At 47.0% G+C, this 142,845-nt stretch overlaps 4 protein-coding genes, 1 long non-coding RNA gene and 1 other non-coding gene across 21 annotated transcripts in view; 3 read left to right on the forward strand and 3 right to left on the reverse strand.

The window, feature by feature from the left end:
- Positions 1 to 7,836: 7,836 nt before the first annotated feature.
- CUNH16orf89 (chromosome unknown C16orf89 homolog) lies at positions 7,837 to 19,057 on the reverse strand. Of its 2 annotated transcripts, none has more exons than XM_021184751.3 (8): positions 18,844 to 19,057; positions 17,085 to 17,234; positions 13,710 to 13,860; positions 12,655 to 12,772; positions 11,937 to 12,072; positions 10,555 to 10,659; positions 8,621 to 8,701; positions 7,837 to 8,243 (listed from the first exon to the last, which is right to left on the reverse strand). In XM_021184751.3, exons 1-8 carry the CDS (start codon positions 19,037 to 19,039, stop codon positions 8,056 to 8,058), a joined length of 1,125 nt encoding a protein of 374 aa, XP_021040410.1. In that variant the 5' UTR covers positions 19,040 to 19,057; the 3' UTR covers positions 7,837 to 8,055. The 2 variants fall into 2 exon arrangements, with proteins under 2 accessions (XP_021040410.1, XP_029326645.1); XM_029470785.2 differs by lacking the exon at positions 7,837 to 8,243 and adding an exon at positions 8,404 to 8,468.
- A 6,460-nt stretch (positions 19,058 to 25,517) lies between these two features.
- Positions 25,518 to 36,616, forward strand: Alg1 (ALG1 chitobiosyldiphosphodolichol beta-mannosyltransferase). Its single transcript, XM_021184764.3, is given in 14 exon segments — positions 25,518 to 25,749; positions 26,846 to 26,923; positions 27,043 to 27,146; positions 28,210 to 28,358; positions 30,527 to 30,616; positions 30,928 to 31,038; positions 31,778 to 31,899; positions 32,016 to 32,054; positions 32,332 to 32,391; positions 33,153 to 33,263; positions 34,306 to 34,420; positions 35,405 to 35,480; positions 36,161 to 36,284; positions 36,287 to 36,616. Coding segments are annotated over 14 exon segments (1,443 nt in total). The 5' UTR covers positions 25,518 to 25,541; the 3' UTR covers positions 36,343 to 36,616.
- Eef2kmt (eukaryotic elongation factor 2 lysine methyltransferase) lies at positions 35,882 to 47,064 on the reverse strand. The gene is made up of 8 exons (XM_021184766.3): positions 46,926 to 47,064; positions 44,116 to 44,178; positions 41,547 to 41,627; positions 40,402 to 40,503; positions 39,964 to 40,097; positions 39,617 to 39,882; positions 38,485 to 38,631; positions 35,882 to 37,065 (listed from the first exon to the last, which is right to left on the reverse strand). The coding sequence occupies exons 1-8, from the start codon at positions 47,019 to 47,021 to the stop codon at positions 36,947 to 36,949; spliced, it is 1,008 nt and encodes a 335-aa protein (XP_021040425.1). The 5' UTR covers positions 47,022 to 47,064; the 3' UTR covers positions 35,882 to 36,946.
- Positions 47,065 to 59,236: 12,172 nt separating this feature from the next.
- LOC147000573 (uncharacterized) lies at positions 59,237 to 64,120 on the forward strand. Its single transcript, XR_015045765.1, has 3 exons — positions 59,237 to 59,336; positions 60,822 to 61,000; positions 64,068 to 64,120. It is a non-coding gene; the product is annotated as an uncharacterized LOC147000573 (long non-coding RNA).
- Positions 64,121 to 72,272: 8,152 nt separating this feature from the next.
- On the reverse strand, positions 72,273 to 72,415 carry LOC115029622 (small nucleolar RNA SNORA48). Its single transcript, XR_003835189.1, has one exon. It is a non-coding gene; the product is annotated as a small nucleolar RNA SNORA48 (small nucleolar RNA).
- Positions 72,416 to 106,818: 34,403 nt separating this feature from the next.
- Positions 106,819 to 142,845, forward strand: part of Rbfox1 (RNA binding fox-1 homolog 1) — a 2,110,633-nt gene continuing 2,074,606 nt past the window's right edge. For 4 of the 15 annotated variants that reach the window (XM_085832317.1, XM_085832318.1, XM_085832315.1 and 1 more), the window contains exon 1: positions 106,823 to 107,112. In XM_085832317.1, the coding sequence (XP_085688443.1) occupies positions 106,909 to 107,112 (204 nt within the window). In that variant the 5' untranslated portion in view covers positions 106,823 to 106,908. Of the gene's footprint in view, positions 107,113 to 142,845 lie in introns of all 15 variants that reach the window. The other 11 variants (XM_029470804.2, XM_085832312.1, XM_085832309.1 and 8 more) reach the window with 5 other exon arrangements.

Here is a 142,845-nt window from a genome sequence, read left to right on the forward strand (position 1 = left end):
TACGTTCCTAGCTCTTGACATGCCTCACTGCTGAACCTAAGTGAATTAGCACTCAGGTTAAATGCTGTTTCAGCTTAGCCCATACTGTCCAGTATGAATTTCCTTTAATTATTTTCTTCTTCTATGGAGCTCCAAACCAGCAGTGTTTCTTCCAAATGTCCTCTGCTGTTTCTCAGTCCCGAATTGGTTCGCCAAATGTTGTGTCTGGCCAGTGGCTCACATGTCTGGGTTCTAGTCTGGAAAGGCATCTTGGAAACCTGGAAGAGAGGGGGGGGGGGCTAGGCGGCGCGAGAAAAAGGTGTAGCTAAGACAGTCATTCTGATCAAAGCTCAATTTTTTATTTTCGACACTCAGTTATGAAGCAGGGAGAGGGCCCCCCCCCCCATTCCCGATTCCCGCCAAATCATCTTGGAGTAAGGTTGCAGGTGAACACGTGATGGCTCCCGAACAGCAAAGTGGCAGGCTCCAGCAGTGGGTGTGGCAGAAAGATTGAGCGGCAAGCTCCACCCCGATGTAAACAGTGAAACCTGAGCAAGCAGGTTTCAGGCAGGGGAGGGGAGGCTAAAAGTGAGCAGTGTGTGTGCTTGAAACCAGAGCCATGCTTCTTGGGGCCTGTGTGTGATCAGGCTCAGCCATCTGTACTGCGTCTTGTCCTTCCCAAAACTCATGGTCTTTGCAAGGCCTCAGAATGGGTTTCTTTGTATGTCTGGGTTTCTTAGGCACAATTAGTTCAGATGAGGTCATCCTAGAACTCAGGGGATTGCAAACCTAGTCTGCCTGCTGTACTGAGAAGAGGCAGATACACACAGGGAGGCATGGCCACATGGAGGCATTGCAACTACTGGAGAGGGGCAGCCACAAGACAACTGATGTCTAAGATGTCCAACAGCCACCACCACTCAGAGACAGGCAGCAGACTGTGTGCTGCAGACTGAGCCCAGATTCTTCTGAGATCTCCAGAGAGCCTGCATGGCTGGCGTGCTAGTTCTTAGAAGCTCATACAGCTAAGAGCCAGCAAACAGCTCTTCACAAATGACTTTGAGGCCTGAAGTAACCATAGCTCACTCCTGTGAATGCTGTTCAGAGAGGCTGCTTCTGGGGGTTGTGGTGTCAGATGATATGGTGTCCCGAGCTAGTGCCTCGCCAGCAAGAACACACTCAGACAACCGGATTCTTCTGCAGCCAAGCTTTATTGCTTCATCAGGAGGAAGACCCTGAACCCCGGGCCTCTCACTCTTATATACTCTCAGTTCCCATTCACTCACAGCAGGCCATGTCACCTCACCAGGTATGCAGCTTCAGCTAATCAGGGCAGCAGGGGCATATCTCCACCAAAATGGATTCGCCAGTATCCTGGTACACCTGCGCAGCTCTCACAATGGTTGTGGATTATATTCAGGTGAGGAAGTCAGGTGCAAGTCATAAGACTTAGCTGCAGCCCCTGGCACCTTCTTGGGACTGCTGCCACACCCGCTCCTCACAATATGGTTTGACACCACTGTGTCTATGTGGTAGGGCCATGTCTCTGTTCTTTCTGTCTCTGTCTCTAAAGGCAGGCAGCCAGCAAGCCAGGCCTGCCAGCATCCTCCTTGACTCCAGAAGTTCTTCTCTGGCTGTCAGGAGCAGGCTACTGATAAGGCAAGTACTGACTTTGCTCTTACCTCTTTCAAAGTCTGATTCTCCCCCCAGAGGTGCTATCCTGTTCAAGCTTGGCAGACAACTGAGCTGGCAAAATATTTTTGTACACGTGTAAAGTTTAGCCCTGTATTATTTCAAATGCTGATTTCTTCGTCTCACTCTCTGGTTTCCATCTGTGCACATGGCTTTGTTATATTTACTCTGAGAAGCTTCTGTCTCAAGTTTGTAGAAACATTGTTCCTTATTCGTTCTCCTCCTTGCCAATAAAAGCCAACAGGCCAATACAGAGCTTTAGAGAGAATAGGTGGGACTTCTGATTCTAGGAGGGGTGGAGAAAGAGACAGGAAGGAAGGAGGGGAGCCATGAAGAGAGGCTGAGGAAGCATCAGAAGAGAGCTGGAACAAGAGAGGAGACATGCAAGTAACATGGGGATATGAGTGGGAGGAAGCTGGCCAGCTTGCAGGTTAGAATGGAGTAATGATTGCTCAGTATCTGGCTCAAGGCAATTTTAATAAATCTTAGCCTTTCTGAGTGGTTATTGGGGACCAGCAAAGGCAAAGAAATACAGCTGCCAGATTAATTTACTATTTACTCTTATAATAAAAATGATTCATGTTACATAATAATTCATGTCTATCTGTCTGTCTGTCTCTGTCTGTCTGGGCCTGAGATTGATATCAGGAATTATGATCATTCTTCTATCTTATTTATTGAAGAAAGGCCTCTCAATCAATCCTCCATGATTAGTCTCACTAGCTAGCTTGCTCTGGGGACCCTGTATTTGCCTCTTGGGCTAGAGTTACATGGCCACTGCACACACCTTTGATTTGTGTGGCTTCTAGAGATCTGAAATCTCCTTCCTATGCCTATGTATCAAGCACCTTAGCTGCTGAGCCATCTTCCCAGCCCCCTTGTCCAAGATCAGTTGATTTGAGGGAGACAGACATAAGGCAGGCACATGGTGAAGATCCCAGAAAGCCTGATGCTGCTGGTGCATGGATGGAGAGCTCCTTCAGCCCATGTAGACTGTGCCATGAAAGAGGAAAGGAGAGCCTCCTGATGCCAACCAGGATCTGGATCTGTTGGTGTGAAAACAGGAAAAGTGGACAAACAAAAATGATGACAACAAACCAAAAACAAGCTGGGCAGTGCTGCTGCCCGCCTTTAACCCCAGCACACGGAAGGCAGAGGCAGGTGGATCTCTGTGAGTTCAAGGCCAGCCTGGTCTACAGAGCAAGTTCCAGGATGTCCAGGGCTACATAGAGAAACCATGTCTTGAAAAGCAAGCAAAATTAAGAATAAAACCATAACAAGAAAACAGGGTAAGCCATACATTAGCAACAGCCCATATCATCCTTTGTCTGATGTCTTCCTGCATCCATGAGGCACACGGCCAAGTTGGAGCCTGGATGAGATGGACACTACATAAAAGAAAGAGTCAGGTGTGTGTGTGTGTGTGTGTGTATTTTCTTTCTGGGGACTGAGTAAAGTCTGGCACCTGCCTGTTACCATCAGGAGCAATTTCCCACATGTGCACACATTCTGCCCTTCAGCTTTGCAGGCCGGTGGGCCACAGGCGAGCCCAGGAACTGCAGAGCTGGAAGGAGTTACAGAGACAAAGTTTGGAGCTGAGACGAAAGGATGGACCATCTAGAGACTGCCATATCCAGGGATCCATTCCATAATCAGCTTCCAAACGCTGACACCATTGCATACACTAGCAAGATTTTGCTGAAAGGACCCAGATAGAGCTGTCTCTTGTGAGACTATGCCGGGGCCTAGCAAACATAGAAGTGGATGCTCACAGTCAGCAATTGGATGGATCACAGGGCCCCCAATGGAGGAGCTAGAGAAAGTACCCAAGGAGCTAAAGGGATCTGCAATCCTATAGTTGGAACAACAATATGAACTAACCAGTACCCCCCTGGAGCTCGTGTCTCTAGCTGCATATGTATCAGTAGATGGCCTAGTCGGCCATCAGTGGAAAGAGAGGCCCATTGGTCGTGCAAACTTTATATGCCTCAGTACAGGGGGATGACAGGGCCAAAATGTGGGAGTGGGTGGGTGGGGGAGTGTGTGTGGGACTTTTGGGATAGCATTGGAAATGTAAATGAAATAAATACCCAATAAAAAAGGAACATTAAAAAAAAAAAAAAAAGAAACGCAGAGCTCCTCATGCCGCAGCCTTCATCCTCTTGTATAGCATCCTGGCCTTGGGGTTTGGTCTGGGCTTGCTGATAAAGCTGGGAGATGATGGTTGATATGAGCTGGGGAGAAATCACAGGAAGGAGTGGAAGAGAATTACCAGTTGCAGTGGGCAGTGGGCAGCAGGCCCACCCCTGTTACAGTTTTGAACAAAATGCTGCTTGGATGATCAGCATCTGCAGTCCCAGTCAAAGGCAAGACAGTGAAGGGACATAGGGATATGGAGACAGAGATGCTGGGAAAATTATTTCACATCAGCTCTCCCTCATATTTGTGGGCTCCAGGAGAGTTAGTGTTATTACCAAAAGCAACCTCAAGTTTCCGCAGCTACCTAGACAATTGTGGTACATTCACCACAGCAGAGAGGACAGCCCCTCATGTATGGCTCAGTTGAGTGAACTCCAGAAGTAGCCTTTAAGGTTTCCTGTAGCCCAGGCTGGTCTTGAACCTTGATCCTCCCACCTCCACTTTACAGGGCCTGGAAATTGAAGGTTTGTACCACCATGCCTTTTTTATATGGTTAGGGGTTAGAACTCAGGGCCTTGAGCTCATCTGCCAGTCTGTTTTGCTTTTATGTCTTGTGTGTATGTGTGTGAGCTGTTAACATGATGATGGGGATTGACCTCAGGGCCTCAGGCCCTATCAGCTGAGCTACATCCCCAGCCCTCAGTGTGGTTCTGGCATTCCCTGAGAGGATGCCCTTATCTTAAAATTGACCTGCCAGCATAGGCTCTCCTCCCTTCCTACAGCCCTGGTTAGTAACTTAAGCCTTGGGACCACACCATTGTTCAGCTCAGTCACTAACCCAGCTCAGACTCAGGAAGAATGGGGTGGGCATAATTCTTCTGTAATCTGTTTGTGTGAAGCCGATTTCTCCCAAAGCTGAGAGCCTGTCTTGGTGACTTTGTGTTGATGAAGTGGTGCTAAGGAAATCTTAAAGACCAATAGGTGTTAGGCTCTGGTTCCCGGTCCCCTAAGAAGGTAGCAGCCTCAGAAGCATGTCACATTCGCCCTGGGCCTGACAACTTAAGGGGGATTGTGGTAGGGTATCCTGGGCACAGTAGGGGAAGATTAGGCGAAAGGAGAGATTTAAAGGGGTCAGTTCCACATCACTGGTTTTCAGCAGGGCACAAAAAGAAGGGGTTGATTACTTACTAAAAACCTTAGTGACAGGCTGGAGAAATGGCTCAGCGGTTAAGAGCAATGGCTGCTCTTCCAGAGGTCCTGAGTTCAATTCCCAGCAACCACATGGTGGCTCACAACCATCTGTAATGGGATCTGATGACCTCTTCTGATGTGTCTGAAGACAGTGACAGTGTATTCAAATACATAAAAAACAAATCTTTAAAAAAACCTTAATGACATATCTCTTCATTAAACTTTTTTTTAATCTAGCATGAGTTTATGTGTGTGCATGCACTCTTGGATGTGTGGAAGTCAAAGGGCAGCCTTCAGAAGCTGGATCTAGCTTCTCTTTGTTGAGTCAGGCTTTCTCATTCCTGCTGCTGGTGGCTTTTAGAGTCTCTGATCTCTGCCTCCCATCTCCAGGTAGGAGAGCTGGAAATATGGATATACAACACCACATCCAGCTTTTAAAAATGATTTATTTGTGTATAGGGGTGTGTGGGTTCTGTGCATGCCAAGGCCCATGTGTGGAGGTCAGAAGTCAGTTTGAAGGGGTGAATTCTCTACCATGAAGGTTCTGGGGTCAAGTTCAGATCACTAGGCAAGTGTCTTTACCCTGTAAGTCATCCTGTCAGATACATCTGTTTGTTTTTGAGACAAGGTCTAGCTAATAGGAACTCATGGAGATCAGTCTGCCTCTGCCTCCCAAGTGCTGGGACTACAGCCATGAGCTGTCTTGCCCCTCCCACATCTGGTTTATATTGAAGGGTTGAAATTGGGTTGTCAGGTTTGCATGGCTGGTTCTTCTCTGGCAGTTTGAGACAGCATCTCATGTAGTACGGCTAGTATGTAGCCAAGGATGACCCAAGATTTCTGATCCTCCTTCCTCCACTTCCCAAGTGCTGGGATTTCAGGTGTGTGTCATCATGTCAGATGACTCCACAAGGGGAATGCTAATTCCCAGGCTGTGGTGTGGCTTGACTATCACATAAGTATATCAGCAGCCTTTCAACTTATGGCAAAGCACCTTCTGGATTTGGATTGAGTTGGGAGCTTGTTTTTTACTCTTAAAGCTTGATACAAGCAGTGTTCACAGTGTGCCACCATCCCTACAGATGGTACCGAACCCCTAAGAATGTTCTAGAAGATCTTTTCTAAAATGCTAAAGCATTTAAATAATGTCTTGAGTCAGTGGGAAGAAGTGGGAGGGGAAGACACTCCAGGGAGGGCCAGCTGTGCCTTCTGATGATCTGGGACACTCCCCTCATTTTATGACAATCTTACTCCTGGTGACATTTGCTTGGCACTAGGTGTGACAGGCACAGCATTTGGCACTCTAAGGACATCAGCTCCACACTGTGATTGTCATATTGAGATAGGTACTGTCATCACCCTGATGTTGCCGAATGGGAAACTGAGTCACAGAGAAGCCATGTGTTGCAGTGACTTTGTCCAGTGACACAGAGCACTGTAGCCTGTGGTCAAAGTAACAGTGCTAACCACTGAGCAGTCTGCACTGCCTTTGTACAGTGCTGGGGCTGCACACACCATGCCCTCAGGACCTTCAGAGTTCTGTGCACAGGATGTAGAAATCAGCATGTGTCACCTTTCATGGCCACAGGCTGATCTCAGCCTCACTTCCTCTTTCAGCCATCACACTGCAGTTTAACTACCACCCTACCACTATTAAAAAGCAGAACCACCTCAGGTGAGGCACGGTGGCACACACCATAATCCCCAGTACTGAGGAGGAAGGGGTGTGCTGCGAGTTTGAGGCTAACACGGACCACAGTGCCAGACACTGTTTTAGGAAAAACAAGCAAACAAAAAACAAAAAACAAAACAAAACAAAAAACTAAACAACAACCACAACAAAATACAAAGCAAAATGACAGACGATGAGGTGAGTCTTAGAAGACCTGGTTGTGGGTCCTCTTTGGTTGTGAGTCTTCCTGGTAGGAGTCATGCCACTCTGTCAGGAGTGTGTTTGTTATCATGGTGTACATCTGTCTTACTCCAGCCTCTCTCCCCATCTGTGTCTCACACATCCTTGCCCTTCTGCCATCTTTTGAAGCAGTGTCCAGGCTCTCACTGATGCTGTACCATGGCCATGCACTTTACAGGCTCCAGAACTGTAGGCCAAAGAAACCTCCTTGGTAGTTTGAATCCGTATGGCCTTCATAGACTCATGTACTTGAATGCTTGGCCCAGAGAGAATGGCACTATTAGGAGGTGTGGCCTTGTTGGGAGAAGTGTGTCACTGTGGTGGCAGGCTTTGAGATCTCCAATACTCAAGCCCAGTGTGGTACAGAGTCTCCTGCTGCTGCCTTTGAATCAAGATGTAGAACTCTCAGCTCCTTGTCCAGCACCATGTCTGCCTGCATGCTGCCATGCTTCCTGCCGTGATAATGGACTAAACCTCCAAAACTGTAAGCTACCCCCAGTTAATTGCTGTCCTTTATAAGAGTTGCCTTGATCATGGTGTCTCTTCACAGTAATGAATCCCTAACCAAGACAACTTCCCTTACGAATCACCTAGACTCAGTTATTTTGTTATAGTTGCAGAGGACAGAGTAGGACACTGGTCCATTCAGGATTTGTGTTGATTGAGATAAGGGACTTGAAACAGAGATCTGAAGTCACCCAAGATTGTCCTTATGCCTGAGAAAACAAGACTCGACTCCAAACAGGGCATAGTGGCACACTCTTGTGATTTTAGCACTCAGGAAGCAGAGGCAGAAGGATCTTGAGCCCAATCTAGACTACACATCAGGATCTGACACTCAGAAATCCAGCAACTGGAGGCAGAAGCAGGCAGGGTCTCTGTGAGCTCCAGGCCAGCCAAGGATACACAGTGAGACCCTGTATCAACAAATGATCTGTCACATGTACACAAGAGACAAAAGACTCAGCTCCAATTGACTGTGCTTTATGTATTCTGCTGACATCTGGTCCACCCCACTCTCCAACCCTGCCTTCCCTGGCCCTGCTCTCCCAAGACTTTTAAACACCCAGAAGTGGCGATGGGGATATAGCTGGTCACTTTCCTCAATTGCCTCCTCGGCCTGTGACCTCTGACCCCAGGACTTAAGAAACGCTAAGGGGCCTGCCAATCCTCTGGACGTCAGGGCCGGCAGCGCCATCTTGGTGGTTGCTTGCTGGTGTCTGTGGGGATGAATATGCATCTCCATTGTCTGGGTGGTATTCCGCCAGGATGTAGAGAAAGCCACCCAGGGCTGCGACTGCCGTGGCTGTGTTGTGGCACGAACAGCCATCTGTTGGGGTGGGAGCAGGGAAAGATCCTGGGGCAAACTTGGCCCTTTGTCCAATACAATCCATCGTAAATGCTCTATGAATCTCCCCCACCCCCAGCCAATCTTCCAGGTACTGTGTGGGCATGTTGATGTTCTGTGCAGAACTAAGAAGCTCATTATAGATGCTGACTTCTGCTCTTGCCTCTACAAGTAAGAGGGCTCACCAGTGGCTCAGGCCTCTTTCCCCTGAGAGCAAACAGGCATAGCTCAGTAGTAGAACACTCATTGAGGAGGCCCAAGGTCTTATTCCCTGGTACTGGGGGAAAACAACCACCCCCAGCAGGTGAAAGCCTTGATCGTTTGGGTGATTGGTAAGCGAGCCCCTGGGTATTACTTACCTGCGAACAGTTTTTCCCGCCTTCGCACTCTTCTCAGAATGCCCTGCTGATGTGGAACTCCAGAAGGTTCACCCTTTGTGTCTGGAGAAGAGCCAAAGGTGAAATTCTTGGGATAAACTTTAACACTCACTCAATAAGCCTCTTCCTCTCGGACCCCTCAAGGGACTTGGATCTTCTAGATTTCTGCTGTGCCTAGCTGCAGATGCCACCTCAGGGCCACGTTTGTCCTCTGTCAACTTACCCCTGCCTCTAGGGGGCCTCCTAAAAAGTGCAGGGTCTAACCTGCCCAATCAAGTGTTGGGCATAGAGCTCTGCACTCTGGAAACCATTGTAATATTGTTTTTGTTTTATTGAGTCGTGGGTCTGTATAGCCTTGGCTGCCCTGGAACTCACTCTGTAGACCAGTCTGGTCTTGAGCTCACGGAGATCCACCTACCTCTGCCTCCCAAGTGCAGGGATTAAAGGCATGTGCCACCAGGCAGAGCTGATGTTTTGAGATAGGGTCTCAGCTTCATCCTCCCAAGCACTAGTATTATAATAGTATAATAGATGTGAGTCTCTGGTTTTGAAACTTCTTTCACCTATTTTATTTATGCTTGTGGTACTTGGGCTAGAATCTGGGGTCTTACACATGTAGGCCTGCACTCCTCATTTTGCCCCTTTTAAAATTATTATTGGATCTGGAGAGATGGCTGCTCTTGCAGAGGATCCGGTTTGACTCCTAGCACCAACATGGGCGCTCACAACCATCTGTAACTGCAGTCCTAAGGGCACTGAGTCCTCTTCTGGTCTCTGTGGGCACTGCATACATATGGCACACAAACATAATATATGCAGAGAAAACACTCACACACATAAAAGTAAATTTAAAATAAGATTACTATTACATTAAATTGTGTGTGTGTATGTGTAGAGGTCAGAAGACAACTTGTCATTAGCTCTCTTCTACCACGTGAGTCTAGGTCATCAGATTTGGTGGCAAGGGCCTTTACACCCTAAGTCTTCTTGAAGCCCTGCACCATTTAAAAAGTAATATTCTGAGGCTCAGACCAGCCTGAAATGCACTTTAAGCCTATGCAGGCCTTGAACTTCTGATCCTCCAACCTCAGTCTCTTCAGTGGCTAGGATGACAGGGCTGCATCACCAAGCCTTGGGGAATCACCATGTCTTAGGGCATCACCAGCCTTAGGGCATCATCATGCCTGGGCATCACGAAGCCTTGGGCATCACCATATCTTTTTGTATTACCAAGCCCTAGTACATCACCATATCTTAGCTTTCCTCTTATCTCAAAGGCAGTTGCTGCTTTAAGGACTCCAAGCTTCTTGATAGAAATTCTGGATTTTCCTGAGTACCTGTTCTGTGGCAGGCACAAACTAGAGGTTCATGGAAGGTTCAAGGAAGGCAAATAAATGACTTATGATCATTATTAGCCCAGAGACAACCTGAGGCCACATGTCACAAGGTTGGAAAGACTCATACCTGGCTTCTTAACTATGTACCCCTCCTGGTGGACTTCCGTGATAGCTTCAGGGAATGGGAGAGCCTTCGCCAGTGTTCTGTGCTCTCTCAGCTCTTGGCAGAAGTTGGTGTGACCATATCCATTGGTGTGGTGAAGGAGTATCTACCCACTCTCTACAGCTCTGACTTTCTCTGCCACCCAGATAACATCTGTCTGGCACATTCACAGATGCTCAGGGGATGTTGAAGAAATGGATTTGTTAACACAAGTGCACCAAGTTTAAGTCTTCCCACAGATGGCTTCCCACTGGCTGAATTAGGCTCTCAGAATGCCAATTCCTTCTAGACCCATGTGAGTGCTTGCTTGTTTTAAATCACCAGTTCTCAGTGCCAGGATATCCTTCTTCTTGAGTGGCCCAGAAACTGGGACCCCACCAAACAATGCTCCCAGCTGGGGCAGACAGGCAACTCACCAGGCCTCCCGAAGCATCCCACCTGGGGGTTCTGCCAGCTGAGAATGGCCTCCAGCCAGCGCAGCTTGTAGAAGTCAGAGAAGCCAGCCATACCACAGAACATAACTGCAAACACATCAAGGCACCTCTGTCGGCCTGCTTCCACCTCTTCCTGTGTCCCTGGCCTACCACACAATGAGGATACTTAGGGACTTGTCTGTTTCTGCCTCCTCTGCTCTAGGATTACAAGGCCTGGGTTCTCTTGGTCACCAGAGGCTCCCAGGCCCTGGTCTTGCCTCTCCTGTGCTATCACAGAGTTGCTGGAGTCAGGCTTGGTGGGGCGTTTGGATGTCCGGGCAAACAAACAGCCACCCCAGGGCTGCCTTTCTATTTATTTCCAAGATCTTGGCTGGGGGGTGGGTGGATGGGGTGGTGTCTGTGTGCCAGCTGATCAGTCTATCCAGAACTCCTCCTGTTCTTGATGGACTTAGTGGACAAAGCTCAGTCACTGTGACAAGTAGACACACAATGGTCAGTGTTGCATTTAAGTCCCTAATAAGCAACACGTACAAGTGTACACGGCAGTCAGAAGTTAACTGCGGCATCAGTCCTAAAGAACTGCCCATCTTATTTTTCATTGCATTATTTATTTTTTTACTGTGTGCATGCCATGTTATGTGTGTAGAGATCAGAGGAAGACTTGTGGGAACTGCTTCTCTCCGTCCACCACGTGGGTCTCAGGGGCTGGATTCACATGCATAGGCTGAAAATTGAGCATGTTTTTTCACTCCCTGAGCCATCTAGCCAGCCTTACCCTGTTTTTCAAGACAGGGTTTCTATGAGGGACCTTGGATTTACCCATTCACTTAAACTGGCTGGTGACCAAGTCCAGAAGATCCACCTGTCTCTGCCTCCGCCCTTGCCCCTAGGATCCACCTGTCCCTCCCTGCCTCCCCCCATATGCCCAGGATCCACCTGTCCCTCCCTGCCTCCCCCCATATGCCCAGGATCCACCTGTCCCTCCCTGCCTCCCCCCATGCCCCCAGGATCTACCTGTCCCTCCCTGCCTCCCTCCATGCTCCCAGGATCCACCTGTCTCTGCCTCCCTCCCCCCCTCCCCCCCCCCCCCCCCCCGCATTCCCCCAGGATCCATCTGTCTCTGCCTCTTCTGTTCTAGGATTACAAGGTGTGCCATGTGTCATCCTACCTGGCCTTTTCACAGGAGTGCTGGGGATTGAAGTCATGTCCTCATGCTTGTGAAACAAGCTCTTTGCTGACTAAGCTATTCCCCAGCCCTATAGCCTCTGTGTTTACTTGCTTAATTTAGCAATCCCGGGTATGTGCATGCAACCCCTTTGTCAAAACCTCTCTACTCTACGCTGGGGGCAGAAGGCCAGGCTCACTGTTTTCCATGAAGAGGTCTTGGGTGGGGTAGGCATATCCAATGGCCTCAGCTCTGTGGTTCAGTTCCATCATATTGGCACAGAAGATGTCCATGTAGTGCTGGCTCTGGAGGAACAGTCCCTCTGTGCACCCTAACTGGGGGATAGACAACAGGAGATATGCTCAGTCGGAAGGCCTGTAGCTCTGAGCAGGTCTTGACAGGGCTGTGTTGGGAGGAAGGTCTCTCCTTCCCCAGTCACACCCACTTTGCAGGTCACTAGTCAGCTCACACTCTGGCTTGGCTTGGTTGGCTCACTCATTAGCCTTTCTGAGCTTCAGAGTCTTTTTTCAGAAAGGGAAGGTCACACAAGTATATCTGATCTTTTGACATTCTGAGCTGCTGCCATCCTCACAGGAGTTACGAACGAGTCTCAGAGCTGTATAACGTTTTAAGTAGGATTACAGTTTCGTGTTGTGCTGCATTCATAGGTTGGACACTAGTGGCTTAGACTAGAGGGCATTTTGCTTAGTGGGCAATGTGGCTAGGCGATGCCTGGCATGAGAACAAACACTGGGTGGTGCTCTGCAAATATTAACACCCCACCCCCCCACCCCATCCCCAGGACTCAGAAGGCAGATCCAAGTGATGCTGGGAAGCATGGCTGCACAGGGTCACCACACCATGCGGTGGGAGAAATGGAGTCGAGAATCAGCTTTCTTTCTCTGCACAGCACTTACCATTCTGGCCCAGAGGAAGAAGAGCAGCTGATGGGAGAGGCTGTAGCCTGAGCAGCCGGCCTTGGTCATAAGGGTTCTGCAGAAGTTGGAGAGCCTGCAAGGCTGGCTGCTGGCTGTCCTGGGAGGAGACAACCCAGGCTGATAAGGACAATGCTTCCTGTCCATCCCACCCTGGGATGGCCACCTGTGTTTTCCTCAGTGATTGTTAGGGTGAGGGTTCTGGGCTGAGCACAAGGGCTGCCAAATAAAACAGATGTTGCAGGCCTTACTTTGTTTTCAGACAAGGTCTCATTCTGTAGCCTGGCACTCCTGTCCTTGCCTCCTTGAGTGCTGGGACTACAGGTTATGACATCATATGACACCATGACTGACTGTGTCTGGTCTTGATCTAGCTCAGAGGAGACGATGCTGAACTGTCCTGGGCTTGGGTGGCCACCAGTGTCTGACTTGCTTTTGCTCCATCGAGTCCCCAAATATCTTTCTTATCAGTCTCCTAAATAAAGGACCATTCAAACCCAGCAACTCAGGGAGTGTGGTCTGGACTCAATACACTTGCTCATACCCTATATGATAATGTAGGTTACCAACTAGAGTGCAGCCCCTCTGTGAGTCACCTGTGGCTTGGCACCTTCTCTGAAGGAGGCTGAGAAGATAGTGCCCCTATTCCTGTCCTGCCCCCTGCACTAAAGTGCCCTAGTCCTTGCTGCAAGCCCATTGGCTACAGAAGGAAATAGGGAGTAAGACTATGTTTGGTATTGTCTTCCTGGATCCATGGAGTCTGTAAAGAGCTCCCAGAGTCTGGGTGGGAGGTGCATGGGGCCCTGAAAGAACTGGCAAGGACTGAGGTTTTGTCCTGTGTAGAGGGGCTCAGAGAAAGCCACTTTGGGGAGGAGGTCAAACGCTATGGTTCAGGGAAAGTGAGACCTGGAGTCTGTGGAGTAGGGTGGGAGAGGGCTTCTGAGGGTCTGTGCACATTCACCTGCATTTGCTAAAGCTCTGCTTGTGGCCAAGGGGACACTATGGGGGTTTCGGGTACTGGGATGGTGGGGACCCACCCTGTTCCTAGTAGTTGCACCAGGCACACATCGCTGCTTTCCTCTGAGAAAGAGTCCAGGGGATCCAGCCAAGGGTAGACCAGGGAGGCATTGGTGCGTGTCCAGTCATTGGGCAACTTCCAAAACCCAGGCTGAATGCTTGGCTGGAACTCTGCAGAGAAGGAGAGGTAGCCAGTGTACCGAGTGCTCAGGGACTAAGAGCTACAGCACTGCTGATTATCCCAGCCCAGAAAGTGCATGCTCCTCTGTCCTAGTTGGAGTCTCCACTGCTGTGAGAAAACACAATGGCCCAAAGCAACTTAGGGTACAAAAGGGTTTATGTCAGTTTAAAGCTCTCAGGTCACACTCCACCACTGAGGGAAGACAGGACAGGGCAGCAACTCAAACATGGCGGGAGAGTGGAGGCAGGAGGGGATGCAGAGGCTGTGGAGGATGTTTGTTTAGAGTACCCAGGACCACTTCCCCAGAAGTGATACCACCCACAGTGAGAGGGGTCCTCCTACACCAATCAAGGGAAACCACTGCACATTCTCCTACATGCAAATCATATGGAGGCATTTCTCTGGGCCACATCCCTCTTCCCAATGACTCTAGCTTTTGTTAAACTGGCATAGAACTAGCAGGACACCTTCCCTGAGACCTAAGGCCTCAGCAGGTGGAAGCTGTTTCCAAGTTTCCCTGGATTGAGCACAACATTTGACTCACACCAGTTACCCCTTTTCTGTCAGGTCTCATGTAGCCCAGGTTAGCCCCAAACTCACTATATAGGATGATCTCGAACTCCTAATCTTCTTGCTTCCACCTCAGCAAGTGCTGAGATTATGGGCATGGACCACCAAGGCTGATTTATACATTGCTGGGTGGGAACTCAGGACTTTGTATGCATTAGGCAAACACTCTACAACAAAGCCTCATCTCTACTAGTCTGTGGTAACCTCTTCTAAAACAACAACATTTCTCCTAATCAAAAGGGTATAGGATTTGCCTAAATACACAGTCCCCAGACACCAGGCATGCATGTAGTTCTCTCTCTCTCTCTCTCTCTCTCTCTCTCTCTCTCTCTCTCTCTCTCTCTCTCACACACACACACACACACACACATGTAAAATACTCATACACATAATTTTAAAAAATATTTAAAGGGAAGCTGTTATGACCCTGAAATGCACAAAGCCTCTCACTTCTCAGGGAAGGCATATTTCCCCCATCAATAGCAAGGATTTACAGACAGGCTTTGCCTTGATCCACAACATCCCTTGGAAGTGTGAGGTGTTGATAAAAGACCCCAGACTTCTTGAGTGGGGGTGTACAGTGGAGTTCTTGTGATGGCCAGTCAGGGGCTTCTGGAGAGGTTGGTGTAGTGGTTAAGGGTTGGGTCTCACCACCACATGGCTCCATCTGTGCAGGGAGTCTGTGGAGGAGGCTGAAACCATCCAAGCTCCCTGGAAGAGAATGTGGCTTGTCAAGCCGACATAGGTCATGCAGTAAGCTCGTTGGTTCCAAAGACAGCTCTGGCAGACAGACAGGGAAAGGGGCCACAGACAGATGTTTAAGGTGACAAACTTTCCAGCTTCTGCCTCACCTTCCTGACATGACACCAAGGCCAGGTGGCTTTTTCTCCTGCGTGTGAGACCTCCCCTCTGCCTGTCTGGTCCAGGCTGCTCAGATATGCTTAAGACTAGACCAGGATGTGTTTACCAAAGCTGAAGTGAAATATTTTGTTTTCTTTGGAGACTTAGTTGTGTCCTGTGATTTTTTTTTTCTGGAAACTGTTTTATGAGAGGATGTTTTTGCTGAAGCAGACCCATGGGAGGATGTTTTGCTGAGAACAGACATGTGGTGTTGTTCTGGAAGCAGCCTGGTAAAAAGGCATGTGGTGCTTTCTTTGCTAGAGCAGATGCTTTAGAGAACATGTGATATTTGGAAAGGATATAAACATAACCCAACAGACAGTGGATGACACTGGATGGTATTAGTATACTTTGCCATTCTTTACTGGTCATGGTTGGGCTTTGCTAATGCTGGTCTTTGCTGACGATGTTAGATGGTATTGGTATGCCTTACCATTCTTTGCTGGTCATTGTTTGTTGTGACTTCACAGAAAGGCAACAAAAAAACTTCTGGTGATGTTCTGGTGGTTTGCCGCAGCCTCAGACTCAGGCCAATTGGCAGAGCCATGTGGTTTCTTCTGGATTGACCTGCCATTGCTGATTTATGAATGGTGTTTGGGAGTGAGTGGATGAAGCTGCTGCTGCTGCTGCTGCTGCTGCTGCTGCTGATTTATGTGAATTGAACTGCTGATGTCCTGACAATGCAGACTGATTTGCTCCAAAGAACTACTTCTAAACAGGTCCACATCCTCCTTGGCCCTGTTTACCTTTCCTTTCTACCATCTCTGGCGGGTGGTTGTCTAGAAGGGAGGCTAAAGCATTTAAGAATCCTTATTAAAAGTAGGTTTTGAAAAATCTAAGCCTACACAAAGCTCTGGGACTCTCAGCTTTCCTTTCTTCGTCTAGATTGATCAATCCTAGATTAAGGGAAAGAGACTTATTCCAGCTCACCAAGGACCCTTAAATCCCCCATCCCTCCAGGAGACCCCCCCCCCCTGCCTAGCAAAGGGGCCACGCTTCTGTGTACCTTGCTGTGTGCACCTATTCATGCTTAGGCTGTTGATTCTGCTGCCTGAGGTTTTCTCTGCTGCTACCTGTTGTGCTCCAGCGCTTCCCTGCCTTTTAATTCATTTCTCAGTGGAGAAAGTGAGTGTGATCTAGACCTCTGGTAAGAGTTCCAGCTTGTGAAAGTCCTCATCCATACTGTGCTGGATTTCAATGATGTAGCTGTCCTCGAGTCCTCCATACTCCTGTGAGTAACCCCTTAGCCATATTGCTGTGAGTAACCCTGATAAACTCACTGGCTCATTATCATTATTTTGGCCTGTCATCATTCCCCTATCTGGGGTAGATAGACATTCATGTCTCCCCAGGAAAGGTGACACACAAGAGGCACTAGAGTTAGACATGCCCCCATCCCCACCAAGAACATATGAGTTTGATTTATAGGCTTGGAAGTCTCTGTGGGATCTTTAAAGGGGGGCAAGGTGATGGACTTTTTTTTTGATACAAGATACAGAGTGGTATGCATAAGGCTCTCTGTGCAAAGTGATGGAGACCTTTTCAATACTCTCACCATGGAGACATGCCACCTGTTTGTCTGGTCTAGGATGGGAAATCTGGATTGAAACCAGGAACCTGTGCCTTCCTGAAGACTGATGTGGGCTGTGTGGACCCTGCCTTGCTTCAGGAAGTGTTGATACCTTGGGATTCCAGTGAGCACCCAGGATGCTGTCTTTGATGTGATAGTCCCACCCGCCCTTACCTCTTAGGTACGTGGGGTCACTCTCCTTGAGGTAGAAGATGGATTTTTGGAGGAGAGCAGACAGTGTGTTGGCCATCTGTCCAGCACGCATGCTGAGAGGCTGCAGCAAGGGCTTGTGAGCCCATTTTTCCTGAACTCCTCGGAGTTGCACTGAAAGGGGAGGTTGGACGTCATTCATTCCAACATCTGACCAAACACACAAGCAGGGAAAACACCCGAGTTTTTGCTCATGGCCCAGAGTGGAACAAGGCTTCTATAAAGCTGATCTGGACTGTGGCTCTGGCTGAGAACTTATTCTAGGACTGGGCTTGGGTTGAAGTCTGGATTCTCTATGAGATTTCTATCAACTGGCCAGAAAAAGTCATTTAATTTCTCTTCCTTCATCATCATAAAGTCTTATTTCTTGGGCAGGGGAGTGTTTAGGGATAAAATGAGCTAATGTGTAAAGCCTTAACATTTTCTATTGTACAAAGAAAGCACTATATGAAGTCCAGCTTTTTGTATTAACTTGGAGACAGCAGTCTTTGAGGGATAAGTAGGGAGGGATATGTGGAACCATGAATTTGTTCTTATGAATTTGGCCAATGCTTATTCATCTACCATTTAACATATCTTGTTGGGCAATGGAAACACACACCTTTAATCACAGCACTTGGGAGGCAGAGGCAGGCGGATCTCTGAGTTTGAGGTCAGCCTGGTCTACAGAGTTCCAGGATAGCCAGGGCTACACAGAGAAAACCTGTCTCAGAAAAACAAAAGCAAAAACACCAATAAAAAAGATATCTTCATAGGTTCTTACCAATTTGGGGTTGGGTTGGCATTGTATCTGCCATGCTTAACAGAAAAGGCGGCTCTAAGAAAGTTGTGACTATTATTTAGTCTCTCCCCTCCTCTTCCTCCTCCTCTCCCTTCTTTGCTTCTGTGTTGGATTCTTTGTTGTTGTTGTTGTTTTTGTTTTTTTGAACCAGGGTCTCTCTATGTAGTCCTGGCTGTTCTGGAACTCACTATGTAGACCAGGCTGGCCGCAAACTCACAATGGTTCACCTGCCTCTGCCATCTGAGTACTGGGAATACAAACATACATCACCACACCTAGCTTATCCTTCTTAATGTCTAGAGGAATTTGGCACTGCTTTCTATATCTCTGTTTCACTTAGTCTCAGCCTGGAGGGGGGGATGGGAGTCTCCATGGAGATGCCCAGGTGGACATCAGACGTGGGATCTTTGTCACTTCTGGCAGCGGGCTTCTCCTCACTGCAACCCCCATGTGTACGTGTATGTACACACACCATTGTGTCTCCAGTGTCTTGGCCAGTTTCCAGCCCACTCCTTACGGATCTTATGCCTCCCAAAGCCAACAAACACTTGGCTGTTTTTCTCAGGAACTTTAGCTGCCTTTGACAGAAGGGGAGGAAACCAGGTAGGGGTGCCATCTGGGGGAGGGTTCCTGTTTTGTCTGTAGCCACCCTTAAGAGAGTGACTTTCCTTTAAGACCCATAGAGAGTTCTACCCACTGTGTTCTCAGTCTGTCAGGAAAGGGCTGTCAAAAGAATCTTTTCCTTCTGAGAATATAATTTCCAAATCTTTCTCATATTGCCTTAAGTCCCTTCTCATTCTACAAAGTTTGATAAAGCTGGCTGAGAACCACATACCCAGGAAGAGCTCTGAGTCCTCATCTTATCCAATGGGAGGGGATGAGGTCCCAGGTTCTGGGTGAACTCGTTTTCTTAGCATCCACCTGGGAGCAAGGGTCACATACCTTCCAGCACTTGGAAGCCCACCACACCATCCAGGTTGATTGTGGGCAGCCTGTCCTCCAGGAACAAGGTGGCTTTTTCTAATGCAGTCAGGATCAAGCCTGCCATGGTGCCCTGTGCAGTGTCTGGCCATGACACTGAGAAGGACTGTGGTGGCAGGGCCAGCAGCAGGAGGAGAAGCAGCCCGAGCCTTGCCATGACAGGATTTCTGCTGGTGGATGGCCACACCCTGAAGTGCCAGAAATTCCTCCAGATCCTTTAAACACTCTGTTCCCGCCTCTTCCTCCATTCCTCTTACCCAGGAAGGCTTGGAGACAAGTGCCCGGGCGGGGCTGTAGGGGTTAGCCACAGGGTCATGGGCATGGTCAGGCCAGTTCTGGATATGGGATTTGCTGGTTGCCATTTGGGATAAACAATCCACCATTGTCTTTGTATATGGGTGTATCTGGTGTGTGTGTGTGTGTGTGTGTGTGTGTGTGTGTGTGTGTGTGCCGTACTTCTGGTATCATTGTGTAAGAGACATTCACCATGAATTTTGAGCTAGAGCTTCTCCATCCCCCAGCCCTGGCCTGGGATTTTTGAAGCAGTCAGGCTAGCTGGCCAGTGAGCCCCACCCAGGGATCCTCTGTCGCTGCCATTTCCCAGGGAGTGGGACTACAAGCCTATGTTATCACACCTGTTTTTTTTCCCCCCCGTAGGTTTGAGGGTTGAACTCAGGTCCTCTTGCTTGTTCAGCAAGTACTTCACTGACTGATCTGTCTCCCTAGCCCCTTAATCTTTCTTGACCTAGTTTTCCACTACTGATCTAGCCAGGGTGACTGATGCTTAAAAAAACAAAACAAAAAAGCAACCCCCCCCCAAAAAAAAAAAAACAAAGTTTGTCTCCACGCCCAGGGTCTTACTATGTAGCCTTGACTTTCCTGGAACTCACTTTGTAGGCTGGCCTCAAACACAGCGATCTGCCTGCCTCTGCCTTCCAAGTGCTGGGATTAAAGGCATGTTCCATTATGCCCCACAAGTTTGTTTTAAATGAATTTGGAAGTGCGTCATTGGAAGGCACACTTGTCTCCACAAGCTTCCTCAGAGTGGCACTTAACCAGTAGAAGCAGCATTCAAGTCATGAAGGTGTGGTGGTTGGAACAGGACTGACCCCCACGGGTTCCTGTGTTTGGATGCTTGGCCCATAGGGAGTGGCGCTATTAGAAGGTGTGGCCTTGTTAGAGGAGTATGTCACTGTGGAAGCAGGCTTTGAGGTCTTATATATCAGGCCTAGTAGTCTCCTTCTGCTGCCTGAGATTCAAGATGTAGAACTCTCAGCTCCTTCTCCAGCACCATGTTTGCCTGTGTGCTGCCATGATTCTCTCCATAACAATAATGGACTAAAGCTATGATCTTGTAAGCCAGCCCCAGTGAAATGTTTTCCTTTGCAAGAGTTGCCATGGTCATGGTGCTTCTTCACAGCAGTAGAAACCCTAGTAGAAACTAGTAGAAACATGAGATACAAAGTGGGTGTGGTGGAATATGCTTGTCATCACAGTTCTTAGGAGGGTGAGGAAGGAAGACCCACTGCAAAACTGAGACCAGCTTAGAAAGTACAGTGAGTTCAAGGCTAGCCAAAGCAACTTGGTCATCCTGACCCAAAAGTTAAAAATATAAAAAAAAGGTACTGGGTCAGTGGTAGAGAGTCTAAGAAATAAAAATCTAATGGTTCATTTAAAAAATAAAAGTGGCTTAGGCTCAATTATGGACAAACAGAAAGCATTGGACCCCTGCTAGCTACTATCATCCAAACTTTTAGTTTAACTGCTACCCCCAAAACTAGATGTTTAGCGTGGAAAACTGCTACCAGCCAAGGCTGCCTAATGATCTAAAGACATGATCAGAGTGTGTGCTTGATGATCTCTAGGATAAAGTGGATGTAAACCAGAGATGAACCCATACATTTTTGTTGAAGAAAAAACAATGATAAGAAGACAAATGTGTCAGAGGGGAAAACAAGACCCAGATTGTATCCTCCTGATCCCTCAGCCAATGAGGAAAGGGGGCGTCTTTTAGTCACTGTTTTATTACTGTGAAGAGACACATGACACGTCAACTCTTATAAAAAAGAATATTTAATTGGGGCTTGATTACAGACCAGAGGTTTAGTTCACTATCCTATGACTCTGGCATCTCTAACATTTTGGGGTCTTCAACATAATCTAGGCTTCACCTTCATATCTTTACCCAAAGGACTCTCTGGACCTCTATACAGGGACACCCTTGATATATTCCTGGCCTCAGTGGCTTTCCTTGGCTGTCAAGGGAGATTCCATAACCCCTTTTGTGTATTTTGACACTAAAGCCAGAACCCCATGGCCACCACTCCCTTTATTCTATTTAGCATCAGGCTTTTCTGTATTTTTTAACTCTTTGAGCATATTTTGCAGTCTTCCTTGCTTAACTTATTCCTTTTCCTTTTCATCTATATCTACATAAAAGTGACTACTAATAACCACTGACACAGTCATTACTACACTCTCTTGAAATCTCCTCTGACAATACCATTAATCCCAAACTCTTCCATTTAGCCTCAGGCAGATATTTTTGGACAAGGGAAGAAAGAAATCCCTTTCTTCACTAAAATAACTTAGGAATGGTCTCTAGGCCACCTACTAATATTCTTCTGCTTTGGAACATCTTGATCCAGGTTCCCACAGTTCTAATCACCCCCAGCACCACTGGCTTCCATGTTCTACTAGCATGGCCCACTAAGCCCCACTTAAAGCATTCAACTGCTTTCCTAATTAATTTAAAGTCCACATTCCACCAACAATCGGTATTGTAAGGCTTGTCACATCAATACCCCACTCCTGGTACCAACTTCTGTCTTTTTCAGTGTTCTGATGTTGTGAAGAGACACCATGACCATGGTAACTCTGATAAAGAAAGCATTTAATTGAGATTCGCTTACAGTTTCAGAGGCTCAGTCCATTATCATGTCAGAGGGAGTATGATGACATGCAGGCAGACATGGTGCTGGAGTAACAGAGTTCTACATATGGATCCACAGGCAGCAAGAAGAGAAAGTCACTGGGCCTGTCTCGGCTTCTGAAACCTTTAAGCACACCTCCAGTGACACACTTCCTCTAACAAGGCCACACCTCCTAATCCTTCTTAAGTAGTGCCACTTCCTGATGCCTGAGCATTCAAATAGATGAGCTTATGGGGGTCATTTTTACTCAAACTACCCGAGGGAGGACCAGGCTTGCATTATTAGGAGTATAAAAACTTTTTTCCCTATTCAGTCATCATGCCACCATTCTTGGATGAGTATGTCCAGTTTTGCAGAGCCATAAGCCACTGTGCTCTTGCTATTTTGAAGTCTCTGTGGGGTGGTGAGCTGTAATAGGCAGCTTGGTCCCTGGTTGAGCTCAGGCTTAAAACCCCGGTGACCAAGCTGGTGACTGTCTCCTGCAAGGAATGGCAGGCGTTTGACTATGCCCCTTAGAGCGCCTGTCTCCTGTCATGTAGCTACACCGCCCCTCCCCCCCCCCCAAGAGAGGTCTGTGGCTATCAGTCACACAGGAGCAGCACCAAGCCCTCCCATATGTAGATAAGGTATCTCTAAGTTCTCAGACCAAGCCAATGAGAAGTACCTGCTGTCAGACCCTGACCCACCCCAAAACTGTATATAAGAATCCTATCCAGGAGGAATAAAGGTGTGTGAGAACTACTCCATCGTCTGAGAGCTTCTGTCATAAGAGCTGTAACACTGCCGCTTGGGAAGAGGTCTGCTCTCCAGAAGAGTCACCTGAAGCTCCCTGTTGGCTAGTTGGCCTCTCATTGGCCCAGCCTGACCCAGCTGGGTGACATGGAGTAATTGAGATGCAACAGAGGTGGAGCCAGCTGCAGCACCAGAGGTGGCAGAGAAGACTCCTCCTTCCTGTTCACACTTGCTCCCCTTTGCCTGAACCCTCACACCCAGCTGGGCCAGAGATCTCCATGGAAAGCCTCCAGTACACAGGCCCACAAGTCTCCAGTGCTCTTATTATAAAGTGAGAGTCTACAATTCTCACAGCAGTGACCAAGCCTACTCAGTCAACAGGTTCTCTAGTGCAGGAGCGAGGATTGAAAAGAAAGAGACGATTAGACAACACTGCAGCATGACCCAAGTCAATTCTGAGACTTAAGGCAGGTTTATTTTTTCCCAATCCTATTTTATACTATTTTAATTACATGCAAGTTGTAAGGGCAATAAACACAAATAGTCAAGGAACAAGCAAGGCAATAAGCAAAGTCCTGTGGTTGATCATTCCAGGGATCACTGTTTCTAAGGGCTTGCCAGCTTGATCAAAATATCTGAGCCTACTTCCTTGTCCAAGCCCCAAATCAGATTCTTGTATGAAGCCTACTTCTTTTGTTCCATCCTAAAATTAAGATTCCTGCCTGAACCCTGATATAGCTGTCTGATGTGAGACAAATACAGAAGTGTGCCTGGCAAATACAGAAGTGGATGCTCACAGTTATCTATTGGATGGAACACAGGGCCCCCAATGGAGGAGCTAGAGAAAGTACCCAAGGAGCTGAAGGGATCTGCAATCTGATAGGTGGAACAATTATATGAACTAACCACTACCCCCAGAGCTCGTGTCTCTAGCTGCATATGTAGCAGAAGATGGCCTAGTCGGCCATCATTGGGAAGAGAGGTCCTTTGGTCTTGCAAACTTTATAAGCCCCAGTACAGGGGAACGCCAGGGCCAAGAAGTGGGAGTGGGTGGGTAGGGGAGCAGGTCTGGGGAAGGTACAGGGAACTTTCGGGATAGCATTTGAAATGTAAATAAGAAAATATCTAATAAAAAAATTCCTGCCTGAACTTACTTCCTTGTCATGGCCTAATGTCAGATTCCTGCCCCAAGCCCATTTCCTTGTCCTTGGCCAATGTCAGATTCCTGCCATGCGGCCCCCAAAGCTCCCCACACAGCAGTACTTTTCTAGCTGGCAAAGTCGGAAACTCTAGAGTACACGCCACTATCATTATCTTATGCATCTCTGTCTGTCTCCCTTTATTGCCCATACTTAAGTTCTCCCTTCCTTCCTTCCTTCCTTCCTTCCTTCCTTCCTTCCTTCCTTCCTTCCTTCCTTCCTTCCTCCCTCCCTCCCTCCCTCCCTCCCTCCCTCCCTCCCTCCCTTCCTTCCTTCCTTCCTTCCTTCCTTCCTCCCTTTCTCCCTCCCTCCCTCCCTCCCTCCCTCCCTCCCTCCCTCCCTCCCTTCCTTCCTTCCTTCCTTCCTTTCTTCCTTCCTCCCTCCCTTTCTCCCTCCCTCCCTCCCTCCCTCCCTTCCTCTCTCCCTTCCCTTCCTTTCTTTCTCTATAACCCATTGTCTATTCTTCTCTCCCTAAACTTGAGTCTCCTGTTTCTCTTATAAGCTGAAAGCTAACAAGCTTTAGTGAGCTTTCTGTTTCTGCCCCTCACAGCTGAGATTATAGGTTTTGGGGTGACACCCAGCTTATTACATGGGTGTCAGGATTTGAACTCCTGTCCTCATGATTGCAAGTAAGAGCTCTTAACTGCTGAGTCATTTATCCAGCCCCTTATTTTTTTGAGTTCTTGTCATAAGCTGCTCAGGCAGGTCTTGAACTCTCTATGAAGTCAAGGAATACCTTAGCTTCTCCTCCACAGTGCCAGGATTACAGGCTATACTATGCCTGCTTCCTCTCTTTTGTATTTGGATTGTTGTATTCAATGTGCATGCATCTTAACAAATGAAGAGATAAACATTTTGCTTAATAAATTTTCTCACTGGAAGGCACCTCTGCTAAAGAGCCACAGGCCCTATGGTCTCTTGCCTTCTACCAACAAAGATTGGTTTCCATGTGTAGCCATGATCTTGTTTATATATTCACTTCTCAGGGAATGGCCTCTTTCCTCAACAAAACTAGGAAATTCATCCAAATTGTTTTTATTTATTTAGTGTACAAGGGAGGTGCTGTGAGTGTCACAGCATGAGTGTGGAAGTCAGAGGATATAGAGTTGATTCTCTCCTTCCTGAGATGGTACCCTACTTTAGCATCAAACACCTTTACCTGAAGAAAACTCATCCGCCTCTCATCTAAAATTTAATCTCTCTTGTTAGATTATTAAAGGCAGCTACGGAGAGAGTAAATAAAAGAGGCTGGGTCTGATCATAGCCGAGACAAGTTCATGTACGGTGAGGGTGCATTTTTGTGTAGATGGCTAAGATACTCACAGAAGATGGGATATGGCCTCCTATAGGGGTAGAAATGACTTCACAGTCCGTTAAGGGAAGCCGAGAAGTGTACTCTAGCAGCAGGTAATCATTATTATCATTATTATAGTTTGAAATTTATCTTAGCGGTCTGAAAAATAAGTTCTTAGACTCCAATAAAGGTACAGCTTTACTTTCCCAGGGGAAAACACACTTCAGAGAACTTGGCATGGCTAAGTTCATTCTTTGGCTCCTTAACTAACTCTTCAAAGGCCTTCTTCCCTTTCCAGGCCCCGCCCCCCGTTCAGAGCCCGCCCCCATCTTCCAAATCCTCTTTCCTTTTCTTCCAGACCCCGCCTTATCCAAGGCTCCGCCTTCTCCTACGTAAAGAGGCGGTTTCATAATCGCCTCCCCCCGCGCAGGGTCTGGGGTGTGCGCTTGCGCATAGCGAGGCTTCCTGGTCCGGTCACGTGTTCGGCGCCGGCCGGCCAAGATGGCAGTGTCCTGCGTGGCGCTGCTGGTCCTGGCGCTGCTGCTGCTGGTGCTGCTGCTGGGTCTGTGGAAGCGTGGGCGGCAAACGGGCAGGGCCCGGCACATGGTCGTCGTGGTGCTGGGCGACGTGGGCCGCAGCCCCCGCATGCAGTACCACGCGCTGTCATTGGCCCAGAGCGGCTTTTCGGTGACGCTGCTGGGGTTCTACAGTGAGTGGCGGGGACCTGAGAGGGAGGCTCAATCAGGAACCTTGACTCCCCCTGTTTTGGGACCGAGGCGGGAGCAGCTGTGCTCCTCTCCTGCCTGTTCTGGCCTGGAGCGCTGTTTTCTGGTGTCTGGGAGCAGCGGGCGTCAGCCGCCGTTTACCATACGTGAGGACTACAAATAGATCGGTTGCAAAGTGTCTGCCATTTGCTTTGTTTAGGTAGTGCAGAGACAGGCTGCAACCCTGGTGTGTGAGACCTTAGTGCTGGTCACCACTTCCTCATGCTGCTTTTGTCACTGAGTTGGCAGGCTGAATGTTTCTTCACATCCCTTGTCCAGCCGCAGAGCTTTTCTTGCTGTGGATGGTTCTCTTGTCCCCTAAGGTGTAGGCAGAGGTGTCCACTCCCTCATCATGTCCATGTGGATGATTCTGCAGGGGTTCACTCTTACTATGCAGCCTCTAGCTGGTTTGGATCTCACTATGTAGGCGAGAGTGTCCTTGAACTCACAGAGATCCACTTGCTTCTGCCTTTAGAGTGTTGGGATTAAAGGCATGCACTTTAGTAGCCCCTCAGGTATGCAACCTTTTGACACAGCCATATGAAATCTACTAGCATGTTGGGGACATTCATAGTTATCCTCGAACACATGTTGGGCACCTCAAATTGGATCTGCGAACTTGGGGGTGGCCCAGCTCTATCTAAGGGAAAGTGGGAATAGCTCTTATTGGTCCCTGTGTGGAGTGCTATCCCAGGGCAGACTGCCATCCAGGAGTTCTACTCTTCATCAGTTAAATTGGGTCCCTATTGCGTGCCAGTCATCAGGTTAAATTAAGTAGATAAGATGAATGCCCTTCAAGGGTATTCTATAGAAGAACACAAAGTGACCTCATTTTCTATTCTGGGTACTGGGGACCTGTGAGGTTTTGATAGGTGTTATTCTCCTTCCACCTTGTTTACTTGAGACAGGGTCTTGCTTTGTAGCACATGCACCTTATCCTGCCTTATCCTTCCAAGTACTGGAATTAGATGTGAAGGAACACACCCAGCTGACTGTAACTGGCTATTTCTGATACCTGAAAGGGCTCATTTGCATTTGCAGACTCCAAACCTCGAGATGAACTCTTGCAGAATGATAGGATTCAGATTGTGAACTTGACAGATCTGCGAGGTCTGGGAGGTAGGACCAGTCAACTCCAGGTTCTTGACTAGGGGTAGGGATGGTTGGGTATTGGGAAGATGAAGGGACTCTCAGTGCCAAGAGCTCTTTTGTAGAGACAGATGTTTTCTGACTTGCAGCTGGGCCCCGAATTCTCCAGTATGGAGTCAAGGTTATATTTCAGGCAGTGTTCTTGCTGTGGAAGATGATGCGCATGGACCCTGCAGCCTACATCTTCCTCCAGGTCTGTGCCAGCTGCTGTTTCCTTCTGTGAGAATCACAATTATCATAGCAGGTCACTTGCTGGTCTTTTAAACATGCACACATAGGGTTGTGGGTGTGCCTCAGTGAGGTCTTGGATTTGATTTCCAGCTCACATACAAAATGAACAAATTATTAAATGTATTTAATACTTCTGTGTGCATAGCCTATAAAAACATGGGGAGGGTTGCTGCACTCGTGAACTTGCAGCTATACAAGGCCAGCACTGGGGCAAGGCTGCCAACACTGTAGCATGGACGGGGGGAGGAGGGTGGATTCACAGGGGTGCCGTCCCTAGCTAAGGAGCTGTTGGCAGTTAGTGGTTGTTGGGGGTGGAGGTTATTTTTCTTCTCCAGTGTATCCGCTAATAAATGGCCCATTCTTCAATAAACAACCTCTCATTTAGGTTAGTGTAAGCAACTCTAGTTAAACTCAGCCACTAAAGAAAAAAAAAGATGAGAACAGGAGGGAGCAGTTGGAGGGGAAACCGGTACAGAGGGATGACTGACAGGTGAGGAGGAAGCTAAGGAAGAGAGTGGGAAGTGATCAGAATACATCACACATACACAGTCATGAAACTTGTCAGGTAATAAATACTATATGGAAAACAAATGAGCATGAGTGTGCAGGGTGCCGGAGTGTGCAGTGGCTCAGTGCTCGGTTGCTGTTCTTGCAGAGGACCCAGGTTTCACTCCCACCATCTACAATAGGAGTTTACAGCTATCTAACCCAGGCTCCAGGGATCCAGCACCCTTGTCTGGTCCTCATGCTTGGGTGGCAAATTCTTTACCTACTGAGCCATCGTCTTAACTCAAGAGCTCTTGATCGTTGATGATTTTGGGGTTTCCAGATTGGGCAGTTTGGTTTCTTTATAACTTCTTACTCCCTTTGTTGTTGTTAATGTTTTTATGGTGGAGGGGGCTTCTTTCTGCCCCCGGGATGATGAGAGCCTTGTAGGTCATGGTCTCTTTGCTGTGTGGTCACTCTGCTAGGCTATATGGGCCATGCTCTATGCTTCCTCCACTGCCCGAGTCTCCTTTTCCTAGAACCCTCCAGGTCTGCCTGCTATTGCCGTCTGCTGGTTTGTGGGCTGCATTTGTGGGAGCAAATTGGTCATCGACTGGCACAACTATGGCTACTCCATCATGGGCTTGGTCCATGGCCCCCGCCACCCCATTGTGCTGCTGGCCAAATGGTGAGAGGGTGTGAGTGGTTCCCCCTGAGTCCTCATTAGAGTGGGTGGGAGAGAAGGGCCTGGGTGAGCAGGTTGGATCTAGAGCAGGGTCCTCAGTTCCACTCTAATTCTGGTTGCCCATCTCATTGTGTGCTTCTTGCTCTGGGGTCCAGCTAGCTCTGTCCTTTCCTTTACCCTGCTGGGATTGATTGTTATTTGTGGGACCAGCAGACCAGGCAGCTCCTTCCTGTCACAGCACCAGCTTTGTGCCAGGCTCCAGGCCAGGTCCCGCTTTCCCCCACTCTGTCTCCATCACCCCCAATTACGGTGCATTGTAAAAGTTAGGTGAGTGGGCTGAGAGTGATGCTGCCTCCTGCTGCACAGGAAGTCATCAGGAATCAGCCCCAGGAGGTTGCACTCCAGAGCCGACTTGTAGCTGGAGGGAAGAAAAGGCTGTTGTACTCTGGTGGTAGCTAATGAGCTTTCTCACTCTGGTGCCCAGACTAGCTTCGAATTTATGTTGGTCCTCGTGCCTCAGCTTCGTACACTCTGGGATTACAGGCACGATAAACCCCACCCAGTTTAGTAATGTTAACTTTTTTTTTCTTGAGACAAGAGTTTATCTTTGTAGCTCTGGCTATCCTGGAACTCACTCTGAAGATCAGGCTGGTCTCAAACTCAGAGATCTGCTTGCCTCTGCTGGGATTAAATGTGTTGGCTGCCACCAGTTAGCAATCCTACCTTTATGCATTTTTTTGTAATTAATTTTTATAGTTCATTTTATTCTTAAAAATTACTTTATTTTCAAAAACAAAACAACAACAACAACAAAAGACAGCTGTGTGGTGGTGGCACCTGTGTTTAATCCCAGTACTTGGGAGGCAGAGGCAGGTAAATCTCTGAGTTCAAAGCCAGCCTGGCTACACAGAGAAACACTGTCTCAACAAACAAACAAAATTACTTTATTTTATATATGAATATTATTTTTATATGGCTGTTTTGCTTGCATGTTTGTCTGTGTACCATGTGTTTGTGTCTTGTGACTGCAGAGGACAGGAGAGAAGATAAAATCCCCTGGGATTGGATTTATAGATGGTTGTGAACTGCCGTGTGGGTCTAGGGAATTAAACCCTGGCTCTGTGGGAGAGCAACCAGTGCTGAGGCATCTCTCCTGTCCCTAAACTTGTTTTTGTTTTTAAAGATTTATTTATTATTATATCTAAGTACACTGTAGCTGTCTTCAGATGCACCAGAAGAGGGCATCAGATCTCATTCTGGGTGGTTGTGAGCCACCATGTGGTTGCTGGGATTTGAACTCAGGACCTTCAGAAGAGCAGTCAGTGCTCTTACCCGCTGAGCCATCTCTGTTTTTTGAGTCTCATTTATTGTAGGCTGGTTTTGATCTACCTCTCCAGTGCTGGGATTACACGTGTGCACTGTCAATATTTATTTTATGATGTGCTGGGGATGGAACTCAGGACTTTGATGTATTATGGGCAAGCTCTCTACCAATGGAGCTACATCCCTACTCATTCATATGTATATGTGTATATATACATATATGTACATAATACACACATATTTTGAGACTGTTTATTGTGACTGGCTTCATATCATATCATAGGATGACCATGAATTCTGATCCTCCTGCCTTTTTCTCCTCCCTTTTTCAGTGTTTGGATAGACATGCACCACCATGTCCCATGTTTTAGGCACTAGAGGTAGAACCAGGGCCTTGAGCTTGCCAGGCAAGCTGTCTACCAGCTGAGCCACATTCCAGCCTGAAGCTTAGTCCTTGATTTGCTCTCTCTCTTCCTCCTTGTCTTGGGATGAAGCCTCGATATCACTAAACTCCCTTCATACCACAACGAGAGACAGCTGCAGCCCTGATTGTGCAGGGCGGCTGAGACTTGGTTAAGCAGCCCTTATTGGGTTTCTCCTCTTTATTGCATGACTCTGGATTTGTGGGGATTGATTCCTTTTACAGTAATTGTGTAGGCTGAACAGTGAAAGGAAGGAAGGTTTGAGAGAGTAACTTACTTAGAGCTAGCTCATGGTGCATTCTGACAGGTTCAAGGGCCCTAGCTCTGCAGCCTTTCCACTGTCTAGGAGTGTCAAGTTATATGGAGGTTGGGGTGGCATCTAGGCTCATCCCAGGGTTCCATGCTGATCCCCAAGATATTTTGTAGGTATGAGAAGTTCTTCGGGCGCCTGTCCCACCTGAACCTGTGTGTGACCAATGCTATGCGGGAGGACCTGGCAGAGAACTGGTGTGTCAGGTATGCAGGGCTTGGGATGCCCATTAATCCATGTGCTTTGAGAGCTTCAGCACAGTCCTGCAGCCCTGTACTGAAGTACTCAGGCCCTGGGAGATGGTTACTGGTTTTGAGAAGCCAAGGGGGGGAGGCAGTAGACTTTTTTCCCCTCCCAGCTATGTGGCCTAGGACATTTTGTTGCTAAAATATCTGCAGCATTCTAAGGAATTTTCATTTCTTGTCTCTTGAATTTTTCCCAAACTCTCTTGCTTTTTGGGATCCTGCTGTGCCCTCTTGCTTAGATTTTTTTTCTGCCCACTCCCATCTCATGTCAGGGCTGTGACGCTCTACGACAAGCCAGCATCTTTCTTTAAGGAGACACCCCTGGACCTGCAGCATGAACTCTTTATGAAGCTGAGCCACACGTACTCTCCTTTCCGGAGCTGGTATGTCTCTCTCCCCTCTTTCTGCCATCCTGGTCTCCTGCAGACCTGTGGATTCACTCATCTAGAGGCAGCAAACTAAAGCTATGGCCTGTCACCTATTGCTGTAAAAAGGTTTTATTGGAACACAGCCCACCCATTCACCTCTGTGTTGTTGGTGGCTGTTGGAAGCCTGGTATAGTGGTGAATGTCTGTAATCCCAGGACTTGGGAGGCTGAGGCAGGAGGATTTTAAGTTTGCGGCCAGCCTGGGCTACATAGCAAGCCCTTACCTTCCCTTGAAAGCAGTGGTCGCTCCCAAATTCCAGCAGTGGAACTGCATATCACAGCAGTTGATGGCCCAAAACCGGAAGGATCGTACTCTCTGGCCTTTAAGGAACAGCCTGCTGAACCCTGGGCTATCTTGTCCTGCTGTCAGTGGGTTCTTGTTGGGCAAGGGACCTGAGTGTCCCCTGGGCATCTCACTGGGCAGAGAAGGTACCTGCCCATGTCTACTGTGTGCTCCTAGGAACCGAGCATGGCTGGGGGAGGTGGCTGAGTATATCCTTACTGGGATGCTAAGTAGGTAGGGTGGAGAGCCTATGGGCGTGGCACTGAGTGGTGGAGTGGCTGTTACTCATGTCATCTCAGTGCTAGCAACCAGGCGCTGTGAAGTCAGTGGGGTACAACTTCTGTGGCCTGCCTCTGGCTCTGTTTCTGTGCCACGATGTCTAATATCTTATCTCTTTTGTCTGATTCTTCAGCTCAGATCCCTCACATCCTGACACAGAGAGGTCGGCCTTCACCGAGAGGGATTGTCAGAGCGGGGTTGTAAGGCGTCTGCATGGGCGGCCAGCACTGCTTGTGAGCAGCACTAGCTGGACAGGTCTGCCTCCCTCGGGACCTGGGCTGTGTGCCCAGCTTGCTTTGGGATCCAGGGATGGGTATCTGAGTAAGGTGGGAAGTTGGGAGGCAACTATGACTCCTTTTCTCTCCCCATAGAGGACGAGGACTTCTCCATCCTGCTGCGAGCATTAGAAAGTAGGTGTGTGGCTGCATCAGCAGCTCAGAACTCGTTAGGGGCTACTGCTAGGTCCCTACCTGGCCTTTTGTGGAACCCTGTCATGTGGTCTGCCTCTGGTGTCATGGGTAGGCCTGCTTGAGACGTTGGGGAGGGCATGGAAAGCTTACTGCTCTTATGTGGTCACTGAGTGGCTAGACCCTCAGCCTGATGTATCTTGAGACTAGCAGCCCCTGGGAAGCAGCCCTTCACTTCTTACTTGTTTTCTCCTGGTTCTTGTGTCTATTTTAAAAATAGAGTTTGAGCAACAAGCACTCACTGGAGACAGCCTTCCTTCCCTCGTCTGTGTGATAACAGGTACTAACAAGAACACCATGTCATGGTTCTAGAAGGGCAGAGGGTGAAAAATGGGCACAGGGCCTTTCCAGGACACCTCTGTAGGGCACTGTCTTGTTGATCATCACCAGAGTTCTCCAGGGTAATTTCTCTCTTCCTCCCTAAGGTCTTGCCCTTGTCAGGCAAGTGCTCTACCACCCAGCTATACCTCCATACAAGTTGTCCAGGCTGGTCTTGAACCTACCCTGTAATCAGGCAAGCCTTGATATACTAACCCACTCCAGCCTCCCAAGTAGCTGGGACGGACCTCTGTCAATAAGCCCTTGGGTGGTGTTTCTACCTTCTACTTGTTGTATAGAGAACCTGATGCTCAGAAAGGATTCAAGAATAAAGATTTCCTGGGGTGGTACTACTTAGCCCAAACTCTTCTCTTTCCCAGAGGATTTCTAACTTCTGTAGGTTGGAAGCAGTGCCTTTTGTACATTCACAGGGTTAGGCAGCTACATCCTCCTGTTCCCTTCCAGCTGAGTTCCCATGGGACCCTGTGGGGAGTCAGGCATGCTAAGGATGGTCTGTGTCACTGGTGCAGGTGGAGATGCTGTGTCCCTGTGCCAGCTGGCTGGGGTGTGCTTAGCATCCCAGCTATGGGATGTCAGGGCCTGAGGTGGCCACTGGTGGGGGTGGTCCTGGGAAAGGGTCATCGAGTGCAGCTGGAGCAGCAGGATCTGCCCACTGGCAGAGGTGGACAGTGGCCATGGTAGTGACTTTTCTTCTCTGTGAAGGGAAGGGACCGCTCAGAGAGCACTACCGCCACCTCATCAGCCAGAAGCACCTTCATCACATCCGGTTCTGCACCCCATGGCTAGAAGCCGAGGACTACCCACTGCTTCTAGGTGAGAGGGCAGGCTCCAGGCGAAGGCAGAAGCCACAGTGCTCCACAGGAACATGTTACCAGTCTGTTCTGCTGTAATTTTTGAGACAGGATCTATGTAGCTGAGGTTAGCCTTGAGTTTGTAGCAAAGCCTTCTGCCTCAGTCCCGAGTGCTGAGATTACAGGTGTGCAGCACCGTGTTTGGATTTCGTTCATTTGTTTGTTTGTTCTTTCCAAGGAAGATTTCAGTGTATAGTTGAGGTTGGCCTTGAACTTGTACAGTGATCCTGTCTTCGTCTCCCCACTGCTGCTGGGCTTACATGAGTGCTCCACTCGCCAGTTGATAACCTGATTTTTGCTGGATTTGTTGTAGATCCAGTTTCTTTGATTTTATTATTTTTCAGTTTTTGTTAAGGTTTTACTTCTGGGACAGTAAAAACTTCCCTTGATCTTAGAGAGATCCAGTTGCCTTGGCCTCCCAAGTGTTGGGATTAAAGGCCTGTGCCACAGGCCCCGCTCTGCCCTATGGTTTTAATCTTGAGTTGTTAGAGGTTTGCCACTCTATCTAGTCATTATTTGTTGTGTTTGTGTGGGTGTGTAGGGTAACATACTGTGTCATGGCAGGTATATAGCCTTCAGAGAACAAGTTAGAGGAGCTGGCGCTCTATGTTCCTTGAGATTCAGAGATAGGGCCAGGTTGTCAGCAAGCACCTTCTGCTAAGCCAATCATTTTTAAGTGGTTATTGGGTGGTGTTCTTGACCAAGCCAAGTGAACCAAAATCATAGCTCTGCTATCACAGTTTCTCTTTGAAAATGAATTATGGCTAAGTATGAACATTAAATCAATACAAGTAAAAACGAACAAAACCAAAGCAACTATTAGGCAGAGGCAACCATGTTTTAGCCTCTGGTTAGGCTGCCTGGATTCTTGGTCATTATGCCATTTGTGTTTGGGGACAGTCTCAGGGACAGCTTCTGATTTCCACTCATTGTTGGAGATGGGGGTGGGGTGTCACTGCATAGGCCTGGGAGAACGTGTCCTAGTGTTTTGACTGTCTTTGCAGGGTCAGCGGATCTGGGTGTCTGTCTGCACATGTCCTCTAGTGGTCTGGACCTGCCCATGAAGGTGGTGGACATGTTTGGGTGCCACTTGCCTGTGTGTGCCATGAACTTCAAGTGGTAGGTGCAGATACCAAGCCTTACTTGGGGCGTATTCTAGAGCAGCAGTTGGGGGCCCTGTGGTTCTGCTGAGCTCCAGTGAAGGTCAGTCAGCTTGGTGCGACCACTCCATGTCATGCCAGCCACTGAGGTACAAAATGGTTTTAGGATGTTGGAAATATGAGGCTGTAGTCTGGAGGCAAAGGCAGGATTCCCGAGCTTGAAACTAACTTGTGCTACACAGTAAGTTCCTGTCTCAGGAAAAAAACTGTAGCAAGGAGCATGCTGAGTGTGTCTGTACCAACATGTGGCTTTTTTCTTATCCCTGCTCCACTGCCAGGGTATTAGATGCCATCTAGAGGGGATGCTCATGTGGACCATATGCAAACATAGCAGTTTATGGGACATAAGGAACTTGAGCGATGCACAGGGGCTCCAGGAAGGAACCGTGCACAGAGTGGGACAGGGCATGGCTGGGGTTTGCTCATGGCTAGCACGCTACTCAGGCTTACCCTGGGAGGGGGAGGTGGCCTTGCTTTACCTCCCTGCTCTGTAGCTAAGCTCTCACGACAGCATTGGATTATCACACCAGTGCAGTTCTGGGACTCCACTTCCCCTGGCCAGGGTGGATGTGAGCACAGAGGCTGCAGCTTGGCAGCTAGGAAGCAGCCTCTGGATGGGAAACCCTTGTGTGAGCCAAGTTTAGGGACTGTCAGGATCAAATCTCCCAGTGACTCTGAAAAGCTACCCTTAATGTGTGAAGCCAAGTACAGACATGCTGGGACCCTAGCTCTCAGGCTGGAGTGGAGAAAAAACACAGAAACCATCTCAGGCCACCTTCCCTTCTCCAAATCAGCCTGGTGGTTTGACATGTGCCCCTGTAGGCTTTTCTGTCCAAATACTTGCGCTCAGAACAGAGGCCTATTTCACCTGAGGGGTAGAAGTGGCTCCGCTCAGTCCCCTTTCCTCTCCAGCTGGCTCTCAAGTCCCTTGCTCTCTTTGCAGTCTGCACGAGCTTGTAAGGCATGGAGAGAACGGTCTGGTCTTCAAGGATGCTGAGGAGCTGGCAGCTCAGCTGCAGGTACTGGGCCTACTCTGTCCGTGTGGGGCTGGGTGGTTTGAAGCTTGGCATTGCCAGCTGCACGATCCCTGCTTCCCACACAAGGACAGCTGTGGTAGAACTCTGGGGTGTAGAGGAAGGGAGCAGAGGGCTCAAAGGTAGCTTCTCAGCCTGGGCTGTCAGCCAGTCATTCACATTGCCAGGGGATGGAAGAGCCTTGCACAAACATACATACCCCTGCCATGTGTTCAAAGATGGAAGCTGTGCTGCCCTTTAAGGAGGGTAGGGGCCAAGGGAGCACCAGCTGAGGGGTCTATCCCTATAAAACTAATGTCCTCTCATTTCTGTCCTTAAGTCTGGGTAAGAACTGCAATAGCATTCTGGCATGGATGGGAATACTAGCTGTGGACATGTGCAGATAATCTGAGTTCCAATAAAACTTTATTTACAAAGGCAGGTGGGCAGGACCCAACCCGAAGGCTTCAGTTTTCTGGTCCCTGATAGACACACTAAAGGCTTCCATCTTAACTGCATCTGCAGGGGTGTGTTGAGGATGGGAGGGGAAGCTGAGAGAATAGCAGGTGGAGGCTGGCCATTCTCTAGGGCAGGGCTGTGGGTGAGTGGAGGGGCACTACTGGACACGAGCAAGGAGGCCGGGGCCTGGTGCAGGGAGCTGAGTTCCAGTTTTCCTATTTCCCTAGATGCTTTTCTCAAAGTTCCCTGACCCTGCTGGAAAGCTAAGCCAGTTCCGGAAGAAACTGCAGGAGTCGGGGCAGCAACGCTGGGATGAGAGCTGGCAGCAGACTGTGCTCCCTCTGCTTGCTCACAGATAACCTCCAGGCCCCATCCACCCTGTGGCCACCCTTCCTGCCGGGGCTTTTGAGTGCCCCCTAGTGGTCATAAGCCTGAGGACAAGTGGGCCACAGCTAGGAAGAGAGTGATCTGGCAGCTCTCTTCTGTTCTGAGCACTTCTGTTACTTCCAGTGTCCCTGCCAACTTCTCAGTCCCTGGGTTTGTTTCTGGACTCGTCACAACCCTTGCGTTCTGGTTCTGCTGTGAGCTCTGGGATAGCCTGTGTTCATTGGGATTGGCTGAGCAAGGCTGAGCTGTCTGACAGGACAGTCGTACTTAATAAATGTATATATTTATTTGTACAATGGAAGCGTTTGCTCTGAGCCAGTGTCCACTGCAGACGAGCTGCTGAGGCCAGGCACCAGCACTCAGCCTGTGCTTACTGTACACTTGTGCTGTTATTTAACATTCCTGCTCAACAGAAGCCTTTCAGCTTTCCCATGACAGTCATTTTTTTTTTCTTTTTTTTTTTTTTTGTTTTTTTTTGAGACAGGGTTTCTCTGTATAGCTCTGGCTGTCCTGGAACTCACTTTGTAGACCAGGCTGGCCTCGAACTCAGAAATCTGCCTGCCGAGTGCTGGGACTAAAGGCGTGTGCCACCACACCCAGCTAGTCATCTCATTTTTCAAATCACTTCAAACGCCATGGCGACTGGTCAGCACCAGCTTCAGGATTACGATGGCCGAATGCTCTTCGTAAGGGAACAGTTTGCCAGTGTGAGGGGGCACCTCTTCCCAGTAGATTCCAGCACGGTCTAGATAAGAGTACAGAGATCTCAGGAGGGCAGTTGACACAGGTGTGCGTTCAAGCTGATTTGCTTGGGCCACAGGTTTCCAGGCCCAGGTAGATGCTCTGTGGGAGTGTGTATCTGTGGGCACGCCTGGTCTAAAGGTGGAGGCAGAGGTTCTGCTCCCCATGTCCCCCTTTATTCCCTTAAGCCCCAGCAATCCTGTCTCTGTCCCCGACGACACTAGAATTACAGGTACTTACGGTCACAACCCAGCATTTTAAATGGTGGTTCAAACTTGGGTCTTCTTGTTTGTATAGTAAGCACTTTTGCTTACTGATCTCTCTCAAGCCTGAAGGCAAGGCCTTAAACAGCAGCAGCACCTCTGTGGCCGCCTTTCCTGCTGGGTTCCCTGCCTACTCTGTCAGTTTGCACAAGCAGAGGTCAGCTGTGATCTAACTGCAGCTGCCTGGCTTTACGGGGTTTGCAAGTACTGTGAGCCAAGATGGTTTCTTAGCTAGTACTGTGCTATACATAAAGCTAGTAGTTTAGAGAGTAGCACAGGCAAAAACCCACCTGAGTGTATGTTTGCACACATTCTGCAAATTCTGTAAATTCTGCAAATTCCTCAGTTCCTCCTAGCTGTAATTTTTTAAAAGTATTATGGATGGAATCCAGCTGTGCACATAGTAGATAAGTATTCTACCACTCAGGTAAGTGCTCCCCATAAAGAGTTACTGAAGTCAGACACAGGCTGGCTGCTCTGTGGTCCCTTCTACCTTTCATAGGGAAGATGTGTTGCAGGCTCTGTGTGTGTGTAATCATCTGAAGGACAGGGAGGGCTCTTAGTGCTCCATCAGTGGATTCAGGTAGTGTTCACCTGCTTGTCTGTGCTGACTGGAGGTGTCTGTGTGTCGCCTGTCCACAGACGCTGTGGCAGGTGAGTGGATAGCTGCTGGAGAGGCTTTGGTAAGGGAGCTGGGCCAGGATAACATCGCACTGAACTGGGTATGTGTGGAGTGCCTTGGTAGGCATGCAGGGACTGTGGAGATAGTTTTGAGTGGGTGGGGTATAGCTTGGCCTCAGCCCAGGTGACTTGGCCCACAGGAGCCTGGGCCACTCAATCTGAGTGGTTCAGTGTCTGCACAGCTGAGGTGGGATGATGGGATACATCTCAGGTGCTGGAGAGTGGATGACAGAAAAGTGTCATTTGGGGTTCTACAGATGGTGGGGTCCTTATCCCTTTTCTAAAACCACCCTTAGCTTCTCTTCTAGTTGCAGAGTGCCCAAAACAATGGCAGCCAACTGCCCATTGCCTCTGTAGACCAGGCTGTGCCTCAGGTAAATGTCACCACAGAAAGATAAGGATGCTGAGGAGCAACGGCAATGTCAGCCCAGTTTTTAAGCCCTCAAGACAGAATGGTGGCCCACAGGTCGGGAACTGACCCAGCTCTTCGATGAACAGCTTGCCTGTGTCCTGGCTGCGGATAGTATAGGCCACATAGACGTCAGGAGCGCTCTTCCTCTGGCAGTCCTCGAGCATCTTCAGGACCCTGACCAGTGACAGTGTCATCTCCCAGCAGTACAGCACATCTACAAAGGAAAGGCTGTTACTGAAAGGGCCTCCCACCAGGTGTGAGGGGGTGGGGCTGGTCTCACTCTGGGGGCAGGGCTTGGGAGCTGCAGTATTAAGATGTATGTGTTGTTCCTTAGGAAGCATCCCAGGTGAAAGGCAGGCCCCAGGAGGAAAGGCCTCTAAAGACCATTGGCTGCACTGGAACCTCCTGTGGCCCTTGCTCACTTAGAAGTTTCGTGGTGAAGCAGATCCTAGCCTGGCTTTGGGCTTTTAGAGGGTACCGCAGTGTGGGGTGTGCTGTTTGCAGTGATCTCTGTTGTGATAGGGGAGGAAGACTCTAGTGGCCCAGGCAAATCCTTTCTTTCAAAGACTCCATTCTGTTTCCTAAGAGACTGGGGCTCTCTTGCCATCTCTAAAGGACAAAGGACAGGGACTTAGGACCCAAATGGTAGGCAGCCAAGGCCACATGGCACAGTGATGGTACATCTGCATGGAGCCAGCATGGACAGTGTGGTGGGGCCTGCCACCTCATTTAAACACGACCCAGGATGGTACTAACAACAGTTGGAGAAGTTGGATGCAGCCCTGGGAGGACCACAGGCTACATGGCCAGTCTACCCCACCTAAAGATCCTGGGTGGCTGTTTGTCACCAGCAATGGAGGGCACAGTCCTTGTGGTGGGTGGAACTGGTCTAGTGTTCATATAGGAGCAGGGAGGGAAATCAGTGGCCTCAGGGGGGCTGTGGCAAGGTACTCCAGGCCACCTAGTGTGCTGCCCTGGCACCTGTCCTGCTCATCTTGTCTTCTGGGGACAGCTGGCTGGCTGTTCATGGACAGAGCCCCAGCAGTGAGAGCAGCTGTCTCCAGAGGGACCTGAAGCTCTGGAGTATGGGCTGTGACATCACTGAAAGCCCAGGGTGTCTCTTTGGAGTCCTGCTGGTCCCTGCCTGCTCCACCCACAGCTTCTTCCTGTTGGAATGAGGGTTGCTGCTGGGGCATTACCTGCTGCAATGACAACATCTGCCTGGAAGGCAGAGAGCTGAGAGGCTGTCACCTCGTCCCAGTCCAGCTGGGCCACTGTCACCTTCGAGCTGCCTGCGTCAATGGGAGTGTGCGGCTCTAAGGAGAAGCCGTTGAGGAGAACGTTTCCACGGAGCTGCTCAAGCACTTGGGCATGACAGTCGCTGAAGATGTATGCTCTGGGGCAGCATGCCTTGCAAATTGCCAGGCCTGTAAGGCCAGCTCCACTGCCTAGCTCCAGAATAGTCCTGAGTGGGAGATGGGGACCTGTGTTCACAACTGCGCCAGCACCAACCACCTTAGTGCCCTGCTCTATGCCCCAGGATCACCTGTCAGTGAAGGCTGCTGGGTTCTCAATGGCCCATTCTGCCAGGTAGAGAGCAGCGTCCCATGTAACCAAGCCTGTGGTGCCATGGGACACGATGGCAGTGCTCTCAGAGAGTGTGACTGAGTCTCCTGAAGGCTGCAGACAAGAAGGAGAATGAACAAAACCATCAGAGTATGTCTGGTGGGACCTAAACCATAGCAAGTGCTGAGCAGAATGTGATATGGGGTATACTGTAGAAGGCACTCAACAATGGAAAGTAACAACCTCCCCACACCCGGCAATGTGGGGACCTCAAGGATGTGATAAGTGCAAGGAGCCAGTCTCAGGTTCCGTGCTGTGTGGTCCCCTTCATCTAACACCTTTAGAATGACCCAGCCACAGAGAAGAGAGTGTGTGCGGTGGACAGGGGTAAGCACAACACAACACTCATGTTTCATACCAGCAAATAGCTCCGGTGGCACTGGGTGGACTCTTGGGTCATCAGAACCTCTGCCAACGCCTCGTACAGTGCATCCAAAGGCTCCGTGGGTACAGCCTCATGCTGGGAACAGACAGCCTTAATTGAGAGATCACACTGACTCTTGTAAACAACCATTCTGTCCCTTGCTTCTGTCTGCTTTGTGAACAGGATTGGGTAGCTTTCACAGCATTCATGGTGCTGGAGATGGAAGTCAAGACCGTGTGTACATGCTGGGCTGGCATTGGACTGCGGAGCCAGGCTCCAGCCTCATCTTACTGGATTTAGAGGGCAAGTTTCAGAGTGGGTGGTATGCCAGCATTTGAACAAGTTAGAATTAAAATGAACAGAATTAAAAGTGCAGTGGTAGGGTGCCTCAAGGACAGGTGTGAAGAGAGGGCAGATGGACCTAGGAGAGCCACATTGCCCCAGAGAGCTGCTGCTGTTCTTGTGAGCTCCAGGCTCACAATGCAGAGACTTTCAAGATGCCTCTTGGTGCCGTTGAGCCATGGCTTCACCAGGCCTCACAGCCCCGTTTCTCCTGGTGCTACCAGGGTCTACAGAGGTACCAGGGTGCTGAGGCCCAGGACCAGAATGGTGCAGAAGCAAGGATGACACCTGTGCTGAGCCTGGTGGGCAGCTGCTCGCTTCAGTGCTGACTGAAGCTGGCCTGCTGCTGTTCTCCATGGCTGTCTAGAGTGGCATGGAGCAGGTCTGGATCTACCCTCCAAAGATGCCTTGCAGAGGTTGGGGGGATTCTGGCCAGCAGCCTAGTTGGGAGAATAACAAGAAACTAGCTGGGAAGGGACTGTAGGAACAAACTTCCAACAGGGGCGCATGGCTGGTAGGATGGGGGAGGAGGAGGCATCCTTCATTGGGATGGGATGTCTGGCAGGGATGTCTGGTTGGAAGGAGAACATAAGTTTAGGAGGAGAAGCTGCTGCTGAGAGCCCTGGCTGCTCTCCTCTGCACTCTCCGACCATGTTCTCCCCCCCACCAGCCTCCTGCAAGGAAGCTCTGACTCAGAGCTTACACAACAACCACAGAGCAGGGAGGGGCTGCTGGCACCTGGGGACTCTGTACCCCACTATGTGGCCTGTCCCCAGCAGCCACTGCCCATCACTGACCTTTCTGATGAGCTTTGAGAGAAAGCAGCGGGCATACTTCACAGAGGGTCCATGCTGCACACACACAGGATGCTTCACAGTCTAGACGACAAAGGACAAGGTGGTTGCTTGCTCTCTGTGTCCTAGAAGCTTCACATGATTGGTGGGGGTTGACGTTCCAGCAAAGATATGCAGGGACAATGTAGGTATGTGCCCTGGGCATCTCCAGGAAGGAGTCTTTCCTTAAGAAGGTCTTGCTAGACAGGACGGACTGGTCTCCTGTCTTAGGTTTATAGGTACATGCTGCCATTCCCAACTTAAGAACAAGTTTTACGATCTTTCTTTAAAACATTTGGACGTAGTAGCATAGCTCTGTGTAGGAACCTGAGCTCACAGGGCCTTTCCTGCCCATGCAGATTGGCAGGTGGGAATGATACTAGCTTGTGAGGATCAAAGTGGGGTATCTGACTTCACAGATGAGGTGAGGGCCCAGTGGCAGGAACCAGACCTCTCAGATGCCTGTCGTCCTGACTATGAGGCCTAGGTGGTGAGGAGGGTTGGAGATGGAACTGAACAGGCAAATATGGAAGAGCAAAAGCTTTGCCTAGAGAGGAACTCATGACTCAGTAGAAAGCTTCCAAAAGCGAGGTGCAGGCTCTTCAGCCAGGGAGAGCAGTGTGGGGTAGCTCCCAGGTGGCTCTGACCTGGCAGTTTTGAAAGGAGGTCAGAGGACCAGCAGAAAGTAGGACATGGAAATGGGTTATGGAAGGAGGTATAGTTTGATGCCTTGGAATGACCACAGAATCTCCTTAGTGCCCGTTAAATAGCTCTTCATGTTGTGACCGCCAACCATAAAATAATTTGCCACTTCATAATTTTGTTACTGTATAAACTGTGATGTAAATATCTGTATTTTCTGATGGTCTTGGATGTCACAGAGGGGTCACAACCCACAGGTTTTGAGAACCATCGTTCTAGTCCCTGTCTGGGCTCTAATCATTGCTCCCTTAAGGCCTTCAAGGGCTTCCCACTGAGGGCTCATTGGTGGATAACTCCACTAGATCTTAAAGGAGCATGCTCTGAGTTTAGTTGGTCACCCATGGGAGGCTGTGAGACAAAGCCTGCCTGCCTCCTCCTTCATCTTTCTGATACAATATAGCTTAGACTGAATTTGCATTGGCCTTGGCTCAGCACAGAATTCCTGGTCTGGGCTCCTAGGGTGGGCTCAGCAGCTAGGTGTCACAGGATTTCCCCTCTCCTATTGCATTAGGGCAGTGGGAGGCCTGTGACTGGACAGGGAAAAGGGAGGTGAGCTAATAGTTGCAGAGACAGGGAGCATCTTGGGGTGGGGGTTGGGGGGAAAGGAAGATGGCAGTAGTTGTGAATCAGCATAGCTATGACCAGCCACAGGTTCTTATATCATAAAGGTTAGAATATTGGGATAATTTGTCCAATCTAGGTGGGCAGCTTTTGTCATTATCAATTGGTTCTGAAATGATTGTATTAGCATCTTGTGTATTGAGAATTTATTGATACATAAATCTGATTGGTTAACTAATAAGCACTGAGTCTTGTTTTTACCAGATTACTGGGTATCAAACCATGAGGATGGCGCATCTATTTGGTTACTGGAATGTGGGACAGTGTTGGTGGAACCCAGTCAGGACATAGTGTTGTGGCCCACCAGTGCTGGTACTAGAGAAGGAACGACGTGGCCTGGCGGGGCTGGAGAGTTAGGGGGTTGAGAGAAGCAGGAGCACAGAGAGTTGGTGGAGTCATTTTGTTTTTTTCAAATATTTCCCAAAACAGCTAGGGACAAATGTCTTCCCTGAATTTGTATGCAAACATGCTCCTCTAGTGATTCCTTCTGAGGAGGAAGATTACAGTTTTCTCTGGCTGAAGGTCAAGACCCTTAAGGTTAAGGCACAGGACATGGTGGTGTGGCCTGTCCATGAGTAGGCAAGATGGGCTTTATTATTATGCAACGAACAACATTTAAAGAAGTTAACTAATGCTGGAAACAGTCATATGTCACCTGTCATCTCTGTGGTTCATGACTTCCCAAGGGGTGTGGGCTGGAGAGATGGCTCAGTGGTTGAGAGCACTGGCTGCTCTTCCAGGAGACCCAGGTTTGATTCCCAGCACCCATGTGTTAGCTCACAACTGCCTATAATTCCAGTCCCAGGGAATCTGACACTCTTTTCTGGATTCCAAGGACAGTGAATACATATATTTCTGTCTCTTTCTGTCTCTCTGTCTGTCTGTGTGTGTGTGTCTCTCTCTCCCTCTCTGTCTCTCTTTCTCTCTCACACACACCAACCCAAAAGTTAAAGCCATCTAGAAGAAAATGGCATAGTATCATTCCATAGAGATAAAGTCTTTAAAAAAAAATCTCCTAGCTTCCCTCATCTCTTGCAGTTTAAATTAGAATTTGAATTTCTTCTTCATCCATTAAAACCGAACATCTGTCTGTAGTGATATGCCTATGGGTAATGCCAACACAAGTGCTGTTTTTGTTCTCTGGACACTGGTGTTTGGAAAGGATACAGGCAAGGCTTGGGTCTGCATCTGGGGATGCTGGGGCTCTTACCCTCTGCAGAATAGCCAGCAACAGCTCAGAACCCGAGGGGTCCTTTAGTTTTTCTTCTAGGCTCTGAGAGAGAGAGAGAGAGAGAGAGAGATCATCTCAGGGACATTTTCTCAGCAACAGTTCACTCCTGTGGAATATTCTGGTAAACAGTATCAGTGATCTCTGCCCAGGGGCTAATCCTAAGTAGAAGCCACCAGAGGTGAACTTGCTCTAATGTCATAGGCCATATATGGCTGAGTATGAGAAGACCAAGTCCTGATTCACATCAGATGTGGCTGCCCAGCCAGAAGTCATGGGGTCATGGTAACTTTGGGGCTGAGCTGGTAAGCTAAGAATAAGTTACAGCATAAAGGCCTGAGATCTGCTCTCTAAGCTAAAATGGGGACTCAGATGTGTGGTGCCAAGCCTGGGCACGCCATCTTTGACACAGGGACTATAGTTACAACTCCAGTCAGGCAGGTATGTGACACACAGCAAGCCACTTTATGTCAACCAGGTCCTCTACAATCTGCCTTGACCCTTTTCTGAGCACAGCTATACAGTCTTATTTCTGCTCACTCCACTGTGGCCACAGCAGCTGGTCTGCTGTTCTTAATCATGGCAACCATGTTTCTGCCACAAGACCTTTGCTTCCTCTTCTCTGAGAGCATCCTATGGGGCTTGGGTAGCAGTTCAAATATCTCTTTGGGGAGGTCTTTGATGACTCTACTTTATTTCCTTGTTTATTTTTCATCCATCCGAGACAGACAGGGTCTCATCTTGTAGCGGGGGCTGACCTCTAATCCACAGATTCTCCTGCTTTAGTATCCCAAGCTGTGATTGTAGGCATGAGCTGCCACACCTGGGTTTGCCTGGTGTCTTCTGGTTCCTTACTGGTTTAGGGCTGGCCTCTCATGTGTTATGATGTGCCCTGGTGTGCAGCTCATGGGTGGCATTCAGTAAATCCTTACTGACCCAGTAACTGCTAGGAGGCACTCAGTGCACGTCCACAGTCAGGGGGAAGTCAGGGAGTACTCAAGTACTCCAAAGTGAGGTACACGAGGGGCTGCCTCTCGAGGAGCAACAGTAATAAGGCGGTTAAGTCCACAATTAGTGTTCATGATGCCTTTAGGGTCTTGGTAGAAGCACTCTTATGTTCATTCTCCTATAAATAAGCTACAGTTTGGGGGATGGGGCAATATGACTCCCTAATTTGGAGCTGTGGGACTCTCCCTTTCTACCTTGGTTGCCTTCAGCAAAAGGATTGTCAGTCTGACAGCTGATACCAGCCTTGGCTGCCTGGACACTCCATAAACACCTTTAGACAACCAGACCTGATTGTCATGACTGCTGAAGCTGCCGGCTCAGCCAGGGCTGTTTGAAACTTTTTGCTGTCACAAACCTGGTTGTACAGTGTATTGCTCTGCACTCATTTCCTGTGGGACAGAGGGGAGCACGCCCTCTAGTGGCGTAGCGGAAGGATGGCTGGGATGGAACAAGAGGCAAAGCTGTGATTGGTTCAGACACGTACAGAGCTTGCTGCTGTGGTCAAAGAGGGAGTAGACTGTAAGGAACCCTCCCGCACTACCTCCTGGGAACAGTCTCTTGCCTACTTTAGTAGTGCGGGCTGAGGGGGTAACAAGGAGAAAGCAGACCCAGTCAAGGCTCAACAGTGGACGGCAGAATTGTAAAAGCAGACAAGCTGGCCATGGTCAAGAGCTAATGAATCCCCACTTCCAAGGCCTGCATAAGAGCTGTATGTTTCTAAGGGCTGCTGCCAAGGGCTGAAGAAATCCAATACCTTGGCCTGCTGGGAAGCTCGCAGCCAAAAATGTCCTAAGAACTCCCGGAGGGCCAAGGGCCCTACACTCAAGAAACCTGCAATTACTGGTCTTGTCTGTCTACAGCCGCCACAGAAAAACACAGTCAGCAGAGATCAGCACTCCCAGAACCTTTTGTCTATCTATGATTTCTAGCTGGGCAAAGGAAAAGAAGTCCAGCTGTTTAGTAGCAAGAGGCTGCTATCATTGTATCCTTTACTGTATTAATTAGAAATGATGGCACAGAGATGTAGCCTCTTGTAAAGTCCCGCAGCACACAGGGGGTTGAATTAGAACTATAAGCAGGAAGCTGGTCTCCCTGGCCAGAGCTCTGATTCTTTCCTTCTTAAACTCCTGGTCAAATGGAGTGACCACAGACGCCAGTGCTGTGCACTGTGGGTGACCCTGAGCAAGTACTTAGCACAGCACATGAACTATTATTACATTTGACATTGAATAAGGACTTATATGTTATTCGGGTTTCGTTTTGCGTTAAGACCAGAGATGTTTTATGTCGATGAAATAATACAACTACCCAAACCACCCAACGAAACCGGGTAGACTCTGGAGGAATACAAATCTATAGTAACTCATGCCGGTGAGCTCACCGCACAAGAGTTAACAGCGAGGCACGCTCTAAAGGATCCTCGCGTCCGAGTTGCAGGTCCCCAGGCCACAGGGAAGTACCCTTTTCAGTCCGGACTCCCTCTGGGACGGTTCTGCCTGAAGCCTGCCCTTCGGATGGGGACCTGGCCTCCTTTTCAGGAGAGCGCGGCCCTTGCCATTTGAAGACGTTTAGTTTTTCAAAGTTGTTTTGCAGTCGCCTAGATGACCGATTACTGGCTTAAAAGTTGCTAAAATAATCCAGCCCGGTTCGTGACCCTGTAAACCCTGCCGGAGAGGGGCCCGCCTGCCTCCCCCAGTCCAGCGGTGAGCAAAGGTGGCCCAAGCCTCCCCGCCCCGCCGCCCGTGGTGCTCGACCCTGATACCCGCCGCACGCCCGCCGCCCACCTGCCAGGGAAAGGAGGGCAGCGCGCGAGCCGCCAGGAAGCGGCGCTCGAAACTCTGCAGCAGAGACGTGGCCCCCTCGTGGTCCTCAGGCGCCATCGCGGGGCCGGGCCAGGGTTGCCTGGAAACGGGGCGGAAGCGAGGCCTGAGACGGAGGAGGCGTGGCAACTAGGAGGTAAGATGTGGGCGGGGACTAGTCTATGCTCCGGCCCAGGAGGCGGGGCAAGATGGTGCCCGGGGGGCGGGGAGTACGGTGGGGCAGGGTTAGAGGCGGACAGTAAAGTGCCGGGCCGGGTTGGGCCTGACTGGGGAGCGTTTTAAACAGTTCGTCGAGCTGGAGCTGGCAACTTGGAGGCGAAGCCTAGACTGGCTTGGGGGCGGGGCTCAGAGGGCGGTCCTTGGCAGGAACTGGGGGTTGGAAGGTGGGCCGGAGCGGGAATGGGGGTGGGGCTGAGATTGAGGTTGAGCAACTCTTAGCCGGCCATCTTCGGACGGGCTCAGATCAGCCGGGGCGAGGCTAGGGTGGGTCTGCCCTCGTAGTAGCCGAGGAAGATTTTGGAGGGGTCTAACTCCACCTGGGTGTTAGGAAGTGATACCTGGGATTCTTCAGCCTACCTGCGCACGCACACGCGCGAGTGCGCGTACACACACACACACACACACACACTCACACACACACATATCCAAGAAGCCAGGTCAGCATAGGGGACCAAGAAGGAGTTGGTCTTTATTCCCTGAACTGGGTTCATTTAAATAAAATGAACTGAGATTGTTTCTGTGGGGTTTCATCTTTTAATTTCTTTACGTTATTTGTGTATATGTGTTCACACACACACACATATTATATAACAGTAGCAGTATCTGCTCTGAAAATTAGTGCACAAAATTGCAGAGGCTTCCAGCAGGAGTTTTGTTTCATCTTGCAAGGAAAAGAATCTGAACTAAGAGTGGGAGTTAGCTGCAGTGGGTGGCAGGGTATTCTGTTCAAAGTCCCTAGAGTTGAAAGGCAGGACGCTGGCAAGCCACCCCTGTTGTCCTCCAAGTGTGCACTGTCATTCAAGGTGTAACAGTTCAGTTTAGCAAATGTCTCAGAATCTCCATTTGGAAGCTTCTAGAGCTAGCTTGTTAAATATACTTGCAGAATGTTGATGAAGGGGACAGATTGTATCCCATTACCTCCTTTAGACAAGAAATCCTGAGGTTTGTTTTGGAGAACAACAGAAGGGAATTAATTACAGTCAGGTCTGTGACCCTCCAAAAATCCAGGCCAACATAGGGGACCAAGATGGGATTGGTCTTTTATTCCCTGGGCTGACTTGATTTAAATAAAATGAACTATGATTGTTTCTGTGGGATTTTGCCTTTTAATTTCTTTACATTGATTATTTGTATATATATGTGTTTGTGATCCACCATACATAAATAGAAATCAGAGGATGGCTCGAAGAAGTTGGTTCTTTCCTTCTACCATGTGGGTTGAACTCAAGCCATTTGGCAAGTGCCTATACCTACTGAGTTATTGAAGTAGCATTATTGGTTTGTTTTACAGTGTCTTGCTCTGTAGACCTGGCTAGGTTGGTATTCTCTTTGTAGCCCGTCTTCGCCTGAACCTTGCAGTGATGCTCCTGCCTCAGCCTCCAAAGCACCCAGGCTTCTAGGTGTGTGCCACCATGCTGGACTATTACTGTGACTTCACATTGCATATTCCTCATGCTGCAGTCACCCAGATTCTGACGCCTCCCAAGGAGGATGGGACCTGGTGACTGGGGAAGGCTGGCCTTAGAGTGGCCTTGGGGGTGCTCACTTGCCTGTGCCATTTTGATCAGTTCCCTGCCTGCAATTGGTGATACAAGAAATGGGAACCAGAGAGATCCACTTGTACATCACTCATATTAGTGATTGATCACTGTTGCTACAGAACAAAAGAGCAGCAGTTGGCATCACAGTAGTACTACATGGCGTGTCCTAAAGTATTAGCCAATGGAAGCTGGTCTAACCTTTTGATACCACAGACAGGAACAGTTTGAAAAAAGACCCTACGTGGGCTACAGAGCCATCTTATCTTGGAGTGCAACAAAACCCATGCATTTTAATTAGAGCTGAATGTAGGAGGGACAAGTCACAGAGGGATCCTGTATGTGTGTGTATGCGCCAGCGAGCGCTCACACAGTGCATCTCCACTACTGTTCCTGTTCCTCTCGGTTTTTTTGAGACAGGGCCTGGCATTGTTCTTGGATCCCACTGCCTGTCTGGCTGCTCCCTACAAATGAACACTGGTGTTACAAGTGTGGATGATTCTGGATGAATGGATTAAATTCCATTTCTCATACTTGTAAGGCAAGCCCTTTACCAACTGAACTATTAGCCCGGTTCACTGGAGGACTTTTGAGAACCCAGGAAGCTCACAGGTGTGACGTGTTCAGGTGTAAGGAAAGGGTAAGACCCATCTTTGTCATGCAGAGAGTGCTAATTCCTGGTGTTGATGTCTGAGCTGAGTGTTTCTGCACCTTCATTGTAAGAGGCAGCAGGTGCGGGGCTACATTAAAGGCTCCCTGTAATCTAATAATAACCGAATGCATTTTAGCTATATGAAGCCACTGCCTTTTAGAAATTATGCTTTGGGTTTGGGAGTTCAATCAGCATGAAGAAGTTTTTTCCTCTATCTCTTCTCTGGCTAATGGTTTCTGTAAGAAAAAGGGCCAATTGATTTCTTTCTAGAATGTTGCTTCAGGGTGCAGTGACCTTTTATAGGTCATGTTTCAACTTATAGAAAAATTTTATAGCTTAGATATAAATTGCACCAAATGCAGACTCTATAATGGAATTTAAGGTTAAATAAAGTTTCAACCTTCCTCAGGCTGTTTCCAGCATCCAAGAAGCCCCGCAGCTTTGGAGACAGGTGCTATGTTAAAGTCTCAGCAGGGTCAAGTATAATGCATACAGGAAGACTGGTGTAATAATCCAACTACTGGGACACACAGAGAAACACCAAGGTTATATGAAGGTTTCGTGGTTTTGCTCTGTTTGCTTTTGAGACAAGGTCTCATGCAGCCCAGTCTGCCTTCCAACTTGCTGTGTAGCCTAGGGTAACCTGCCCCCACCTCCCAAAGTGCTAGGATTACAAACAAGTACAGGCCATCAGACCCTTTCGAAGCAGTGTTGGAGACTGAGCCCAAGGCTTTAGGCATGCCAGGTAAGCACTCTACCTACTGAGCTACACTGTTAGCTCCAGACTGTAGGATATTTGTGTTTGTGATGGGCCAGTATTAAGGATTGAATTGTCTTCTCTGCAGAGTTAGGCTGGAATTCCTAACCCCTGGCTCCTGGGAGTGAGCATAGTTTTTGGAAGTGGAGTGGCTGCAGATGTTATCAACCCCTGCTTGGTTTGAAGTGGGTGAAATGGGTCCACTTCTAGTCTGAACATTTGAGGTAGAAAGACGCACACCTTTGATTTGGATCTTGAGGCAGGAGGATACATGCTTTATCTGGGCCATACCTGCTGCTGGAAGATTATATAAAGATATAGAAATAAAAAGCTTTGTTCGGCTGGCGAGATGGCTCAGTGGTTAAGAGTGCTGACTGCTCTTCCAAAGGTCCTGAGTTCAAATCCCAGCAACCACATGGTGGTTCACAACCATTTATAACGAAATCTGATACCCTCTTCTGGAGTGTCTGAAGACAGCTACAGTATACTTACATATAATAAATAAAATAAAATAAAATAAAATAAAATAAAAAAAGCCTTTGTTCTTTTGCTTGCTTACCTGTGCATTTTTCAGCCAATCGGTACAGATCTTGTCTGTTAGCCCTGAGATCTAAGGACCTGAAAGAATGGGGCAGACTACAGCCTGGTGCTGGAGAGAACCTGACTTCAGTGTCAGTGTGCTTTTATATGGGAATGTCACAACAAGAGCAGTGATCCAGGGAAGGTTGTTTGAGTTCAGAAAAACATGTAAATAAACACAAGTAAGCACGTACTAAAGATGAACAGGACTTTCTCAGAACAGACAAATTTAAACACAACTCACGTTGTCAGGCTTTGGGCAAGCACCTTTACTACTGAGCTATCTTTCTAGGCTTATAATCTATTTGTATAACAGCTGTATGAGTGTGTCTGTGTGTGTCTGTGTGTGTAAGTGCACACGCATGCACGTGGGTGAATGGAGGACAGAGAACAACTCTCAGGACTCTGTTCTCTCCTTCCATCATGGAAACTCTTTTTTTGGTTTTTGTTTTTGTTTTTTGTTTTGTTTTGTTTTTTTCGAGACAGGGTTTCTCTGTGTAACCCTGGCTGTCCTGTAGGTTATTTTTAAATTATTTTTTAAAATTTCACTAATACTTTTACAATTTTCAGAAGTAAGTCCTCTCCTTCTACCATGTGAGCAGTTGTGGAGGGCAGAATTGGATCTCATGTGTTTTCTGGATCACGTCTCCACTTTAATTTTTGAGACAGTGTCTCTCATTGAACCTATTATATTGGCTTGTCTGGCTAGCTGGCCAGTGAGGCCTCAAGATTTTCCCATACCTCACCCCAAGTGCCAGAGCTGTAGGAGTGCACCATCATGCTTGATGTCTTTCTTGAATGTTAGGGATTTGTACATCCTCATGTTTGCACAGCTAGTGCTTTACCCAAGGAGCCACCTTCCAAGACTCTGCCTTTATTACCTTGAATGCTTTGTTTATTTTACATTATGGCTGATGGTTTTATTTACCTCACTCCTGCCCCTCCTGCTTCTCTTTTTACTTACATTGTCATGATCTTGCAGAACACCTTTGTGCTTGACAGGAAACTCTGGTTAGGACAAGTGCTGGTCACCATCACTTGGGATACACAGTAACAATAACCCCCAGATAGTTAGTTACAGTGGCCCAGGGAAACCAGAATGATGTGCCCAGAGCCGATTACTAGTCCCTGCAGACTGAGGATAGTTTAATCTTGTTCACAGAGCTAGCTGCACGCTCCACTTGCTAACAAGCTAGATGGATGTCAAGATCAGGTTGTGATAAGAAGCTATAACTTTGAGGTCTTTGGAGTTCTCAGCAAAATCTTAAGCATAGTCTATGCCCACCCATGATGTTCTTTTCAGATGCCCACAGGTGTCCTGAGGGGACTTTAGAGGAGGAAGTATCCAACCAAGGAGGCCATGTTCTCCATGGTGAAGCTCAACTCTGAGGGGTGATGTTGCCTCAGATATCAACCTCACCCTGTGGAAGGGATGCTGGCTACTTGTTGCTCACCATTGTCCAGTAGGATGCAGAGAGGATCGTGTGTTTCTTAGTAGCCTGGCTGCATCAGGCTATCACACTGCATAATGGAGGGCTTTGGGGTTAATGTGATTACCTCTCTCCATTTCCTCTTCTTTAAATGCAAATTTAAGGTTAGCACTTAGAGTCCTGGGCTTCCTCATGGCCTTTTCACACACAGGTGTCAGTACAGTGTGCGGTTGTTCATTCCTCTTCCAGTGTGTCTGTTCTCTCTCATTCAGTTCACAAGTATTTGAGTGCATATGATAGATGTATCCATACATAGTGAAAGATCCTGACAGAATGTAAAAGGTCACAGAAGCCCTGAAATTGGCAAAATAGATTTCATTGTTAGCAGAACTAGTTTCACTGATTTAGAAAAATAGAGGTGCACAATGCTCTGGCTACTCCTTGAACCCTTGTGTCTGCCAATGTTCTGGATGTTCCTTGAACCCATGTGTGTGCCCACTGATGAAGCCCATTGCCAGGTGTTTGTGATATTGATTGCTGGGGAAGAGTGGAAAATCTCCCCAGCAACCACAGCCGGGGCCAATCTGGAGATGCTGCACCTGCACCAGACTCTTTCCTTGTACCCCTTCCATACCCATTTCCTGAGAATAGATGTTGTTTAGATCGGGAAATCCCCTACTCCCTCCTTCTCCTTTCCCCCCTGAGAGACTATAAAACTGGGGCCCCTTTCCCCTCAGGGTTGACTCCTCTACCCCTGCATGGGATATGAGTCGCCCCCAGAGCTCTGGCTTTCCCTGAATAAAGCCTCATGTGGTTTGCATCAAGCTTGGTCTCTCATGAGTTCTTGGGGGTCTGCTATTATCCTGAGACTTGAGTGAGGGTCTCCCTTCGGGGGTCTTTCATTGGGGGCTCGTCTGGGATTGGTGCGACCACCCACGTCTCCGAAGACCCACTTGGAGGTGAGATTTCTTGTCTAAAAATATTTCTGTGAGCCGGCGAGGTTCAGTGCTGAAGTTTGCAGCCACGACGTTTCATGAGAAATGGAGACCCGTGCCTCGGGATGAGGCACGGAGTGTGAACAGCAGACATGCTGGAATCACCCACTGGCAGCTCTGGGGGATGCCCCGGAGTGAGGGGGAAGGACTCCAAGAGTCCGTCTGGGGCAGGGAGTGAAGAGTTGGTAGTCTTCCTAGATTGGAGGACTTACGCATTTCCCTGACCTTTTGCATTTCTGAGTTGGTTTTGTCTGTCCGTTAGAAGATGGGCATTTGTCAGTGTGTGTGTGTGTTTTGTGTCTGTTTGGTGTTTTCCGTGATTTGGATGATGGGACAGACTGTAATGACCCCCCTAATTTTGACTTTAGACCACTGGACTGAAGTTAGGTCAAGGGCCCATAATCTTTCAGTAGAAATTAAGAAAGGACCTTGGCAGACTTTTTGCGCCTCCGAGTGGCCGGCTTTTGATGTAGGATGGCCACTGGAGGGGACTTTTGATTTGACTTTTATCTTTGAAGTTAAAGCCATTGTTTTTCAGAGTGGACCTAGGTCCCACCCGGATCAACAGTCTTACATTACTGTCTGTCAGGATATCATCCAGAATCCATCGTCAAAGATCAAACCATGGATTCCCCAGCGTAGGTCAGGCTCCCGAGCCCTGACTCTTCATGAAACAAAAGTGAAACCAAAAGGTTTCTCCTGAAATGGAGCCTCCTCTTCAACCCACAGCTCCCCCCAAGCTCCTCCCCCTCCGCCCCATCTTCTATCCCCGCTGGGTCCCACTCCTCTGCAGGTCCCTGCACCCAGCCCTTGGACCACTGGCAGTGCAGCTGGAGGACCGGCGGCTGGACCTGGAGCTGATGAGCCCAGAGTCCCCCAGCAGATCAAGCTCCTGACACCACTTCTGCTTTTCCTTTGCGAGCTGTGGATGACCCACCCGGGGACCCGCAGTCTCTGTAGACCCTACAATATTGGCCTTTTTCATCGGCTGATCTGTATAGTTAGAAAGCTAACCATGCCTCCTTTTCTGAGAATCCGGCCAGCCTGACAGAGCTGGTGGAGTCTCTTATGTTTTCTCATAAACCCACTTGGGGTGATTGTCAGCAGCTCCTCCAGGTTCTGTTTACCACTCAGGAAAAAGAGCACATTCTCGTGGAGGCTCAAAAAAGTGTTCCTGGAGTAAATGAAGTCCCAACCAACCTACCTAATGAGATTAACGCTGGGTTCCCTCTGGACCAGCCAGATTGGAACTACAAGGCTCAAGGTAGGGAGAGGTTGGCAGTTTATTGCCGGGCTCTGGTCTAAAGGGAGCAGCGAGATGCCCCACCAATTTGGCTAAGGTAAGAGAGGTGATGCAGGGCTCTACTGAGCCCCCATCTGTTTTTCTGGAAAGATTGATGGAAGCTTATAGACACTATACTCCTTTTGACCCGACCTCTGAGGGTCAACAAGCCACGGTTGCTATGGCTTTTGTAGGGCAATCAGCATCAGATATTAAGAAAAAGTTATAGAGTCTAGAAGGATTACATGCCATGGCTTTACAAGATTTAGTCAAGGAGGCAGAAAAGGTGTATCACAAGAGAGAGATGGAGGAAGAGAGGGAGAATAAAAAGGATAGAAGACAGGAGAGGAACTTAAGCAGGATTTTGGCCATAGTAGTAGGGGAGCATGAAGGAAGGAACAGGCCTGAGAATAGTCAGACAGGGTACCTGGGCAACAGGGAACCTAGACCTGGAGGAAGAAGACCCGTCCAGAAGACTTTAGAGAAGGACCAATGTGCCTATTGCAAAGAAAAAGGACTGTGACTCAAATACTGGCACTGGCTACTCCAAGACAGGTGAGAGAATTCTTGGGCACCGCTGGGTTCTGCAGACTTTGGATACCTGGGTTTGCAACACAGGCTGCCCCCTTGTACTTCCTGACCAAAGAAAGTGGAGAATTCAGATGGTCATCAGAACATCAGAGAGCCTTTGAAAATATTAAAGAGGTCCTGTTGACTGTGCCAACCTTGGCATTGCCAGATCTAACCAAACCCTTCATCCTCTATGGTGATGAGAGGGCAGGGGTGGCCAGAGGAGTTCTTACTCAGGCTCTAGGGCCGTAGAAGAGGCCCATAGAATATTTGTCTAAAAAGCTGGACCCAGTAGCCAGCGGATGGCCCACATGTTTAAAGGCCGTTGCTACAGTAGCCTTACTTGTTAAGGATGCCGACAAGTTAACTTTGGGACAGCAAATAACTGTGGTAGCTCCCCACTCTCTTGAAAGCATTATCTGCCAGCCCCCAGACCAATAGATGACAAAATCCCAAATGACCCACTACCAGAGTCTGTTGCTGACTGAACAGGTAGCATTTGCTCCTCCTGCTATCCTCAACCCTGCTACCCTCCTGACTGAAACGGATGATTCCTCGCCCATTCACTGCTGTGCAGACATCCCTTTGGAAGAAACCGGGATCCATAGTGATCTACGTGACCAGCCGTGGCCAGGCGTTCCAAACTGGTACACAGAAGCAGCTTCCTAGTAGAAGGCCCTTCAGATAGCTGAGGGGCAGCCCATCAACATCTTCACTGATAGCAGTTTTTATAGATACCTTTTCAGGATGGGTGGAGGCCTACCTAATGAAAAAAGAAACTACCAATGTTGTGGTTAAGAAGATCCTAAAAGAAAATTTTCCACAGTTTGGAATACCTAAGGTAATAGGGTCTGACAACAGACCCGCCTTTGTTGCTCAGGTAAGTCAGGGACTGTCCATCCAACTGGGGATTGATTAGAAATTACATTGTGATAGAAATTACAGAGTTCAGGACAGGTAGAAAGGATGAATAGAACTCTAAAAGAAACCTTGACTAAATTGACCTTAGAGACTGTTGGGATGACTGGACAGACCTCCTTCCCTTTGCCTTGTTCTGTGTCAGGAACACACTTGGAAAATTTAAGCACACTCCATATGAAGTCCTGTACAGGGGGCCTCCCCCGCTCACTGAAGTGGGGAGAGTGTTAGATCCTCTAGAATTTAACCCTGATCCTTCATTGTTTACACGCATGAAAGCCCTAGAAGTGGTCAGAAACACCACCTGGAAGCAGCTCAAAGAGGTCTACGAACCAGGAGATTTGATGGTACCACACCAGTTCCAGGTGGGAGATGCAGTTCTCGTCCAACGACACCGAGCTGGGAATCTAGAACGTCGTTGGAAAGGCCCTTACATCGTGCTGCTGACCACCCCCACTGCTGTCAAAGTAGAAGGCATCTCTGCTTAGATTCATGCCTCTCATGTAAAGTGAGCTCCTGAAGAATAAATCCCTTTGGTTGACCACCCTAATTTCTACTCTGATGGGCCCTCTAATAATTTTGCTCTTACTGCTGATGTGTGGCTCGCTATTTCTTAATAAATTGGTGACCTTTGTTAGAGAAAAGATTAGTGCCGTCTAGCTGTTAGTACTAAGACAACAATACTATTCTCTGCAGAACCTTGAAGGAGAGATTGCAGTTTTAGTTCTAAGATTAGAACTAGTAACTAGGTGGCCTTGCAATTTTATGAGGTCCCATTTATTGGATGGATCACACGGCCCCCAATGGAGGAGCTAGAGAAATTACCCAAGGAGCTAAAGGGAACTGCAACCCTATAGGTGGAACAACAATATGAACTAACCAGTACCCCGGAGCTCTTGTTTCTAGCTGCATGTGTATCAAAAGATGGCCTACTCGGCCATCACTGCAAAGAGAGGCCCATTGGACTTGCAAACTTTATATGCCCCAGTACAGGGGAACCCCAGGGTCAAAAAGGGGGAGTGGGTGGGTAGGGGATTGGGGGGGTGGGTATGGGGGACTTTTGGGATAGCATTGAAAATGTAAACGAGGAAAATACCTAATAAAAAATAAATTAAAAAAAAAAAGAACTAGTAAATAGAAGAAGTGGGGAATGAAAGATCCTGACAGAATGTAAAAGGTCACAGAAGCCCTGAAATTGGCAAAATAGATTTTATTGTTAGCAGAACTAGCTTCACTGATTTAGAAAAATAGAGGTGCACAATGCTCTGGTCACTCCTTGAACCCGTGTGTCTGCCAATGTTCTGGATGTTCCTTGAACCCATGTGTGTGCCCACTGATGAAGCCCATTGCCAGGTGTTTGTGATATTGATTGCTGGGGAAGAGTGGAAAATCTCCCCAGCAACCACAGCCGGGGCCAATCCAGAGTTGCTGCACCTGCACCAGACTCTTTCCTTGTACCCCTCCCATAACCATTTCTTGAGAATAGATATTGTTTAGATCAGGAAATCCCCTACTCCCTCCTTCTCCTTTCCCCCCTGAGGGCCTATAAAAACTGAGACCCCTTTCCCCTCAGGGTTGACTCCTCTACCCCTGCATGGGATATGAGTTGCCCCCAGAGTTCTGGCTTTCCCCGAATAAAGCCTCATGTGGTTTGCATCAAGCTTGGTCTCTCGTGAGTTCTTGGGGGTTTGCCATTATCCTGAGACTTGAGTGAGGGTCTCCCTTCGGGGGTCTTTCAATAGCTGGGTGTGCAAATAAAATGGAGTACAAACAGTCATTTTCTTCTTGAAGTTTATGTTCTATGGTGAGAGAGTGATTTGATAAACAAGAGAGAGAGAGAGAGAGAGAGAGAGACAGAGAGAGAGACAGAGACAGAGAGAAAGAGAAAGAGAAAGAGAAAGAGAGAAAGAGAGGGAGAGAGAGACAGAGACAGAGACAGAGAGAAAGAGAAAGAGAGAAAGAGAAAGAGAAAGAGAAAGAGAAAGAGAAAGAGAAAGAGAAAGAGAAAGAGAAAGAGAAAGAGAAAGAGAAAGAGAGGCAGAGTGACAGACAGACACAGAGAGAGACAATATGAAGCTGGAGGGACAATAAAGTGAAGATCTGGGTGGGGCTGGAGGAGAGAAAACATAATCAAAACATATTGAATAAAGAATTTAAATAAAAAAGACTTTAAAAAGGGCTATATCAGCTGGGCAGTGCTGGAACATGCCTTTAATCCCAGCACTTGGGAGGCAGAGGCAGGCAGATTTCTAAGTTCCAGGCCAGCCTGCTCTACAGAGTGAGGTCCAGGACATCCAGGGCTACACAGAGAACCCATGTCTCAAAAAACCAATCCCCCTCCCCCCCCCCCCCCGCCCAAAAGGGTGTGTGTGTGCTATATCAAAATACGGGGTCTCGAGGCAGGAGAGAAGGCTTAGTGGTTAGGAGCATTTGCCACTCTTGCAGAGAACCTGAGTTTGGTTCCCAGCATCTATGCTGGGCAGCTCACCCCAGCTTCAGGGATCTGACATCCTCTTCTGATCCCCATGGGCACCTCCACACACATACACACATGTGTAAAGACACATCTTTGAAGTATGTGTTGACATTTTGGACAGACAGACCTCTGGAAACCTGAATGCTTTTCCACTTACATAGGCCTGCCGCTTTGGGTTCTCTTCTGTAAATCCATTTCTTAGCATTCCTGGACAAATTGGGTCCATCTGTGGAATCTGTGGAATCCACCTCAAGGCATGGAACTTGCATGGCTAGCACTTACTCAGCAGATAGCGACAGCCTCATTAACCTCCACTCATTCTCAGGAGATTGTGTGGGGGCCGTGGTGGTGCTAAAGTGTGCACGGTATTTTTGAGTACATCAGAGCAGGGTTATATACATTTTGCTGAGCAAGCAGAGGACTGTCCCAGCCCCAGTTTCTGGTATGGCTGACTGGTGTGTGCATGTGTGGCCACGGGGATGGGCATATATCTGTGTGATGTGCTGACTAAGATTCTAGGCGGGCCATATCTGGTTCAGGTGGTAGTTGTAATTTTAGTTTCTTAAGAAACCTTCATACTGATTTTCACCATGGCTGTGCTAGCTTGCTTTGCCACTAGAACTACATAAAGGCTCCATTTTCCCATGTTAGCAGTTATCTGTTTTTGAGCAACATCCAGGATGACTGGGGTGAGCCGGGACCTCAGTGCAGTTTTGACTTACATTTTTCTGCTATCTCCGTCTCAGATTTGTGTGGTGTTGCTGTCTGTGGGTTAGGAAGCATGAAGCATGTCATGGGCTGGAATTGATGAGCTCACATCCCATCTTCTCTACTCCTCTGCTCCTCACAGGAAGGGGTACTCGTGGTGCCTTAATGTACACTTATGACACGGGAGAGGAGGGGAGGACCCAGCCTCAGGAGTGACTGCCGTTGTTGTTGAGCCAGAATGCACTCCACAGGTGAGGCAAACGTGGGAGCCTCTAGATAGTTGCCTGAGGACAGTGTGGCCTAGCGTACTCCATCACAGTCAGAACTCCTTAGATGGTGTCTCATGCCCCATCCTATTTCCCCGGCCCTGGGCCCCAGCACCATGTGTCTCTTCTGAGCTGCTCTGGCAGGAGGCTGCCAGGAGGTCTGTGTAGACAGGTGTCAAGGCCTTCATTTATACCACTAGGGTATACTTTTGACTTAAATTTTTTGAGATTTATTTTTATTTTATGTATTGGTATTTTGCCTGCACAAATGTCTGTGTAGCATGTGTGTGCAGAGCTGGTAGAGGCCAGAAGAGGGCATTAGATCCCCTTGGAACTGGAGTTACAGAAAATTGTGAGCCACCATGAGGGTTCTGTGGATTGAACCCAGGTCTTCTGGAGGAACTATTTATTTTATTTTTACTTTTTATTTACTTAGACAAGGTCTCCCTTGCTGTTGTCCTCCATGGAACTAGGATGAATAGGTTCTGTGTGTCTCTATTCCTTACAGAAACAGCCAAAGTGGTATAGCTCTCAGAAGAGGGGCCTGAGCAGGGCAGGTAGCCAGGGCCCCAGTTCTCACCCACTACTGTGGCAGCACCAATGCCAGTGCCAGAGGCAGTGGCAGGGTGGGTCCAGAGCCCAGTGATGAATATTTCAGGGGATAAAATGCTTCCCCAAAGTGTTAGAGCTCAGTAAAACAACCACTCTCTGAAGATTTTTGGTGAAATAATCTGTGCACTTTATTTCATGTGGATAGGGACTTAACAAACATTGAGGAGTAAGGTGAAATCTAGGGGTAGGTGCTTCCCATTGGCTCAATTTGAGATGCTAGTGATGCTCTATTTGCATGGGGAAGGACTTCGGGTGCTTTTACTACATGACTGATTGTCATGGTCCTCTTGGTTACGTGTTCTAGAGCCAGTAGAGTTAGGCAGGGAGTTGGCACCTGTGATGATGATTGCTGTTGTCAAGTTGACTACACTAGAATGAACTTCAATCCAGAAAAGGAGGGCACACCTGTGATCCATATCTTGAGGCTGGGAGACACAGGATCTAATCTTGAGGCATAGTGGCCATAAAACGTTTAGGACAGACAGAGACAAGGTAATACATGTCTTTAATCCAAGGAGACAGAGGCAAGCAGATCTTTGAGTTCAAGGTCAGCCTGGGATAGAGCAAATTCCAAATCCAGGCCTCCCTTCCCCCAGCCTGAAACCTGCCTGCTCAAGGGTGGAGCTACCGGCTCATTCGTCCTGCCACGCCCACTGCTGGAACCTGCCTTTGCTGCCTGGAGGCACACACGTGTTCGTCCTGCTACTGGACCCTGAGTTACTTGGCGGGATATTGGGTTCCCTCCCCCTTCCTTTATAACTGAGTGTCTGGAATTAGTAAAATTGAGCCTTGAACAGAATGTATGTTGTCTTGGCTCCATTCTTTTCTTCCGCCCCATCTAGATTCCTCTCTTTTCAGCGAACTGCCATTCTCAGTTGAACCGTTCGTGTTGTGAACTGCGGGCAGGCCGCAACAGTTGGCGCCAGAACTGGGACCTGAAGAATGGCAGAGGGATGCTAAGAGAAACGACTGCTGTGTGGAGCTCCACAAGAAAGGAAAGGATCTTCGTATTGGAGGAGCATCGGAGCAACGGACAGGTACACATGCTAGCGCTAGCCTAAAATTTCAGTTTTGTAAAGTGTTGCTGAGGATGCGGTAGGATACGAATCAAGTTTGAATCAGTGCTGACCCAACACTGTTTCTGCTTGGGGTCAGTAGTTTGTTAATCGGAACTAGATACGGAGACAGGCGGTGTGCCGCAGCTTTTTAGAAAGCTGCTTAGGTGGAAGAAGGAAGGGTTCAAAGTCAGAAATCTTTTAGATAAGATAGATAGCTGTTGTCCATGGTTCAAAGAAGAAGAAACGATAGATTGTGGAACCTGGGAGAAAGTTGGTGAGGCCCTGAAGCGAGTTAGAGTTTGAGATTAAGCTTCAGAGGCTGAGTCTCTTAAGATATTTCTAGTTTAGATAATGATTAATGTGGTTCCTATCCTAAATAGTAAAATTTAAGATAAGATATAAAGCAATGCCTCTTTATTAAAGCGTTAAAGCTTGCTTTAATAGGTATTCATAGGTATTAATTGATATCCAAACTTCATAATATGATAGTAATGCTTCTAATATTGATTTTAACAGTGATAAATTGTTTTAAACATAGGTTTTGCTTTCCCAAAGTTGTAGATATTATCCTAACCTTGCACAAAAACTTAAAAATTATGGTTAAAACTGCCATTGTTCCATTGACTGCAGCTTGCAGTTTGATTGCAAATTTAAGATTAATGCTCAGATTAAAAAGTATTTTACCTTTGAGTCAATACAGGGCTCTGGGCAGTCCCAGAGCGGCTTGTGGCCCTTTCTTTTGTTTTGCAAACAATGCCTAAAAAAGTTTTTCCCTGTGTTCAAGAAAAATTCTTTTTAACAGTGTTACAGATCTATTCAGATGTTTAAAATAATGCTTAAATTCAAAGATTTTTGCTTCTAGTAAACTGGTAATCACTAGAAAATTTTGCCTCTATGTATGGCTAATATAGCTTTACATTATGTAAAAAAAATGTTTATTGTTTCTGCTTCTTTACAAGAAGCCAAAAGTTTTAATCTTTCAGTATATATTGTTCCCTAAGTGGAAAGTATTTTATTAACTAATGCTTCTCAAGGGAAGTTTACCTTAAATCCTTGCTTGTCATTTTTCCAGTTTAGACTAACTTCTAACCTTTTAACTTTATGGCAATAGTACATCAGAGACTGTATATTCAGACTTAGTAAAATTAGTCATTTAATAGAGTCATAATGATTTTCACTCTTCTTCAGTGTGACCAGCCATTCTAACTCAATCTTAGACTGGTCTAATATTCAGTTCAATTATTAGAGATTCCTATATTCTAAATTACCTAGCAAAGTTAATTCAGAGCATTTCCCCCAAGGTCACCAAAGGCTCATCTTGCCTTCACCTTATTTGTCCTAAACTTTTTGCAAACTGACATTAAAGGTCAGTCTGCAGCGGAATGCCACTGGCACCCAGTTACTTCTAATTCTTATGCATTGGTAAAATGGAAGGACGCCCTGACTAATAAATGGAAGGGTCCAGATCCAGTTCTAATCTGGGGAAGAGGCTCGGTTTGTGTTTTTTCACGAGATGAAGATGAAGCACGGTGGCTACCAGAGAGATTAATTCGTCAGGTAAACACAGATTCTGTCTCTTCTCGTAAGTATCATTCTAAAGACTAAAATTCCTCTTGTGCTGGGAGTGGAAGCTCTCAGAAAAACTGTTTTCCTCTGAGCCAATTCCCCTACAAGAGGCCGGAGATTAACTTTAGCTTTACAATTTGCATCTAAATAAAGTACCTTGACTTCTCCAAACAGAAAATTTACATTGCTACACTCTCATTGTTTAGAATTCTTCCTTTTCTCAAGCAGGTCAATCTACATTCTCCGGTTCTCCGCCCCTAAGAGCAAACAGGTGGTACTGCTAATCTCCCTTCCAAGGACATCCCAGCATGTGGCTTTTCAGTCTAAGATAAGATTTAGATTTACCAGGAGAGCTAGGGAAGTAGAAATTTCATATATATTTATAGAGATTAGTTCTTATTTTGATAGAGATGGGCTTAGTCCCTTAGCTGGCCTCTGGCTTTTCACCCTTGCTGTTACTGCAAGGTGTCCTTAGTTCCTCAGGCTACTGGGAATAACAGGTATGTAGAGGAAAGACTTTTAGCTCCTATTTTAACCAAAATTAGTGATGTTAATACTGACATAATTCTTGTCTAGGCCTTGCTAAATCTGAGGTTGACAAGTCTCATATAGAGACCGCGCATAAACTCAGAACTGCGCTACTGATTCATAATCATATGAATACAGTATGGGTACCGCTTGGCGCAGGAGATTACTGCGGAGGGAAGGTCCAGCTTGACCGTTTCTGAGTTCCCTGTGCGACACACCTGATTTGAAAGAGGTTGGTATCTGACTCCAGCTAAAAACCAAAAATACTTAAGGCTCTGCCTCCCCTCCCCAAAAGATACCAAGAGCCACAGATGTGAGTTGTTATAATGCTCACGGGAGGAATCAGGTCAATGTCCACCCAAGTCAAGGTTAAAGGCCCACTCATCTATGGATGAAAAGAATAATTTGATCACCTCTGTTAAGCATTGCCTATTTAAACTTAATTAATGGGGGGAGAGAGGTTGGAGACCTTGCTGTCGTAAGGGCAAGCCCTTCACTGCCTCCCACCCAAAACATAAAAAAGCCAACTGGCCTTGTACTAGGAGCCAGCCAGTCTTACCCCCTTCTCCCTGTTCCCCTGCCTTTCACCCAAAATTGTGGATAATTATCAGCTCAGTGTTATTCTAAAATTGTTTAGTTAAACTCAGCCAGGGTTCCAACGCCCTACTTAAAATGCAAACAGGTAGTTACCTATTCAGCACTAATTAGCATTATAAAGTCAGAGCCTACAGCCCAGCGCTGCTATTCAGTCAGTGCTTTAAAGACAGTCTTAGCCAGATACAGTTTACCATTAGAAAAGTTAGGGAATCCCACGGAAACAGGTTTTTTCTTTAGCCCTAAAAAACTCAGGCAGAACTATTGAACATAGATAATTTTTCTGCCTCAGGCCACCCCCTTTTTTTATTTTTGTTTTGTTATCTAATGGGAGGAAATGTGGCCTCCCTTCCCCCAGCCTGGAACCTGCCTGCTCAAGGGTGGAGCTACCGGCTCATTCGTCCTGCCACGCCCACTGCTGGAACCTGCCTTTGCTGCCTGGAGGCACACACGTGTTCGTCCTGCTACTGGACCCTGAGTTACTTGGCGGGATATTGGGTTCCCTCCCCCTTCCTTTATAACTGAGTGTCTGGAATTAGTAAAATTGAGCCTTGAACAGAATGTATGTTGTCTTGGCTCCATTCTTTTCTTCCGCCCCGTCTAGATTCCTCTCTTTTCAGCGAACTGCCATTCTCAGTTGAACCGTTCGTGTTGTGGACTGCGGGCAGGCCGCAACAGTAGTACACATCTTTATTCTGAGTCACACCTTCTACTGGAGGCCTACATAAAGACATTGGAAGAAGGAAGACTCACTCTTCCTTCCCTGCTTGCACTTACTTGCCAGTACATCTGTTGGAACCCCTACTTCTTTAGGATTCCAGCTTATAGAGAAGACCAGCTGGGAGGCAAGGGTGTGTCTATGTTCTTAGCAAAAATGGTAAATGCTGTGTGACTTTCAGGACAGCCTTTAAGGCTGCGGGAAAGAACTCTGAAAACGTGTTCAAAAATATATAAACAGGATTTCTCAACTATTCGAAATATAAGAATGCAATATGAATTACATCAGGGACTTCACTAACCTAAAAAAACAGAGGCAGCTATATGCTATAAGTCAGCTTGTCAGGAAGATACAATGACAGGAAAATATAAAGGCAAGCAGATTACTGAATTCAAGGTTGGCCTGGGAAAAGGCCCAGGTATGGTGGGAATGGTAATCTCAGGACTGGATCCCACCCAGAAAGCTTATTGTCTATGCTTACAAAGGGAGGCAGATCTTGTTGTCAGTGCTTTCAAGGGCAGACAGATCTCTGGATTAATTTGCAATGTTAAAAAATATGTTTGCTGGCCAGGTATGGTGTCACACGCCTTTAATCCCAGCACTCGGGAGGCAGAGGCAGGCAGATTTCTGAGTTGGTGGCCAGGTTGGTCTACAAAGAGAGTTCCAGGACAGCCAGGGCTATTCAGAGAAAACCTGTCTCGAAAAACCAAAAAAAGGGGCTGGTGAAATGGCTCAGCAGTTAAGAGCACTGACTGCTCTTGCAAAGGTCCTGAGTTCAAATCCCAGCAACCACATGGTGGCTCACAACCATTCATAATGAGATCTGACTCCCTCTTCAGGAGTATCTGAAGACAGCTACAATGTACTTACATATAATAAATAAATAAATAAATCTTAAAAAAAGAAAAAAGAAAAAAATGTTTGCTGTCTCTAAGAACCAAGGTGCTGGGGTAATGAAATGCTGATCCCTGGGATAATCAAAAGGGAACCTGGAGTAAATGAATTGATATGCAAATAAAAAGCTTCTTGAACAGAACACAGGCTGTCAGCTTGTGCCCAGGATTTGACTTTGAGTTGTTCCTTTTGCCACTCCTGAACACCCCTTCCTCAGAACCCCTCTCCAAGATGAGACTGCTCCTTGGCGTATTTAGTTACAGGGTTTTTGGGCTTTGCTATGGGTGCCAGGTATGGGTTTCAATTTGTGGGGTGGGCTTTAAATTCATCCAGAAAATGGTTGGCTACTCCTATGACATTTGTGCCACTATTTTGCCAATGGGCATGTCTTTCTAGGTGTGTTGATATCGTATCTCTCAGGGTTGACAGATGGGTGCCATTATGACTACTTTTCTTCTCTGGTAGTGTGCGCAGCACCTCCCAGCACTATAAAAGCTACTTAGTGAGGATGAAGCTTCCAGGTGAATACCAGATTGATTTTTCTGTTCTATGACTCAAATATGCAGAGTCTTCAGCAGTAGAGTCCTACCTTCTGGAGGGTAACCAGAAGGTAATAGGCAATAAGGTATAGGCAATAGCCTATAATATTTGAGGGATCTATGGAACATTACTTGCCAAGAACTTCAAAAGAGGAAACACATTGCTGGCACTGAGTATTTTGTTTGTCGGGTTCTGGGGTCTAGTAGGGACTTTGCTGGCTAGTTATAGGGTGGCTCAATTTTAAACTCTTTACATTAAAAAAAAAAGCTCTTCTGTGTGTGCTTTGTCTGCACATATGTATGTGTACCAAGTGTGTGCCTGCTGTGCTTGAAGGCGAGAAGATTCACTGAAACTGATGTCGTGGACAGCTATGAGCTGCTACACAGGTGTTAAGAACTGGACATGGGACCTCTGCAAGAGCAGTGCTTAGTTAGGGTTTTTTTTTTTTTTAAATACTGTGAAGAGAAACCATGACCACGGCAACTCTTATAAAACAAAACATTATATTGGGGTTGTCTTACAGTTCAGAGGTTTAGTCCAATATCATCATGGTGGGAAATATGATGGTTTGCAGGCAGACATGGTGCTGGAGGTGCTCCTGAGTGTTCTACATCTTGATCTACAGGCAGCAGAAATCAACTGAGAGCCACTGAGTGTGGGATTAAGCATCAGAGACCTTAAAGCAGCCCCATAGTGATAGATTACCTCCAACAAGGCTGTACCTTGCAGTAGTGTCATCCAATGTGGGCCAAACCTTCAAACACACGAGTCCATGGGGTGCCATCCTATTCAAACCACCATGAGCAGCAAATACTTCTAACTGTTCAGCCATCTCTCTAGTTTTCACTCAAATTATAGATGTATTATAATATTATACATATATACATATAAATTGTGTAAATTTATATGTATATAATATAAATACATATATATAAATATATATTATACATATAAATTATGTATGTATATAATACACACATATATAATTTGAGTGTGTGTATGTGTAACACGTTTTAGGTTTCCAGTTTCTGTGTGACTTTTCCCAAATGTCTTAGTGTTGACCATCCCTCCCCTATCCCCTCCTCTACCTGTCTTATTCTCCACATTGTCCCGTTTAACCCTTCCTGTATTCTCTGTAATCCCTTATCCCACTGTGTTCTATCATCCACCACGTCCCTTACTACTTTCCTGGCCTTCTCTATGGCACCAACTCCCTCTCCGTAAACCTTCACCATGCCAGTACCAGGAGCATCAATCTCATTAGGTAAATGGAGAATTTGGATTCTGGAGAAACCACAGTCTGCCTGAAGCTTTGTTTCCATCCTCATGCCTGCATCCAGTCCAGGCTACATCCTTGTTTGTGACTATTTGCACAAATGTGGGTGGGTGAGTGGGCAGGTTAGACTTTTGAGTGTGGAATTTTATTGGTCTGCACTGCATGTTTAGGGGTGTTTTCATGGAGAATTAGGGGAAGCTGATCCCTACTGCTCATCCTGGGGCCAACGGCTGATTATATTTTCAGGAGAAACAGGGCTGTACCAGGCACTCTGGGGCATCTCTTCTCATCCTTGATCTTTTAGCAGTGTAATTCTCGGAGGCTGCAGAATACATTATTCAGTCATCTTTTTCTGTCAACCACTGTGGTATCAGCTGGAACAACAAACAAACCAATGAAAAAGAATGGGTAATCAGTCTTTAAAAATTCTTTCTAGTTTGTGGGTGGAAACAGGAGGCATGCAGCTGGCCCACTATGATGATTGACAAGTTGCTCAACTCTAATGGTGACCAACTGCCTTCTTTCCCAGTATATGTGAGACCTGGCAGGCCTTATAGGAAGAGTGCCACTTGGGAGGCCACAAGGGAGGGAACAATAATGTCTGAAGCATATTACTGCCTTCATAACTGTGTGGTGTGCATGTGGGCCAATTGTTTCTGGCTGTGTCTTCCACAAGCTGACAGGCAGGTGGGACTTGGTCACTGCATGTCTTGTTTGTCTTCCTTTTAATTTCTTTGCTTTTTTTTTTTTTTGTGTGTTTCCTGAGAATGGCTCTGAAGACACCCATACATCCTCTCTTCTTCCTTTCCTCAGCCTATATTTGTGTACTCTCCCACTCTTAAGAATTCCAAAACTCCTATTACAGTAAAACCCCTCTTGGAGATCTCAAACCCAACATTCAATCCATTTATCCATGCAGTTTCTATGCCCCACCTCTTTACCCTACAATACCCCCATATTGACCATCAGAAACCTAACTGAACCTTCTGCCAGGTCCAAGACCTTTGCCCCATTAACCCAGCTACTACTGTCCTCCTCCACCCTATGATCCCCTTCCATAAGGTTCCTTTCTGGGTCATATGGACCTGGTCTTTCTGCTTCAGTATGTAGATGACCTCCTTTTCAATCCTTCCCTCTCCAGTGACCAGTCTAACCCCGACTCACTCAATTTTCTTGGCTCCAAAGGTTTCCAGATCTCACCTTCCAAAGTTCAACTCTCATCTTCCAACACCTATGCTAGATTCTCTCCCGCTGCAATCCATAGACACCTCACTTTAGACTGCCTTGCCCATCTCTGCTTTTTCTTTTCCTTTCCTTTCCTTTCCTTTCCTTTCCTTTCCTTTCCTTTCCTTTCCTTTCCTTTCCTTTCCTTTCCTTTCCTTTCCTTTCCTTTCCTTTCCTTTCCTTTCCTTTCCTTTCCTTTCCTTTCCTTTCTTTCCTTTCTTTCCTTTCTTCCCTTTTCCCTTTTCCCTTTCCCTTTCCCTTTCCTTTCCTTTCTGTGGAGAGCCGTGCCGCGAGCAATCACCATTATAAGATGGCGCCGGCCTCCGGCCTCCGCTGTGCCTAACTAGTAAACAAGCCTTGTACGCAGGTGCGAGAGTGAACTCACACCTAGTCACTGCCCATCTCGGGGCGTAGTAATGGGGTGATGGGCGAGCAATGAATCAGGAGCTGACACGCCACATCAGGTGCTGAAACGCCATGGCTGAGGGCTATATAAGCAAGGCCATTTTCCGGGGTCTGGTTCTTCCCTCCTGAAGAAGCAATAAAGCTTTTTGCTGCAGAAGATTCCGGTTGTCCGAGTGTGTTCTTGCCGGCGAGAACGATAGCTCGGGACACCTTTCCTTCTCTTTTCTTTTCTTTTCTTTTCTTTTCTTTTCTTTTCTTTTCTTTTCTTTTCTTTTCTTTTCTTTTCTCTTCTCTTCTCTTCTCTTCTCTTCTCTTCTCTTCTCTTCTCTTCTCTTCTCTTCTCTTCTCTTCTCTTCTCTTCTCTTCTTTTCTTTTTTTTTAAGACAGGGTTTCTCTGTGTATCCCTGGCTGTCCTGGAACTCACTCTGTAGACCAGGCTGGCCTCAAACTCAGAAATCCATCTGCCTCTGCCTCCCCAGTGCTGGGATAAAAGGCATGCACCACCACTGCCTGGCCCATTTCTGCTTCTTATCTCTACCCTCAGCAGAATCCAAACTGCTTTCATTTTTTGGGAATAGCCAATCTTTTTCACTCATGGATCCCTAGATACTCACTTCTAGTACATGCTCTTTACCAAGCTCTTCTAGATCTCCCCAAGAGCCTCTTCCTCCCATTAAAAAAATTCTTCAAACTCCAAAGTACATCTGGGAGTGGTGGTGCATACCTTTAATCCCATCTCTCAGGAGGCAGAGGCAAGCAGATCTATGAGTTTAAGACCAGTCTGGTCTACAGAGTGAGTTCCAGGGCAGGCAAAGCTACACAGAAAAACCCTGTCTTGAAAAACCAAAACCAAACCAACCAACCAGCCAACCAACAAAACAAAACAAAACAAAACAAAACAAAACAAAACAAAACAAAACAAAACAAAACAAAACGAAACGAAACCAAACCCACTCTTCTTTCAGACCAGTCCTCTGCCTCCCAGATCTCCGCAGACCTTTCTATCTTTACATTTCCCAAACACAAGGCGATAAAACTCACTAAAGGGGAGGCCTCCCATGGATCCCAACCAGCCTCAGCTTACCAAGCGGCCATAGGACTAGGCACATCTTTTGTTCTGTCTATACTCTTTACACAGATGGCAGCTCCTTCCTGTCAGCTGGCCACCATGCTGCAGGATATGCAGTGATTTCAGATGATGCCATTGTTGAGATGATCTCCTTACCCCCACACAACACCAACCAACAAAATTAATAACTCTAACCAGTGCCTTTTAAATCACTATGTACAGACTTCAAATAAACTTTCCATATCTTGCTAACACACTCAGCCATCTGGAAGGAATGAGGATTTCTAACACAAAAAGACAACTCAATTCCTAGCTCTTCATATATATATACACACACACACACACAACACACACACACACACACACGTAATGCTTGCACAGCTTTTCTTTTTTGGGGAGGATAATTTCTTTCTTTTTTATAACTTTCTAATGATTCTTTGTGATTTTTGTATCATGCACTACAGTTCTGTTCATCTCCACGTTCCCTCATATCTGCCCCTTTTCCTTGTAACCTCCAAAATAACACATACACACAAACACACACACATACACACAAACATACACCCACCCACCCACCCACCCACCAATAAAAACAAAGCATAGACAATATCTCATCTTGAAAGCTATAGTACGTTGCAGTGTGTTCACAGTATTTCCCTTTGTCCACACTTCTTTACTTGCAAATGTTTGTTGCAATGGGTCATTGGTCTGGTTTGAGGTCCCTGGCTTTTGTGACACCATCAACATTGGATTCTCACTGGGACTCCTGGTTATCCTGTTGTTGCCCTGTGTCACGGAGATCTTAAAGCTTTGGAACAGCAGGACTGACCCATTCACAGACAGTACAGATTTTGGGGTGGGCAGTTTAGAGCCCTGGATCTGGGCTTGGGTGATAGCCCACTGGTTCTCCCTTATCCATACCACCAGGATGAGCTCGCCAAGAGCTCTCCAGCACTCCTCTGGCTAGGCCACTCAATGTCACCATAGGCAGGTTGCTGGGTCAGCTCTCCTGCTCTCCTGCCCTGGGGACCAGCTCACCCTCACCAACACCTCCAGCCCCACTGTGCTACCTCGTCAAGGTTCAGGCCCCACTCTCCCTGTAGCCTGTGACGGGTTAGGTCGGTCTTCCTGTTCTCACACTCTTGGGGCTGGCTCACCTGTGCCTTTGCCATCAGGGCCAGCTCCACTGTGTTGGCCAGGCCAGGTGCAGGGCCTGCTCTCCAGTGCTACGGGGGTAGAAGGCTAGCTCTCCTACCCTCATGACCCCAGGGCCAGCTTTCCTAGCTACTACAGGTATATGGGGATATACTATGGGTATCACCTCTGCACCGTGACACCTCACACATGGTGAGTGGTGGGGACATCTCTCCCATGCTCTTTCCCTTGTGGCCAGCTCATCTGAGCCCCCTCCACCAGGACCAGCTCTATTGTGCTGTCTCTGGTGGCAAAGGGGGAGGGACAGAGGACATCTGTCCCTGTCCAAGCCACCTCACAGCAGAGGGGTGGTGGGACCAGCTCTCCCAAGCTCACAACCTTGGGGCCAACTCACTTGTGTCCCCCTATCATGCCCCTCTGCCACCAGGGCCCTGCTCTACTGTGCTGCTCAGACAAGGTGCAAGGCCACCTCTCCCAAGTGCTGAAGCCGGTGAGGGTCAGGAACAGCTCTCCTGAGTTCAGGAGCCCGTAGGCAGCTTTCCCACCTGCTGGAGATGGCAAGGGGCTATGGAGGTGGAGGGGCATCACCTCTGCATTCATACTGTCCCATGGCAGATGAATGGTGGGGTCAGCTCTCCCTTACTTATGTCCTTGGGGCTAGTTCACTTATACCTCTGCCACCAGGGCCAGCTCTCCCGAGTGCTGATCATGGTGAGAGATATGGCTATCTCTTCAGAGTGCTGCATCTGTGAGGGGCAGGCCAGTTATGCACAGCTTCTGGGCATTCAGGTGGTCCCTAGTGGCTGCCCCGACCAGGGACATCCCCATGTTCTCTAATGGTAATATGAGCTATGGACTTTGACCCCTGCAGCTGTGTATCCATGGACCCAGACAGGGCCCTCAGTGACAGCTCTGGCTGGACCTCATCATGGCCTCAGGTGGCAGGACTGACCACTCACAACAGGTTACCCTCTCCATCCTAGAATCTCCAGGTCCATCTCCTCATAGCACTCAAGCTGCTTCACATCTCTTTCTCTCCCATCTGACTAGCACATACTCACACACTGTGGTGGCTCCTGCTGCAGGCTGGCCATGTGGCTGGGGTGTGTGTGTCCCTGGATGACATTCTCCATCTGCTCTGTGTGGCATGATGACAAGTGGTGTCTATAGCCTGCCTGTGCCATGTCCTGGAGGGCAGGTCTGTGGGTGGCATGGCAGTCTGCAGGTCTGTCTGTCTTCCTCTTCCCGTGCTGCCCTGCCTGGATTTGATTTGATTTGATTTTTATATGTACTAGGCATAAAACAGCTTTGGCCACCAAGCTAGGCATGAAGCTAGGATGAACAATGGACTGCCATCTGCTCTGCCCCTGACTGGTATAAGAACACCACCACCACCAAGGGTTCTCTTTGCCCATAGCCAGGGTGGTCAAGGCCTCTCTTTTACCCCCTCAGACTGGGTTCATTGCAAGGCACATCAGATCGAGCCCTCCATCATCAGTAGAGGCAATAACCCTGCCCACGTGGCAGCCCATTAAGTGATGGCAGCCTGTCAAGCTGCTCCTTTCTCCCTTACAGCTCACCCCGCCTCCTCTATATGACCCCTGCCTTTCCCACTCACCAAGTTATATAGGTCTGAAGTTATGGCAGCCTAAGAAAGTGTGTTAAGGTAAATAAATACAAGTTATGAAGGTCTGAGATGTGAAAGCTTAGTTGTGAAGTCTGTAAATGCGAGTTATAAAAAAGTGCTTTGCGGTCTGAAGATACGGAAGCTTAAGGAAGTTGTGAGGGTTTGACACAGTGATTTGAGGGATGAGTCTGCAAAGTAATTTAAACTATATGAAACATTTCAGATTTCTTTCTCTATGCTATTGTTACACTAAAACTTCAAAAGTTCATAATTTTAACATTTATCAGTAGCATTCTGATAAGCTATTAATCTAACCCTAATAAAATACTACTATTACCATAGTTACAAACTTAAGAATTTAAATTTCCTTTGCTTGTCTTTTAAAAATAGACTTTAAAATGCTTCAGTGTGCTACACTCTGCCCAATCCATATATCCATCTCTATGGAAAAAATGTTAATGCTTTTAACCCAAAGTCATTTTTAGATTCCCAAACTTTTTTTTTTAAAGGCTCCATCATTTATTATGAGATACAAAACATCAAGTGACAGCTGGGTTTGGTGGCACATTTTTTACATTACAGCAGTCAGTCAGAGGTGAGAAGATCTCTTTAAGAGTTCAAGGCCAGCCAAAGCCATATACTGAGACCCCATCTTAAACCAAAACCAAAACCAAAATACTCCTGAAACACCAAACCCCACAAAACTCCACAGTCCCTCAAACAAAAAGTCATGTGATTCTATGCATGATAGGTATTTTATAATTGTCAGCCTTACACAACTTAAAATAACCTTGAGATAGATTCTCAGTGGGTAATTGCCTAGATAGGTTGGCCTATGGGCATGCCAGTGAGGCATGACCTTGGAGGACACTATGGGAAGAGAGTAGGCATGCCCAAGATACTCGAGGGGGAACTCTCATGGCTTAGTGCAGCCCTCACAAGCAATCATATTAATCTTTAGCAATCAGGAATGAGGCATCTCAGACCATTTCCCATCATCACAATAGAATGCATGAAATGGGTAAATGGAGTTTATTTTGTTCATGGTTCTAGAGACTGGAGGGCTCAAGGACACAGTGACAGCTTCTGGTGAGAGGTTTGTTCTATGTCATTACATGGTAGAAAGTTCAAAGGGCACAAATAAATGCACAAAACCCATGATGAGATCAGAGGCAGCCTTGCTTTATGACAACCTGCCCTATGGAGAGTGATCCAGTGTTGAGAGCAGCACCAATCTGTTTAAAGAGGGTGTCCTAGACACCTTCCTCCATTGGCAAACTGGAGACCAACTCATGAGTTCTGGGGGATGTACCACAGTAATCGGTACGGGGGAAATCTTCCCTGTAGCTTACCTTGTACCAATTCAAGACAAAGTGAAGATTCCCAAACTTTTATGCTGACTCAAAGACATAAATCTACTGCACATTCTACAATATGAATTTCAGTACAGATTACAAACAATGGTAATGCTAATACGTTTAAAACTTTTATTTTTTAGAAACTTAAAAAATTCTTATAAGCTTTAGGAAGTCAACTTGAATCCACCTCTCACAGGTCAACCAACAGCCTAAATTCCCCCACCTGTCTATTCCTGAGGGTGGGATCTTTTCCCCTTTCCTTGGTCTTGGGACTCCCCTTCCCCAACTACTAAGACCAGGAACCTAAAAGTTTCAAATGTTCACCCAAGATAAAATTTTCCTCTAAACTCATTAACTTTACCTCTGTCTCTAGTCTATCTGTCCTTCCAGATCTCAAATCAACTACAAACTACTCCAGCAACTTGCCAGCCCCGGGTGTTCCCTTGGAATCTGTATGCTAGAAGCAAATAGCTTCAGAAGGCTCACAAAATAGCTTCAGAAGGCTCCAACACTGCTTAAGTTTCCCCAGAAGGCTGGGTAGAACCAAGACTTCAAATGAAACAGCCTTCTTATCCAGACCTTGACAAACATTCCAGTCTCATTGGGTCCAGATGAAATGATGGGACCAGTATCAGCAAAAGACATCTGGAAACAATGGCACTACTGGTCCAACACCCAATGACCCAATAATAAAACAAAAAGATGCGACTGGAGAGGCCTCTGAGGTAGGTCCAAGAATAGCAAGCATGGCAACAATGGATCTTGCCCTTTTCCCTTCTCTGTCCTTCCCTTGATAAAAACCATTAGATTACATGAAGCTAGTCCAACAAGCTTCATTCCCTTATCTGACCACTGACTCATCCTGAGACAAAACACTAAAGTAAGTCTAACAATCAAAATTCATTGTTTGGCTAGCATGTCCAATCAGGACTTACTAACTCTCCCTAGCACAGCCTTTCTCCCCCTTTCCCCTTAAAAAAGTCATTCTTGCAAAAAACATCCACTGCTACTGCTTGCTGTCTGCCTTTGCCCAATCCAGAGGCAGCACCCCCTGCTTGCCCCTTTAGGTTAATAAATCTCCTTTGTGCTGAGAATTTGATGTCTGGGGGTGTCCTCTCTACTGACTTGGAGGAGGCCAACCCTCACACATTTTCCAATTCATTTTATGAGGACACAGTTGCCCTGATACACAAACCACATAAAAACTCATCAAAGAGAATTACAGACCAATTTCTTTTACAAACATAGATGTAAAAAAATACTCAATAAAATACTTGCAAATCAATCCCAAGAGCACATCAAAAAGATCATCATCAACCATGATCAGGTAGGTTTCATCTTAGGGATGCAGGAATGTTTCAATATATGAAAATCAATAAATGTAACCTGCCATATAAATAAACTGAAAGAAAAAAAACACCCAATCTTCCTATTAGATGCTGAAAAGGTCTTTGACAAAATCTAACACCCTTTCTTGATAAAAGTCCTGGAGAGATTAGGGATACAAAGGACATACCTAAACATAATAAAGGCAATTTATAAAACGTTTATAGCCCACATCAAATGAAATGGAGAATAACTCAAAGAAATTCCACTAAAGTCAGGAACAGGACAGGTTGTCCACTCTCCCCATATCTATTCTATATAGTACTTACAGCTCTACATAGAGCAAGAAGGCGACTAACGGAGAGCAAGCAGATACAAACTGGAAAGGAAGAAGTCAAAGTATCTCTACTGGTAGATGATAGGATAGTATACATATGTGACCCTAAATTCTACCAGGGAACGTCTGCAGCTCATAAACACCTTCAATGAAGTGGCTAGATACAAGATTGACTATAAAAAAGTCAGTAACCTTCCTATATACAAATAACAGAGAGCTGAGAAAGAAATCAGGGAAACAACACCCTTCACAATAGCCACAAATTGTATAAAATATCTTGTGGTAACCAAGCAAATGAAAGACTTATATGACAAAAACTTCAAGACTTTGAAGGAAGAAATTGAAGAAGATATCAGAGGATAAAAAGATCTCCATGCTCATGGATTGGTAGGATCAACATAGGAAAAATGGCCGTCTTCCTAAAAGCAATCTACAGTGCAATCCCCATTAAAATTCCTACAGAATTCTTTAGAGACCTTAAAAGGACACTTCTCAACTTCATGTGGAAGACAAAAAACTCAGAATAGCTAAAATAGTCCTGAACGATAATAGAATTGCTGGAGATATCACCATGCATGGTTTCAAGTTGTGCTAGAGAGCTATAGTAGTAACTAATGGCATTGGCATACAAACACATATGGTGAAATATGGAACTAAAGACCAAGACATAAATTCATACACCCATGGACACCTGATTTTTGATAAAGAAACCAGAATTATACATTGAAACACCCCCCCCCCCAGCATTTTTAACAAATGGAGCTGGTCAAACTGGATGTCTACATGTAGAGGAATGCAAATAGATTTATACTTATCACCCTGCACAAAACTCAAGTCCAAGGATCACAGACCTCAACATAAAACCAGATATACTGAACCTGATAGAAGAGAAAGTAGGCAATAGCCTTGAACTAACTGACACAGGAGACAACTTTCTGAACAGAACCCAAAAAGCACAGGCACTAAAATCAATACTTGCTAAATGGGACCTCATGAGACTGAAAAGCTTCTGTAAGGCATAGGACACCGTCAATAGGGCAAAATGGCAGCTTACAGAGTGAGAAAATATTTTTTTTACCAACTCCCTATCTGATAAAGAATTAATATCCAAAATGTATAAAGAACTCAAGAAACTAGATATCAAAAACCCCCCAGACAATCCAATTAAATGGGTACTGATCTAAACAGAGAACTTTCAACAGAGGGGTCTCAAATGGCTGAGAAACACTTAAAGAAATATTCAACATCCTTAGCCATCAGGGGAATGCAAATAAAAACCAAGAGTCTATCTTACACCTGTCAGAATGGTTAAGATAAACAACACAAACTAATTCTGGTGAGGATGTGGAACACAGAGAACACTCCTCCATTACTGGTGGGAGTGCAAACTTGTGCAGGCAGTATGTTAATTAATACGGTTGTTCCTCAGAAGACTGGGACTTTTTCTACCTCAAAACCCACCTATACCACTATTGGGCATATAGCCCAAGGACACCCCATCCTGCCACAAGGACACTTGCTCAGCTCTGTCCATTGAGGCCTTATTCATAATAGACCAAAACTGGAAACAACCCAGATGTTTCTCAACTGAAGAATGGATAAAGAAAATATGATAATTTATACAATGAAGTATTACTCAACTATAAAAAAAAGACATGAAATTTGCAGGCAAGTGGATGAAATTTGTAAAAATCTTTCTGAGTGAGGTATCCCAGACTCAGAAAGACAAATGTGGTATGTATTTACTTATAGGTAGATATTAGTTGTTAAGTAAATGATAATCAAGCTACAGTCTGTAGACCCAGAGAGCTTAGGTAAAGTGGACTCTGGGAGGGATGGGTGGATCTCCTGGGGAAGGGGAAATAGAATAGATTTTGCAGGTGGACCTGGGACAGGTGGGGGCAGGAGGGATCAGGTGTGTATGTGGGAATAGGATGGATGGAGAGTGTGAGGAGACACAGTTAGGTTGGGGAGCATTTGGAGGGCACTGTGGAAACCTATTGCAGTGGAAACTTCCTGGAATCTATGAGGGTGATCTTAGTGAGGAGTCCTGGTAAGGAGGGAGATGGAGTCTGAACTGGCCATCCTTTGTAGCTAGGCAAGACTCCCAGTGGAAGAACTGGGTTGCATATGTTGAGTTGTTGGCTAAGGAAGTCCAATGGAGATCTCTAAACAACACAGGATGATGCTAGGACAGAGGGTTGCTCTCTGCAAACTGAGGACAACATCCACCTCTCAGATCCTTAGCCAGCACCATGTCTGTCTGCATGTTGCTGTTTCCAGCCATGATGATAATGGATTGAACCTCTGAAACTGTACGTCAGCACCAATTGAATGTTGGCTTTCAACATTCAATAAGGGCTTGAATTGAATGTTGGCTTTCAACATTCAACATTGAATAAGGGTTTCTGTGGCCATGGTGTTTCTTTACAGCAATGAAATCCTAACTAAGACACCCTATGCCTGGCTGTATAGCAGCTTTTGTGCCTTTCTACATCATGGCCTAACCTTCTCCTTCCCCTATATGTTTTTCTTCACTGTCACCATTTGCTTTCTGGAGTTCCTGTTTGTGAAGGTGACTGTAATCCAGGATAGAGTGCATCATGGAAGCAAAGGCTGAGAGAACAGTTGGAAGCTGGAGGCATTGTAGGAGAGTCCTTGGGAATCAGGGGAGACCAACAGCAAGATGGAGACTGGGCTGTTTTGTGTGCATTTGTATGGATCTCTCTCTCTCTCTCTCTCTCTCTCTCTCTCTCTCTCTCTCTCTCTCTCTCTCTCTCTCTGTGAATGTGAGTGCTTGTGCACATGAGCACACATATTTCTCTATCACTCTCTGCTTTATTTTTTGAGACAGGATTTCTGAGTGAACCTGGAACTCAGCAATTAGGTTAGACTAGATGCTAGCAAGCTCCAGAAGTTTCCATCTCCCCAGAACTCAGGTCATACAAGGCACACCTCCATGCCACACACTTTTTATGTAGGAGCTTGAGAGATCCAAACTCAGATCGTCCCATCCCCTAGCCCCACCTTGAAGTTGGATCTCTAGTCATCTGTGACTACCCTGATCATCTGGGATGTCCCACCCCATTATGCAACTAAAGAGGCTGACAGATTGGAGCAGGAAGAGCTAACCTCGGTGACTATGACGAATAGTCCTAGAAATGCAGTTTCCTATTGTATCATCATAGGTGCCATGCCTTGAAATCCATGAACAGAGAATGAATCCTGCATCAAGATGGAGAAACCCTCTCCCCGAGGCAGCTGGTCTCCTTCAGGCACCTTTCTTATTATTCTCAGCTAGGTGGTGTGAAAATTTGATAAGACAAGATATCAAAGTTCTGGCGGGTTGCTGAGAGGGCGCTGGCTTACTGATAATGTGTAGATAGAGCAGCACTGAAAGTACTTTGTTTTATTGCTTTGGGGCTCGTGCTTCAAAGCGGCTGAGTCAGCTCATCACAGCCACCCAACCTTCAAGAACATCATTAGCACAATTCTGCAGGGCAATGTGTGATGCATATTTCTGGGTGATCCTCTGGGGGGGATCAGAGTGATCCCCTGGGGTGTCAGGGTTGAGTCAACTAGTAATGCCACAGCCATGCGTGAATGGTGTGTTGTCCTTGCTCTGGCACTTTCTTGCTCCTTTGGGTCCAGGTGATCATATTTTCTGAATTCAGCTTTGATGTTAGTTTTTTTTTTTTTTCTCCCAAACTAGTCAAGATTGCTGTCAGTGACGGTGAGTGTTTCCCAGTGGGCCTAGGGAGCAGGCCACTTCAAAGGTTTGAGATCCCTTTTCCTTTTTGGGACAGGGTCTCACACTGAGGCTGAGCCTTGCCTTGAACTCATGGCGATCCTGCTTCAGCCCCTTAAAGGGTGGGATTGCAGATGTGAGGATTGTGCCCAGAATCTCTTCCTCCTCTTCTTTTGTTGATGTGTGCACGTGTGTGAATGAGCACTTGGAGGCTAGGTAGCCAGATATAGTGGTGGCCTGCCAGAAAGCCTAGGGATCTGCCTGTCTCTGCTTCCCTGGTCCTGGTGTGTATGTACCTCCATTGCTGCTTTTCAAACATCTTTTAAACATTGATTGTTGAGACTGAGCTCAGGTTTGAGCTTGTGAGGCAAGCACATTACTGAGCGACTCTCTTCCTCCTTACAGATAAGAACAACTCAGTTACTGGTGCACATCTTTAATCCAGTGCTTGGGAGGCAGAAACAGTTTATGGATCTCGGTGAGTTCCAGGCCAGCCTGGTCTACATAGAAGCAAATTCCAGGCCAGCCAGTTATATAATGAAACCTTCTCTCAAAACGAAACCAAACCACCCACCCACCCCACCTCCAACCTAACCTAAAACCCCAAACAACAACAACAACAACAACAACAACAACAACACCCATTGCTTGTGGAGAGGGGCATTAATTAAAGCTGTGTGGATAGGATTGAGCAACCACTACAATAACTTTGTCTTTAGGCCTTCCATTGTGAAATATTTAAGAAAATGATTCTCAGAAAAGCCTTTTCTAGAAAGGTAGTGGGAGCAAGGGCTCCCAAGTCAGTCCCTTGTCTTCTCTTGTACTCTCCCAGGCTGCACAGTGGCAGGGAAGGCCCTTAACTCTAGATGAAGCTTTCTATGTGTTATCTATTACTCTAATGAGTCCGAGAGATGGGGAGAGGGAAGGATGCTCTCTCCAGCTATTACTGCCTCCCCCGGAGGGTTGACACACACAAGCTCATTATTGCGTTATGTTTTATTCAACAAAATAACTTTCATGTCGTAGCTTAAATTGAATTCGCTAAAACATCTTTATTTCCCACATTATGTGCCTCAAGTGTCTTCAAGGGGCCCATGCACTCTCCAGAATGAAGCTGTGGAGAAGCACAGTGAGAGTCAATCTAGAGAGCAGTGCAGCTATACAGTGGTAATTGGCCTTCCATGTAATTAAAGGAGCCAAGTTCCTCGTCAGAGACCCAGAGGCAGGATCATAAAAATAATCCACTTATGAGAACCTTTATTGTTGGTGGCCGGTGAAACTGTGGCTCTACAAAAAGATTTGCTTATTCAGTTCCATTTATAAAGAATCAGCAAAGTGATGCTTTGGACCAGCCTTTTCTTGACTCTCATTTTAAAAAGATTTATTTTTATTTTTTAAAGTGTGTGTATGTATGTGTGTGTTGTGTTGTGTACCTGTATGCATACACACATGCACAGAGGCCAGAGAACAGCAGGGACCTGTGCCATATTCTGATTTATTTCCTTGGAACTTAGTCCCCATTGAGCCTAGAATGTACCGATTTTGCTAGGCTGGTTGGCCAGGGAATTCTCAGAATTTACATGTCTCTACCTGTCTCCAGTCCTGGGGTTACAGGCACTCTTATATACATTTAAATGTATTTTTATTTTTAATTTCTTTTGTGAGAACTAGAGATTCAAACTCAGATCCATTGAGGCTTTGTAGGGCTTGGTCCTGGGAACCTAACTGGGTGATGAAGGAATGAAGAAAGGACAGACAGACAGGCAGGCAGACAAGCAGGCAGGCAGGCAGGCAGGCAGGCAGACAGACAGACAGACAGGAGGACAGGCACGCGTGCACACACACACACACACACACACACACTCACACAGAGAGAGACAGAGAGAGAGACAGAGAGGGAGGGAACAAGGGAGGGAGGGAGGGAGGGAGGGAGGGAGGGAGAGAGAGAGAGAGAGAGAGAGAGAGAGAGAGAGAGAGAGAAGAACAAGCACAAGAGCTGGGATCAGGTAGGCAGATCTATCTGGAGCAGCATCATTTATTTATAAGAACTCTTTCTTTTTTTCCCCCGAGACAGGGTTCCTCTGTGTAGTCCTGGCTGTCCTGGAGCTCACTTTGTAGACCAGGCTGGCCTCGAACTCAGAAATCTGCCTGCCTCTGCCTCCTGAGTGCTGGGATTAAAGGCGTGTGCCATCACTGCCTGCTTTACAAGAACTCTTAATCCAGAACTGCAGATTATCTGTAAGGCACAGGGATGGGGTTGAGGAGAGGAGCGGGGAAGTTAGATTGTCTCAATGGGCAGTCTCCATAGGTGGGCAGTCTCCATAGGTGGGCAGTCTCCATAGGTGGGCAGTCTCCATAGGTGGGCAGTCTCCATAGGTGGGCAGTCTCCATAGGTGGGCAGTCTCCATAGGTGGGCAGTCTCCATAGGTGGGCAGTCTCCATAGGTGAACAGTCTCCATAGGTGGGCAGTCTCCATAGGTGGGCAGTCTCCATAGGTGGGCAGTCTCCATAGGTGGGCAGTCTCCATAGGTGGGCAGTCTCCATAGGTGGGCAGTCTCCATAGGTGGGCAGTCTCCATAGGTGGGCAGTCTCCATAGGTGGGCAGTCTCCATAGGTGGGCAGTCTCCATAGGTGGGCAGTCTCCATAGGTGAGCAGTCTCCATAGGTGGGCAGTCTCCATAGGTGGGCAGTCTCCATAGGTGGGCAGTCTCCATAGGTGGGCAGTCTCCACAGGCGAGCAGTCTCAGGCTGTAGACATCCAGGAGGAGGACACTGAGTTGCTGATTCTGTATTCATCTCTACTTGGAACAGGAAGACTTTGCCATTCATGTGAGGCATTGATCCTTGACAAGGCTATACTCCTGTCAACAACACACATTCACTCAGGGCTTCCTCAGCTCCCCACACAAATCCTCAGGTTGATGGTAGCAAGTGATCTTAGCTGTCAGAAGTCTCCCCAGCACCTGCCCTCTTCAAAGTTTTCATTTGAGACAGATTTTCAAGTAGCCCAGGATAGCCTCAAATTTGCAGTGTGGTCAAGGATGGCCTTGAATTTTTGATTCTCCATCTCAGAAGGGCTACGATTGTAGGTATGTGCCACCACGCCTGGTGTATGCAGCTCTTGGGCATCAAATCCAAAGCTTCCTGAATGCCAGACAAGCACTCTTACATTGCCTGAGTTGCAGCCCCCACCTTCTTGTTTAGTGCTTGTTTACTTAATGTAGTGCTAGAGACTGAATGTTGATCTATCCATGCTAGGCAAAGGCAGTGAGCTTTGGCCTAGCATCAACCATTTCCATGAAGGCCTTTCCAGCAGTGATTTTTATTATGAATTTATCTTTCAAGATGGCTCCTAATGGCCATGCCTGGAGAAACAACCAGTGCTTGCCTCAAAGCGTATGATGGCGGGCTGACTTTAATACTGAGTCTTGTCTATCACTGTTGTATTCCTCTGTGGGATCTCCAGGGGCTGTCCACCTATTGCCTCAAGTCCCTTCAAGTTTCATTTCTTTCCTAGAACTCTGTTCAGAGGTATGCCATTCCTCGCAGCTTGCTCTGGGGTCCTCAGCACACCTTTGATTCACTCTCTGGTCCTCTATGTTAGACTTACCATATCTACTACACTTCCAGAGCACCCGGACTCCATCTTGAATTTCTTCCTCTTCCCCAGCCAGGTTTACCTGCCTCTGCAGCTCCGTATGAAGCCTTTGCTGACCACCCAGTCTTACTGGGCTTAGCTTAGTCCCCTCCAGCCTCCTTGCTTTCTAACCCTCCTTGGACACATGGCTCCTTTTACAGTGCCCCCGGCTCCCCACTCAGCTTGCTGGGGCGGGAAGAGGCCTGAGGTTTGTCACAGACAGTGTGCAGTAAGCACCAACACTGCTCTCCCACTAAAACCTTTAGACTGTTCCCTCTCTTCACCACATTGAACCAGTGGCTTCTCTTTGAAGAATGATTTTCAGAAACAAAACTCAGGAGAAACACGTTCTGTCTCAGCTCCAGTGCTCACTTCACTATTGTGTGACTTTACCCAGGAGAATGTAGAGAAGCATCTATTCAGACAAACCCTGACAGAAGGAAGACAGAATCCTACCGGAGCCCAGCATAGTGAATCAGCGCGTGTGGACTACAGCAGCTATGCTATGGGGAAATCCACCACCCCCAGTCGATTGCTCACCTCTGACATAATGTAGGTGTAAGGAACACATGGCCCCAGAAGACACTTTTCACGGTGCTTCAAAGCTACCTGCCGCCACAGCCCTGGACTGCCCGGCTGCCCGGACCACATCTGCGGCCCCAGATAACTATGGAAACCAAGCCATACAGAGTGTGTGCGCGCGCGTGCGGATGATAAGGGAAACCCATGAAGTAATGTATGAAACACCCTAGTTGTAATTGGCTGAATTTAGTTTAAAAATCGCTGGTCTGGCACGGCAACTCATTCACCCCTGGGCCCAACGGAGACGTGTAGGGTTGAGCGATGACTCCACGCAGACGCCCAAATGGACACCACTGCCCAGACAAGACAAACCTGCATCGCTGAGGTCTAGCTCCAGCGGAATCCAAAATCAGCAGGAAGGAGTCTAGAGCCTTATCTGAGCGCATCAAGCCAGCCAGATCCGAGGTTAGTGTGTGTGCACGTGTGAATGAATGCAATCGCATCTCGCCATTTACTTGTTTATTGCTGTTTATGAACAAATGAGCTGTTAGAATGACAGCTAGTTCCTCCTAGTTCAGACCTCCCTTTTTGTCTCTTAATCCTGATTTGCGACAGCAGGGGAGGGTCATGGACCTTCCTCCCCAATTCCTTTGTCCCACGAAGGTCTCCTATCAGTGACCGGAGCTGCTCTGCTTCAAGATTGCAATGGTCACCTCCAACTCAATGGTAGTAGCTAAACTCTGCTTGCTGTGTGAGAACGGGTTGGTTGGTGGCTAAACCTGTCTGACATCAGCTTTTGTGAAGTGGGAAAATGGACACTGAGACGCTCACTTCAAAGGGCTCTGGAGTCGGTAATCTTCTAAGTCCTCAACAACCAGGCCATAGCATAGACAGGTTTATGCCTCCGCTGGGGAGAGCGCTTGATTCTTCACACAGACACTCCAGCCCACTCAAGGGCTAAATCCACGCTGTAGCCTGTGTCTTCATGCAAGCTTAATGTCACTCAGAGGCTTTCGGACACAGGGCTGGTGACCTTTAGAGTACAGAGATGCTTTGAAATGTCAGTTAAGAAGGGGGCAGGTGACAGATGGCCTCTCAGAGCACAGATAAATTAGGAGAGAGAAACTCACTTCTAGGAAGAGAGGGGGGATGGAGGCAGCTGGCAGGCTTCTTGCTCAATCTTGCCCCAGCTTTTCCTCCTGTTGAAGGATTTCCCAGATTTCTAGAGAGCTTTGATGGGCGTGTGTGACAGTGTGAATTAAGGGTCTTCTAGTCGGGAGCACAGCAGCAACTCTCTTCAAAAGAGCAAGAGTGAACAAGCTCTTCCAGGGGAGATATCTAGGTTTGATATCCAGCACCCAAACGGCAGCTCACAACTGTGTAACTCTAGTTCCAAGGGACCTGACCACCCTCTTCTGGCCTCTATGGACACTAGACAGGCATGTGGTGCAAGTGTGTGTGTGTGTGTGTGTGTGTGTGTGTGTGTGTGAGAGAGAGAGAGAGAGAGAGAGAGAGAGAGAGAGAGAGAGAGAGAGAGAGAGTGAGAGAGAGAGAGAGAGAGTATTTTTCAAGCCTTGGGTTTGGTCCCCAGCATGGGAGACCTGTCCATAATCCCTGTAGAAAGTGGAGACAGGAGAATCAGACAATCAAGAAAACCCTTGGTGAGTTCCAGGCCAGCCCGGGTTACATGAAACTCTTGTGAGAAGGGGAGGGTGAGGAGGGGAGAAAAGAGCTGTACCTGATTGATTGTGACTATGGTGACCTCAGCACACTTAAGTCTGGTCAGGGTAAGTGACAGATCCATACATGAGAACACTTGTGTGACTTCGAGACAGCCTCATCTTCTGGCTCTTAGGAACAACAGCCCCTCTCTCTCCCCTGCATTTCCCCAGCCACAGTTACCAGCATGTTCTCAGCCTCCCTCTGTAGCCAGCTCACAGCAAGGCATGGAAGCAATCCTTGAAAGGCACTTACCAGCTAGCACTCGGAGGGCTCTGGCAGCCCCTCCAGGTATTTACATTTTTTTAAATTGGTAACCAGTTATCTCAAATGAGCTTCTAATTAGTAGAGCTCCAGGGCTGTGAGGAAATGAAGTGAAAATATGTAACCACTGCAGGGGACTATTTAGTATGGGCCTGCTCTCCCCAAGCACAGCGTAGCTTTTCCTATTGTCTTTTCTTGGGTCCCAGCGACTTTCTTTTTAAACATCCTGAGACCCCCCCCCCCCGGTGGCTTGTGGGCACTGCATATTAAAAGTTGAGTTCAGTGAATTGGAACAGCCTGGAGAAGTTATGCAAGATACCAGTTGCTGTCGTCACAGTTCTGGAAGTTTGTCAACCTCTCTCAAGGGTAGAATGGAATCCCCTTCTCCCTGAACCCAAGAAGGTTTTGCAGAACAGGTATCAGGCTGGTGGCTCTATGCAACACTGGTTTAGTCAATTATTATTACCACCACCACCACCACCACCATCATTTAAACAGTCATTTACTTGTGTGTCTGTGTAAGCTTATGTGTTATGGTGTGAGTATGGAGGTCAGAGAGTAATTTGTCAACGTTGGTTCTCTCTATGTAGACCCTGAGAATCCAACTCAGGCTGTCAGGCTTGGCAGCAAGTACCTTTACCTGTGCAGCCATCTTGCCAACCCCAAGGTTAACTTAGAAAAGTCCGAAGTCACAGCAGCTTCTTCTTGGCTCTTTGGACTCAGTTGTGCTCTCAGGAAGCCCATGTATCCTGTGGACAGGAACAAGGGCTGTTGGCCCACAGCTTTCCCAGGCTGAATTCGTGCCTGGTACTAGTCATCACTCGGTAGCTCCCCTCCCCCAGAGAAACTAGGATGGAAGTGGGTACTTCCTGCCTAGCCAGGTCCAGCTGTGGCTTTGTCATCAGAACAAATGATGCATTCTCTAAGCCACTGGAGCTTAGAATACAAGCTATGGCTGTCTGTGAAGCCATAGGTACTTAAGATACTAGTTTTGCATAGGAAGTCCCCCCCCGCCCCCCCCCCCCCCCCCCCCCCCGTGGAACAGTGCAGCAGTAGAGATGGGTCAGGATGAGTGAGTTTCAAATGCCTTTAGAGAGAGATGAGGAGACTCACACTTTCCTGGGGTTCTCAGAAAGTGTCTGACACTGTTAAAGCACTGTTAGAATTTATTATAATCACTTTCAACATTAACGATGAGTTCTTATTGTAATCACTTCTGACCTTCATTTCTTGTAAAGCAAAGACACTGATAGTAAAGCCATGTGGCTTCCTAATTGGTAGCTGTTGGACTCTCCCCAGGTGCCCTAGCTATGCTGGACAAAAGGATTCTCAGTCAAATAGCCAGCAGGTCTGCCTTTATGTCAGCCTGCCAGTTCTGAGCACTCCATGAACACCTGGAGAAGAACTGCACAACCAACACAGCCGATGGAGCAGCCCCTGAAGATGCGGCTTCAGCCAGGACTGTTTGCACCACACACACAGAAGCCAAGTGCACTCCAGATGACCGAAAGGCCAGTTCTTCCTGAGCCAGAGAGTCAACTCCTCGCTCCCCAGCTCGGGGCAGTGACAATGGTTACAGTCAGAGGCTGAGGAACTCTGACACCTGGCTTCTCAGATGCTGCCAGAGGCTGTGGAATTTTGACTTCTCAGACACAAGACCTTCTACTCCAGGTCAAGAGCCACAGGTCCTGAAACTGCAGGTCTGCATAGCAGCTGGAAGACCTGTAGAGTGAAGAGTCCTGGGCTTGGGAGATGGCTCCGTGGGTAAAGCTCTTACCATGGAAACATGAGGACCCCAGGAATGCTGGGCATAACAGCTATTTCTGTAATTCCATCACTCCTGTGTTGAGATGGATGGTAGAGACAGGAGAATTCTTTGAAGCCCATGGGCTGGCTGGCTGGCTTCATGTATGCAGCACTGAATATGAGGGACTTTGCCTTGAACATGGTGGGAGGTGAGGACTGAGAGCTAACATTGTCCTTTGACATCTACATCAGTGACAAGACACAACAGCACACCATAAAAAAAACAAAACAGATGGATCTGGAGAGATGGCTCAGTGGTTAGAAGCACCACTGACCTTGCAGGAGACTCAAGTTTGGCTCTCAGCTCACAATTGCCTGTAACTCCAGGGGCTCAGATGCCCTCTTCTGGTTCTCTGGACACCTGCAATGTGCCCCTAGTGCATGTGCCCGTGCTCACACACACACACACACACACACACACACACACCCCAGTTAGTTTTAAAATGCCTCAGCTAGCTCAAAGGCTGGGCAGTTCTAATCCTCCCCTTGGCTAGTACACGTTTTCCTCCTATAATCCTGGCTTAACGCCCTCTAGTTCTATATTTTATTTTTGTTGCCCTGGTTCCTTCTGGGTGGCTCCCTAGTCTTTGCTGCACAAGATGCTTCTGGATAGCCTTTCCAGGGGTCCATATTCCTTCTCACCTACATTTCGGGTAATTTTTCCTTCTGCAGCTCTAAATCCGATCCATCTCCCTCTGAATTATGGCAATTCTCTGTTTTCCCTTCTCTCAGTTGCTAGCCCATGCAAATGTAAAGGTCCTGCTTCAGTCTGTCTTCCCAACCATTGGCCATTGTCTCTTTATTGACCAATCAAAAACCAGTTGGGGACAAGAACCTTCAGCATTTGGACACGCAGATTCCCGATCTTGAGGGCTGGATTAATTGGAAGCCTTGGAACCAATCCCCAGCATCATCTTTTCTGTCCAAATTTTAAAAAAGGCTCTTCTGTCAGACATAAATTGAGCATAACCATAACAGTTATGTAAATTACAAAGTACGATATGCAATTAACATCCAGTCTGTCATATTTGGCAATTTAGATAAAGTATTCTATTATCTATCTTAGCTTAATGAGTTACAATTCTGTACCTAAATCATGTTTGATTTCAACTTGTATTACCATCTGAAAACCGTCTTTTGAATCTAGAACACCTTTAATGCTAAACAGCTTACGTTCAATTGTGAGATTATAATTAGTGTTCAATCTCATCAGTCAGAGATTTGATAAGGAATTAAATATTACCTGAGTATGTAGGAAGAACAAAGACACAGCTTGCAAAACCTTTCCTTCCCTGTTCAAAACTATACCATCCCCAAATTATCCCTTAAAATGACAACCTATCTATAATTTGTAAAATAATCTTAACCAGACACCCAAACCCAAGGAATCAGTCTGATGACTCTCCATGGCTTCTTCCTGCTGAATAGGGATGATAAGAAATTCTTTAAAGGGGTGGGGAGGAGAAGAAAGACTAGAAAAATTGCTAGGCTTTAGACAGGTAGATTTAGCATCTGTTATCCATTTTCTGTATACTTAGAAGGTTCAGGGCTTAACTGAGGTTCTGACTGGGTCTGTCTGAAAGGCCGAATGAACCAAATCCATAGGGAATCAGTAGCATCCCTGAGGCTGTTCTAGAAGCGAGTCTCTGGACAGCACCAGGAAGCAGGGGACTGGAGAAGCTGGTCAGTTCAGTGTCCCAGCAGATGAATCTTGTCAGAGTTGTACAATCTGCAATGTATGAATCACAAGCAGAATTTTTGTACTATTAAGATATTCGTATCGATTGTGCAGGGTGCACAAATCAGTTAAGGATGAAATCTGTTCCTTGTTTGAGCAGGTAAAAGACAATTGTCTTTTTTATGAATTATTTTTAACAATAACCAATTGTGTGATAAATCTCCATTCATGCTATATGAAGGAGGGCATGAAGAATCTTAAGGATTCCATAACCAACAAGATTTACTGTCTAATTTTAGCTGAAGTTTTAGTTAGAGACATTTTTATGTCTAAGTCAGTTACTGGGCTCTTCCCATGTTGAGGAATCATCAGATCAAGTTACCTGTCCTGTTTAATTTTCTTGAATTTTTCTTTACTGTAGTCAAGATCCTCAGAGGGTCTTTCCTGTCCTACCTGATCCACATCACTGTGGAAGGAGTCCAAGCCTCTTCTCCTTTCCTGTCAGCACAAATGCAGAGCCTTTCTCCCAGTAGCTGGAAAGCATTAAAGGTACAGCTTGACCTCTCTCCCAGAGGAATTATAACTGCCAAACTCATAACCACACGAATTTTGATAATTAAAGCAATTCAAAGCAGTTAAAGCAATCTAAACAAACATTAACCATTGAGACAGTGCTTCTTCACCATCTCCTGCTTTTTGACCTATACTTTAAGATCAGTATTTTACACATCTATGTATACTCAAATCTTGCCCACTATGGAAAGGAGCTCTGTGAGCACTTATGATAGTATGCCACGTTCTCTTTCTCTAATTCTCAAGGCCTAAGTTTCTATCCTCTGAGATAGGTTAGACTCCCTATCCCTTGCTTTTTAATCTCATTTTTAAGGATAGGAACCTCAGTATTGTCTATGTCTATGTCTATGTCTATGTCTATGTCTATGTCTATGTCTATGTCTATGTCTATGTCTATGTCTATGTCCATGTCCATGTCCAGTGTCTATTGTCTATGTCTATGTCTATGTCTAGTGTCTAGGTCTAGGTCTAGGTCTAGGTCTATTGTCTATGTCTATGTGTCTATGTGTCTATGTCTATTGTCTATGTCTATGTCATGTCTATGTCTATGTGTCTATGTCTATGTGTCTATGTGTCTATGTGTCTATGTCTATTGTCTATGTCTATGTCATGTCTATGTCTATTGTCTATGTCTATGTCATGTCTATCTCTATGTATATTGTCTATGTCTATTGTCTATGTCTATGTCTATGTCATGTGTATGTGTATGTCTATGTCTATGTCATGTGTATGTGTATGTGTATGTGTATGTGTATGTGTATGTGTATGTGTATGTGTATGTGTATGTGTATGTGTATGTGTATGTCTATGTCTATGTCTATTGTCTATGCCTATGCCTATGCCTATGCCTATGTCTATGTCTACTTACTGTATACGTCTATTTCCAGGCTCAATTTTGTCATACCAGGCTAAACATTCACAGAAATCTCATGTGGACTATGTTCAAAGATTTTGATTTTGCCCTGGCAAGACTTTTAAATTTCTTAAAAGGAATTTTTTTTTTTAAATTCAGTCTCCCTAACTTCTTTCCTCTTAAGAACATTTAAGCAATTACCATTATAGTCTCTTCTATCCTTAAAAGGAATTAAATAAAAATTTATAAAAATATATTTATCTGGTGACTGGAGCAGTCTGCTTCTCACTGCCTTCCTTCTAGCACCCAGTAAGGGAACCAGACAGCCTCTTTCACAGCAGAGGCTCCCAGCATCTCTGAGCTGAGGCTCTCTAATGTGTGCAGCTTTGTTCTAGTTTCATGGCTTGAGTGGGAACCACATGTCTTGGCTCTGGTAGTTGAGAAACTACTTCTCCCTTGTGGGGCATTGGGCTATGCAAAGACAGTCTGGTCTCTAGCCGAGCTGAGGTGGAACGCTGGGACCTGGTGGTGATAATTCACCTACATGGGATGGAAGGAGTTCTCTCATGTCACCTAGAACCCTGGCTCCTGTTGAACTTATCACCCCCTTAGCCTCAACAAGAGAAGCATGGTTAGTAGTCACGTGGGGCAGTGTCCCAAGCTACTGACCTTCAGGCTAGACTCCTCCCCAGTTACCTAGCAACAGAAAAGATAGCAGCATACTTTAAGAGGGGCTGTTTGTCCCCTTCTCGCTCTCACTCCTCTTGCTCTTACTCCCCTTACTCTCCTCTCCTCTCTCTCCCTCTTACTCTCTAGCCTTTCTTCTCTCTCTCCCTTTCCTCTTTGTCTCCTCTTGGCCATGGCTGCTCTCTCTCTCTCTCTCTCTCTCTCTCTCTCTTACCTTCTCTCCTTTCTCCCTGCCTTTCTATAATAAAGCTCTAAAACCATAGACTGTCTCTGTTCATCTGCGATTACTCTCACCTGTGTGGGAACCTCTCTCCCTATGCCCTCTCTTCCATAACCCCGGGGCTACAGGGTGTCATCCCCAGGGCCCCGATCGGGGCTTTCCTTTGTACTCCCCCCATCAAGAGGGGTCAGTGGCTTAGATGCCCGGGGCCGAGTGGAAAGCGTCTGGTAGCCTTCCCATGTCTGCCTGCCCAGAGCATAGGAGGAACTCTGGCCAGCTGTGGGCTATCCTCCCTCCCACCTCTTCCCCAGTCCCCTTTTTAGTTACCACACTCCCCTCTCCTAGACTTATATCAATTGTGTGTGTGTCCATCTGTGCCTGGAGCTGACCATGTGCCAAACCTCTCATACCCAAATTCCTCCCAGAGAGAATTGGTCTCCCAGGAGTGCAGACACACAGGCTTATAGGAAAGACAAGCTACAGTCAGAGACAGTGAGACCAGCTAACACCAGAGATAACCAGATGGCAAGAGGCAAGTGGAAGAACCTAAGCAACAGAAACCAAGTCTACTTGGCATCATCAGAACACAGTTCTCCCACCACAGAAAGCCCTGGATAATCCAACACGCCAGAAAAGCAAGAAAGACTCTGATTTAAAAATCACATCTCATGATGATGATAGGGGTCTTTAAGAAGGACATAAATAACTCCCTTAAAGAAATACAGAAGAACACAGGTAAACAGCTAGAAGCCCTTAAAGAGGAAACAAATGTCCCTTAAAGAATTAAAGAAAAACACAACCAAACAGGTGAAGGAATTGAACAAAACCACCCAGGATCTAAGAATGGAAATAGAAACAATAAAGAAATCACAAAGGGAGACAGCCCTGGAGATAGAAAACCTAGGAAAGAGATCAGGAATCATAGATGCAAGCATCACCAACAGAATACAAGAGATAGAAGAAGGAATCTCAGTTGGGGAAGATACCATAGGAAACATTGACACAACAGTCAAGGAAGATACAGAATGCAAAAAGCCCCTAACTCAAAATCCAGGAAATCCAGGACACAATGATACAGACCAAACTTAAGGATAATAGGTATAGAAGAGAGTGAATAGTCCCAACTTAAAGGGCCAGTAAATATCTTCAACAAAACTATATAAGAAAACTTCCCTTACCTAAAGAAAGAGATGCCTATAAACATACAAGAAGCCTACAGATCTCCAAATAGATTGGACCAGAAAAGAGATCACTCTTGTCACATAATAGTCAAAACACCAAATGCACAAAACAAAGAATATTAAAAGCAGTCATGGAAAAAGGTCAAGTAACATATAAAGGCAGACTTATAAGAATTACATCAGACTTCTCACCAGAAACTATGTAAGCTAGAAGATCCTGGGCAGATGTTATACAGACCCTAAGAGAACACAAATGCTAGCCCAGGCTACTATACCCAGCAAAAGTCTCAATTACCATAAATGGAGAAACCAAGATATTCTATGACAAAAACAAATTTACACAATATCTTTCCACAAATACAGCCCTACAAAGGATAATAGATGGAAAACTCCAACACAAGGAGGGAAACTGCACCCTAGAAAAAGCAAGTAAGTAATCTTCTTTCAACAAACCCCAAAGAAGATAGCCACACAAACATAAAAATAACATCACAAATAACAGGAAGCAAAAATCAGTATTCCTTAATATCGCTTAACATCAATGGACTCAATTTCCCAATAAAAAGACATAGACTAACTGACTTGATACATAAACAGGACCTAGCATTTTGCTGCATACAGGAAACACACCTCAGTGACAAAGACAGTTACTACCTCAAAGTAAAAGGCTGGAAAATAATTTTCCAAGCAAATGGTCCCAAGAAACAAGTTGGAGTAGCCATTCTAATATTGAATAAAATTGACTTTCAAATAAAAAAAGATAAGGAATATATCCAGAAGATGTTCCAACATGTAATAAGGACACATGCTCCACTATGTTCATAGCAGACATATTTATAATAGCCAGAAGCTGGGAAAAACCCAGATGTCTCTCAACAGAGGAATGTATACAGAAAATGTGGTACATTTACACAATAGAATACTACTCAGCTATTATAAACAGTGACTTCAGTAAATTCTCGGGAAAATGGATGGATCTAGAAAATATCATCCTGAGTGAGGTAACTCAATAACAAAAGTCCACACATGGTATGTACTCACTGGTATGTGGATATTAGGTAAAGAGCATGGACTACCATGCTCTCTCTCTCTCTCTCTCTCTCTCTCTCTCTCTCTCTCTCTCTCTCTCTCTCTCTCTCTCTCTCTCAGCATGGATACAACTCACAGACCACATGAAGCTCAAGAGGAAGGAAGACCAATGAGTGGATGCTTCAGTCCTACTTAGAAGGGGAAACAAAATAATCAAGGGAAGTAGAGGGTGGGAAAGACTTGGGAGGAACGGGGGGGGGGAGAAAAGAGGGGGGGCAGAATCAGGTATGGGAGGAGATGGAGGAAATGTACAGAGGGTCAGGAAATTGAACAGAGGTGTGTAGCAATGGGGGATGGGAGACTGGGGCTAGCAATCAGAAAGTCCCAGATGCCAGGAAAGCAAGAACCTCTCAGAACCCCACAGGGATGGCATTAGCTGAAATACCCCAAAATGGGAGGGAACATCTGTCAAACCATATCCAGAGGTTAAGCATGTCCCCCCAGTTGAAGCATGGGGTCACCCACCCATTTCTAAAATTTTAACCCAGAATGGCTCCTGTCTAAAGGAAATACAGGGACAAAGAGTGGAACAGAGACTGAAGGAAAGGCCATCTAGAGACTGCCCCATCTGAGGTCCATCCCACATGCAGACACCAAACCCAGACACTACTGTGAATGCCAAGAAGTGCTTGCTGACAGGAGTCTGATACAGCTGTCTCCTGAGAGGCTCTGCCAGATCCTGACCAATACAGATGCGGATGCTCACAGCCAACCATTGGACTGAACACAGGGACCACAATGGAGGAGTTAGGGGAAGGACTGAAGGGGCATCAATGGGAGGGGAGGCCCTGGATCCTGTGAAGGCTTGATGACCCAGTGCAGAAGAATGCTAAGGGTGGTGAGGTGGGAGTAGATGGGTGGGTGGGGGAACACCCTCATAGAAGCAGAGTAAAGGGGATGGGATAGGGGGTTTGCAGAGGGGAAACCAGGAAAGGGGATGGTGAAATGTAAATAAATAAAATAATCAATTAAAAAAATTGCACGCATGCATGCATGCACACACTCAAGTGTGTGTGTGTTTCATCCCATAATCCCTAAATAATTTTAAAAGTAAGTTCTCATCCACCATGTTGCATTCTATTTGCAGTAGTAGTTGGCCCCTAACACCCCTCCCCAACACTCCCACCATCAACACTTCCACCTCAACACCCCCATGTGCAACACCCCCAATATCCCTATCCCACCACCCCATCCCAACCCCACCCCAACACTCCCACCCCAAGACCCCTAAGACCCCTACCCCAAACACTCCCACTACCAACACCCCCACCAAAACAACCCTATGCCAACACCCTCATCCCAACTCCCCACCCCAACCTCCCATCCCAACCTTCCCACCTCCCCACCCCAACACTCCCACCACCAAACCCCCATGTCCTCTGTAAGGAGCCGCCCTCACATTCGCCATTACAAGATGGCGCTGATGGCACTGGCACCTGTGTAATCAAACCATCTGTGCATGCGCCGGGGTAGTTTCCCACCCCATGTGCTCTGCCTTCCCCTTGACGACAACTCCTGCCGATGGGCTGCAGCCAATCAGGGAGCGACACGTCCGAGGTGGAGGACAGTCCTCCATAAAAGGGATGGGTTTCCGCCATTCGGGGGATCTCTCTCTCTCTCTCTCTCTCTCTCTCTCTCTCTCTCTCTCTCTCTCTCTCTCTCTCTCTCTGGCGCTCTCTTCTCCACTGGCTCCTGAAGGGGTAAGCAATAAAGCTTGTGCCGCAGAAGATTCCGGTTGCCCTGAGCGTGTTCTTACCAGGGGGAACAAAAGCGCTGGCAATAGTCCTCCACCCACATTTATGCCACCCTTTCTTTGTTTTACTCACTGAGTCTTTAGGCATACACACAGGCATGGGGCCATCCACCAGAAGAAAAACCAGTATGGTCTTTTCCAGCAACTCTTAACTGTCATTAGCTTCTCAGCTGGGGGTGGGATTTGGTGGCCCCCTCTCCCTTCCATGCTGGAATGTTGCTGGCTTGATCTGGTGCAGGTCTCGGGCCGGTGGCCATGGATGCTGAGAGTTCAGAGTATAAAAGCCGTGTCCCCCCCACCCCCCAGAAGACACGATTTCTCAGTGCTCCTCCCCATCCTCCCACTCTGACGCTCTTTCTGTCCTGTGCTTAAGATGGTCCCTGAGCCCTGGTGTGTTGACATAGATGTCCAATTTAGGGATGAACACTCAACAGTCACTTTCTCTGCCTTGGTTTTGGAGACAGGGTTTCATGCTGAACCTGGAGCTTACCCATATGAGCCAGAAGCTCACACTTCTAGTCCTGCACTGGGTAGGTGGAGACAGACTGATCCCTGGGACTCACGGACAAGCCAGCCCGTCAAGTTCCCGGCCAATGAGAGACCCTGACTCACAAAACAAGGTGACAGCATGGATGAGATGACTCAGTGGATAAGACTCCTTCCCTGCAAACAGGAGGACCTGATTTTTTTTCAGGCAGGGTTTCTCTGTGTAGCTCTGGCTGTCCCGGATCTTGCTCTATAGACTAGATTGGCCTCAAACTCAGAGATCTGCCTGCCTCTAATCCTGAGTGCTGGGATTAAAGGCATGTGCCACCACCGCCTGACTGTGCACCTGATTTTTTAACTTCCCAGCACTCATATAACAAACAAAAAACCAAAACCAGATATGTTTGTGTGCCTGCAACCCCAGCTCACAGGGTACAGAGTGGGTGGATTATATAAGTCCCCTTGCCAGCCAGCCTACCTGAAACAGTGTCAGCTTCAGTGAGGGACCCCAACTCAAGGCAATGAGTTAGAAAGCAATCTAAGGAAGCTTCTACATATGTGGGCATGGATGCATGTACTCATACAATCACATGTTCGTCACACACACATGCACACGCACATGTGATATAACACCACAGACACACATATGAAAGGAAAAGAGAAGCCAAAGTGGACAGTGCTTGGGGAACTACAGCCAAGGACATCCTCTGGCCTCTGCATGCAGATACATACATATGAACAAGTATGTACACACAAAATTACAGACCACAGTACTGTTAAGATTGTCTTCCATAATAGATGGGGAGATGTACCCTCTTGGGCCCTTCATGGGTCGGTTTCATGAAGAGCATGTGGGTGGCTGTGTCCTTGGCTACCCTGCCCTCCTGGAGGGAAGTGGTGACTCCTGAGTTAACTTCTGCCTTGCTCTCCCTCTGGGAGGCCTGAGGAGGGCCGAGGCTGCCTAGCGGGTGAACACCAGCCTCGTGTCTGGATGACGGCTTCATGGAAACACTTTCCCCATGACATCACTGCGTTGGACTCTGTCCTAATTCACTTGTGGCTTTTACAGCCTCGTGTCCTGACATGAGCATGGCAAATTTGTCATTTTATGGGACATGGAGTGGCCTTGGGCTGGCTTTCCTCATTTCTTCTCTGCTCTGCACTTTGCATTTTATTGGTGTTAAGCTAAAGTCAGTATTCCTGTGTGCCCAGCATGCAGATCCGGGCTCTCAACTTGAGATGATAATTGTGACCTTTTCTTACCTGTGAGTAGCTTTGCCATGCATTCTCAGGCAGTCTGATGTGGAAAATCTGTTGGGAAAACCAAGTCATCTTGGCCTCAGGTTCTAGGCTTCAGAACCCTTCACTATGTGTAGAGGATGCTGTGACGTTTGGGTTAGTAGTGTTCTCCGGTACAACCCAGGCATGGGGTGGGACCCACAGCTACATTGGTAAACGAGTGCTGATTTTGGGGTCAGAGATGGAGCCCTTGTGTCTTCTAGGCAAGCACTCTACCTGCACGCTACCCCCAGACCAGCAGTGCTGATCTGAGTTCATTTTGGTTGCCTGAGATTCCATTAGTGGATAAAGTTTCCACTAGTGCCTAGGGGAGTGGATGTAGGCAAGAGTCCAGTGTGTCACAGGAAGCTGGGGGACTCTGAGCTGGGTACACTGGGGTTTTGATGTCAGAAGGTGTAATAGACCCTCAGACCCTAGTACAACTGACACCATATTGAAGGCACCAAAGCACTGTTCTGACCTCAGAGACCAGCACAAAGACCTCAACACTTGCTGGAGAGCAAGAGCCTAATTTATCATAGCCCACAGTTCTGGAAATGTCCCTAAATGTACTAACCTTGTATGAGAGTCTGTGTGTTCTCTGGAAGAGTTACATAACAATATTCTGGAGGTGCTGATGATATTCCTGAAGATGTGGGGGGAGGGGCTCTGACCCCCCTGGGCCTATAGCAAGGGAATGGACAGTTCCTAGGGGCTTGCACCCTGAGGTGGTCCAGGGCCCCAAGAACTCTGCCTCTGCTCCTGTCAACGAAGAGTCTCCTGATGCCTCCACTCTAAACAGGGAGCTACAGGACACCTGATTCTGTTCCTTCTGAAGGGTCCTTCTGCATAGGACATCCAGGAAAGGCTAGACTCGGTCTTAATTCCAATGTCCAGGATCCACGTGAGATGTCACTAGATGCTGGTTTAATTTGTATGATGGCCACCCCTGTTTGTCTCTCAGTGTGTTTCTGTCAGTACTGTTTGTTGGACAAACAGATCTAACGTGGGAAGGGTAACGAGCAGTCCCAAGATGGAGGCCACAGAGTCACTGCTGTGACTGTGGCTGTGGCATCAGTGACTGCTACTGTTGTTACAGTGATTCCAGCAGTGACCCAAGGTGGGTTTTGTTGACAAAGTCAATACTACAACTGTTTCTTGACTGTAACACTGTGACTTGAATGCTGGCCAGAGGCCAACCATTCAAAACACGAGCCCATGGAGGACACTTAGGCTCAAACTATAATATTCTGCCTCTGAGCCTCTGAAGCAGGAGAGCTAGCATACCTAGACCACAGACACTCACCTCACTCCCTCTCTCCCTCCCATCGCATCCCATATTGTATGTTGTACACCCTGAGGAGCTTGGTGAAGCCTCATAGGCAGTTGTCCTCTGGTGTTATCCTCAGGAAGAAGACAATCTCTTCTCCCAGATGCAGTTTGAACCACCCCCCGCCCCCCCGCCCCCAGAAGAGTTGTGACTGGTCTCTCTGGGCTGTTTGTTTTCTTTACACCAAAACCAGAGGCCTGACAGTCTATGAGTAACTTGCCTGAGGCCTTTCCATATCTAAGGGTAGTTTGGGGTGGTTATGTGTTGCCATGAGTGAGGGCAGGGAGCAGAGGACTGTCCCCACCTCAGGCAATTCTGACTATGCTCTTTCCAGCACCCATTTCCTCACTCAGATCTGCTCTAGAGTAAGGCTGACACCATCCATCAATGCACTGTACACTTAAAACAGAGAGCCCCACAAAGAATGACAAGTAAAGCCAGCTCTGCTTCAGTTATGTTTGACCATTTGTAGTTGTGAAGTGAACATGGCTGAACAGGGATGAGAGAGCAGGTAAGCTCATTTGTCTGTGGAGAATTTTGTGTGTGTGTGTGGTGTGTGTGAGTGTGTGTACGTATGTATTTGTGTACACTAAGGTATGTGTGCACAGTTCTGCATTTACAGTTGGAGAACAGAGAACAACCCCGCCATCATTTAGTACTGCCTACTTTTGAGACAAGATCTCTCACTTGCCTGAGCCTGGTAGGCTAGACGGGCTAGCCAGTGAGCCCCAGTGATCAGCCTGTCTCCACCTTCTTGGTGTTAGTATTACAAGCTTGTACCACCACCCATAGCTTTCAAAAAAAAATCAGTTCTAGGAGTCTGAACCCAGGGCCTCATGTTTGTGAAGCAAATGCTTTAGGGACAGAGCCACCTTTCCAGTTCATCTTGGAGCCAGTCTGAAAATGGAAAGCAAGTCAAGTCCCAGCGGGACCTCTTTGCAGACCTTGAATAAACAGAGACATACATATCATGGGACAGAGATGAGCCCAACACCTGGGAAGAGCTAAGGACTGAACAAGGAGACATCCATGGGACAGCCTATGTTCTAAGCACAGGTAACATACTACATCTGTGGTCCTCATGTAGAAGGACACATGCTTTATCTCCCTTGTTGCCCTAAAGTGGCCAGCAAAGCTTTTAGTGTTACCTGTAAAGGCAAAAAAATGCTTGCTGAGGGATTAAGATGACCAGCTCATAAGTAGGGTCACACTGGAGTTACCAGTTTGTGCATTTTGTGTTTGAGGTTAATCCGGGACAAGAACAGACAACTCTGCCTGGCTACTTTTAAACTTGGGCATATGAGTCTGACATGGGGCGACTGCATTGGAAAAAGAACTTTGCTGTCTGTGTAGATGTGGTCAGTGCGGGCAGGAAACTGAGACTAACAAATGCAATCTAGTCTCTTTCCACAAGTGAAGACCTGAGTTCGATTTTCTTCTTGGGTTATGGAGCGAAGGAGACATATTTCTCTTTCTTAGAGGAACCTCTCCATGTGTGGTGAGCAACATCCTTTGCTGTGGAGAGGACTGTTGGTGGCATTTTTTCAGCAAGAAGTCATTTTGTATTCCTAGAAGCAGAGCTGAATTACCGAGATTTGTCAGGGGAGAAATATTGTTGAGCTTCCCAGTAACTCAGGAATGTCTCTGGGTTCTGTGGGAAGAATACACCTAAGGAGAGTTCAGACCTGCTAAAAGATGCCAGAGAGACCTGAGCAGACTGCACTTGTCTGCCACAGTGGAGTAGGGGTGGGTGTCTGGAAGCTGCCCAAGGGACGCCCAAGCTCTCTCTCTTCATTCCCCTCCCCCTGCACCTCTCTTCCTTCCCTCCTTTCCTGTGTACGTGTGGATGCATTTGCTTGCAGAGGCCAGAGGCTGACGCCAGATACCCCCCTCTCTGCTCCTCTACCTTGTATTTTGAGACAGGGTCTCTCCTTGGCCACGGACTACCTGGACCCTCCTGTCACTGCCTTTACCATGCTACACTTACAGGCATAGGCTGCCATATCTGGACTTTTGTATAGATGCTGGGAATCTGAACTTGGGACCTCATGGTAATCAGCAAGCACTTTGCCACTCACTAACCCATCTCTCTAGCTCTCACATCTCTCTGACCCTACAGAGCTGGGTGGCACTCTTTGGCCTGATCTATTGACTGAGACTGAGTTTTAATCCACCAAGATTGTCCTGCTTTGTCTGATTGTGGTATGCATGGCCTATATGTACAAAACACAGATTTGCTTGGCAGAGACTGCACATCAGCTCATGCTGGCCTCCCAGAATGGTACATCCACCAACATGCTGCAGGAAACACAGAAGCCCACTTTAATCTGAAAGAACCTTTCAGGGGGGGGGGGAGGAAGAGAAAGAAAGGAGGAAGAGAACAGATGAGGATAAGAAGACAGCTCCAGTGGTCCTCTACCCTTTCCTGATGCCTCCATCCAGGCCCCTTATCCTTGGGCTCTGCTCAGGCCAGGATTTTACCTCTCTTCTGGTCACCTTTTGGGCTTAAGAGAGGAGTTAACATTTTTTAGCAGTTCCAGGCATCTGCTTCACTCTGGGGCTCTGGCCTTTCTTGGTCGTCTGCTAAGCCAAGCTAGGGTAAAACATTCCCAGTCATAATTTTTGCCATCAATGAAAAGGTTAAAAAAATCCATGCCATTTGCAAGAGTCTTTTGGAAGGTGTATGAATTATACAAAACAAGCTACCCCCCAAAAGCAAAATTCTCATCCTATCAACAGATTCCATTTTGGTGCCCATACCTGCTGAATTCAGACCTTTGTCCTGGGGCTGTCATGAGGAATGGGGTGCCTGGGTTCTCTGCTCATAGGTTGCTGGCAATGAAATCAAACCGTTGCAGCACAGATAGTAGCCGGTGTTTCTTAGGAACAGTTCTAGAAACTTCTCAAGAGGCCAGTTGTGCTCTAATGTACCTCCTAGGAAGAGAGCTCTCAGGGCTCTTATTTAATAGTTGGAGAGACTGAAGCATATAGTGGTTAAGCACTTGCTGAACGTCAATGGCTAGTCAGAAGAATAGGTATCCTTGGGGTCCCTGGACCCCAGACACGAAGGCTCAAACAAGACACCATCTTGCTTCTGTGCTGTCAAGTCATATTGAGACATACAGACAAAAAAAGCAGGTGGCCTGAGAAAGAGCAAGGACCCAGTGTCTAGCATGGTGTTTGGGGGCCACCATGGAGAAAGTGAGCTCTGAAGAGAAAGGAATGCTGCCCACACCGAGGCACAGAGCTGATCAGATAAAGCTCTCTCATACTCACTTTAATAGTGTGGGAGCTCTGGGCTGACCTAGTCAACTCAGAACTGTGACAAAGCTCCAAAGAGCAAGGGGCACGTAAGGAAGGGTTGCTTTTTTCTCAAGGAAAGGGGTTAGTGGGTCTCCACCTAGGGAAAGTGATAGGACTGACTGCCAGAAGGGCGAGGCAACATGCTATCCCTTAGCAGGCTCCGTGAGTGCTCTCTTGTAGACTGAAGTCAGACATGGCCTCCGTCTAGGGTTGGAGGTAGTCCGGCTCCCTAAGGCCCAAGGTTGAGATGATCCCTCTAAGGAAAGGGGTCCTTGTCACCATGCATCTTCTAGGAACAGCAGATGTCATAGCTGGACAGATTGGTGCATGATCCTCCATTTGAGCAGCAGTCATATAAAGTCATCCCCAAGTTAGCAAAATAGCCAGAAATCAAGGTTGGGCCTAGTGAAACGGTGTATAATCCAGACATATGGGGTGGGTGAGGCTGAGACAGGTGGACTGTAAGTTCAGGTGGAAAGGATTTATTTTGACTCACAGTTTCAGAGGTTTTTAATCCAGTGTCTCTCTCTTAAAAAAAAAAATGGCAGTGAGGGAGTTGGAAAACAGAAAGCTGGTAATAGAATAATGGGGGCCATGTTCCAGTCCTACCAAGCAGCTGAACACAGCAGTGTAGGCCACGTGGCACTGGCTTTAGAGTGAAAAATAGAAGGGACTACTAGGACAATTGATGCTGGTTAGTTGAGCTAAGAAATTAGTGGTGATTAAGAAGAAGCCAGTGTCACTGAGGTGAAATCTTCTGGAAAGTGTTTTCTGAGAGCACAAAGGAACTATGTTCCAGAGATAGCCAAAGTTGTACTCCATGCTTCAGCTGGACTTGGTGATGTGTAAGAGTCATCCAGATGGTACTGTTTTTTGAGGGCATGAAGGGGCCATGAAGAATAGCTGAGGCTTAGGACTGTGAAAGGCCATGGAAAGCCATTAGTGAAGGTGCAGCCCTAATTGCAGTTGATGGCTCAAGACTGAAGGGGTCATGAAAAGGAGTTGAGGCTTGGCACTATGAAGAGAGCCTATGAGAGGCTATTGGTGAAGTGTGGTTTCTGTGGGAGACCACATTGTATTAGAGATGCCAGTACCATGGGATGATTACCAAGAATAGCAGCAGCAATGGAGTGGAGTCAACCAGAGAGAGCCTAGAATGCTACAGAGGTCAGAGCTGGAGATGTGACCTAAGCCCTTTGTAGGAGCCCAGAAGATCATGTGTGTATCCTAGACATTGAAACAGGAAACTGTAACATTGAAGCTGTCTTGGAGACCCCAAGCCATAGATGTCATAGAGATTCCAGAGCTATAGGAAAGCTGCTAACAGGGAGTGGAACCAGCCCAGGAAAAGAAGTTTGTTGCAGTCAACAAAGATAAAAAAGGAGTTGGAGATCTGAAAACTGTTTTAACATCAGACATGGAGATGCAGAGTTTGGAGTTTGCTCAGCTGGTTTTCTATCTTGATTTGGGGATTACAGCTAAGTGATTGGATTGATCTCAGAAGAGACTTTGAACTTTGGAATTTTAACATTGTTGATACTGCTATAGACTATGGGGACTTAGGAGGTTGGACTAAATGTACTTTTTAAAATATTATTATGCTATGGCTAGATATGACCACTATAGACTCATGTGTTTGAACAAGACTATGGGAGCCAGGGAGTGGAATGTGATGGTTTGAATATGCTAGGCCCAGGGAGTGGCACCATTTGTAGGTGTGGTCTTTTTGGAATAGGTGTGTCACTGTGGGTGTGGGCTTTAAGACCCTCATTGTAGCTGCCTGGAAGCCAGTCTTCCACTAGCAGCCTTCAGGTAAAGATGTAGAACTCTCACCTCTCACTCCATGCCTTCCTGGATGCTGCCTTGATGATAATGGACTGAACCTCTGAACCTGTTTGCCAGCCCCAATTAAATGTTGTCCTTTATAAGAAAAAATCATTTATTTATTCTTCTCTCATATATTACATCCTGACCAAAGTTTCCCCTCTCTCCTCTCTTCATAGTCCCCTCCCTCCATCTCCCCTCTCCCCCAGGTCCACTCCTCTTCCATTTCCCTTTAGAAAAGGGCAGGCCTCCCAGGGACATCAACAAAACAAGGTATAACAAGTTACAATAAAACTAGGCGCACACCTTCATATCAAGGCTGGACAAGACAACACAATAGGAGAAAAGGGGTCTCTAAAAGCACACAAAAGAGTAAGAGACAGCCTTTGCCCCCGCTGTTAGGAGTCCCACAAGAGCATCAAGCTACACAACCATAACATACATGCAGACGACCTGGCTCAGACCCATACAGGCTTCCTGATTGTCACTTCAGTCTCTGTGAGCCCCTATGAGCCCTGCTTAGTTGTTTAGGGCCATGTTCTCGTGGTGTCCTTGACCCCTCTTTGCTCTATGAAATCCTTTCTCCCCCCTCTCCTCTGGGGTCCCATGAGCTCTGCCTAATGTTTAGTTAAACCCAGTGTCTCCTGTTTCTGTGTTTGCTGGGCCTGTAGTGAGTTGAAGCCCAACCTGGGTAAGGGTAACTTGATGAAACCCTGGCTCAAACAAACAAACAAACAACAAAACCATAAAACAAAACAACAGAGAATTCGATTCTCTAACTTCCTGGTTCAGGGCTGTTTCCAGAACAGAATCCAGGTTCCAGTTTAGTAAGGAAACAAAACACATACCATCACAATATGAAGGTGTGCTGCTGGCTCTGCCATAGCTCTGCCTTTTCTTTGGTTGTCTGTAAACATGGAAGAGAACTAGAATGATGGCTCACACATGACAGTGTAGCACTTAAGAAGCCGAGGTAAGATAGCCTTGACTTTGAGGTGGCTTGGATAGAAGATAGTTTGAGTTTGATCTGGATTGCAAGTTCCAGGACAGCCAGGGCTGCACAGTGAGACCCAGGAGATGGAGCTGAATTCAAAGAGCCTCAGATCTGATGGCATGGCGCATGTAAAGCTGTCAGTGGTGCATGGTGTCAGGGAGCAGTGTGTCAGGGATCAGTGTGAACTCTTTTTAATTCTTTGCACAGGGACAGAACCTAACCCTTAGGAAACTCCATCAACTGCCAGCTACTGGTATTTCCAACTGTTAGCTGGGCTCTTACCAATCCTGAAAACCATCAAAACCATCAAGAGCTTTCTCTTCAGCCTATCTGAAAACCCGAGTGGTGGGAAAATTTTCTTAATGCAAGAGAGAAAATAGATGGTCACATGAAATACTTCAAATACATAGCACGCTGCCTGGGAGATCCCATCCCTCCACTTCCCTTTTCTCCATCATTTCCAATAAACCAAACATTAAATATTGGGATATGTATACAAGTTGGTTCTTATCTTTTGGGGGTCATGGACACCCTTATAAGTGTGGATGCAGGGAACTGGGGAGCTGGCTCATTCAGTAAAGTGCTTGTTCTGTAAGCAAGAGGACCTGACTTCAATTCCCAGCATTCCATAAAAGTTGAATGCAGGGGGATATGTCTGTAATGCCTGAATTGGGGAAGCAGAGACAGAGGGATTCCTGGGGCTTGCTGGCCAGCCAGCCTAGGCAAACCAGTAACTATCAGGTTCAGTGAGAGACCTTGTTTCAGACATTAAGATGGGGAAGAACTGAAGAAGATACTCAACACTGACCATATGCATACACACATGCACATACCACACACACACACACACACACACACACACACCCCACACACACCCCCCAATCGAGTATAGAATCCCAGTTCCCTCTCAGAGAGTGGAACTTTGCACATATAACTGAAACCATTGTGTATTTTGTCCCATCGTCCATGAGAACTCATGTTCATCTCTTTCACACTATGAACTACTGAGAACATTCTAGAAAAGATAGAACCTATACTCTTGGGATGGTGAGTCTGAGGCCTATAGGTTTTTTTTTTTTCTTGTGATTAAGTATTTCCCTGAAGCAACTTTCTGGAGGAGAGCCTTATTTTGGCTCACAGTTTGAAGCTTCCACCCATCACAACAGAGAAGGCATGGTGGCAGGCAGCTCTGTGGCAGCAGGCAGCTCAGCACTGCTCCATCACATGTGTGCAGGTCAGGAGGCAGAGGGTTTAGGTTGGAATCCCAGAGGATTACTTCCTCTAGCTATATCCCATTTCTACAAGGTTAATAGTCTCCCAAACAGCCCTCTTCCTGAAGACCAAGTCTTTGAGTGTGTGTGTGTGTGTACATTTTACATTTAAATGTAACAGTCCTGAGAAAGACTTGGCTGGAGTCTTCTATGAGAGCTTCTGAGCCCAAAACATCATCTTTCTCTGGGACCTCCTGGTCTAATTATCTATCTGCTCCGCAGCCCTGTATGAATCTGTTCCCCAAGTCTCTCACACATCAGGCTGCGTGGGTGTTGCACACATATTCATGCGCACGCGCGAGCACAGGGGCACACACACACACACACACACACACACACACACACGCACACACGCACATGCACACACACACGCACACGAATAAGTAAGCAAAATTATGATTAAAATATAAAGAGCCAGTAGTGGTCAGGAGGCAGAGCCACATCTCAGAGACTGAGACCACCCTGGTGTACATAGGGAGACCCTGTCTCAGGAAAAACAACAAACATCCCAAACAAACAATAAGAACAACTAAATGAGAGAAAGACAGAAAACAGGAAAGGGAGTGTACCCGTTAACCTCTCGCTTCTTTGCCTCGCATCCCCCAGTGTAGGTGGATAGACCCAGCCTTTGCTCAGAACATGTTCTTCTTGAGAGTTCACGTCATTTTCTAGGCTGCTCCAAACCATTCCAAATACAGAGCCAAAGACAAGGGTGACTGTGCTGTCCATCCTCTCCCAAACTCTTTGGGAGTCTCTCCTCTACTTTCCTTCCTGGGGCATGGGGTGAGACCTGGCTGGAGACATGACTTTGCCTCAATGGCTGTCCATTAGGTACTTGCTCTAGTGGGCGCCCAGGATTGACCCGTCACCCGCAGTGCCCATTACGGCCAGCAGAGGGCGGTGGCGAGCCAGCAGAGTTGTACAGAGCTGCCCGGCGCGGACCCGGAGTCCGAGCGCAGAAACCCCACTGCCACCGCGAGGCGGCTTGCAGCGGGAGGCGCCTGCTTCTTTCCTCATCCCCAAGATCAGGCATCCAGAGCCCCCACCTAGAGCCATGGCCAGCCCCCCAGGCAGCCCTGAAGATGCAGACAAGCTGAGAGGAGGCAGGGAGGGCCGGCAGAGGAGGGAGGACGACGCTCCGGAGCAGAAGAGGTTGAGGCTGGGGCTGCGAGCGGGAAGCGAGCCCCAGGACGGAGCCACGACACCGCGTCCAGCCCGGGACGAGCTCGACACCCACACAGGTGGCGAAGGCAGAAGTGTAAGTAAGCCCGGGCAGCTGGGACGTGGGTCAGGGCTGTGGTGGTCTAGGGATGCTTGGCCATCGCCTGGGTGAAGTTGGTAACTGGGCAGCAACTCCTGCAGGCGCATTGTGCTTGCTTGGAGGGACCGCCCGGGGATCTTGGATGCTTGGTGACAAGAACTGTGCTTATGTGCTGTTGATTTCCTAATAAGCTCACAAGGTGTGGCTGGTGGGGGGCAGTCCCAGCTGGACTCTGTGGCTTGCCTAAGGGAGGCCCCCCAAAGGAGAAGGATGTGGGTTGCTTTAAGCAGCTCTAAGCTGGCACCCCCATTTTGGCCAGGGCTGTCGGGGTGCCTCTTTGGGACATCACTGTTTGTGCAAACTGTCCCCTTGGGAGGGTCTCTGGGACACAGGGCTCATCATGTCCTGCGGCGGAGTTCAGCCTGGGACCGCAGTCAGTGTGCACTAGTCACCAGCCTCTTACCTTCCTGTCCCTTCCACATGGTCTGGGAACTGTGGACCAGAGGCACATGGCTTCCACCCTAGTCCCCACATTCTTCTCCTTAGCCTCACAGACGGGGACAGCCAGGCAAAGTTCTTGGAATCCGTTGGCACTTCTACCAGGCTCTGTCCCTGGCAGCCAAGGGTAAATGTTGCGTCTGTGTATGGTGCTTCTTGGGGCATGACTGGGATGGAGACCATTTGGGCCCGGAGACTCAGCTCCTTCTCGGGACTCTCTCCCAGGTGTGATTCGGCAGGCCTTGTGCTGGGAGGTACTTGCTGTCCTTGCCGAGGCTGCCACCTTGGCTGTTTTGAATGATTAGTGGGGTTGAACCCTTTGCTTCCCCCATGCTTGCTGGGCTGGGCTTGTCTTATCAATCTGACGACTTGCTGATGAGCCTTGAGGGAGCGGTCCCTTCCTCCTGAGTCATTTGGGTGGCAGCTGGCCACCTTGAAGCTCAGTGGTCCTGCATAGGCTGGCTCTTGTATTATTAATGCTCATGTCCCTATGGATGCTACTGCATTCTGAAGAGGGCTACAAACCCATCGGGGCCAGGTGAACAGCTTCTGAGATCCCAGTGGAAGATGATACTTGTGGACAGTTTCCTTAGCCACATGGTGGAAAGGCCTAGAAGGGACTGGGAGGAAGTGCCTGGTCCCAGGCAGAGTGGCAATGCAGTGTCATGAAACTTTGGTGGCTTGGAACTTCCCTTTCCCCCCTTCATTTCCTGCTCAGAGACAGGACTCTGCTAAAGAATGGGATTCTAGCATCAGTGGAAGTGACCCAGGGCAGTTGAATGCCTAGCTGTCAAGGTTGAGTGCAAGTTCTGCCTGCCCTTAGCTGGGTGTCCTTGGGCAAGTCAAATGACCTCTCTGAGCTGTAGCATCTTGATGGCAAGACGGATGTGTCAATAGGCCCAGTTTCATGGTGGTGTTATTCCCAAGATTAAGTAAGACTTGTTTGGAAGAAACACTTTGAGTGGCTCTGGCATACTGTGTGCTCAATAATGTGATTTAGTGCCAGAATTAACCCTAAGGAACTAGCTCTTAGTGGGACATCAGCATGTCCCCACTGAGTGCTTTCTGAAAAGAAAATTATTAAAAGAATTCTGTGTAATTGAGAGAAATTTGCTAAGACAGAAATCCCACTGAGCCTTTGGCAAGGAGTGTGGTGGTGGGTGGCAGGAACCCTATGGTATAGGTTTGAAGGGAAATGCAGGAACTAGACAGAAATTATTTCCTCCAGGCTTGTCATAAGTTTCTTTTTTAGGGGTCCTGTGGCCCCCTGGGCAACTCTCCTGTTTTTAGTTTAAAGATTACCCAGGGCCTAGGGTGGCCTATAATGCCTGCCAAACTCCTTTTCCATGTTTGCATCGTTGTCTGATCATCCAGGGACTGTTCGCAGGCTGAGGCAGGTGTGTGTGTGTGTGTGTGTGTGTGTGTGTGTGTGTGTGTGTGTGTGTGTGTGAAGGCATAGAGGAATGGAAACAGAGAGTGAGGGGGTGCTGAAGAGACATGGCCCCTTCCTGGGGCAGCAGAGTCCCTGTCTCCACCCATGGCTCTGAGAGAATGGGTCAAGCAGAGAGCAGCATCCTTCCTGGGGTTTTGTCTTAGCGACTGTTTAGCTTGTTGAGAGTGTCACAACCGTCCTTGTTCTTTAGTGACAGGTCACTGTGGACTTTTCTCTGTATAGCTGCTGGACCATCAGGCTATGTCCAAACATCTTTTTTTAAAGGAGAAAACATCCCTTCTCATCTCCTGACGATCTGGTGGAGGAGGCTTTCCTGTGACTGGCTGTTCCTCTGAGTGGCTTTCTGCCTGTGCTTTTGTTTATGGGGTGGAGTGGAGGTTAGGTAGTTAGTAAAGGAGACTTTTAGGGGACACCAGAGAACTCCAGGCCCCCCTGATCGGGACATCTTTCTGTGGTGTTCGGAGAAGGCTTCTTACTACTTCTAACATCTCTGTTCTCTAGCTTTATTTATTCTTCCAGTTATTCTAAACTGTATTCTTTATATTCTTATGTTAGTTAACATATAAAGTGTTAGGTTTCCTTATGGCATTTTCAAGCATGCATGATGCACAGGTATACACACACACACACACACCTCCTCCACATATCCACACTTGTGCACACACACATGTACACACACAAGTGTGCATACACACACACACACACACACACGCACACGCACATGCACCCATTTTTCCTCTTCTTCTCCACCCCCTCATTTTAATCTGTCCCCTCAGTACCTCCTTTATGCTTTCTTGTTACTTGTGTACTTGTGTTCTATTGCCCTCCCCACTTCCTCTTTGCCTCCCCCCCCCCCGCCACGGTCACTCTCTAATTTTATGACGTATTCCCACACCTGCCCCCACTTATATACATAAATAACTATTAAAATCTACAATCCACACAACCCAGCCTCAGAAAGACATATACTGCTGCCTGCCTCTTGGGGTCAGGAGTCTCATAGTTTCTTCTGCATTCTCCAACCCCAGGGAGAGATCCCAGTGTGATTTGCAGCCTGTGGCTCTTCCTGGAGGGGAAGGAAAGCCTCACTAGGGAATCGCCTACCTGCTTCCCCTTCTTCAACACCAGGCAGCCAGGCTGAGAGTCCCTGCTTGTCGCTTGGTAGTACTGAATTCTAAAGAGTAATAACTCACTGAGGCCTCGCTCCCCCACAAGTCCTTGGTGGACCCGCTGAGCCATCCCTGTGGGGTGCGATGAGAACAGGAAAGTGGCCAACTGTCAGCAGGATTGCTGGGTGGAGGTACCTCAAGACTACGCTGGGTGCATCAAGACTTGCTTTCCACTTGTCTTCTTTTTTGTTTGCCATCTTGATGAAGATAGAATCATCTAGGAAGAGGAACTTCAATTGAGAAAGTGTCTCCATCAGATTGCCTGTGGTGTAGGGCATTTTCTTGATTGATGATTGATGTGGGAGGGCCCAACCATCTGTGGGTGGTGCTATCCCTGGGCAGGTGGTCATGTGTTGTATAAGAAAGGAGTCTGAGCAAGCCAGTATGCAGTGCCTTGCCCTGACCCCACGGTCTTTGCTTTAGTTCCTTCCTGGAGGTTCTTCTCTGACTTCTCTCAGTGATGGACTCTAAGACTCCGTTTGCAATCTGAAGCAAACCCTTTCATCCCCAACTTCCTTTGGCGCACAGTATTTTATCGCAGCAGTAGGAACTCCAAGACACCGTCTTTGCTGGTGATAGGTGACATGGCTCCCTCACCTCCCCACAGTTGGCTTCTGAGTGCAGATCCGGATTGTTGTTAGCGGAGGCCTCAGGACTGTCCTGAGCTGCTGGGTGAGCAGTGTTGGACCTGACCTCTGTCCAGGTGACAACCAGAATGTCTCCAGATCTTGTCAACAGCTTGCTAGAGAATGAAGGCAGTTGAAGGCTGTTGGTTACTTTCACTTATTTATGTTCATGTGAGTGCATACGTGTATTTGTGCGTATTTCTTGAGGCCAACCTTGGGGGTCACTCAGCTGCTACCATTCACTTTATTTGTTTCCTGCCATGGGATCTCTTATTGGTCTAGGCTGGGTGACCTGCCAACTCTGGGGATACACCTGTCTTTCTTCCCCAGTGCTGGGAATTATAAACCCACCACCATCCCCATCTCTCTCTCTTTAAGACATTTTTTATTTGTTTTATGTGTATGAGTGTTTTGCCTGCATTTATATCTGTGCACCACACGCATGCCTGGTGCCTATGGAGGTCAGAGGAGGGCATCAGATTCCCTAGGACTGGAGTTACAGACAGTTGGGAGCTGACACATGAATGCTGGGTCTTGAACCTGGATCCTCTGGAAGAGCAGCTGGTTCTCTAACTGCTGAGTCATATCTCCATGCCTCCTTTCTGACGTTAGTTTGACTTTAAACTCAGGTCCCAGGTGAGCACATTACTGACTGAGCTGCTCCTCAGCCCTTGCTGCCTGTTTTGCTTTTGCTCTGCCGGGGAGATGTAACCCAGGCCTTCCTTGCCTTAGCTACTTCTCTATTGCTGTGTCTGATTTCAATGCCTGCATCATGTCAGAGACAGAGTGCACGAACACAGGAGCATGTTGAGTGTCAGCCACTGCTGTGCCTTTCATCTGTGTGGCATTGAGAAGCTGGCAGGTCTGCCCTGGGCCTCAGTTTCCTCAACAGTTAAGCACAGGTGACGTCAGAGGAAGGAGATGTGGGGTTTGAGCTTGTCACAGGAGAATGAGGCGGGCTTGGGGTCCTACCTCAGCAAGACACAAAAGAAGTAGCAAAGGCCTAAACAGGGTTTTGAACTTGCATCGTTTTTTTTTTTTCCAGAGAGAGAGAGAGAGAATGAGGGATGGGGTGATGTGATGGGGTGGGGTGAGGGAGAATGACTAGAACAAGTGTGTTATAGTATGCACAGAGAGGTCTGAAGACAAGTTGTGGGAACCATTTCTATCTTACTGTGTGGCTCCTGGAGATGGAACTCAGGTTGTCAGGCTTGGTGGCAAGCACCTTTATCTGCTGAGCCATACTCATGGCTCACAGTTTTATTTTATTTTATTTCATTTCTTTTTATGTAACACTATGCAGGTGATTTTAGCTCTTCCCCTTCTCAGATCTTCCCCACTTCACCCTTCTGGTAGATTCAGGTATCCTCTCTGTCTTCTGTTGGAGGTTTTCAGTTTCCAGATTACCTGCTGGGATTCCAGGTGGCAGGGACATGGGTGGGCAGAGCAGGTTGCCCACTGTTCATTTTCATGCTATGCTGGGGCCTTCCAAAACCCTCCAGAACCAGCTAGTGACAGAGAATTTGGGCCACACCTGGGGTTTTGGATCCCCATCTGAGCACTGTGGACCTCCCCCATGGAAACTGTCTCCCTGCGATGGAGACTTCCCCCAGTGATGCTCTCTCTCTCTCAGGCTTGCCTGGAGACAAGGCCACCAACTGGAACACGGCATGTCTGCGGTTTGTATAGCAAGCTTCCGCAGGGTACAGGGCAGACATAGGGGTCAGAAGGAAGCTCATGTCTCCCAAAGGACAGAGGTTTGGGGTACGGTCCTAACCACAGCACAAGGACACTCCTTTGAGCTGGAACAGAAAAGGTTTGGGGGGTACACAGCACCCCTTTTGGTTCCTTCTGGGGGCACACACCTCCTGTACCTGCAGTGGTTTTAGGGAGACTGTTGTGCTGGCTCTGAGTCTACTGATTTCAGAAGTATTTAATCATTGCATGCTTAAATGGCAGCTGCTGTGTGCTGCCAGGCTGTGGCAGAATGGACCATAGGCAAATGCCTCTATAAATTGTTTTTGATACATTGTGTGTGTGTGTGTGTGTGTGTGTACATGTGTACAGATGTATCATCACCCACATCCCACATGCACCGCTGTAGGAGCTGTTTCTTTCCTACCACTGTGTGTGTTCTGGGCATTGCACTCATTGATCCTCAGACTCAATAGGAATCCTGAGTCCCCTTGCTTTCCCATGTCTTTGTAATTATTATTATCAGTTTTAGATAAGGTCACACTATGTAGCTCTCACTGGTCTGGAACTTGCTGTGTAGACCAGGCTGGCCTTGAACTCAAATCAAAGGTGTGTATCAACACCCTGGGCTTCACCTTTATAATTTTTAACCTCAAATTACAAATTAGTTGCTTTTCTGTTGTGTACTCTGGGGTGTGACATGGAGCTCAAGGAACAGGAAGGGGACAAGCTTGTAGACTGGGCCAGGGCCTCTCAGATGATGTTGGTGGCTTTGATGATGGTGGGGTCGGTGGGAACTGAGGTGAATCTGTGGTAACAGTTCATGAGATCCTGTGCAAAGGGCAGGGTGCGAGGAAGAGGTGACCTGAGGTGACCTCCAGGACAATAGACAGAACAAGAATTTGACTTTGAGCTCCTCAGCTGAGTACTCTGAGATGCAGGTTTGGGGGCTGAAGATGCAGCTAGCTGGGGCAACGAGGGGACATTCAGGCTGGGGATCCTGACCTGGGGGTCCCCAGGTGACCGGTGGGCTGCTTGGGAGGAAGATGGACTTGAAACAGAAAGGGATTCCGGCTTATTATTATTATTATTATTATTATCATTATTATTATTATTAGTTATTTTATTTTTTAAGATTTGTTTTTTGTTTGTATGTGTGTGAGCACATAGGTGCATATGTGTGTGTGTGTGTCTTTGGGGTCTATAAGAAGGTGTTGGGTCTCCTGGAGCTGGAGTTATAGGTGGCTATGAACCACCAGAAGTGGTTTTCTGGTCCTCTGTAAGAGCAGAGAGTGTTTTTAACCCCTGAGTCATCTCTCCAGGTTCATATTTAGTTATTTACATATTGATTATTATTCTTGTTGTTGCTGTGTGTGATGTATGTTCATGAGTGTGGATGCATTCATGCTGTGGGGCACACGTGGAGGTCAGAGGGCAGCTTGGTGAGACTAGTTCTCTCCATCGTGGCCTCTGGGGGCTGGACTCAGGTTGTCAGCCATGCACGGCAAGTGCTTTAGATGATAAGCTATCTCTCTGCCCCTGTTTGTTTGTTTACTTGATTATTGAGTCAGGGTTTCTTTGTAGCCCCAGCTGTCCTGGAACTCATTTTGTAGACCAGACTGGCCTCGAACTCAGAGATCTGCCTGCCTCTGCTTCCTGAGTGCTGGGATTAAAGGCGTGTGCCACCCTACCTACCTGTATTATTTTCTGAGACAGGGTTTCATTATGTAACTCAGGCTAGTCTTGAACTCACAGCAATTCTCCTGCCTCAGGGCTGAGTTGTAAGCCATCAACACTGTCTAGAGCTTAACAACCAAAAGCCCCTCTACATGTTTTGTACAGATGATTGTGTTTGAACATCTTTGTATTTTCCCCTTTTCCATATGTGTGTGTGTGTGGTGTGTGTGTATATTTGCATGACATTTTGCATGAATCTGGGTACATGTATATGTGCATTTCTATGGAGGCTTCCGGTAGATGTTGGGACTGATCTACTTTATTCATTAAGCCAGGGTCTCTCAATCAAACCCAGAGCTCACTGATAGGGCAGGTTTCACTGGCCAGCTTGCTCTGGAGATTCCCTGTCTCCACTTTCTAAGACTGGAGTTACACTGTGGGGTTCTGGGGCTCCAAACTCCAGTGCCCTTACTTTTGCAGCAAGTGATTCAACCACTGAACAATTTCTCCAGACCCTTAAATATTTCTACTGTATGGTAGGTGGAGTTTCAGAACCCTTGAATATAAAGGGCTGCTTGTCTGTACCCCACATTTTTGCTGGAATCTTTATAGAGAACTGCAGAGGGTTGCAGTGTTTCATCCATAGTCAGAATACCCTATCTACCCACAATGCTTTGCTCCACCACACCTCGATTCTTGGAAGAGAATCTTGTCTCTGTGGAGGGCCCTGCCCTGGTGATTTCTCAGCATGTGATGTCCAAATATGGAGCCGTTAGGAAACTTCATCTCTGACCAGGGTAAGAGAGAGGTATTGGCCTTCTCATTCCATCTCCAAATATTTGCACAAGTCAATGTTAGGTGAGTAACTTTAAACAAGATGGAGTGGTCTAGCAGAGACAGGCATGGGTGAGCCAGAGCTGACAACCAAGTTGTGTGGACCAACAAAGATTTACTGAAACACAGCTGGATACATTCATGTATGCACTGCCTTTTGTAGCTTTCCCACTACAGAAGCTTCCAAGGCTGAAAATATCTTCTAGCCCTTGCTGGTCCATGTACCGTGAGAGTCCCAGGTTAGAAAGCTTGGCACACCTCTGGAGTCCATTGAGTGTGTGAGTACAGGTGCTCATGAATGGCCACAGCCCTAGAGACTACAAGCTATCTTGTAGTAGATAGTCTCAGCTCTGCCTGTCTCTGGTATTGGACAGTTCCTGGTATCTCCTGCCACTGTGGCCAGGTTTCAGGTTAGCATACTGTTCAAGTTTTGTACACTCATGAGGAGAGGAAGGCATGGTGACTTGTCCTCTCTAAAGACCTCTTTACTGTGAGTCTCCCAGCAGGTTTCAGAGTGCCACATGTGCAGTGGGGCCAGCTTCCCTGCTGCTTGCACTCCCAGGGACATAGGGGGAAACTCCTTTATGACAGCAGAAGCAGAGGGAGGAGGAAGCAGATCTTTTAGTGCAGGGTCTGGGATTATTGAAATGAACATTTCCCTCCGAGTTCCAGACTGTCTGGGCATGCCTCCTGACGCTCTGCCTCCAAAGCTCTTGTTAGCAGCCAGATGGTACCATTTCATTGGATTTTCTCCGAATAACTTGCAGCTCCTTGCACAGTCCTTCCTGCAGCCAAGCATCTGTGGCCAGCAACAGGACCTTCATGGGTGGCTCAGAGGAAGAAGAACTTCTCCTTTCCGTTAGGTTGCAGGGTGACAAGGGGAATCTGTGCATACTCCCCATAGCCCAACCAGCCTTCTGCCTTGGCTTCATCATGGACTCTTGGCTCCATTTGACCCCTTAGAGCTCCCAACCTTTAGAGATGTCTTGCTATGCTGGTCTTTGTTGTGGTTCATAGGTTTCGCAGCTGGTTAGAACTATTGATTGCTTCCCTCCCTTGGCAGCTTATGTAGCACCATCTGGACCCAGAAAAGCTTGACCTCAGGATGGAGGCTTCCAGGTCAGATCCAGTTGGAAGCCTCTGAGTCCTGTGTCCAAAGTGTAAGGTGTTTTCAGCAATAGAGACTGACCTTCAGCTTCTGGGATGCAACCAAAGACAACAGCAATAGCTTGGACAACTCTGACCAACAATAACTCAGTCCTGATCAAGTAATTTGAAAGGAGATTTCTTCTGTCTGTACTGAAGTTTTATAGTCTGTGGTGCTTATAGGAGGCACTATCATCTCAAGTGGCATAACTTCATCTAAATTGTATGTATGTATGTATGTATGCATGCATGCATGCATACATATTCACACATACATATACATATGTACACACACACATATATATATACTCACATATACACATATGCACACATATATACACATGTATACATGTATATACACACAAACACATATATACACACACTTATACATACACACACATATATATACACACATGCACACACATATATACATGTATATAAACATATCTATGTACACATATATGCACATACATGTACACAATGCATACATACAAGTACACATACATGCACACATACAGCATATATACATATACATACAACACACATATATACATATAAACATACACACATATATACACTTAAATATGCACACATATATACATACTCACACATATACACATGTATACACAATATACATATATAACATATAATCATACCAACACACATACTTATACACACAGATATACACACATGCACACATACACACATGTATATACACACATAAGTATATACATATAAACACACAATATCTATCTATCTATCTATCTATCTATCTATCTATCTATCTATCTATCTATCTATCTATCTGTATATATCTGTATATCTATATATCTAATATATATCTATATAAAAGCACACATATACACACATACACACCCATACACACATATAAACATACATATACTCATACACATACAGACATATATGTACAAACACATATATATATACATACATATACACATATGTTCACTTATATATGTCTTATATAAGTAATTTTAGTTACCTATAAAATAATATAGGCTCCTATGTCCCTTCCTCAAAGATTTTTGTGTTATTTATCTCACCTTCCTTTCCCTCCTTTTATATTGTCCTTCCTCCCCTCCCCAATTAAAGCCCCTCATTTTCCATATCCCACTTTATAGCACCTCTATTCTACTATTTCCTTCTCTAGAGCCCTCCATCCCAGTGGTCCCTTTTTATTTTCCTGCTTTCTGTGGTTATTTTAGCACGTGTGCTCAGAATCACAGATGAGAGAATATGTGGTGTTTGTCTTCCTGAGTCTGGGTTATTTCATGCAATTTAATATTTTCTAGTTCCATCTATTTACTGCAAAGGTCATGATACCATTTTTCTTGGTACTATTGCATGGTGCATCTGCACCACATTTTCATTGTGCATCCTTCAGCTGAAGGACATTTAGGGTCTATTTCCCCGCTGTTGTGAATAGAACAACAATGACTGTGGCTGAGCAAGTGTGGTGGAGTAGTGTTGAGTTCCTGGGCCATATGCTGAGGAGTGTCATGTGGTAGATTTATTTTTAGATGGGTTGTCTTTACTGATCTCCATAGCGGCTGCACCACCTCTCAGTGAACAAGGATTCCTTTCCCTCCACATCGTCGCTAGCATTCTTTGCTAGTTATTTTGTTAATCTTAGCCATTCTGACTGGGGTCTGAGGAATTCTCAGCTTTAATGTGCATTTCCCTAATTGCTAAGAACAATTAACACTAACTGTGGTATTAGCCATATTTATTTATTCTATTGAGAACTCTCTGTTCAGATCCAAAATACAAGTTTTCTTGACTCTTTGTTTTTTGAGTTCTTTATGTATTCTGGATGTTAATCCTCTGTCAGATATATAGTTGGAAAAGATTCCGTCCCACTCTGTGGGCTCCCTGTTCACTCAGTTTGTTGTTTCCTTAGCTATACCGAAACTTTCTAGTGTCATGAGGTTCCACTTGTCAATTGTTGGGCAGGCTTAATTCCCAGGCAAATGGAGTCCTCTTCAGAAAGTCCTTTCTGTGTTGTTTCTTTGGTGTACTGGTTACCATGTTGGTGGAATTGCAAAACTGGGCAGCCACTATGGAAGGCACATAGGTGTGAGAACTGGGGAGGTTCAAGCAAGTTAGGGTCACATGGATTGGCTCACCTGGGTGGCCAGAGTCCAGGCTGTGGTGGGGAACACAGGCAGATACCTGCATTGTTGGGTGGGTAAGCATTCTTGATAAGCAGCCCCAGGGAGACCAGAGTGGGGAGTCTGCGGAGGGTTGTTTGATTGTTCATTGATGAAGGAGGCCCTGCCCACTGTGGGCGGTGTCATTCCCTGGGTAGGTGACCTGAATTGTATAAGAAAGTTAGCGAAGGATGAACCTGCTGGAGCCAGTTAGCCTTGGCTGTGAGTGAGTTCCATGATTATAGGTAATGCTGCCTGAAACAGCAAGCAGGCCTGCCTTCAGGTTCCTGTGACCTGAAAGTGTAAGCACAATAAATCCCTTTCTCCACATGCTGCTTCTGGTCAGGTTTACATACACAACAACGGAAAGGAAACTAAAATACTGGGATGTATGAGACCTTGTCTTAAAAAAGGTGGATGGCCGGGCGTGGTGGCGCACGCCTTTAATCCCAGCACTCGGGAGGCAGAGGCAGGCGGATTTCTGAGTTCGAGGCCAGCCTGGTCTACAAAGTGAGCTCCAGGCCAGCCAGAGCTATAAAGAGAAACCCTGTCTCGAAAAACAAAACAAAACAAAAAAAGGTGGATGATGGATTTTTGGACCTTGAGATGTAGAAAAGATACAAATTGAGTATCATAAGAGTGAACAAGTGATCAACAGGGAAGGTGTAGCATATGGGATTGGGCAGAGCTGTGCATCCATGCTATGAGGTCTCCAGCATACCCCACAGGCCTGAGCTGTCATAGGCATGTTGATGCTGGTTGAGGCAGGTGTGGAGTCTCCCTCCCCACTGTGTGTTACATGTGGGTGTGGTAGAGGGAGGGAAGATCATGTTTAGGGGTGTGTTACAGATGGAGGGATCCAGGCTGATAAATAGGGTCAAGTAAGAAGGGGACTCAGGGCTGTGAGGACTTTGTTTGGGAGGGGAGGAGGAGACAGGAAGAGTGGAGGGTCTGAGGACATGTTGTCATGGGAACTTTACATCTGGAGGCTTCCAGGGATGGAGATCAAATAGAGGATGCTGGAGCTGGGGCTGTGAAGCCATTGAGAGGGGCTGGGTGCTAGGAATATTTCTATGAGTTTGCGCTCTGGTGTCGAGGGCACCTAAGGAGGCCTGCAAGTTCTCTTTATTATTCTTTCACACTGTTTATGACCGGGCTCCCTCAGGTCGTACATCTTAGTCCTGGATGATTTGGTGTCAAATATTCATGGTGTGAAGAAACAAAGACACAGAGAAAACATCACAGAACTGTGAATATTGATCAAAGATTTTCTTTTTTTTTTTTCTGAGGCCAGGTAGATAGTTGCTCTTTCTGCTAAAATCATGTCAATTTTATTGAAGGTTTGTGTGTGTGTGTGTTCAGATCTTAAACATTATCATGCACCGAAGGATCGAATTTTCCAACATTCACCATGTTTCTCTCCTCAGTCTGTGGGAGGCACACACATCCTTCCTCTATCCCATGATGTAGTGACCAATGGTCTAGGGTGGAAGTGTAGGGTGTGAGCTCCAGACTGGGCACTAATTTGACTGGGTGACGCTTCTAATCCTACCCTTCCTGTGTTGCCTGGCCAGGGGTGGATGTCTGGGGATGAATGACCATTAACCTCATTCCTCACGTCCCAGGCCAGGTGAGTATGGAGGCCAAATCTGTTGCCCTCTTGGTTCCTCCATATGCAGTGCAAAAGCAAGAAAAGCAAGTGTCTCTATGGGGAAATCATTGCTGCTGCAGCACGTGATCTGTCCTGACTGATAGGGTGTGTTTCTCTGCATATGAAATGATAGTATAAAGGTCTCTTGAATTTTTCTTGCTGAGGTTGGAGAGCTGATTTAGGGGTCAAGAGCACAGGCTGCTCTTCTGAGGACCCAGGTTCAAGTTGCAGCATCCACATAGTGGCTCACAATTATCTCTAAGTCTTATTGGAGGGTATTGAACACACTGTTATGGCTTCTGCAGGCACCGGGCATGAGTGTGGTGCAGGCAGCAAAACACCCATATACATAAAATGCTAAGATAGTAACAGTAACAATTTTTTTTGTTGGCATGTATTCATTGTTCATGGTAATGAGTCTCATAAAGCCCCCCCCCCACTCTGTGTGTGTGTGTGTGTGTGTGTGTGTGTGTGTGTGTGTGTGTGAGAGAGAGAGAGAGAGAGAGAGAGAGGGGGGGGGGGGAAGGGGGAGAAAGAGGCACACACTCGAGTGTCTGAGTGCACACCCGTGTTCAGGTGCTAATGCTTATATCCTGTGAGGCCAGAGGCTGACATCAGGCATCCTTTCTCAACTGTCCTTCATGTTAGTGTCTCAGCCAGTGTCTCTCATGGAGCCCAGAGCTCATTGATTTGGTCAGACTGGCTGTCCACTGAGCTCTGGGGCTCTTCCTCTTTCCATCTGCCCAGCGCTGGGTCTATAGATGTGCACCACCAAGCCCAGCTATGTTTTGAACTGGCTGCTAGGGATTGGAACTCTGTTCCCCAAGCTTGCCTTTGACTGGCTGAATCATCTGCTGGCCCTACAACCACACCGTCATTCAAGCATGCCTCGCACTTTGAGTGTAATGCACCCTCTCACCCGCCTACTCCCGCCCACAACTTCCCCCCCTTCCCAGGCAGCCTTGCTTCTGTTTTTATTTCATGTCAATGATTTTATGCATCTATATAAAATCTAAGACCCATAAGTGAGAGAAAATGTGACGTTTGTCTTTCGAGTCTGGCTTGTTTCTCTTAACACAACAATCTCCAGTTCCGTCTGGTTTCCTGAGAAAATGGTTTTGTTTTTCTTCACAACTAAAATAAAACTCCATTGTGTGTATTTACCACTTTCTCTCGATTGATTAATCCACCCATCCTTCTTGCTGAAAAGAAAGAATGTCAACTTTATGTGGGCTCCAAAATATAAAAAATAAAAAAATATTTTTTACAGGTTTGCAGAATAGAAAACTCAGGAGTCAGTGGTTTGAAGATCCACCGTGTGGGGTGGCAGCAGGGACCAGGGAGCACTGACTGCTTCTCCTTTCCCATGTAGAAGCATAGCACGAGGTTTACTGTTCCAGGGAGTCTGGGGAGATGCCAGTGACACTTGGTGACTTCTGTGGTGCAGCAGCAGTGACATCTCGAGCCTTCGGATATATGCATTCCATGCTAATTGCATTAAAACATCGGCAGGGCTTTTGCTCTGTCATCCCCCAAATTAAGCACCTTAATCACAGAAGCACGAAGAATTGGATTTAGGGTGACTGATTCCCACCTGTCAGGAGGGGTATAATTAGATTATATTTTTCTCCAGTTCAACTAAAAGAAAATTGACAATAAAAGGGTGATCAATACGTGATGCTCGGGAGGTAAAGCCTACTTGTAGATGGAGAAGCACTTGTTTTGAAAATCTATCTTCTTGAGAAAAGAGGGAAATCCATCTTTCTCTCCCAGAGAAGAAAGACTTTGTGACACACGCAGGCTAGGCTGCAACTTGGCCATCAGGTTTTCTTCTGTGTGGCCATGCGTTCCAGCTTGGACCATGTGTATATGCCTGTCTCTGTATGCCTGAGTTTGTGTATCTCTGGTGGGTTTTGTTTGTCTGTCTCTCTGTGTGTGTCTGTCTTTTTGTTTGCAGCTAGGTGACTGCACCCAGGTGGCAGTGTGTACCTGGGCATGGGCACACACTCCCGTGTAAACCGCACCTTTGTGGGGATCTTGGTGCCTGGATCTCAGCACATCCCATTTAAAGAAAAATCACTTCAGGAGAAGGCGAAACCATGTCCTTACTCTAATGGCACCAGGCTTTCAGTCACTCAGAATCTTTGTTTTGAATTCTGCCTTTTTCCCTGTGAAATTTCTGGGTGGATCAGAATGAAAGGGTGAGAGAAGGAGGCAGGTACTCAACAACCTGTCACATATGCACTCCACATCCAGGACTCTCACATGGCCATTCTGGTTGGGAAATTTCTCTGCTGATGCCTCCTGGTGCATTGTAGGATACTGAGCAGCATCAACGGCCCCGAGACTAGATGCCAGGAACACATCTTTCCCATAGCATGACAGACACATGCATTTCCAGATACTGATGGGTGTCTAGGGGTGGGGACAAACCTGCCTTCATTTGCTGTTGGGTGGATGTTGTCCTGCTTCAGTAAAGCAGGACACAGCTGAAGCTATTGGCAGCCTCGGATGAGAAGAGACCATGAGGGAGGGGCCTGGAGGAGCTTGGCAGGAGCCTCTGAGTGTCACCACACTGGGTGTTGGCTGTATGAGTCTGCTAGTTTATGAAGTGGCCATGAGACTAGTCTTACATATGTCATGTGTAACTTCTCATTCTGATGCTGCTAATAACATTTTCCATTAAAGGCATGATGGGGAGGGTTGCCTTGATCAGGATGGCTGAAGGTGTCAGATGAAGGTGGGGGTACAGGGTGGGTGTATGGTGTGTGTCTGTGTTGCTGGTCACATAGGAGACAGGACTCATAGTAGGAGGTTTTACAGCAATCACATACTGGGTCCTCAGTAAACCTACGTTGGTCTGTAGAACACTCTTGTGACAAAGGTCACATGCAGGGATTGTGGCTGCTTGAGGAATACTAGCCATGCCCGAAATCTGGCTTCCCTTCCTGAGTTGGCATTGCTATCTGATTTCTGTTCATTTATTAGACTGGTGTGGAATGTCCACGGGTCCAACTTTGCCAGGAGGGCAGAGGCAAAGATGACTGGAACTCCTGCTCCATAAGGGGCACCCTAAAGCCTGCTTTGAGACTGAAGAACATTTTTCATTGTCCTTGAAAATGCACGGTGTATTTCACCCATAAGCATGTGTGCACAAGTGCATGCGTGTGTGTGCACAAACACACGTACACACACACAAACAGACACACACACACACGATTGTATTATCTCTGCAGTGCCTAGGTTCTTACTATTTTGGGGTGGGGGGGAGAAAACTTGTTTCTCAGCAAAAAACAATGTTTTTGGGAAGGTTGAACTGGAAAGGTAGGCCTGGGAAAGACTGTCCTTGTGCATGTATTAAGTTTTGAAGTCAAGTGAGTGAAATGGGACAGGGTACACCCTGGGGAATCCCTGCCACACCTCCATAGCTCAGGGATCCAACACCTCCTCCAGCAATGGGCACAGGGTGGCTTCTCTGTGGCTAATTGATGGGCTCCATGGTTAATCCAGGGGCTGGGTGTCCTGCATGTTCTCAGTGCACACCCATGACCCGTTTCTCTCTCTCTCTCCTCTTGTTGGCAACATGAAATAGTTCATTTACTGTGTGTGCATGTGTATGTATGCATGTTCATGTGTGTGCATTGTGTCTGAATCAAATACAAGTGAGCATGGCCCAGGACCAACATGTTCCAATGTGGTAACAGCTTCACAATTTTTTCTTTTGTTGTATGTGTGTGCGTATGTGTATATGTGTGCATGTCTGTGCGTGCATGTGTGTATTCACGTGTCTGTGTGTATGTGTGCGTGCATTCATGTGTGTGTACATGCGTGTGCATCCATGCATGTGTGTTTGTGTGAATGTGTATGCTTGTGTGTGCATGCATATGTATGTACATGTATGGAGGCTTCAGGATGACACTGGGTATCATCACTAGTCATTCTCCACTTAAACATTTTTTTATTCTATGTGTGTCTAACCTGTATGCTGTGTACCACTTACATGCCTGGTGCCAGCAGAGCCCAGAAGAAGGTGTCGGATCCCCTTTGACTGGAGGTATAGATGGCTGTGAACTGCCATGCAGGTTCTATGAATTCAATCTTGATCTGTAGAAAGTTCTCTTTACTGCTGAATCATTCCTCTAGTCCTCGTCTTCCCCTTTGAAATCAAAGCCCACATCACCCACCTCCCCAGGTTGTCTCCCATTCAAATACTAACCAGGCCGGATCCTGCTTAGCTTCCAAGATCAGATGGGATTGAGTATAGTGAGTGAGGGTGATATGACTGTAGATTTTTATTTTCAAATTTGTTATTTACTGTGTGTGTGTGTGTGTGTGTGCGCGCGCACACACACACACACACACACACACACACACACACGTACCTTCGAGGCAAAGAGGGAGTCAGATCCCTGGAACTGGAGTTACAGGCAGTTGTGAGCTGGGTGCTGGGAACTGAATTCCAGTCCTCTGCAAGAGTAGCCTGTGCTCTTAACTGCTGATCTATCTCTTCAGCCCATCTAGCTTATTATTTTTTGAGACAGTATCTTACTCAACCTGAAGTGTACCAATTCATCAAGAGTGACTGGCCGGTAATCTCCAGGGATCTGCCCATCTTCACGCTCCCAGCCCAGTAACAGAGTATTTATAACAGAACAAAGAAAACAATTAATCAAGGTATGTTTCAAATACATCAGGTAGGTGGGTTGCAGCAAAGTAGGGGCGTCAGTGCCCGGCCTCAGATGTGCTATGATGATGTTTTCAGCCTTTAGGTTGTTGGAAGCTAGGGGATTTTTTTCACACATAGGATTTACTTAACGATCACAAGGATATCAGGCTAATCATAGGAGAGAGCAATGAATGGCTATTTAGGGACTAACGATAACTTGGGATAATTGGCTCTGGACCTAAAACCTTTCAGCCTGCCACAATCACAGATTACTTATCAGCTTTGCAAAACGTTTCACACATTTGTGCCTTTTCCTTGTGAACTTGAGTTCACACTTGCAACATTGGTCCCCAGGCTGAGCCTGTTGTTGGTGGAATTGCTCATTGAGAGTCACTTTGTTGCCAGTGGTGATAAAGGTTGAGAGACCAGGAGCACAGACATTGCAGTCTCCCCTGGCCTCTGCACCTGCCTGGATTTTAATCAGCAATGGAGCCCAGAATTCTTCCCTGAGCCCATGAAGGAGGAACAGCAACCTTGACAATGACCAGAGTATAGCCACCTGCCAAGAGTCTGGGTCCCAGAGCAGGAACATGACATCTGTCAGTCCTGGTGTGGTGAAACTAATTCATTATGGTTTGGAGGGAAGGAAAACTTGAGCAATTATGACTCCATGGCCCATGCCTAAAACCCCAGCCCTGGGGAGTGGGCCAGGGTGAGGGCAGGGGCGGGGCAGGCTGGAGGCAGGAGGATCCAGAGTTCAAGCTTTCCAGGTCATCATCAGCTATGTCATCAGTTTGAGGCCATCCAGAACTACATGAGACTCAGTGTCCAACCTGCCGGCCTGCAGGAGTCTCAGAATACAGCCTACAATGGGGTTCTCTGTCCATGCAAGGAGCACAGTTGCAGGATATTTGATCACACTGTGAACCCCAAGATTGTGTTGTTTACTGGAAAATGTGTTTCTAGTTGTGTTGTGGCTCGATCTTAGCACACACTTTTAATCCGTCTGGCTGGAATGCAGACAAGCCCTTAGTACACATCTTTAATCCCAAACAATGAAGGTAAAGTTAGTTTGTAGAGGAAGCACCCATGTTTGAAAGTGATGTCTAATTGAGTGGCAGACAAAGTGATGAATCAGAGAAAGATTTGACAGAATAGGATCTGCCCGACTCTCATGAGCAGAGAGGAAAGGGAAGCTACTTAAGAGAATGCAGAGGGAGGAAAGGAGAAGGAGGTGGTTTTACCATCAGGAGAATTTTACAGAAACCGGTTGAAGAGAGAACAAGCTAGACATGTGTGAAGTAGAACAAGCCAGAGACTGAGAAGGAGCCAGAAGATTAGAATATATCACCTAAGTTAGTATGAGGCCAAGCAGAGCAATTTAGGAGAAGCCAAGTGAAGCCAGAAGAGTGCTGGGTAGTGCTCAGCCTGAGAGGAGTCTGACCCAGAACAGCTGAGTTGAACCAGCCAGCCAGAGACCAGGAAGAACCAGAAAGGGTGAGCTTATTCAGCTGGAAGCCTCAGAGGCTGAAAACATTCTAGGCCTAGATAAGATTTTACAGAGGCTAGAAGCTTCTAGGACTAGGGCCTAGGTCATCAATGGAGGCAGTAAGCCCCTGAGATAATGCTTATATCAAGCAAATAAAAGATACTTTTGCAGAACATGTCCAGTGTGGCTGCTCTTGAGCCTAGGACTCTGTTCTCCCCAGCTGCAGGCTTTTCTAGAAAAACCCAGCATACATTTTATGACTGAGCTACCCAGCCACCACAATGGAGACACACACCAGGGATTCGCAAGGCAGGGGTAATCATGATTATGGTTCTATTGCTGTGAAGAGACACAATGGCCAAGGACAGTTTTAAAAGACAGATTCCATTAGTGCTTGCTTACAGTTTCAGAGGCTGAGCCCATTCCCATTCCGTGATGGCAGGCAAGCATGGCGCTGAGCAGCAGCTGGGAGCTCACAGCTTAAGATACAGCCACCACGCAGAGAAAGCCAACTGAAAATGGCATGGGCCTTTGAAACCTCAGAGCCCAACCCCAGTGACACACATCTCCTTCAACAAGACCATACCTCCTAATTCTCCTCAAAGAGTTTCACCAACTAGAGACCAAGCATTCAAATATCTGAACAGGGGCCATTTTCACACACATGGCAAATACTTCTCCAATTGAGCTATTTTCTAAGCTCCATGAACAGTTTTTTAGGGTGAGGAACAGCACAGATTTCAGAGAGGAGGGTGAGGCTGGAGGCTGGAGGCTGGAGGACTGAGCAGAATGTCAGAAAATGAGGAAGGAGTGTAAGGTATGGACACCCTGGGCACCTCACTGGTCACTGAACTCCAATCCTTCACGGGAGCAGTAACTGCTCTTAACCACTGAGCCACCTCTACAGCCCTGGGGGTGAACTCATAACCACTGTTAACAGAATGGCAGTGGGGAGCCAGGGACTGTGAGTGAACGGCCTGGATGGGGCTGGTCCTTTGGTCCCCATGCTGAGGTGTTCTCAGGATAGAGGAAAAGAGAGGAGATGCTTCCAGCGCAGTTGCGGCAGTGAAGATTGGGTTGGTGGATAGGTTAAGAGAGTAGAGAGCATTGAGTGGAGCAAAGGCTAAGAGGGGAACGTGGATGGGAAGCTGGAGGTAGGCTCAGGCCAGAAAGCTTACAGCACATTGCTACATGCACCCTCAAGTGCTCCTTGGTCCCTTGGTGAAGAGGAGAGTGTGTGAGCTTATGATGAAGCTCTCGACTCTAGAGTGCCTCCTGCCCTACCTCCTGTGCTGTTAACCCCATTCCTCCTCTTACTCTATTTCTAGAATTTAGCAATTTGTGGTCAGAATTCAAGGCAGAGGGATTTCCATTTGCTTTTGAGAGAAATATAATATACCACCAAGAAACTGCATTAAAACAATTTGGATTGCTGCAGGGGAGTTAGATCTGTTTAGATTTGTACCCCTGTGGATATTTTGGTGCAAGGCCGTTCCTAGCCTGAGGCAGAGGGACCATCATCTTCTGCTTTAATTTTCGAGACCCATTTGGTGTTTTCAGCCAAGCCTAAAGGAGTACTTCTGCTATCATCCCCCCCCCACGCACCCCCCCCCCCCAGATCACAAGGCAGGGGCGGTGCTGGCGTTTTGTTGTTCCCAGGCTCGATACTGCTGCAGAGCCTCCGCCGACGCTCGGCTGTGTTATTAAGCTCTGGCTCCAGTGTGGGCTGAGATTTGTCTCTCCTTTGAGTGACATGACCATATTTTCCATTAAAACCCGAAGCAAATAGCTGCATAAGTGCCAGCTCTGTCACTTGCCCTGCCTGGGAGGGAAATCAGTTGGGATGAGTCTGGTTCTCTATTGGTATCTATATGGTTCTGGAAAGTTCCTTCCTATCAAATTAACTCTGACTTGCCCCACAGAAACTCAGGCAGACTTTTGAGATTCTTGAAGGTGGCAAGTCACGTTTTAAATGGGCCTTGGCCAAGCCAGGTTGTGCCTTCAACTCAGATCAAGTCCAATCTCACAAGTGGTCTCTATTTAAAAAAATGGCCACTCATGTTCTTGGTAATACACCATCTCTGAGGTTCCAGTATCCTGTGCGTCCATGGGATTGGGCCACCATTTCCATACTTCCCCTCTCTGTGCATCACCAACAAGCGCTATATGTGAGACAGCGTTCCCTGCCCCCACCTCACCACCTGAGCTGTCTCCATTGTCACACCATTGGTCTTCACCACTTGCTACCTAGGGTGGTTAGAGTATTGCTACCCTTTCATTAGGGTGACATTTGTGAGACTCATCCAAACTGTAGTGTAAGTTGGAACATTAGGACTGAATCATACTATTGTAGGGCTATCTCATAGTTTATATCCATCCATCTATATACTGACCCAAATACACCCATTTGTCTACCAATTCTTCCATGCAGTCTTCCTCCCATCCATCCATCCATCCATCCATCCATCCATCCATCCATCCATCCATTTATCTACTCTTTAACCATTCATCTGTCCATTCATCAATTCATCTATCTACCCAGAGATGTATCCATCCATCTACCCAAACATCTGCCACATATCTACCTGTCTACCCACTCTCTTGTCTGTCTCTTTGTATGTATGTACCTATTTTTGTATGTATCTACCATCTCTCTCTCTCTCTCTCTCTCTCTCTCTGTGTATGTATGTATGTATGTATGTATGTATGTATGTATCATCTACCTATCTATCTACCTATCATCTATCCACTTGAAGTTGTCCTCTAGCACATGTGCATGCATGCTTGTACTCAATGATGGAGTAGCTCAGTGGTGGAGTGCTTGCTGTCCATACCAAAAGACCTGTCATCTGCTCCAGCAGTGAACAAAGAAGTTGACACAGTACTCATTGATAGGCACCTCACAGTTTAATGGAACAATTCAGACATGAAACCAGGACCAATGTGATTCATTACATAAGGGAAATTTTAGCTGAGCCAAGAGCTGCTTGGGGGCGCTGCATAGGCTTGGCTAAATAATTCCTCAGCTACTTCATGATGAAGTTCTGCCTCTTTGGGTTCTCTTTCCTCTTCCCAACTGTGAAAAGCAGAATCTGGTTAGTGTTGATATGTCTTTGACGGTTTGGATTGTGTCTCTAAACAGAGAGGGCAGGTGCAGCCATTTCTTCTACAGGCAGCAGAGTCTGGCTATTGGTAAGCTCCATTTTTGACTTGCCACTGAAGTTAATGTCTACAGGTCTACCCCCGTAAGCAGTAAGATTTTAAAGAGGGAATGTGTTTAGATAAAAAAGTCATTAAATTTAGAAAGAAGCCATCCTGTGTGGTACCTGTTCATGGTGTGGCTGAAAAGCTCTGGGCAGCTGTTCAAAGGAATACAATGATGTCATCTTCAGAGAAAGGGATGGCTCTGGAGATGGTCAGGTGAGGTGAAACATCGCAGATGGGGAAGAGAACATACCCTGTGTTCTCTCATATGTGGACTCTAGACAGAAAACACACAGGTCACGGAAGTAGGAGGAAGACAGACTATGCTGGGGAAGCGACAAAGAGGGGTTTCCAGGGACAGAGAGAGCTGGCAGAAAGAGGAAATGGGAGCAGCAGCAGCAGCAGCAGCAGCAACAACAAATACTGCATGGTTTCTTTCACATGCAGAATCCAGATTTAATTCTTAAAAGAGGGGCTGAGAAGATGGTTCAATGACTAGAAGCACTCACTGTCCAAGTGTGAGGACCTGGGTTCAAATCTCCAGCAACTCCATAAAAACATAGGTATATCTATGTACCATTTATAACCCCAGCTCTGAAGTGGGTGGAGACAGGAGGACCACTAGGGTTTGTTGGCCACCAGCCCAGCTCTAGGTTCAGTGAGAGACCCTGTCTCAAAGGAGTATGGCAGACAGTAAGAGCAAGACATCGGTGTCTGTCTCTGGCCTCCACCTGCACACACATACACATGCACACGCATACACATGTTTGCGCACATGCATGTGCATATACACATGGATACACACATGTGCACACACACATGCATACAGACATGTGTGTGCACATCCCCCTTCACTCATACAGAAGCATATCATATGTACACATAAGACATATAGACAGAGGCAGGTCTATATGGGGGAGTAAGGGGACTAGTGGAAGGGAAAGAGGATAAGGGAAGGTAATGGGGAGAGTTAAACAGAACATGGTGTTATGTATGTGTGTAAATGTCCTTGCAAAAAGCAATAGTTTTGTACACTAGCTCAAATTATGAACAGAAAGGAAGCCAAAGTCTAGAGGTACAAGGTTTTCTCTGTAAAGTTTTGTGTCATTGCATGTTAGCTCCAACAGGAGAAAACTGTGTGGTCCAAATGAAACCCACTGTGGACAGCTGGCCTGTGAGTTCAATAGTAGGGTCATTATGAAGAAATAGCAATGTTGGTGGCTCATGTCTCCAGTACTAGGGAGGCCAAGGCAAGAGGATCACCTATGGTTTTGAGGATAGCCTGACGCCTGCACAGTGAATTCTAGGCCTGCATGGGCTGTAGAGTGAGTTTCAGGCCAACCTGGGCTATTAAAGAACAGCCAGTAACACAAATAAATAGATTTAGGAAATACATCCGAGGACTGGAGAGATAGTTTGGAGGTCAAGAACACTTGCTGCTCCTGCAGAGGACCTGCATTCCCAGCACCCAGTGACAGTTCACAGTCACCCCTAACTCCAGCTCCAGGGGATCCAAGGTCCTCTTCTGATCTATGGGTGGTAGCTACACATAAGGTACATCTATAAACTTTCAGGCAATCATAATGTACATAAAATAAAATTAATCTAAAAATGTTGAAGAATATTTATTATTGAGTGATGGTTTAGCTGTTAAGAGTACTTGGTCTCCCAGAGGACCTGAGTTTGGGTCTCAGCACCATATCAGGTGGCTCACAAGCATCTGCAACTTTGGCTGCAGGGTATTGGACACCTTTGGTCTCCATGGACACCCACACTCACATGCACATGCCCACATACAGATATAAATACATACATAGTATTGAAAATAATAAAAATAAATATTAAAATATGTTGAGTCGGACACGTTGGTTCTTAGTGCCATGCAGGTTTTATGTTTTTCCTGGCTGCTTTATTAGTTACTTAGGCATCCAACAAGCTTCCAGCAGGACTCGTAGATTTCTCTTTTGTTTCCTTAAGCATTTTGTTTATATCCTTTGGAACACAATTGCTAGGCATAGCAAACTCAAAGTCATTTTGTCTTGCCTATCAGTGGAACATATTTTAAATCAACACAAATGTCCATTTTGTCTCTGCTAATATTGCTTGTCTAAAGGTCTGTATAGGCTGATGTGATGAGGTCACGGCTTGATGTGTCCCTACTATCTTTAGTTTAATCTTGATGCCACTTTTATTTAATTGATTCTCATAAATAGCATGTCCAGTCTGTAACTTGTATATGGAGTGTTTGGGCCATTAGCAGTTACTGATAGAGTCAAGTTAAGTTTATCTTAACTTAGAAAATGATTTATTTTTATCATTTGTTTCTGTGTTTGTCTGTATGTATGTATGTGCACATGTGCAAGTGTCCATAGAGGCCAGCAGAGGGGGATGGGCCCTCATGGAGCTGTCCGACACAGAAGGCTGGGATCTAAAAGAGCAGCAAGCATTCTTAACTCCTGGATCCTTCCCAGCATCTTGACTGCTAGTATTTTCTTTTTTTTTTTAATTTTTAATATTTTTTATTACATATTTTCCTCAATTACATTTCCAATGCTATCCCAAAAGTCCCCCATAGCGCCCCCCCCCCCACTTCCCTACCCACCCATTCCCATTCTTTTGGCCCTGGCATTCCCCTATATTGGGGCATATAAAGTTTGCAAGTCCAATGGGCCTCTCTTTCCATTGATGGCCGACTAGGCCATCTTTCAATACATATGCAGCTAGAGACAAGAGCTCCGGGGTACTGGTTAGTTCATAATGTTGTTCCACCTATAGGGTTGCAGATCCCTTTAGCTCCTTGGGTACTTTCTCTAGCTTCTCCATTGGGAGCCCTGTGATACATCCAATAGCTGACTGTGAGCATCCACTCCTGTGTTTGCTAGGCCCCCTTCTCCTTCTCCTTCTCCTTCTCCTTCTCCTTCTCCTTCTCCTTCTCCTTCTCCTTCTCCTTCTCCTTCTCCTTCTCCTTCTCCTTCTCCTTCTCCTTCTCCTTCTCCTTCTCCTTCTCCTTCTCCTTCTCCTTCTCCTTCCCCTCCTCCTTCTTCCCCTCCTCCTCCTCCTTCTTCTTCGCTCATCTTTTTTGGTATTATTATTATTTAGTTATTTAGTATTCTGTTTTTTTTTAATTGTTTGGCATCTTCTTATAGTTACAAAGGAAAATTTTATGCCAGAAGACCATCTCTGTCCTTTTAGATTGAGCTGCCTTTAGGCTTCAACTCTGCCTGGGGAGGACACTTCACAGTTTCATTAATATGATGCTTTTGGATTGATGGTCTCTGCAGTACAAGGACCCTGGACACTGTCCTCTTTGTCCTTGGGGTTTGACATCATGTGGCGGTGGCAGAGGTGGCTTGCTGAAGTGTCATATAAGGCTTGGTTTGTGATAACTGCTCACCTTTTGGAGCCTGGGTTTCATCTGCCAGGTCAAGCCACCCTCTCCAGGGGCTCCCAGACGGCTCCCTGCTGTGATTCCTCTCTCCAGCACAGCTGCCTTCCTCCATCTGGCTGGAGATGGAGAACATTCTGGAACCCCGTAAAAAGCTGTTCACCAACCAGTGTCTGGGAGAAACTTCAGCAAGTCCCTGGTTTTGTGGGTCACTCTTGCTGTGTCCTTCCTGGCTGTGCACAGTAGGGAAGAGGAGCCCTGGCTTAGAAGTGCTGGATCACCGTCCACCGCCACCTCCCCCCCCCCTGCCATTCTTCGCTTTGTTTATGACTTAGATTAATTCTGAATCTCTAGTACCCAGACTCCTATGAAAATTCCAATAAAGCAAAACTGATTAAAATCGGATTGCCCCTAGAAGCAAGGTGTTATTTTCTCCCCCGAAGCTGTATTCAGCATCTAAATAAAATGAGGAGACCTAAGTTCTCTGCCTTTAAAAAGGGCTCTGCAGGGACACCTCCACTTGGACCCATAAATATAAAACAGGAACTCTCAAATGGGACTTTTCTTGCTTGTTCAAAAAAAAGTCCACTATGAAATGATAGCCTTGATCATAACTTAATTTTTCATTCCTATTTGAACTTTAATTTTACTTAACTTTTCTTCTGAAAAAATCTGCAAAGGAATATTTAAATGACATGGCCTAATGTGGGCAGATTATTCATCTTTCAGCCCTGAGGCTACCCACGAAGGCTTCATCAGCTCGGAGCCAGTTTTATTAGAATCCGTAGCTCAGGAAATATTGCTTTCTGACAGCTCCTGGGCTGTAGAATTTAAAAGGCTTAAGTTTTGGGAGAATTTACACCGTGCCTCCTTTTGTACCTTTCAGAGCAGTAAATCCCAGCTTCCTAGTGCTTTTTGGAGGAATGGCGTCACCTCTCCCCCATGACTTCTCTCAGTGTAGGTCTGAGGGTCGTAGACCAGCCCCAGTCCCTCTTGCTTCTGTTTCCAGTTAGGCACTATGGCTGGAAAGCAAAGACTACACCCTTAAGTTTCCTCTGCTTTGGTGAAGGGGGTCCTTGATCTGAGAAAGGACAATCTTAGGTACTTTATCCTTATTATGTGCATATGGCACACACGTGTATTCCGTGTATGTGTGTGTGTGTGTCTATGTGTGTTAGAGGAAAACCTCAGGTGCCATCTACTTTTTTTGTTTTAAACACCATCGCTTGCTGACATAGAGTTCGTTAGGTAAGCTAGCTAGGCTTTCTGTCCAGCAAGCCCCATCAAGTCTCAGTGCATGCACCACCTCCCCCAGGTTTTAAAATGTGTGTTCTGGGACTCAAACTCAGGCCTTCATGTCAATATGGCCGACTAGCACTTTACTGACCAAGCTACCTCAGCCCTGAGTAAATGTTCACTGAATATCTGCATCTGTTGCTTTTGCACATTGATAAAAATACCCGTGAGAACAACTTGAATGAGGAAGGGTTTATTTTGGTTCATGGTTTCAGAGGGTCCATGATGGCTTGGCTCCACGAGCTTGGACAGAGAGAGCATCATGGCAGTAAGAGTGTGGGGGAGCTCCTTTAGCTTGGGGCAGCAGGAAGCTGGGGGTGGGGGTGATGGGGCAAGCACAGGGAACTTGTGCCTTTATAGGCACACCCTAGTGACCCACTTCCCCTGAACACCCCCAACTTCTCAAAATAGCCCCACAGGCTGTCAACCAAGCACCCGACACATTCACATTCAAACTGTCACAGCGCTGCCTTCGCCAGACATTCTTAGTCCTGGGACACAGTGCTGAATAAATCAAACGCAGTTGCTCCCTTCGCGGAGCTCGTGGACTGGCAGGGAAGACAGGAACTAAACTCTTAAACACACACATGAATCATAACCAGCAGCTAGAGTCACGGAGAAAATAACATCTCTTTGGGAGAATTCATCAGAGAGCTGGAGGATGAGAGCGGTACCCAGAGGAGGGTCCCAGCTAACACAGAGGCCTTTGCTTGATTTTTGGCCCCCATTCTCAGTGGGTTTGGACTTCCTCATTTGAATGTTGGCAATTCCGGTCTTTTGTGAGTCCTGCCTGTCCGTGCTTTTACAACCCTGTCACTTTACCTATTTTCCACTGTTGCTTTGGAAAGCTCAGCTCTGTGCGCGTTGGAGTTGAGCCACTTTGAGTGTGTGGATGTGAAGGTTCACCTTCACTGTCAACTTGTTGGACTTTAGATCACCATGGAAACAAACCTCTGGGTGTGTCTGTGAGAGGATTTCCAGACTGCATTCATTGGGATGGAAAGACTCGCCTTAAAAGTGGGCGGCACCTGGGTGGGTGGCCCAGACAGAATAGAAAGGATGACATGAGCTGACAGTCTCTCTCTGCTTCTGTTCTGTAGACACAACATGTCTGGCTGTTTTAAGTTCATGCTATACGCCTTCCCACCGTGGTGTATTGTACCCTTGAAGTGTCAGCCCAAATAAAGCCTTTCCTTTGAAGATGCTTTCTCAGGTGCTCTCTTCCAGCGGTGGGAAAAGTGACCAGTGTAGTAGTTAGGCATGTTGCTTGTGGGCTTTGCAAGTGGGCTGAGGGGTGGACTCCATTGGTTACTTTTAGGTCACTCTGACCAAATACCTGACAGAAGCTAAGAGAGGAAGGAGTTGCTTTAGCTCGTGGTTTCAGGTCAATTAAGGCAGGGATGGCGTTGCACCAGTGATGGCAGAAGCTTGCAGCTTGTTCACAGCATGGCTGACCAGGAAGCAGGAAACTTAGGCTAGAAGTGGCTCCAGGCTCCAGTCCTTAAGGCCCTCAGTAGGTCATAGCTATGCTTCCAGCTGAAAAGCTTAGACTGAGGGAGAACATTTCACATCCAAACCATAGTATTAGTCCCATGTAGAGAAGTCTGGCCCCTCTGCAACTGACTGGTGACATCAGTATGGGACCAAGTGGGACACACATTGGAGACAAAGCCTGATATACATCATTTGAGAATCTGGGCTTGATGAGAAGAGAGTCAAGCAGCCCCTATGGCCTTCAATGGTTGTCAGTAAAATCTTGGTAGAGATTCCCAGAGTGTCTAAGATATGGGCCTTACTTCTGTGGTGGGTGACTGATGGTGGAGGCGGGGGTTGTGGTAAACAGTGGGTGCCGTTTTTCTCCTCAGCTCTGCATCTGTCTCTCGATGTTTCTTTGATGTTTTTAAAGACCATGTTTCACTCTATTGATCGGGAAAACAAAGCGGTGCTCAGAGCTCTCGTGTGGAGATCCTCGAGGTTTTATTGAACGATAGCCCTCTATATTTCTTGCCTTTGCAAGAACTATCTTGTGAAAAAAAAGGCTGTGAAGAAGAAATGGAAAGTACCTGAGGTTCAGAGGCCATACAGAGACTTCCTAAGACTTGTACCTGGCTTGCTTCCTGAGCCTCAGAAGCCTCCCTCCAGGATAGAATGTTTCAATTAGGGGGAAATTACTACAGGACACCATCCCAACATGCTGTACCCTATGCAGACATTACTAATTGATCCAAACTCATTTTCAGGAAGCTTATCTTGTACAGTATTCTTGGATAGCTCTGATAATGAGTTGAGGCTCACTTGTACGTGGAATTATCTTTGTCTGACCTCACCGGAATTCTGTCCTTCCTCACCAGACTCTTGTTTTTCTTTGTTGCTTTTATTCCAGTTGCTGCATTTCATAAAGATACCACTAATCGATCCTAGCTGTCTTTAGGGTGATTACCCATAGAATACTCTTGGAAATATCTTTCAGGGATTTGAGACTGGCTCCTGGTTGGAAATATATCAGCTTCCCTTCACCAAAATTCAGATCCTCTCATTTTTCAAATTAGTCTAGATAAACCTCTGGTTTTTGGCCTGGAATTTTCAAAGGAGTGTTAAGCTGACAAAAGACTCCTGAGAGAAAAGTATTTAAATAAGTGTTCCTTCTTCAGTTCATTTGGGCATCTCTGTATTCCTCAGATGAATAAATGTATATATATGAGTTAACTTTTTTAATAGCACCTGTCACAACCTAAAAAAACGTGTAGGAGGCACCATGCTAAATTGTGCACTGGCTATTCACCCATTGAAGACACATTTACTGGGATGCCAGCTAGGTATATTGGTGCTAGGTGCCAGGTGAGAGAGAAATTGAGATCAGAGTCCTGGGCTGAGGGAGTTTGCTTTTCAGTGAGGTGGGCAGGAGGAATTGCAATGTGAATTTAGTGAGGTGTCCTAGGAAAGAGCACTTGGGCTGAGGAGGAGCAGGCACAAAGGCCCTGCAGTTAAGCTTGCTCAGGAAGCATGTGGAGCCAGAGTGGAAGGGATTGTGGCACAGACATGGGTGAGAAGGGGTAGAAGGCTGTGGAGAAATTAATGAGCTATGAGCATGGAGGGCTCGAGCTGCTGGTACTCGCTACAGGGCCACGTGGGAACTACTGCTGCATCTTATGGGGTGTAGATAGGATTGGAAAGATGCAAGGAGTCAGCGAGGGCAGAATTTTGTCCAAAGTATTGAGTTTGATATGCTTACTTTTCCTTAAAACCATTTCACGGAGGAGTTGATTAGGGAAATGTGGATATGCATACAATGGGATATTTCTTAGCATGAAGAAGAATGAAGTCATGTTGTTTGCAAGGAAAGTGGTTACAACTTGAGGCCATCATAGAAAGTCAGTATCACAAAGAGAAACAGTTTATATAGTGTCTTAGGGTTTTACTGTTGTGAACAGATACCATGACCAAAGCAATTCCTTTTTTTTTATTTTTAGATATTTTTTTATTTACATTTCAAGTGTTACCCCCTTTCCCAGTTTCTCCTCCAAAAATCACCTATCCCCTCCTCCCTCCCCCTGCTCACGAACCCACTCACTCCCACTTCCTGGCCCTGGCATTCCCCTATACTGGGGCATAGAACCGTCACAGGACCAAAGGCCTATCCTCCCATTGATGACTGATTAGGCCATCCTCTGCTACATATGCAGCTAGAGCCATGAGTTCCACCATGTGTGTTCTTTTATTGGTGGTTTAGTCCCAGGAAGCTCTGAGTGGTACTGGTTAGTTTATATTGTTGTTCGTCCTATGGGGCTGCAAACCCCTTCAGCTCTTTGGGTACTTTCTCTAGCTCCTTCACTGGACCCTGTGCTCCGTCCAATGGATGTCTGTGAGCATCCACTTATGTATTTGTCAGGCAGAACAACTCTTATAAAGAAAAACATTTAATTTGGGCTGTCTTAGAGATTCAGAGGCTCAGTCCATTATCATCAAGGCAGGACCATGGCCGAATCCAGGCAGATAAGGTGCTGGAGGAGCTGAGAGTTCTACATCTTCATCCAAAGGCAGACAGGAGAAGACTGGCTTCTGAGCAGCTAGGATGAGGGTCTTAAAGCCCACCCCAACAGTGATACACTTCCTCCAGCAAGGCCATGCCTACTCCAACAAAGCCTCACGTCCAAATAGTGCCACTCCCTGGGCCAAGCATATTCAAACCACCACATTCCACTCCCTGGCCCCCATAGGCCTGTTTAAACACATGAATCTAGAGGGGCCAAACGAAGCCATAGATTAATAAAAAAAATAAATTTAGTCTAACTTCCAAAGTCTCCATAGTCTATAGTAGTCTCAACAATGTTAAAAGTCTAAAGTTCAAAGTCTCTTCTGAGATTCATCCTATCACTTAACTGTAATCCCCAAATCAAGCAGGAAACCAGCTGGGCAAACTCCAAACTCTGCCTCTCTATGTCTGATGTCAAAGTGATCTTCAGATATCCAACTCCTTTTTCATTGTTGTTGACTGCAACAAACTTCTTCTTTCTCCTGGGATGGTTCCACTCCCTGTTTGCAGCTTTCCTCAATAGATACCCATGGCTCTGGCATCTCAAACACGTTGGGGTTTTCAAGGCAACTTCAACTTCACAGTTTATCTTATGGGACTTGGATCACTTCTCCAGCTCTGCCCTCTGTAGCATTCTAGGCTCTGGTTGATCCACTCCACTGCTGCTGCTGCTCTTAGTGACCATCCCATGGTATTGGCATCTCCAGTACACTGGGGTCTTCGGCTGCAACTAGGCTTCACCAATAGCCTGTCATAGGCTCCCTTCATGTAGGTGAACCTCAACTTCTTTGTATAACCCCTTTAGTCTTGGAATGTCAACTGCAACTGATGATGTACCTTTATCAGTGGCCTTCCATGGCCTCTTACAGTGCCAAGCCTCAGCTGCTCTTCACAACTCCTTCATGTCTTCAAAACCAGCACCACCTGGATGATTCTTACGTATTACCAAGTCCAGCTGCAGGATGCGATACAATCTTGATTATCTCTGGAACACAGCTTCTTTGTGATCTCAGAAAACACTTCCCAGGTTTCACTCAAGTTTCTTTTTAATCACTGCTAATTTCTTAGCTCCAGCTAACCAGCATCAATTGTCCCAGTAGTTCCTTCTGTTCTCGACTCTAAAGCCAGAGCCATATGGCCAAAGCTACCAAGTTCTGCACCTTTCTGGGGCTGGAACATGGCTCTCCTTATTTTATAACCAGCTTTCTGCTTTCCAACTCCCTTACTGACTAAGCTTGGCTGTGCTGTAACTTGCTCTGTAGATTGACCTCAAACCCAGAGATCTGCATGGCTCTATCTTCTGAATGCTAGGATTAAAGGCGTGTACCACCATGCCTGGATTTAAGCTAGACCTAGAACTTGCTCTGTCCCAGGCTGTCCTTGAGCTCAGAGACCTGCTTGGTTTGTCTCCTGGGATTAAAGGCGTGTACCACCATGCCTGGGTTTAAGCTAGTCCTAGAACTTGCTCTGTCCCAGGCTGTCCTTGAACTCAGAGATCTGCTTGGTTTTGTCTCCTGGGATTAAAAGTGTATACCACCATGCCTGGACCTAAGCTTTTTTTGGCCACTGTTCCTTAAGATCCAGACCAAAAGTCTGTGACTTCTAGCCTCAAGATCTGGGTCATCTGGATTGTAGTTCATTCCAGACTAAAAGTCCAAGCTATTCCTTGTTCAACTGTAAACACAAACAATAAGTTTAGCCAGGTGGGACCTTGCCCCAAATCACCACTCCCTTAATCTCTTTATCTCCTTGAACATAGGATTCATCTCCATTTCACTTCCTAGTGCCCCTTTATTACTTAAACCATACATGTTATATTTTTCCTTTCTAAGCTTGCTATGCTTGTTCAAAATGTTCTTCATGAGACTTAACCAACAGAGTCTCTGTTGTGTTTTTTGAGACTTCCTTTGTCAATGCAATTAATATAAATTTCTTTATCTTAGCCTCAGGTAGACTCTTCGGACAAGGGCAAAAAGTAGCCACATTCACCAAAATATCGATAATAATCTCTTGGTCACATATTAAAATTCTTCTCCTCTGAAACCTTTAGAGCCAGGCTTCCATAGTTCAAATCACCCTCAGCAACAGTCTTTCATATGCCTACTAGGAGAACCCATTAAGCCCCACTTAAAGTATTCCACAGCTTTTTAAGTTCAAAGTCCCCAAATCCACATTCTTCCAAACAAAAGCATGATCAGGCCTATCACAGCAATACTGATACTTAGTTAGGGTTTTACTGCTGTGAACAGACACCATGACCAAGGCCAACATTTAATTGGGGCTGGCTTACAGGTTCAGAGTTTCAGTCCATTATCATCATTGTGGGAGCATGGCAGCATCCAGGCAGATGTGGTGCAGAAGGAGTTGCGAGTTCATCTTCATCCAAAGGCAGACAGAAGACTGGCTTCCAGGCAGCTAGGATGAGGGTCTTAAAGCCCACATCCACAGTGACATCCCTACTTTAACAAGGTCACACCTACTCCGACAAAGCCACACCTCCAAATAGCACCACTCTCTGGGCCAAGCATATTCAAACCATATATATATACACACAAGGCATGTGTGTGTGTGTGTGTTGCAACGTATGTGTGCACATGACAAGAATGTAAGCATGAGATTGATTAGGGGAACAGAGGAGATTAACAGAGGTGGAAGGGCAACCCAGGGAGGGTCACAGGTATGCTCAGTATACATTATATGTGTGTGAAAATGGCTTGTAGAACCCAGCTTAATAAAACAACCTTAACAGTGTGCAGTCGTTGTACAGAATACAGCTTCTGTCACTATTTCACATGTGTGTGTGTCTTGTGCTTCACTTGTCTTCACTCTCATCACCCTCTTTGTCCTTCCCTTACCCCTCATTCTGGTTCACATTCTCCTTTCAAATACACTTTCTTTTACTTCCACACCACACATATGAGTGTATACACACACAAACACAAAAATGCACACATACTTGTACATGGATACACACACTACAAGCACACACACACATTATATGCACACACATACACTATATGCATACACACCTACACTATATGCATACACACTCACACACACATGCACACACATGCATGCATGGACACACACAAGCATGCAAACACATAACACAGCCTCCCACATACACACGTGGGCACACATACACTCTCTTAAAAATCCAGACCCCACAGGGAGAGAATACACAATATTTGTCTTTCCATGTTTGGCTTATTTCACTTAACAGGCTCATCTCCAGGGTCACCTGCTTTTTCTGTGAGTGACAGAATTTCATTCTTTTAGGGCTGAATAAAATCTGCCCATTAAGGGAGTGTCATCCTGTTTTCCTGTTGGAAACACTCTCCCTCCTCACCCTTACTGTGTGAATTCTCACTTATTATCCAGTGTGTAAGACCCCACCCCGCCATCTCCTGTTGGCTGACAGCCTCTGTCAGGTGGAGTTCAGTGAGAGTTTTGCGTATTCTGGGTGATTGGGGCATGGAGTGGTTTTCTCGTGAATATATAATTAAGATTAAATCAGAAGAATTTTAAGAAAATGTCTATAGCAGGCAAACACATAGGCAGGAAGTGAGTCACTGCCTGGGGCTGGGGTGGGGGAGGTACTATCGGTGGAGGGTGATTTTGTTGGGGGGAGAGGAGGACTATTGGTGGAGGGTGTTTTTGGAGCAATGGAAATTTTCTTCAGTTAATTGTGGTGATGGTTTCACACTTGAGAATTGCCAAACAAATGTAGGCTGTGTTCTTGAACTGTGTTTATTAATGTTGTGTGTGCCTGGCGTATGGGCACTGGTACCACAGCACATGTATGGAGCCAGAGAAAGACTCTGTAAAACTGGTCTCCTTCTTCCACCTTGGCATGAACTCTGGGGATGAAATTCAGGTTGCCAGGCTCACAGACGAGGTGCTGTTATGTGATTAGCCATCTCACTGGTCCTGGGTGGTTCTGAGCAGCAAGCTCTTGCTTGTCAGGTGACATTCCTGGTCCTGCTGCCATGTCACTTAGATGCTCTGGTATAAGCCTCAGCTCCCAGACTGGGGATGTAGGTCATCTGGCTAAGTGCTTGCCTGACATGCACGAAGGTTTTATATCTGGAATTGATGGTACACGTGTGGTACACAATTGGAGCTGGAGGCAGGAGGATCAAAAAAGATCAAGGTCGTCCTTGGCTAAATAGAGTCTGAGGCTAGCCTGGGCTACATGAGACCTTGTCACTCAAAAACAAACAAATGCTCCATTCCTCAACACACACAATAGTCCTCCAAATTCAGGTTGGTGGAGCTGTGCAAAGCAGCCCCAGGCTTCAGGCCTTTCCAGCACTCTGCTGTTACAGGGATTCAGGGACAATACCCTGTAAGTAGAGAAGAACCCTGGGAGAAGCAGCCTTCCTTGCATCTTGGCTGACTGACTGTTCCTCCCCCACGGCTGGCATCCCTGCAAACTTTGGCAGGCTGCTTACAGCACAATAAGAGATCAGCATTTTCATTTCTTCCGAAGCTCTGTGGTTGGGGAGAAAACCCACGAAAACACACCTGTCCCCGAGGCTTGGCAACGTGATTATTAAATGTCACCTGGTGGGTTCCTGGGCTTGTTACTGTGGCCGATCTGCCTGCATTTTGTTCTAGCAGTATTGGGTGTGTCACATGGTAGGACCTGTTTTGGGGCTCAGACTAGAGATTTTTTTCTGAGCTCCCAGGTGGATTTGTCCTGCCCACCTGCCAGTGACTTTGGATCCTCTCCTG

Source organism: Mus caroli, unplaced genomic scaffold (genome assembly GCF_978045245.1).
Source record: "Mus caroli unplaced genomic scaffold, Mus_caroli_1 scaffold_17, whole genome shotgun sequence".
NCBI lineage: Eukaryota > Metazoa > Chordata > Mammalia > Rodentia > Muridae > Mus > Mus caroli.

What these genes read in the sequence shown, in the direction of transcription:
- CUNH16orf89 (XM_021184751.3), bottom strand. Translation starts at nt 19,039, where the DNA reads ATGGCAAGGCTCGGGCTGCTTCTCCTCCTGCTGCTGGCCCTGCCACCA. An exon ending in TGACCCCACGTACCTAAGAG is followed by an intron (nt 13,861 to 17,084) that starts GTAAGGGCGGGT and finishes CCTTCTCTGCAG; the next exon opens with AGTTCCAGCCAAGCATTCAG. An exon ending in TCTTCCTCTGGGCCAGAATG is followed by an intron (nt 12,073 to 12,654) that starts GTAAGTGCTGTG and finishes TCTATCCCCCAG; the next exon opens with TTAGGGTGCACAGAGGGACT.
- Eef2kmt (XM_021184766.3), bottom strand. Translation starts at nt 47,021, where the DNA reads ATGGCGCCTGAGGACCACGAGGGGGCCACGTCTCTGCTGCAGAGTTTC. An exon ending in TGCTGGCTATTCTGCAGAGG is followed by an intron (nt 41,628 to 44,115) that starts GTAAGAGCCCCA and finishes TTTGTCGTCTAG; the next exon opens with ACTGTGAAGCATCCTGTGTG. An exon ending in AGATGTTGTCATTGCAGCAG is followed by an intron (nt 38,632 to 39,616) that starts GTAATGCCCCAG and finishes TTTCCTTTGTAG; the next exon opens with ATGTGCTGTACTGCTGGGAG.